This window comes from Pristis pectinata, chromosome 8 (assembly GCF_009764475.1).
Source record: "Pristis pectinata isolate sPriPec2 chromosome 8, sPriPec2.1.pri, whole genome shotgun sequence".
In the NCBI taxonomy this organism is placed as follows: Eukaryota; Metazoa; Chordata; class Chondrichthyes; order Rhinopristiformes; family Pristidae; genus Pristis; species Pristis pectinata.
Window position 1 is genome coordinate 76,756,763 of NC_067412.1, and position 127,611 is coordinate 76,884,373.

Sequence of the window (127,611 nt, forward strand, 5' to 3'; positions counted from 1 at the left end):
CTACTTTTTATCTAGTAAACTGACTAAATTGTTCTGGCCAGATATTCTAGTAAGCTAAACAAAACCACAAGTCATGGTGCATACTTACCACATGAGGAGATGTCAATGATGCCTCATGTGGATGGTGCAGGACGTCATGTAGGATGGTGCAGCTGCTAGAGCTGCTGCCACACAGCTCCTGTGACCCCACTTTCACTCTGACCTCTGGTTCTCACTGTGTGGAGTTTGCTTGTTCTCCCTCTAATTCCCGTGAGTTTCCCCAGGTGTTCTGGTTTCCTCCCACATCCCTAAAACAAGGATTAACTGGCTGCTGTGAATTGCCTCCTCTGTAGGTGGGCGGCAGGAGAACGAGGGGCAGGGGGAAGTTGATGGAATGTGAGAGAGGATAGATTTCAAGGACATAAATAGGAGATCGGGAGACTGATGGGAATGCTGAGAGACGGCATTGACTTGATGTACTGAATGGCTTCCTTCTCTGTCATGAGAATAAAATGAGGATCGGAATGCGAGATTTTGCTTTTATTGTTCCTTCCACTCAATATATCACTTTATTGAATCTGTCTGCATACTTTTACTCCGATGCATGTTTTTAGGGGAACTACACAGTCCACAGAGTTTATATCTGTCTGGGTGTTATCCTGCAACTCCTCCTACACATCTGCCCTGCCACCCTCACATCTCACTATTCTGCAGTCTAGGTATGTCAACAATCTCATCACTGCCTGGATTGCCAGCAGCAGAGGCTATCTGCTTGCACAAAGGCTGGGAGATTCTGACAACCATTGGAGAGGGGTTTGAATGTCACACTATTTAACATTTGAGTATATGTAAAATTGTTCGGTGCCACTTTAAGAATTGTACCATATAACCTATTACTCTCTATGTAAAAAAATTAACAAAGTCCAACAATTAGGGCAGAGTATTCCAGCTAGACTCTCTGTCCACCCTGAGGAGAGCTGTCTGCTCATGAATCAATGAACTGCTAATGAACAGTAGACAAATGTTGCTTTGTCCTAAACCTTCGTTTGTTAGTCCAAATAATTCACTATCTTCCATTATCTTACTGAGTAAATGAGAAAAAGATACTGACACACACAGGGTGGTCGGAAGCTCAGCTGTTCAGCAATCAGTGAGCGACTCCACTGACACAACCACTTGCCAACTCAAAATGCAGATAAGTAGGTTGGTCGGAGGCTCCAGCCAATGATCTTCACTTGATTGCTGTTACCATATTCTACATCAGGTGGCAGTAGAGATCCATTACTTCAAGGATAGAGAAGCAAGAAGAGGCCATAGAGAAGCCATGGAGTAGAAAAATTCAGAGAAAATACTAAGTAGAGAAGAAGGTAGTACCTCTTTCACCAAACTCAGTCACTCTTTCTCCCTCCCTCTCATTATATCTTGGACAAAAATATATCATTAACATATTATTGCTGTGAGGGCCATGACAATGAAAATGCTGGGTAGCCGATTCCCCTCGTGAAGGAATCTGGAACTAGGGAGCATAGTCCCAGAATAAGTGGTGACACATTTAAGATGGATATGGGAGGAATTTCTTAGCTCAAAGGATCGTGAGTCTCTGGAACTCTCTACCCCATGAAACTGTAGAAGCTGAAGCATTGAAGACATACTTATAGATCTTATTATCATGGAATTGGGTACAATTATCCATTATCCCTTCTTCCCAACATACAGGAATCCAAAGAGTCCTTCCAAGTGAAGGAGCAATTCATACACACCCTTCCAATTGGACGTGATGTATTTGGTACTCTTGATATGGTCTCCTCTACATTGGAGAAACTGAGCATAAATTAAGTGACTGTCTTGCAGAATATCTTCACTCTGACTGCCTGTCACTTTAAATCTTTGCCCCACTCCCATTCTAACCTCTCCATCTTCAACCTTCTACATTGCTCCAACACAAGCCCAAGGGACAGCACCTCATCTTCTGTCTGGGCACTTTGTAGCCCCTGGTATTCAACAATGAATTTTACAATTTCAGTGACTACCCTTTATTTCTCTCTTCTTCAAAGTGGCTGTACCCTTCAGTTTCTTCAGTTTGTTTTTCTCTTTTTTCCTCTGTCTCTAAATGGCCAGTTTTTAAAGTAATTATTATCCTGCCAACTTTGGTCTGCTCCTCCTGACAGCATTCCCTCTGTTCTCTCCACCCCTCTCCCTACTGAAACTTAAAACATAATTGTTTCCTCAGTTTTCTGGTTCTGATGAAGAATCCTTGACCCGAATTGTTACTCTTCCTCTCCACTGTTCTTCCTTCTTAGTGATTCTGGCATTTTTGATTTTTGTTTTGGAATTTCAGCATCTGCAGGTTTTTGGTCCAATAGTGAAATATGTTATTAAGTTATCCCTTTAAAGCAAATAAACTAAATAGTTTCAAATGACAAATGGAGAAAAGGAATTGAAGACAATGGTGAGAGAACCAATTGCAAATAGGAGCATAATTTTTTTTTCTCTTTCTAGCTATTTTCTATAATCTCCTAAATAAAACCTTCAAGATAAAAATTAAAGAGAAAATTGAACTGCTGGAAATATACAGCATACCAATTATCTGCAGCTAATTTTGATATTAATTTGTGGGAGATTTTCTTCATTGGTTGTGACCCCCGTAATATCAGCACCCGAGAAGACTTGCTTTTCCAGAGCGACTTTTACCCTGTTCTGCAGTCCAGCCATCCAAGACAGAAGTCAATTCCATCTTTGTGTTTTGTGCAGAGGCTGCAAGAGATTAAAGGAGTAGGGTGTGGTAGTAATATTCCCAGGTTATTTAAGATTTACTGTCTTGTTCTAAATATGGAAAAACAAGTTGCAGATGAAGCTAATCTTTCTTGTCAAACTGTAGAATGTACAGACAACATCCCCTAGATCTAGAACATCTACTAGGAAACATCCTTGTAAAGGCCTTTGCTGGGTTTTTCATTGTTAACTGATAACCTGGGTCACCACCAAGTCAAAGGAATGGGAAGTCCTGGCTGCATGTTTTGCCTTCATTTCATATGTAAAGCACATGCAAAAGTTCCTGTTCTTTGAGGCAAGCTGGAAAGTCCCAGAAAGAGAAGAGATCTGGCATAAAGATATTTGGGGAGGGGAGTTGGGGTGTAGCGATCAGAAGAAATACCAAAGAATCACACATCTTTTATTTTGATTTTCTTTGGGAGATGGAGATTGAAGGACCAAGCCCACAGTGCAGCACAGGAGTTAGGTAAAGCCTGGGTGCAGCAGCCAGAAGAAATGTTGGAATGCACAATGGTGTAAAATGGGTGATGCTGAATCACACAGAAGGTCAAGATTATTGCAGAAGAAGAGGTGACTAATGGTACAGTGTTGAAGTCTTGGAAAGAATGATTTAAGAACATATCAGAAACAGGTAGAGTAAGCCTGCTCTGCCATTCAATATGAATAGAACTGATATTTTATCTTGGTAATTGGTTTATTATTGTCACATGTACCAAGACACAGTGAAAAACTTTTGTTTCATACATACACAAGTACATCAAGGTAGTGCAAAAGAAAAAAAATTACAGAACATAGTGTTAGTTAAAGAGAAAGTGCAGCGCAGGTAGATAAGTGAATTGCAGGGCCATGACAAGGTAGATTTAGAGATCAAGAGTTCATCTTTATCATATAAGAGGTCCATTCAAGCACTTACAACAGTGAGATAGAAGCTGTCCTTGAGAATGGTGATATGTGTTCTCAAGCTTTTGTATCTTGTACCTGATGGGAGAAGAGAGAATGACCAGGGTTGTTGAGGGGTGGGGGCGGTGGTCCTTGATTATATTGGCTGCTTTTCTGAGGCAGCAAGAAATGTAGCCAGAGTCCATGGAGGAGAGCAACACACAGAAAATGCTGGAGGAACTCAGCAGGTCAAGCAGCATCAATGGAGGGAAATAAACAGTTGAAACCCTTCGTCAGGACTGGAAAGGAAGAGGGCAAAAGCCAGAATAAGAAGGTCTGGGGAAGGAGAGGAGCACAGGCTGGCAGGTGATAGGTGAGTCCAGGTGAGAGGGGGAAGGTAGGAGGGTGGGGGAGCGGGGAATGAAAGGGAGTGATGTGAGAAGCTGCAAGGTAATAGATAGAAGAGGCCGAGGGCTGAAGGAGGAGGAATCTGGTAGGAGAGGGCAGTGGACCATGGAATAAAGGGAAGGAGGTGGGGAACAGATGGACAGGTCATGAGGGCAGGGGAGAGGAAAGAGAAAGGGTGAGGGGGGCAAGAGGAATAAGGGAAAACAGTGGGGAGGGGGGAGGAAAACAGAAGGGAGGGTTACCGGAAGTTAGAGAAATCGGTGCTGAGGCCATCAGATTGGAGACTCCCAAGGCAGAGTATGAGGTGTTGCTCCTCCAACCTGCATCTGGCCTCAACGTGACAGTAGAGGAGGAATAGTACAGTGGTAGAGGAGGAGGAGTACAGACATGTCAGTACGGGAATGGGAAGTGGAATTAAAGTGGGTGGCCACCAGGACATCCTGTGGTGGACAGAGCCAAGGTGTTTGACGAAGCGGTCACCCAATCTGCGTCGGGTCTCACCAATGTAGAGGAGGTCGTACCGGGAGCACTGGATGCAATAAATGACACCCTCGGAGTCACAGGTGAAGCGCTGCCTCACCTGGAAGGAACGTCCAGGGCCCCGAATGGTGATGAGGGAGGAGGTATAGGGGCAGGTGTAGCACTTAGTGCGGTTGCAGGGATAAGTGTTGGGAGGGTCATCTGTGGGGAGGAACAAGTGGACAAGGGAATCGTGGAGAGACCAATCCTTGTGGAAAGTAGAGAGGGCTGGGAAGGGAAGATGTGCCTGGTGGTGGGATCCCGTTGGAGGTGGCGGAAGTACAGAGAATGATGTGTTGGATGTGGGGGCTCGTGGGGTGGTAGGTGAGGACAAGAGGAACCCCATCCCTGTTATGTTGGGGGCGTGGGTGAGGGCAGACACGCAGGAAATGGAGGAGATGCGGGTGAGGACTGCATTGATGGTGGAAGGGAAACCCTGTTTACTGAAAAAAAAGAGGACATCCCTGATGTCCTGGAATGAAAAGCCTCACCATGGGAACAGATGCGGCAGAGGCAGAGAAATTGGGAGAAGGGAATAGCATCCCTGCAAATGACAGGGTGGGAAGAGGTGTACTCAAGGTAACTGTGGGAGTCAGTGGGTTTTTGAAAAGATGTCGATGGTTAGTCTGTCTCCAGAGATGGAGACGGAGAGGTCAAGACAGGGGAAAGAGGTGTCGGAGAATGGACCATGTAAATTTGAGGGCAGGGTGGACGTTGGAGGCAAAGTTGATGAAATTGACGAGCTCAGCATGAGTGCAGGAAGCAGCCCCAATGCAGTCGTCAATGCAGCAGAGAAAGATTTGGGGAGTGTTACTGGTGTAGGCTTGGAACATGGACTGTTCCATGTAGCCGATGAAAAGACAGGCATAGCTGGGGCCCATAGGACTGCCCATGGCTACACCTTTGGTTTGGAGAAAGTGGGAGGAGCCGAAAGAGAAGTTGTTGAGGGTGAGTACCAGTTCAGGCAGACAGTGGAGGGTGGTGGTGGAGGGGAGCTGGTTGGGTCTGTTGTCGAGAAAGAAGCGGAGAGCCTTGAGGCCTTCCTGATGGGGATGGAGGTGTACAGGGACTGCACGTCCATAGTGAAAATGAGGCAGTCAGGGCTGGGGAACTGAAAGTTGTTGAAGTGATGGAGGGTATGCAGAGTGTCACAAATGTAGGTGGGAAGGGACTGGACAAAGGGGGACAAAATGGAGTCAAGATATGAGGACACAAGTTCAGTGGGGCAGAAGTAGGCAGAAACAATTTTGTGTGTATTGCTCCAAATTCCAGCTTCTGTTGCTGCAGAATCTCTTACATCTCCATAGAGGGGAGGCTGGTTTGCGTGACGGACTGGGCTGCATTCACAACTCCCTGCAATTTCTTCTGGTGGAGCAGTTTCCATACCAAGCTGTGAAGCTAGGATTTTTACAGACACTATGGTGCATCTGTAAAAATTGGTGAGAGTCATCAGCGACATGCCAAATTTCCTTAGCCATCCGAATGCCATTTTCTAGCCATTTCAATGCTGTTTCTCAATGCCATTTTCCAGCACTAAACACATATCCTTTGATAGAATCAAAGTTGGGGTTTGTGGTGGATTTGGAATTTGTGATGTTTCTGAATTGTAAATACACTGAGTATGCAGGGAGGAGAAGGATCAATATCAGCCTGTTGTCTCCTTGGAGTTGTGGGCTTTCAGATGTGATGTTAGGCAGGATTTGTATCAACCTGTGCAGAAACATACAAACGATGGCATGTTGCTACTTGAAGAAAAGCAGTGATAACAGAGAAAGCTAATTTTGGAGGTATTGCAAAATGAGTTTTGCAATCAACTTTTTAAGATGGTGTGGGCTGTAAGAAGCTTTCCTGGCCAGTTGTCAGAGGTAATTATCGAATGGAATTCTGGTAAGCTCATGGTGGATCAGTCAGTAGGTACTCATGGTTTCAACTCTCGTCTTCTGATGGAAGTCAGAGAGGAGACTCCAATCACATTTCAATCTTCCTTAAACGTGTAAACTGAACTGAGGAAATTCAAGTCTGTTCGAGGGTAAACTGAGGTCAATTAGTTTAATATCAGGTACAAGAAACACAGTGGATCACTGCTTGGCTTTGGTGCGGGAAGCAGAGGCTGGAATTAAAGAGTAGCCAATCACAGTGGAAGAAGGTGGGCAGAGGTGAAAGTGTGCTGGCATGTTTTGGTAATAAGGTGGCTGACACGAATCAGTACGAATGGGTTAAATCACCACTGTTAGCGACACAACAGTCCCTGTAAGAAATTCAAGTTATTTTCACCCCTAAGGGTAGATAATAGTTTTCCACAGGGATCAGTGCGGGGATCATCAAAATTCACAACTCACATAAGCAATTGAGACTCTGGAATCAAAACCATGATTTCTAAATTTGGAGATGATACTAATTGCTGTGGAGATAGTCCATACCAAGGAGCACTGCAACAAATTGCAGAAGGACATTAATAATAAATTTGCAGAATGGGGAAATAGTTGGCAAATGAAGTTCAGCACAGAAAAACAGGGTGCTACATTTTGGTAGGAAGAATAGGTGGGATGGATAAACAAAGGAAGTTTGGAGTTCAAATACACCAATCACTAGAAGTTGCAACATGTTAACAGGCCAATGAAAAAGCAAACTAAACAAAATGGTTTATTTTCAGACGTGTAGATTTGAAAAGAAGGTAAGTTATCCCAAGCCTTTTTTGATCTTTGTTTCGGCTACGCTAGAGAATAGTATAGGCTTGTTGTCATGTTATTAAAGTGCATATACAGGCACCGGAGAGGATGCGGAGAAGATTTACAAGGATACCACTAAAAATGTGAGGGAAGCCAAAGCAGGAAGGGATGATTGGACAGGGCCTATTAACAGAGATCTTAAAAGTTATGAAAGGTTCTGACAGAATGGATTCAGAGGGAGGGCATCCACTTGTGGAGAACAGCACCACTACAATCATCATTATAGGGAGACACAAGAGACTGCAGATGCTGGGATCTGGAGCAACACACAAAATGCTGGAGGAACTCAGTGGGTGATGCAACCATCATTATAAAGGTAGGCACCAAAAGATCCAGTGAGTAGAGAAAAAAAACTTCATTTAAGGGGAGACTGGAGAAGGAAGGAAAGAGATTGTCACACTGATAGCTTCAAACAAGGGAAGACATAAGGATGCTCGAGTGGAGCATAAATGCCAGAATGGGTTGTTTGGGTTGAATGCTGTTTCTGTGTGTATATTCTAATCTTATGTGACATCTCTTGTGACAAGGTCTTAAGTCCCAAAGATCTGGGGCTTTACAGAGAACCCCATGTGAGCAAGTAGGTTGTAAGAGGCCAATGAGTCCATCTCTATTTCACTGGCCCAAACTCAGAATATTTCTGCCACTGGGCTCCCTCTGAAGTTTTTTCACCAAACCCTCCCTTGTGCTGAATTTAGAGGGAGGGACAAAGCAGAAATACACCAGCTCTACATTACTTGCCATCCATACAAAGTATGCTAGTGAGATACAAATGTACAATTGTGTCCATGTGTTATCCTTATGAAATGAGGGGGTTAACAAACTTACTGCCTTTAATACAGCAACATATGAGCAGTGCAATTTTTCTTCAAATATCAAACAGCACAACCTTTTCCACACATATGTAAATGTTCCAGCAGGAATCTTTAGCTGATATCTCATGGCAGAGATGACCTGAAACCACCCTCCTGACATCACCTAGCTCCGCACGGACCAAAATACTAAAATATTGCAACACCAGGAACCTCCGTCATAGTGAAAAGAAAGATCTCAGAGACTTTAAGTCTGAAGCAAGATTTATTAAAATGATATGTACATTTCTGAGCAGATTGTTGAGAAAAAATATATTTTTAATATATGACAATATAAAAAAACTTCCCATACAAATATTTCTCATTGGATGCACATATTTTGCAGGAATACAACATATGTACAGTTGGCAACAAAACTCATATGTTTAAATACCTGAGATCAGACGTATTCTCAATATTAAATAGAATCTGTGCCATTATAAGTTCTTACAGACATTCCATTCCCTGAATACTCTCTCATACACACTTCTCACCAATACAATACTCCACTATCTTCAATATCTATAAGCAGAACATACATGAACTCTCAGCAAAAGCATTCCTTATGTCCATCTCCTTCCCTAGATGAGAATACAAATACTGTCATAATAATGCTGGTATTACGCAAACTGTGGGCGCTCTCTGCATTGTTTCCATCTGTTAACTGCAATAAACAAAATATCACGGAAACCGCACTTGTGACTTCTCACTACACTATCCCAGCTCTCTGCTGAGAGCACAGTTCTGTACAGTTCAGTCATGGAATGCCAGCAAAATAAAAAACAACTTGCCAATGTCCTTTTTACATAATGCCCTTTGCATTTCTTCATTTTATGAGGAGTGGTTGGTAACTTCAGAGTTCAAAAAAGGGCTGGGGCTGAAAAAAGCCATTGGGAGACCCAACATATCATGAACTATGTATGCCAGGCACATGATCACTCAAAGTGATCTGCATAAATAGTTTCTAAAATCATTCAATCAAAACTCCAGAACATCTTACCATACTTCTTTGATAGCTGCCTTCCTTTGCCTGACATTTCCACAATTATAGCATTTTGAAATTCGTTGCTATGTTACTTCACATTTGTTTAATGCAAACTTAAATGCCTATTCACAGGATGAAGACATTTACCTTGAGAGGAGGTTCAGACCTTATCAGGAGGCTAAAAGTAAATTTTTTTATGTTATCACAGTTTCTCATTCGTAGAAATAGCTCTTGTGGCTGTTGCATATCTAATATTCTGGGATTGTAAACTTACACACCCATCTTCCCCCTTTGAGCCTCCTTTAAATAGTTGGCCTCTCTTTTACTTTGAACCAATTAATTTATCTTCATTGTACTTAAAAGTTCAACTTATCTTTCCTGAGGTCTTTTTGATCATCTTCTGGCTCTTAGATGCAAGTTAAGAACAAATAAATTTGTGAACTGCAATAAAGATCTATCAGTCAAGCTCACGCTTCTTGTCATTTTGTAACCCGAGGGCCAAGCCAAGGATTTGAACCTGGAGCACATGCACTTGAAGTGAGGGGCAAGTCCACAGTCTCAATTAACTTGACAAACTATTTTGGCTCTGAACAGCTGGATGACTCTTGGTTTAATTGAATTGAACTGAAAGTAAAATTTCCAGGTGCTGAAAGAACCAGAGGGGCAATCACAGAGAGTAATTATAATGTTTTGTTATTGCCGCCTCATTGAAAGTGATCTCGGCTCAGCAGGTTCATAGCCAAGCAACAAGAGTTGCTCCGTCTCAAACCAGTGCAAAGCTGTTAATACAATGAAAGCAAGGGCAAATGATACTCAAAGATGGTGGAATTAACAGGAGTCCATTATGTGTCCTCAATCTCTGCTCTCAAGTCTTCTACAAATGAATTTTAATTTATGCCCATCACAAAAAGACAAACATTTCAAATTCACTGTCTCTAAGGACTGTGTCTCAGTCCTACATTAGCTTGATTATTGGGTTAAGCCAAGGAAAAATGCCTCAGTAATTGATTTGTGAAAGAAATATGAAAATTAAATGTGTAGGCAATGCGAGAGAAATAAAATTTCATTGGGGTGGGGAGGGAGCATATTTTCTTCATTATCTGACAATTGAAATGCAGATGAGAAGCTCTTCAAGCTCTCAAGTAGCAAATCTCTTCTAGTCCTCAAAAAAAGGTAGCATTAAAATATTTATTGCAAAAGATCGGACCTTTCAGGGTTCACATAGGAATCACCCTCCTGCTTGAGGTGTTGTCACAGCCAGGCCAGAGAAACATGGAACTAACTATTTACAACACTGAACTAATCAGTGGTAAAAATAACTTGAAGTATTTACAGGGTGTTTGGAATGGTAGGATTAGAAATCCACTTCAAAATTCCACTCCTGCAGTCATAATGAAATTTAAAACAAAACAGCAAAATAAATATCTGGAATAGGATAAGTAGTGGCAACAGAAAAATGTCACTGTATTTTGCTATTGGGATTGTGATACCACAAAAACACAACACTGTGGCCTGCATTAAGATATGGGGTGGGTTAGTCCACTCAAGATTAGCTGAAATAAACAGAAACTGTCAAAGGTAACTAAAATGACAAAGTAGTAAGATGTAATGAAATGTCAACAAAGTTCTACCAATGCTCTTCCATTATGGAAGGCATCCAAAAGCAGAGGGATCAGGACGATTTCAAGTCCTGAGGAAAAGTTCTAAAGAATCTTCTATTTTCATTGGAGAATGAAGGCTCCAATAGTTTCAGGTAATCAAAAGGCTTAGATAAGCTATTTACCTCCATCTAGTAGGATGGAGGTGGAGGTGGAGGGTGGGTCTATGCAGAGACCCAAGAGGAAAGCGGACTTTGCATTTTCCTTAGTGTTTGGCTTCAGAACTGCAAGGGCCTAGAGTTTCATTTGACTGTTCCATACAGAGTAATAGTATAATCAATGTATAGAAAGAACAGGAAAAGGGAGACAAATACATGAACATATTTTGTGCATTTAGAAGTACACAAGAAGTACTAAACCTGATACCCTATGTTAAGGTCCCCTATGACTGGAAAGGTTAAGATAAAATATTAGTGCAGCATTCCATAGAAATGGTAAAATCTTATATAATCTTGAGGTTAAAAATAACCTCAAATAGTTTAAACAGCCAGATTTACTACAGAGAACAGCTTGTGTCACTTCAACTGATATATGTCCACAGTAAATGCTCTAAACACATTACTCCACTTCAGTTAAGCAACTTTTCACATCGGCCACATCAGACTCTAGCCAACATTTCCCCACATACACAGTAAAAAAAAATCCTGGACATTCAATTCTATATCCCCCTTGCACTTCCTTTTTTCCATTGTTTGACAGCCTCAACTCCATTTCAAGCCATTTCCTTTCATTTATATTTTTTATCAGCCGAATATGTTGCAAGCTATATCACTGTTGGCAGATTTACAACAATTCATACCAAACCAAGTCTGATAATAAAGTTAGAACAACTTTGAGTTCACATTAAGATGCTTGTCTTCTTTGTCCCAAATGGATGGGTGCAAGAATTGTCAGCAGTTAGGGGGAGTCACAGCCACAGGAAGAAACAACAAAATTAAACCAAGACACTGCACAGAAAAACACTCTCTTCTTCCAGGGATGTCACCATCCCAACTTTATCACAAAAACTATCACGGTAGGTTTATACTATAATCATTAAAAGGTCAAGGAGGATTTCAAAGATGGTGGTTGGAGCTAGAATACTCAATATCTGAAATAAACAGTTGGAAATTATAGTAGGAAATGGGTTGGGGGTCACCTTCTTCTGAACCTGTGTTACAACTTGTCTAGCTGGTATAGGGAGAAGACCAATCACCATTCAATGACAGCTGCCACAATGCACACTCAAATAAAACATCTTTCTTCCGTCTGAGGTGTCAGTTCATTTCAGATTTTGATCTTTAATCCTTATGGATTTGATGGCAGAAAGGAGTCCCGTATCCTAGCAACCTCTACAGCACAAAGGTATCCTGAGACCTTGTTGTACCATTCAGGAGTCCTGCCTCTGGAAAATAAATAGGAAAGAAGAATGCAAGAAAGGTTGAGAACAAGGCTATTAGTCCCCTCAAAGTACATCCCATCAGTACCTTAATTTTCCCATTATATCATGTCCATCTACATTTCAAATACATCCCTAATGTTTCTCCCACTATAACTCCAATCAGTAGTTTATTCTAAGCAGCCAACATGCTCCAGGTAAAACAATCTTTGTAAAAGTTGTTTTAAAATTAGTTGGCACTAGTTTATGTCTTCTAGATTTGATTTATGTGGGAGCAATATTCCACAGTACTAATGTTTTGTAAGGAGTACTACTTGTACTTTTTCTCCAGGATATTTGCACAGATATTCTGCAGTCATGATTGAAAATCAGGAGAATATCAATCCCAAAATATTAGGAATGACAAGGACAGCCCTGGATTGCAATCAAACACCACATATTTTGTACAGCAATCATGACCCAAAGGTACAGTAAACATTTCACAAACTATTTCAGTTGCATTTACTTGGCACCATTATAGCTAAACAATTTATCAATTATTTGTAGATTTATACAATTCAGTTTTGGACATCAGAAGACACATTGGATGATGGGCATCAGGTCCCATTTGATGTCAATAAAGATCTACCATGAAATGAGTCTCCGCCACCTAAGCTGAGTAAAAAAAACATTGCTCTGCAGGAGAAGGGGTAGGTGTTCTAAGACTGGGATTCAGACAAGTACAAGTAGTTTTATTTATCTTCTGTTGCTGTACTTGGCCAGAAGCTGTCAATCCGAAGGCAATACCCCTCACGTTAATGAGCAAAAAAATCCAAAGAAACAAAATTTTTTTAAAAACATGCACTTTGTTATCTAACTCAGGGACAGACCTCACACAGGCTGCTCATCATTCTTTGATATGCAAGGCAATCCCAAAACATCACTTTACTTTATCAAGTAACCTGAATGAGAACTCCTGAAACTTCGCCAACGATGGTTCTGATTGATAGGTGACCCCAGTGCCTAAAACCACCACCCTGCATGTTCACATTCCTGTAGTTCATGCAGACAAAGGAAGAGAAAGAATGTAACACATACCTTAGGTCACTTCGGGAGATGTATGTGAGCCGGGATCTACCTGAACCACAAGGCTCAACCAGGTACTGCGAGTTCAGTACTACTGCTCTTACACCTCCCTCCAAGTGCACTGAGTCATGCTCAACGGAGACTGCTACCAGAATGCACAAGTCCTTTGGCAAATCAGCTCGCCAGGTCCTGAAACAGAAGCAAACAATTAAAATGTAGTGGATTGGGAACTGGATATTTAATCCAAGATAATCAATTCAATTTAATAAAATGAAAGCATCCTCTGCTCACTGATAGCAAGGGACCATGTGAATTAAATTTGATGCCATTTTAGTTCTGTTCTTATTTGGAATCTGGCCTTAACACAAAAATCATACAGCTGGTGAATACCTTTGGACAAACAGTGAAGCACATTGTACTTGGACATGAAGTATTTGTGGACAAGGCAACATCAGTAGAATCAGTACTTGAAAAGTACTTAGATAAATAGTTGTTATGATGTAAACAATCAGGATACAGGCTAGATACAGGAAGTGGAATTGGACTAAAGACCTCTCTTTAGGGCAGCTTCTCTGATTCTGACATTGTTAGAAAAGCAGGTTTGCACTTCAGTTTTTTATTGCACATGATCAGTGCAGAGATGATTGGAATGTCCCAAAGATTTATATATTTCCTCTATGATAATCAATAAGGTGCCAAAGGATATTAAATAAGATTAAAAACAAATGGGAATGCGGTAAAATACTGACATGAATTGACAATTGATTACAGAAGCAAAGAGAAAGAACAAATGGGTCATTTTCAGTTGAGAAACTATGATTAGTGGTCTATCACAGGGATCAGTGCTAAGGTTCTAGCTGTTCATAATCCATATCAATGTTTTGGATAAGGGGAGCAAGTTTAATATATCCAAGTTTGCTGAGTATGAAAAGCTTGGTGGCAGAGTGATTTCTGAGGTAAACAGATAAAGACTTCAGGGGGATATCAACAGGCTACCCAAATGGCTGAGGACATGGCACACAGCATATAATGTGAAAAGTAAGAGGAGCCACTTTGGTAGAGAAAAAAATAGAAAAACACAGTAGTATTAAATGGTGCAAGATTGAAAGGTGTTGGAGTCTGTGGCAAATGAGTGCCCTCATACATAAATCACTAAAAATCAACATCTAAGAACAGCAAGCAGTTAGGAATTTTAAAGGCATGTTGGCTTTTAACACAAGAGTAAAGATGTCATACAGAAATTATACAAAGGCCTTGGTTAGTGTGCACCTGGAAAATTGTATATGGGTCTGGACTCCCTAAAAAAAAAGGATACACTTCCAATAGAAGGAGTGCAACAAAGTTTCTTCAGATTGATTCCTGGGATGGGGTGGTTAGTTCTATGAGGGGAGGTTAAGTAGACAGGGTCTTTGCTGTCATTTTAGGTGATATTGAAGTGTATACAATCCTTACAGATTTTGATAGGTTTTATGCAGGGATGATTTTCTCCCCCTAGCTGGGTATTTAGAACCAAGCGTCAAAAATCAGGGGTCAGTTATTCAGGTCTGAGTTGAGAAGAAAAGTCTCTACTCAGAGGCTAGTGAATGCTATTTAATGAGGTTCAGTCACTGAGTATGTTTAGGAGGGGGATTGCTGGATTTTTGGAATTAAAGAATATGAAATCAAAGAATATGAAATAGTGAATTCAAAAATTTCAGATAACCGGTCTTTCCTGTTTGTTTCAGAATTGGCTAATCTGATGTAAAGTCACCATCTCTAAAAGTAACTCTGCTTTTCCCTCTTCACTGATGCAACTGAGTACTTACAGCGTTCTCTTTTACTTCAGATTTCAACTAACTGCTGTGCTCTGCACCTTCCAGTTCCATTCTGTCCTCACCATCTCCCTATAGTTACAGCTCCTCCAGACATACCAGAAATGATTAACAAGCATTCGTCACCTCTTAGAAAACACCAAACAGCATGTGTGTTACCTGCATTCCCTTGGTCTCATTGCCTTTGCTTTCCCTACCTCTCCCCCTTCCTGCAATTTAAAACAAGCCTGTTTTCTCACTTTTCCAGTTCTGATGGAAGGTCATTGACCTTTACTTCTCTCTCCACACTTGCTGCCTGACTGCTGAGTACCTCCAGTATTTTCTGTTTTTATTTCAGGATTCTCAACATCAGCAATTTTTTTGCTTTTTGAGGGTTGTTAACATGTTTCTAGGTTAAGCCAAATTTCAATCACATCACACTGAAAAGATGTTATGTGAATGAAAATCAAATTAAGCTAGAGCAAAAATATGTAATAGCTTATCAAGAGAATACCAAACAGAGTAAACCATTCATATAGCCTGAAGCCCAAATCTAATCACTCATAATCAAAAAAGGACATACAAACACAAACTGTACAAACTGCTTTTTCTTACTGTGGCATGCATTGCAAGTTACTCATTACCACAAAATGAAACTGCTCAATAGTATTCTTCAACCATTTCCTGTGGTATGTTGAGCGTAAGTGAAATCAATCCTACACATGCGCTTCAGGAAGTAATGCCTACCAGTCTAAACACTTCAGTTTGTCTTACACAATGTTTCAATTAAAGTTATCCTTAATTATTATATACAGTATTCAGATGAGGATTCTTCATCAATCACAAGATTCCTCAATTTGGTCAACCATAAAACAGGAGTGGAATCCAATTGCAATGTAACACACTATTTGGTGTATATAAAATTGCAATGTTGCCAATGCATTAACTGGTCATACCTCAGAACAACAAAGTCTCTCCTGGGATGTGGTGCCATGCTGTCCAGAACATAATGGCAGACATCAGTATTTTTGTCCAAATGTTCCACGATTTTTCCCATCAACACATCATCATCCCAGAGATGTCGTTCTCGGAGCAGACGGTTTAACACTGAGTTTGGGGGTGCTTCTATTTCAGTTGTTACCTTCCACAATCGAATGGGATATCCATCACCAACCTACCAGAACAAGGAAAAGCAGATAAATGTTATGGTCACTGTACTGCTATTACAAATAACCCCTCAAACAAAAGGCATCAATCACGTCAGTGATCGGAGAATATCACTGCAACGTGCTGTTACACAAAACAAATTTGGATTTAATCAGATTCAATCTTCACTAATTTCCTTCTCTCAAAATTTGACTAAGGCTGTCCTCTAAAGAGGTCCAGATTGTGCCTGTTCACTTCTAGCAAAATTGCTCTTCAAATGGAGGACCAGTATCCCCAAAAGATGATAATTAATTATTATTGAACAGGTTAAATGAAATACCTTTGCAGAATGTGATCATCACGTTTAAAGAATTTCCTGGATCTTTCCCATTTGCAAACTAGTAATTGCACCTCTTGAGTAATTCTATGTTTATTTCGCTTTCCATCCCATTAAACTTATCAAAAATCTCCACTACACTACCCCAAGAGATATGGAACATTTTTCTCCGATGGACTCATACACAAGTATAAAAGGGCACAGACAGAAGACATCAATCACATAACTTAGGCAATTAGCAGTTTTCTTCCAATGTCTGAAGATAAGCACCAATAATCACATAACTACAGTGTCAATGATTCTCACCCTTAGTCACTATAGCAGTGGTACAGCAATCAAAATCAATCAGTTGAGTAACATTAATTAAATAATGGGTAGGTTACATCAATAAATGTCGGGGATGCATCGTTACCTAGTCCTGTTAAAAGATGCCCCTGTCACAGAAGCAAGGCACAAGTATTTTGTTGCCCTCTTCCTCAGCATAAAAATTGGGCCTCTTTAACTTCATTTTATGGATTTGTCTACAGAGTTACATAGAAATGCTGAAAATAGATTCCACTTTTTAAATGAACCTGAGTTATATATTGAGTAGATAAAGCTATAATGTAATCTTTTTTAAAATAGATATTTAACAGAAGTGTCATATTTAAATAGGAGAACATCAGAGATTACTATTGTGTTTTGCATCATGTATACTTATCGCATAGTGTTTATATAAATTGAAGAAGCTACTGTTACTAATATGTTGCTGCTCAAGCGATTTTGGATTTTAATTGGATTCAATCTTCGCCAACATCATTCATCCATCTATTGCCTATGTGCTCCTTCAGTAGACAGAGTCTGCACAGGAAGAGACTCTCTTTAAAAGAGGTCTTGATTGTGAGACTTTAACTTTTAGACTTTTGTTGAACCTCCTCTTCAAGATGGGATAAATTTCCCGAAAGCATGATGAGTAATCATTATTGAGTAGCTTGGGGATTAGAAATGTTGTGGATATGTGGAAGTGGAATCGTTCTGCTTGGTTGAAGTCCTGCATGCGATCCACCAGCATCATTACAGTCAGCAGGGACACAGAAAGAGACTGCTCTTTTTAGAATTAAGTATCTGAAGACAATTTTGCTTTGTTACGGTCAATGATTTTGTCTGAGTTGCACACTCGGAATGTCTGAAATCACCCAATGTCTGCCCAGACAGAATGCCAAGATAAAAAGAAAACTGGAAGTGATTCAAACACTGATTTACACAATGGGATTATCCCAGTGAGTAAGAAATGCAGAGTCTGTCATTATTTATAAAACAGACAAAAGCTTTTACTGATGTTCTGTTTTCTGCTAGTTTTCATGCTATCAATCACTCATTCCAAAGCTCAGTGGCTGTTTTGGACACATACATCCATTAGAATCCTCTGCAACGTCCAGCAATTATATATACTTATGACTGGTGATTAAAGACATGTTCTGATATATAGCCATATAGTCCATGGAAGTCCCAGTCTGCGATAGCCAGGGTAGTTCTTGCTAGCTACTATTGCTGTGAACTAGGGAGAGATTAGTTTAATCAGCAAGGATTCCTGCTGCTGATCACTATCCATTGAAACTAGATGAAACTGAATGGGTATGATGCAGAGTGAGTAAAAGATAGAGCACTGGACGAAAAGGGAGAGAATTGAGAAGATAGAAGATTGAGGGAGAAAAAGAACCAGATGATAAATTGGCACAATTCATGCCTCATAGCCCTGTTCCAGGAGTACTATCTTCTGGCTAATGCTCCAAATGCCAGCATGAATAGAAATGTTAAAAAAAAATCTGATATATTGTAAAAACAGTTCAGAGTGGAATTGATGAACGTCCATAAGAAACAAGCTTTTCTTTTCCTGTTGGGACAGATAGGCAGCATGGTGAGAGCAGCAGACAGAAAGATAAAGAAAATGCTGCACCCAAGCTCCTTTTTTTAGATTTGCATAGTCTGGAAAAAGTTGTTAAATACACATGGTCATAGATATCTTGAGATTTTTATTCAGTGTGAATTAAAATATGGTTTAATGGCCCAACACTCACACGAAGTTTTAAGAAAGCAGGTCCAGTTTTGATATTTAATCATGAAATAAAAAACAGAAAATGCTGGAAATACTCAACAGGTCAGGCAGCATCTGTGGAAAGAGAAACAGTTAAAATTTAAGGTCTGGGACCCTTCATCAGAACTGAAGGGCAACAGTCATTTTTAATCATGTTCCTGGAATGGTACCTCAGATGGTAAGCATGCAAAATAAAGTTACAAATACATACGTAGGCATGTAAAATGTCATATCAAGATTCAAGTCAATGTTCAACTCTCTCTTTTGCAGATTGTAAATTCCAATCAGGATGGAGAAGCACTTGACAAACAAGATTTGGCCTGAAATAGCCCAAAATAAAAATTTAATGGACAATTTATATTTGGCAATTAATTTCAAGTCTTATCTTGCAAAACTCTATTTAATACCTTTTTGTAAGAAAGCTCTGTGTTCACAGGTCCTACGGTGTTGGTCCAGCCTTTAAACTTCTCTCCCGCCTCTTTTAGTAGAGCCTGGATTATGTCCTCCATGTGGGCCACATAGTCCTTGACCATGCCTCCAGCATGTCTCCTGAAGCCCTCCATGGGCAAAGGGTGAGCATCAGCTGCAATATAGGAGTTCCGAGACTGCACCATTATATCGTGGGGGATCTAATGGAAAGAAGAACTATTACGTAAAAACGTCTTAAATTTCAGAACCACCTTAGATATTCTTTCAAGGACAATGATGCAAGTCACTTCTTTAATCATTCTAAGTATCTTCTATTTAGAATGCACCCATATTACTCAATATCTAACTACAAAACCAGATAAACAAGCAATAAATTCAGTCCAATGTGGTCTTTACTGAATACCATATCACCCTTTCATACATTTTTCAATCATACTAAAGGCAAATGAGACACAGGGTCATTCAAAGACAGATACAAATCCTGAAGTTGCTTTAGTGTACATGTAAATGAAAGCCAAAAGTCTGAAGATGCTGGACATCTGAAATAGGAACTGAAAATGCTGTAAAAACTCAGCAGATCAGGCAGAAACTGTGGATGGAGAAACAGTTAATGTTTCAGGTTAATGTTAACTGTTAACTATAAACTGCTTCTCTTCTCACAGATGCTGCCTGATCTGCTAAGTTTTTCCAGCATATTCTGTTTTCATTATACATGTAGCACGCAGGGCAAGAGGTAATGAAATCAGGGCCTTGATTTTAACCCAACCTGCCCTTCAAGAGAGTTCTAAGCTTCTCCTTTACTTTTATCAGATTCTTCCCACACCTTCCAACACCCTTCCCTCCACCCACCCTTTGCAAAATGTTCCGAAGCACATCATTGGTTATTCCCTGGAATCTGTGAGGATCCATGTGGGTGAGGAGGTAGAAAGTTTAATACCATTATTCAAGGAGGGTGAGAGGAAGTGGAGAACTACAGACCAGTTAGTCTGACATCTGCTGTAACAAAGGCCTTAGAAAATGATAAGATTAGGCAGAGTCCACTTTATTTTATGAGAAGACGACCATGTTTGGCAGATCTAATGGGGTATTTTGCTGATATAATTTGGCAGAGTTACTCAGAAGGAATTTGTAGGTGCAGTATTTCTGAATTTCCAAAAGTCATTCGATGTGGTGCTACACAAAAGGCCATTAAATTAAAAAGAACCCAAACAGTTAACAGGAACTGAGGACTACTTAACCTACTTAAAAAAAAAACAGAATATCCTAATTATTGGGTCAATTTGAGATTGGCAAAGTGTTACAAGGAGTGCCACAGGATCAATGCTGTACTCAGATATTTACAATCAGTACTAACATCTTAGATGAAAGTACAAGATGTAACATATCCAAATTTCCAGACAATACAAGAATGGAAAGTAAACAGTGAGAATGACATGAAAGGAACATATCCAAATTAACTGAGTGAACCAGAAGGTGTAGGATGAAGTATAAAGTGGGAAAATGTGATGTTGTTCAGTTTGATAAAGAGAATAGCAAAACAGAAATGGAGACACAAGGGAGTGCAGATACTGGATTTTGAGCAAAACACAACAGCTGGAGGAACTCAGCAGACCAAGCAGCATCTGGGGGGGGTGGTGGGGGGAGGGTGGAGGGAGAGGAATTGTCAAAGCTTTGGGTCAAGACCCTGCATCAGGATTGAAAATGGAGGGGGAAGAAAGCTAGCATAAAGAAGAGAGGAGCATGGGTGAGACGGGCTGGTAGGTGATAGGTGGACCAACAAAGATTGAAGGATAATGGGCAGAAGGAGCCAAACTTGAGGCTAATATCAGCCACAACCTTATTGAAAGGTGAAGTAAGCTCAACGGACTGCATGGGGTATTCTTACTTCCATGGTCCCTGGATGGTAGAACCATAGAAGGAATGAGGCAGCATCTGCAAGAGCCTATATAACCAAAACACACAGCAAGTAGAGTTGTTTAAAACTGCAGAGAAGAGGAGTTAATCATAAAAGGCCTTACCTAAATCACATAAGTACAGTAAGGTATTCTTTACTAACATCACTCAGTTTGTATTTCAAACTATTTATTACTGTCAGCCCTTCACTGTAGAAATGCCACGATCTGCGCCCTAAGGTTTGTTTTGAGGTACCTGGAAAAGTTTCTTGCACTCTGTGATCATATGACCCAATCCCTTGGTTGCTGCCAGATTCTCGCTGAGGTCCCTCTGATCAGGCTTACTTAGAACACCTCTCCTTCGGATCATCCTAGAACAAGGCCAGGAAAAAGGTGAGAACGTTCAGAAAACCCAGGCAAACTAACACGAAACATAGAGCACATAAGTAAAACTAAATTGTATCAGTTGCACATATGATCACCTAAACACACGTGTTCCACTTTTCACATGTGTGTTTATTCAGATGGCCAATGGAGATGCAGGTTGTTTTTCTTTGATTGATAATTTTCTTTGTGTAATGGTACAAATGTTATAAATGTTGCTCTGTAACTCCTAATTTTCTAAATCAATAGCAAGCATGGGAGGGAGGTTAAGTTCTAAGTCAATCCACAACCCTAAATAAGTTTTTATCTTCACTCCATTTATCTGTTTGACTTCCTTTTAATCTAGTTATTTTCTTTCTCTGTTTTCTTTTTCCCCTCCCCGTGTCATCGTCTTTCTCCCTGATTAGATGAACTTGGTATTAAACCGGAAACAATTAAATACACCCCAGACAAGGATAATGAAGGTTGTCTTCATCTTAAAGGTGACTGAGTGATAAAATAATGTCCCTTTTGATTTTGAGGAACTGGCTTTACAGCTATGTCCTGTGGACAAAATCACAATATTATAAACGTCGCATATAGATCTAATGATCCATTTCTAGATTTGTCTCATTCACGAGCACTCTCCCTTGTCTATTCTAAGATCATGTATTTGAACCCTACTTTAGAACCTGGAACACATGACCTAGGATGGCTCTCCAATGAAGCATTGAATTATTAATTTCAAATACTCCTCTATTTCTCTATTGTAAAATATCCTTTGTGGGTAGCTGCATGTGTAGAAGCCAGCAGCAAGGTGATGACTACTCTCTCAGCCTTTAACCAAGCACATTCCAATACATTAACTGTCATGCCCAAGAGAGTGGAGGAGATCAATGTGTAACACACCACATCCCACTTTGGTTCACGTTCCTAAAACTTTAAAACTTTGGAATTCCTTACGTTCTAAAGGCTTTCAAAATTCTAGTCTGATATCAGCTAATTACAACTTCTTGATTTATTTTAACTTCATTCTTGTTCTTTACAGCCTTTGGAACCTACAAGATGCTCTTTAACCCACCAACTGGATTTCTTAATAACAAGAAAATTCAGTCAAGGGGATTACTGATGACGCCATCACCTTGGCAGCAAGAACATCTTTCCTTCTACAGAACAGCAAGAATATAGCAAGCTACCAACCACAGAGTTCCAGTGAACCATAGAGCTCACCTTGGTGAGGAAGTTTCTTTCTTCAGCACATTGAGGTGGAACAGTGATGGTGCAAGGCACACAGCCAGGTTTCCAGCGGTCATCTGGTTTTGCTGTACAGATGCAATGTCGCTTAGGAAGTACAACAATGACTGAAGAACCTCACGGTTCTCATCTGGCATCAGCACAATGGCAGCCTGAACGGCTTGGAGACGTTGATCCATTGGCACATCTGATGAAGGGAAAGAAAGATTCATACAGACCGATCTCCACATCCTTATTGCTTTAGCATTTGCAATCAGGACAACTCCATCAAATAATTACTTCCAAATATGGGGTGAAACTACATGATGAACTTCCAAACCCAGTAAGGGTTCCTCTACTACAGCTCGCAAACCCATAATCTCTACTGCTCTGGTCTACAATGGCCAGATGCAAGGGAACACCACCACTTCCAAGTTACCCCAAACTATGCATATTGTCCTGACTTGATAACTAATCACCCTTTCTCTGGCAATTCTGAATCAAAATTGTAGAGCTTCACCATATGTGTTGTGGCAGTTTCAGGTGGAGGCTCACTACTACCCACTAGCAATTAGTGATGGGTCAATGAATGCTGGCCTTGTGTGCAATATCAATATTTCATGAATGAATAAATAAATGGGGAAGTAACTTTCAGAAATCATTGAAATAACTATGAACATCAACTCAAATCCAAGATTGTGTTAATCCTTGGGACACAGAGAATCTCAAAACAATATTCTGCACAGGGATAATGTGGTCAAAGAGCTAATCTGCAATCAAGGATTTCACCTTTGGTGTCATCAATTCCCTGGTCTCTGTAGTCATAAACTATGGAACACTAGATAGCTTTGGGAATTTAAAAACTGGAATTGCATCTCTAGAGCATAACGTAATAACCAATGGGGCTGTGCAATGAAATTCTCTTTGTCCATTGGTAGTATGGGATGTATGTGAATTGAGTGCAGGGTGACCTTAATCCAGTTCCTAGTGGGCATATCCCCACTGTAAAAATTAACACAAAAGTAACAATTATGGAAATGGAGGTCTCACAATGATACTGTAGGGACATTGCTACTTCAAAGAAGAGGGAGCTTCCAAGCCAAACACAACACAGCTGTGCTGTTACTGGTTCAAATCATCTAAAGGGAAAGCATTTTATCCCCAAGCACAGATATCTCCTATCTTGATACAACTCAATTACACAGGGAAAACAGTTCTAAGTTTTTCAGAATGCATGGCTCGGATAAGTCATTATAACTAATAAGCAGTTATTAGCATTTTCTTTATTGCACTCACACTGATAGATCTGTAGAAAGGTTTCTGTCAGTTTGCTGGTGAAGATAGGTTCTGGAAGGTCTCGGAAATATTGCTTTAACAAGTCTGCTACATCAAATGCTGATTGACCCTGATAATTAACATTGTCAGGATTGTTTTCATTCATCTGCCTGAGGACCTGGATTCGCGATTTCACACCTGACTTCCTGAAGATACCAACCTGTGTACAACATAATAATAAAGTTAGAGTGCATATTTTTACTCTAATCAATGTAAACCATTTTTATTGAAGAGAACCTTTGTAAATATACAACACTAGCAGCAAGAAACTGGTCAATGCCTTCACATGCTGGAAGTTCTTTATAAGGAGACAATGGACATCCAAACACTGAAACAGCAAGGACAAGATTGCACAGGTCCAATGATGCGAGAGAAGATACCACAGTCTATTTCAGGATTTGTCACTGGGAAGAACATAATGTGCAACCCCTCACCAAAACAAAAACAAGGGTTGTGCTCTCCTCACCATCCTGTTCAGTGATTGGACCTATGTAGGAGGCATGGATTAATTTAGAACCTTGATATATCTCAATGAATTAGCTTAATCATGTTACCCATGTCATGAGTTGTAATGGTTCACAGCTGGCTATTCTTTTCAATATAGTTTCTCCCAGTTCTTTTTCTTGGGGCTGTCCAAATTATTCACCAGCTACATCCAATTAGGAATGCTCATGAATGACCTTTATCTCAACATCAATCTCTATCATTTCAAGACTCGAGCACTGTGAGATTTACAAGACTTATTATTTTTCCTCTTTGTTTTCCTTCTTCCAAAATTAGCTAATGGCTGATCACTGGCACCTCAAACTCATCACATGGGAACACATACCTGCAAACCCAAGCCCAACCCCTCCAAACTGCCATACTATTGTACAGCAACATAGTGAACTATCACACATCCATTAAAAAATACAAGGTACTGGCATTACAAGCTTATTGTTTGCTGGTGGTTATTGAACATGTCTGTAAGACATTACCTCCAACTATTAATATACTTCCCAAACTCTTAACAATTATTCACATTCTCTTGACAACCTTACAGAAATACGATAGTCTCCTGGAGACACCATGCAAACTTTCTTAATGTTCTGCTTCTCAATGGTTTATAATATCATATTAACTAAACAACCAGCCTCTATCCAGCAATAAATTATTTTCAGTGGTATAAAGAGTGAAAAATAATATTAATGACTCAACAATCCAGAAGACATCTGATGACCTGAAGGATCACAATCTCTCTACAAATCCTCTACAATTTAGGGATCCCAGCATAAAAACAATGTAATACCTAACAAAGTAACAGCCAGCTCTGTGTAACTTCTGAAATTAACCAAATCTAAAGACAAAGCCTATTGAAAACACTACAACTGGTTCTGGATTTGTAGTAGGGCACAGAAACACACCTGGCCCATGCACTGACTACGCAAGTAGCGCATGGCTTGTTGAATACTTTGAGGTAGCGGCTGCCCCGACCTCTTGACGTTTATTATTGGCGGAACACCAAATACATTTTTGCCTCGGTAATCTGGTTCCTTGCTTCTTTTCATGAATTTGGGAACACCCCTGCAGGAGCAAAAAAAACCATACAAATTAATAAAACATCAAAATCCTGTGAACTGGTTAAAAACAATAAACCTAATTGCTGACAATATACCCCCTTTTATATTATTTCTTTTCCATTCATTCTTGTGATACGGTCAATGATCTTGATCCTTTAACCCATCTCTCTCTAACATTGCTTCTCATAATTTTTTTCAGCATTTTTATTTCTCTGAAGTTCTCACCATAAAGACAGTGTACGAAATGAATTTCAGCGGCAGTTTCCTGAGGGAGAACATCACATAGCATTGGACATTTTATTGATTTTCTCCTATCCGCTTCCTGCTCCAGATAGCATAGCTCAGATACCTAGTCGGACAGAGTTGGGGCCAAGTAAGGTATATTGGACCATTGATATGGCTCCAGGTGCCTTTAACAGACCTCCAGCAAGACTGGTATTTACAGGTGGAAGGGAAAAGTAGAGCACAGCAGAAGGCCTGTGAGACCCCAAAGTCTATTAATGGGAGATGAAACATAAATATATCATCTCCCATTGGAAGTCCTCTTATTGTTGCAGCTGGGGCAGAATCTCCAGTTTAAAGAGCCTCCTTGTGTAATACCTAGCACTAGCATCTGGGCATGCCTGGTGTACATGCAGATGAAAATTGGAGGCTGTGAGTGTCCCCTCCCACCTCTCTATCATCAGAGCACAAACCTTGCAGTGGAGATTTAGGTCAACCACTTTGCCCGATTTTCCTTTTCAGACACCGAGCAAGAAGAAAACCTGGCAAAGTGCTTAATGCAACCTAACCCCACTTAGTGGCTGTGACAAAGTTGGATTTCAAGCCCATCAGCCATCTGATTTCTAGGTTTTGTCCAGTGGTTGTTGGCCAACCCATTCCTTTCTCACAGGCTGCTTGCCTTTGTTTACAGTGCACCCTTCTGACTGCCTTAACACAAAGAATTTCATTCCAAGCTGTTTCCACCCTTTGTGAGCTTTCAAACAATTTAACTCCCCACCTCCCTGACACTCCCGGCTGCTACCCTGTTTCCACATTTCCCCCTCTCTCACAGCTGTGATGTGATATAGCCTCTATCCATTCACTGGGGAAACCATCTGTAATATTCCAAGGGTCAAAGGCTGTGCTTGGACAGACTCCAAGTCCTGTGGATTCCTGTTATTGTACATTCTTTGCCTGGTTGCAGTAAATGTGAAGAGACACAATAGCAGGGCACATATCCAATTGGATGCTTTTTATCCTCAAGGAAACATAGGGGATGAATCCTCTCAAATCGCCAGGACACAGTCCAGTGACACTATGTGTGGCCAGTTCCTGTGAGCACTGTGGAGGTTTGAATTATCAAAAGCATAAGGAAGGGACTGTTCCAGCAACTTCATAAATAATCTGATTTTACTGCCACTCCAAGGCCACAGGTTCAAATTTTACGAAATACCAATTGCTTATTTCGTGGGATAATGAAACATGGAGCAAATCCCAAGCCCATGTCTCTCATACATTTCCTGGAGCTGAGCTTCACATCCAAAGTGGATGATGTCTGGCAGCAAAACAGCCAAAGTGATCATCATTCAGAAGGGGATTGATTCATATTCTGCATTGAATATGCTGCACTCCTTCTGTTGAAGGTATTCCCACAGCACTTCAGGGACAGACTTCCAGGATTTAGACACAGTGATGATAAATAAACAGGGATATTTTTCCAATTCAGGTTGGACTTGGAGGCGAGCCTGTGGATGGTGGTGTTCCCATGATCCTGCTGCCCTTGGCCTTGGTGGTAAATGGCCCTTTCAGAATAGTCTAAACAAGCATTTGCTTGTTACATAAACTATCCAATCCATGAATTAGATTCTCATGTATTTGCTTCCTTCTGTATAAGTTATCTAAATCTCTTCATTAAATCTCTCTGGCCGCCTATTGGTTTGCATGTGATTCTTTGAATGATGCATATTAGGTTTCATATAACAAAGTGTCACAGAATAGTACAGCATGGATACAGGTCTTTTGACTCATTTATTCCACGTTGACTACCCAGCACCCAGTTACACTCATTCTATTTTTATTCTCTGCACATTACCCTCAACTCCTTCCAGATTCTACCACTCACCTACACTCTATGGGTAATTTTACAAAAGGCTAATTAATCTATCAAATTGCACGTCTTTGGATTGTAGGGGAAACCCACATGGTCACAGGGACAACACATAAACTCCACACGGACAGCACCGGAGTTCAGGATTGAACCCAGGTCACTGGAGCTGTAAGGCAGCAGCTCGAGTAGCTGTGCCACCATCCACCCTATGGTGAGTTTTAGCTGGTGCTTTCCATGGATGCCATACATTCAATTCTCATTATAGTTAGTTGCAAGTCTGACTTAACCACAAAAATCAAGCAAGTGTAGGACACTCCAATGTCTCTCTTAGCTCTGTTGCCTACATTCATAAATCTGTCAACTGCGTAAATGAGACCTCCGGCCACCCTGTCGGAATCCTAGCTACTGACCAGTTCCAGCCCTGCTTGTTGCGGACAGCATATTTCTCCATGATGGCAGTCAATCGCAGTAGGGAGAATCGCTGTAGGAGGTTGAGCTGAGCTGCTGACTGTCTGTTGATTTCCATTGAAGCAGAATTCAGGCTGGGGCGGTGAGAGTTCTGGAAACTGTGCCAGCGCAGCTTCCTAAGGAAAAAAAAATGCAAAGATTAACAAAGGACACCAAAGTCTGCAGTAACCAACACCACACAGGGTCAAGGCCAGCATTCCTAGACAGATACCATGAAGGACCCCAGTTTAAATATCCCTGCCAACGACCTTTATCATTACAGCTGTATCTTGGAGGGTCACAGACTATGTCACACTAGAGAGTTGCACATTTTCCCATGGCACCTTAGGCCTCAGTGCAGATTTCCAGAACACCTTTTGGCACTCTTGTAATGGAATCTAATTTTTTTGCCTCTAAGTTACCATCTGGACAGGCTGGGATCTTACTTGTGTGAGTTCCAGCCTGATTTTCTCTCCATCTGACAGACATCCAGCCGTCTTCAACAATGCCCATGTTGGAATAGCATGTCTTTGTTATAACTGAGTTTTGGAACAATAAATCATCTGCTATGAATGCCCACCAAATCTCAGAGAGTGAGGTACCTTTCTGCTTGGTAATTGACCATAGTATCGGTAAGGGAACAGTGCATACCTTAGAGAAAATAAACTTTCTATCTGCACTTTCAGTGTAAGACATGGGAACACAGTATGTGTCAGAAGAAAATCATAAAGTACAGGAAATATAGTAAAGGGTTGCATGGAAGTGTTATACACCATCTCGTAACAAATGGATTGTCATCTAATAATCAGTAACATCTGTAGTCACAAGGCACAGATGAACACAAGGGTTATTCTGTGGAACCTCATTCTCCTGAATAAACATATACTGCAGGACAACACTGCTATAGACTCTTGTCACAGGAAACCACTTGTTAAGATGAAGATGAGATAGAAAAAAAAGTCTTATTCAACAAGTACCAGTGAACCTTTGAAACCCACGTGCAGGAGAAAAAAAAAATACAAACTATGAAATGTCATATTTTAATGCAAGGTTGCAGTTTCTGTTCTTGTTTGTAATCCTCTTCTCAGCTACCTCCCTGTTCTTCTCGAGCCTCTGATTGTCACTGGGATACCTTGCCCAACTGTATTTTTGCAAAATTTGAGTACTAAGGGATATGAGACCACTGGGACAGCCAGATAAAATCTGATCTTATCTCCATTCAATATCCACACAGGCAGAGTTTCCAAGAGGCATCAATGGGCTGTGACCAGGGATGGGAATCCTGGTTCATTTTCCTTCCCACCATGCCCACTGCATTGCTGAAATGCTGGGAACAACTGTTATCCTATGACTGCTTCCTGTCTAAAACCAGCCAGCTCAGCACTGACCAGAAGCAAGCCATTTCCAAAGCATTTTTGCAATCACATTTTGCTGAATTACAGACAGTTACATGAATAGTCAGAAGGAAATAAGACTTACATTCATGTAGTACATCATGCATTTCCAAGTGTTCCATAAATAGAGGATTACTTTCAGACACACACTGCTATTATGAGCCATTTTGCAAACAGGAAAATCCCACAAACTAAAGCAAAATTATTCTTTGGTGGTGTTTACCTGCTGGGAACACTAGCCAGGACAGTCTATCAAATAGTCATAGAGTCATACTACACAGAAACAGGTCCTTCAGCCCATCATGTCCATGCTGACCATCAAGTACCCATCTCTACAAATTTCATTTACCAGGACTTTGTCCGTAGCCTTCTATGCCTTGGCAATTCAAGTGGTTGCAGATGCTTCTTAAATGTTTGAGTACCTGCCTCCCCACCACCTTCTCAGACAATGTGTTCCAGACTGCAACCAGTAAATGCCATGAGATCTTTAATATCAACATGGAGAACCTAAACAGAGCTCGTATTCAACATCTCAACAGAAAGACAACAAGGTTGTCAAACAGTAGCAATCTACAGTCACTTGTATTGGGAACCATTTAAGATATATATGGCATATCTGTGTATTAATTCTTGAGCTGCGGTTTGCTGGGGGTTTCCATACTGAATTGTCAGCATATATTCCTATTGACTAATCAGGAAGATGGGACTTCTACATTCCAAGCACCATCAGCTATTTCTCAGCTGCTCTCCAACACTCTCATGGAGCCCTGCAGAAAGACACAAAAGTGCTGCAGCTCCCTACGAGTCCCACTGTGGTTTCCTGTCTTTGCCTGCTTAGATCTAGTTTAGAAGTGCGAGTCCATTCATTTAAATGGAGAGGAACATCTGGCTGCAAGGGTCGTGTATAAATAGAATTTACACATCTCTGTGTTAATTGAGGTTGCTTAAATATTGTTAACTGTTGAAGTAGTTTATATATTTTTATTTTAGATAATTTGAAGATTTTGTTATACTGTTTTTTATTATTAATTTGACAGTTTCAAGTATTCACAGAGCTTGCCGGGTTTGACAGCTGGCAAGTTCAGGGGCAAGGCTCAGCCAGCTGTCAGTTTCTCTCAGCTGTGTTGTGGACAGAGCTGTGGCTTGTTCATACGACAGCATTGTACCACATGAGGCCTTGCCAGTTTGCCAAGTCTCACCATTTTGAATTGGAATAGCTTCTGCAAGCATGTTCACATGATAAACCCATAAAAAGCAAGTCATGTGTCTAAGTGGCAAATGTGGGCAGCTTGCCAGAGGTAAACCAGTTTGATGCTTTATGATGCAATACTTGAAAGGAAGGAAACTCAGGCTGTTTCTGTTACAGCAGGAAAAATTTCCCTCCAGTTCTTCCTTTCTGCCTGCTGAACCAATGTTGTGTAACATCCAGACGGAACAGATGAAATCAATTCCATTTTAATACTCAAGCACTATATCATGAGGAGTATGACAAATGATACACTGAATTAAGTTCCCTTCAACTGGGGAGCAAGGTGTTGAATTACTTGAACAGCATTTCACCAAGTGGTAACTCTTCACACTTGAGTTTAATCAGTTAGTCAACTTATTAATGAATATCTCATAACTAACTTTAGGCTCTCCTCATACAATGTTCACCATGCAATCCAACCAGGAGTGAGTAACTATAGATCAGAAGGAGGGCCAGAGTTTAATGTACTGTGCCTATTATAAACTGAGCTAAAATAACCCAAGTTATGCCAAACCAATATCAAGCCATAGCTTGACTGGTTCACAGTTCAATGACAAGCTGTGCTGAATAATAGAGGCAGCCTAAAAAATGACCTGTGTTTGATATCTGCAACTATCAACAAAAAGATTAGAAGTCTCTACCTGTTTGGTCTGGTTAATGAAGCCCCTACTCCAGAATCTCTCCGATCCCTCATCTCCATTTCTTCAGCTTCATTTAGTGAATTCCCAGTACTATCAAAATCACTTGCAGTTGTCCCCACATCAGACATTGAGCGGTCTTCAAAATTCAAACCTTGCAAAGGAAAAACAGTTTCTCCAGTAGAGTCAGACTCAGTGTCATTATAATCAGTGCACATCATTTTTGACCAACTGTCTACTCTCTGCTGTAATCCATTGACATGCTTCAAAACATCATCTAGTTGTTCAAAGTAGTACTCAGGTCCACCTATGCTATTGTACGGGTGGGTCTCAGGCACATTGTCATAAAAACTCTGCCTGCTGTCCACAGAGCTACAGGAATCCCTTCGTTCTTGAAACCCCAGTCGCTGAAAATTATTGCTGCTTCCACATGTAGACATTCCAAAGGAGCTGTTTCCTGATCTCCATTTTACCAAATGGTTATCAGCACCTGGACACAAGCTTTCTATGGAGAGGGCTTTGGGGAAGGTTCCTAATTTGTGATTTGTTGGGATACGAACAACATAATCTTCTTGAGAACACATATTGTCTCTTCTATTATGATTGGAGGCCATGAAGCCCATTTCATAGTCTTCCAAGTACAGTCCACAAAGCTTAGAGCCATGGCTCCTAGATTTGCCTGAAGAATGTTCTGTACATCCACAATCAGCCAGTGAAGGAATGCCAGATTGAGATAAGTTATTCATCAAGTTCTTGGGGCTCTGGCTCCCACTTTTCAGAGGACTGGAGCTCTGTAATGGTTCATGGTATTGCTGTAATACTGTTTTGATACTTTTTGTCTCTTTGTTCTTTGAAGCCATTTTGGCTTTGTTCCGAAGGGTTTTAAACCGAAGGGATTCAATCCGTCTAAGAAAGCTCTTGGTCCGCTGTTTTCTGGGGTTCTCTGTGAAGTCTGGAGTGGTTTGATCTCCAGTGGAAACATGGTTATCAAGTGTGCAGTTGTGAGAGTGCTCTGCTGCTTGGGGATTAGCCACCAGGACTCTCCCAGGATCTTCCTTTGTCGCCAGCTGATTGTTCGAATTGTGACCCACCAACGTTTCCTGAATGCTCCCAACACTGCTGCTGCTGTGCACGGAGCTGGCTTCTGGATCACTGAGCTCCGAGAGAACGCTCTCACGGCTGGCCGACTCCTTCATTATCGAGCTTAGGACCTCCGCTCGATTCAACTGGAAGTCAGCAGCTGTCAGGCGAGACCATCTCCTGCTCTCTCGCTGAAATGCCCAACGATCACTAATAGCACAGACATCTTCATCAGAATCATCACCCTAGAATGATAATAGCATAGTGTTACGAAATGGCCACATCGTGAGGAAAGAATAACAGGGAACAACAGGGGTGATTGTGATCCTAAAGAGCACCTGATAACTGAATGCTATTCCTCCACTCCTGAGAGACGCTGCCCTTAGTGAACTACCATGCCTTTACTGGTATCCTCATCCAACCACACTCTGTCACAGATAATGAAGGCTTTATTCAGTACCTTGCCACCAACACCATTATCCCCTATCCCACCCTCTTTTGCAATATGGCTTATATGGAGCCAAGTATGGAAAATTACCACTAGCCATCTTTAACAGCCGCTAAAGTCATTCACCTCCCTGTTCACTAAAATAACTTTCTGTACCAGACCACTGGAGATCCCCCTCCTCCTGGCTATACCACTGCTCCATGAATAAAAGGAGAAGCATTGCAGTCAAGGGAAGCCTACTTTCCTCAAATTTCCATGTCCGCATTCTTGCCACCCACTTGTGATTTCTATACCACAGTAGGTCCTTAACCTTCTGCCTAGCAATGCCACCTTGTTATCAGCTCCATGTGAGGCAGACTACAGGAGTGCTCAGTCACCCCTTGCGATACACACAAAGACAAGAAAATAGGAGCCACTCGGCCCCTCAAGCCTGCCCCACCATTCAATATGATCATGGCTGATCAATACTGGCCTCAACTCTTCTTCTATGCCAAATCCCCATAATCCTCAGTTTGATGATCTTTCAAATATTTATCTGTCTCTACCTTAAATATATCTAATGATCTGGCCTCACAATGCTCAGGGGCAGAGAATTCCAGAGATTCATGCCCTCTGTGAGAAGAAATTTCGATTCACCTCAGTTTTAAATGACCAGACCCTTATTTTGTAGCTATGCCCCCTTTGTTCATGACTCTCCCACTAGTGGAAACATTTCAACCTCCGCCCTGTCAAACCCCCTTAGGAACTTGCATGTTTGAAATATGTCACTCCTCATCCTCTCTTGGATGAGGAAAAGAAACCCAAACTGTCTAGCCTCTCTTGATAGGACAACCCTCTTATCCTAGGAATCAGCCTGCTAAAACTCCTTTTTGGCTGCCTCCATTGTTATTAGGTACATTTTTAGGTAATGGAACCAAAACTATGCACAGTATTCTAGGTGTGGCCTCACCAACACCTTGTACAAATGTAGCAAAAACTCCCTATTCTTAAACTCCAACCCCCTTGCACTAAAGGGGAATGTGCCATTTGTCCTCCTAACTACCTGTTGCATCTGCCTGCTAACTTTCTTTGATTCATATACTGGAACACCTAGATCCCTCTGAACTTCACTCAGCTGCAATCCCTCTCCATTTAGATACTGGCAACAAAAGCTGAAGGCTCTTAGTCACCTACTGCACCAAGTTAAAGGAGGGCAGGATTACAACTATAAAATTAACAGCAAGACTTGTCCTTGTGCTGTGGTGGCAGAGAGCATAGCCATGCTAAATTCTTCAAGGACTGCCAATTTCATTATTGCACGATTGTGGTTGTAAAGATGCAAAATCCAAGCATGGAGATGAAAATCTGTCCTGGTACAGTGCAGTAGTGGAAGACCATTTCTTTAGGATCCGGCTGTTTATAGGGAGTAGCTGTATTGGTACAAAATCCTGAGAATGGGGGGCTGTAGGTGGAGAATGTAACATTGCCTACACTGGTGTAATACTAGGTTAGGTCAAACAGAGTCTCTCTATGTTGTTTAGGACCCAAGGAAACACAAAGTGTCTCAATTCCTATACAAAGTTCAAGAGGTGTAATTGGGATGTCTGTAATGATACATAGCCCATAGAGCTGAATAGTTGTTGGTAGTCTGGTAATTTGCATTATAAGTGTTGCTCTGGATACAACAACTTCATATAAACCCTGTTCCCATCATTGTGGGTTTTTTTTTAGCCAATTCAGCCATATTAAATATAACGAAAATGTCTGTTTCTAAAAGGATTTTGAAATTAACAGTTTTCGATTTTGAACACCCAGATAGCAGGAAAATAGAACAGTTAACCAAAGCAGTCATTCAGATGTGCTTACCAATTTCCTGGTAGTGTTGCCATCAGTCTTTATAAAGGTATATTTATTCAGAATCATCAGCCGTCTGTAAAAAGTATAAAGTCAAGTTAAATCAAGGATACCTCACCATAAACTGAGTTACAGCAATGGCTGCAGCTACACTCAAAAAGAGCCCAATTGCTAATTCTCTTTAAATTGGGACTCTTTTTGCACAGTAAGGATAGAATGTCATTGAGAGCCACAGGAGTCAATTATTTCCAGCAAGATACCTCCCACCCTCTCCCACTTCACATTGTTCTGACTTTGCTATGGTATATTCCTTATTAAGAAGCCTACTCTCAGGGGACATCAAAGAAGCCTTTATCTTCATCTTCTATCCATTTTCCATCAGGACTCATTGAACAGTGATCAGAAATAAAAAGTGTACTGGGCTGAGAGGGCTGAGTCCAATGCTGTTCTTATAATTATCTCAGCCACGATTAGATAACCCAGAACAGACCAAAGATCAAACCTCGTATTTTCTTGCTCTATGTCACTCATACATTTACTCTTTTAGTCATCAGGACCCACTGGTCCTCTGAATACTCCTTCACGAAAATTGCATAAATTTGGCAGGTTTATTTTCAAAACATAATTCCTGGCGAATGACACATTTCCTAAGAAAAACACAGGAGAAATTCAAAAATTAAATTCCCTGAATACTCCATGCTCCCAGAAAGAGAACATAAATTCTACTCGTGGCTGTTTCTCATCCAGTTTCTATCTCTATTCTGCTACAATCTGTTCCTGATCCTGACTTTTCAAATAACCAACTTTATCGAACTAACCTACTCACAAATAGCTCTTACTGGATAACTGATTGTTTATTTATTTACTACTAGTTTAGCTTATCTCCTCAGCCATACTTTTGATAGTGGAGGTTGAAGGAGGTGACTAAGTTCTTCAGCACCTCCTTTTGCACAAAGCAAAACCCAGCAAAGAGTTGTGAGGAATCCAGATGGTTCAGGAGCTCACAATGGCTGACCTGCCTGTTAACTGATTATAAATTATAAAGTTTAAAAAAATTGATTTTGACATAAAATGCTACTTCCTGGTTCAATACGTCAAATGCAGAAAATGCCAGAAATACTCAGCAGATCTGTGGATAAATGGGACTAGTAGACCCTCAGTCAGAAGTGAAGGGGGTACATGCAAAATATTAATTCATCTGCTCTCTCCATACATGGTGTCTCACCCACTGGGTGTTTCCTGCAGCACCTAATTCACTGAGGAAACCTTAATGTAGCCCTTATTGCATGCAACTTATGGACCATTCGTACACTGGAGTGGGCTTTTGTGTCTCTAGAAAGAATCCCCCATGGTTTGGCATTTTAGAAACACCTTAGCAATAAATTGCACCAGAAATGTGTGTATATACTACATACAATGTCTTAACCATTTGAAATGGTCATCAGATTGTGCCGAGCTCATAAGCTAATGATCTGTCAGTGTTCAAATAGGGGAAGTATCAGCTGAAAACACAATTGGCCAAGGGATTCTTTGGCATTTACTGTATGAGTGATCTTAAGCTCCTCTTAGCAGTGATAATTAATTCAGTTCTTTGAAACACAAATTTGAAACAAGTGCACACGTGATGCATGACAGCCCATGTCTGTGGGCCAGGCAGCAGCCCCCAGTAATCATTTAATAGAAATGTGAGCTTATCAATGCACAGACATACTTCACTCCATGGTCAAACATATTTCACTCCAAGTGCCTCTCTAAGCCTATCAAAGTTAAAATTTCTGCATACACCCTTGGCTGAGATATGGTGATAAGGGAATAGATATCGTTGTAAGTGCATTGCATTGGTGCTGGTGATTTTTGACCATTTTCCATTCGTCTTAGATCAGCCCCTGTTAGTAAAGGGTTGAAACTGAAAGGCTAACCGTGAACAAACCTCAGAACACGAGCTCACTGCAAAGTGTAAGATACTGGATTTCAAAATAACTGACGTGAATCATTTGCTGACTACAACAGAGGACAGCAATGCCTCATGACAAAACCGCAGCATAAAGCAAAAAGTAGGCTTTGCTTAGATCAAGATGAAAATCTAGACTCTTAACACAGAGGTACACAGAAATACACAATAATAATAAAAAATGCAAATTATCCTGTCAAAAATGGAAACACGGTCTATGAGACACAGTGAATGAGATACAGCAATAAAATGTACACATGCTGATGCCTATTACAATATGAAGAATTGAAATCTGAGGGCTAACAAAACACTGCTGTCTAAAGACAAAGCAAAAAACAGCAGATCTTGAGAACCCAAAAAAAACCAAAAGAAATTCTGGAATATGGTCAGCAGGTCAGGCAGCAATTGTGAGACAAGATACAGAGTCAACATCTTAGATCACTGATCTTCCATCTGATAGACTAGAACATGTGTCTGAACAGGATGATTTGTATCATTAGGCACTTTTTAAATCTGGTTTTTACAGTCTGGGCATTAATCATCTCTTTGCCTCAGAGACAGAAAAGTTGAACAGGCTGAGAGATTCAGGGATCACAAATGAGGCAGCCTGACTTTCATTTCACTAAATTATTGAAAGAACTCAATTGCTGGTTTCATTACTGTATGTATTTGAGGTAATGATCAATTCATTATTTTACCCCATTCTGACTATAATCACACCAAACACCATTTCATTTCTGCTTCAGTCAGGTCTCCGAGGTTCTGGCTGGAAGCAAGCAGGTGGTGTTTCATGAATACATTAAAATCAGGAACCCATGATGTCATTATATGTGTACATGTTTTAATGTGGTGGAACAGAAGCCCCTCACAGGATTGGCTCCAGGTACTGACTCACTAGCTCAACATGAATATTTGGCACAGAACACTTTAAAAATATTTACTGCCAGCCATAGTAATGTTGCAGTGATTTCCTTCTCCTGCCAAAGACTGACCACATGGCAGATGTCATTGACGGTAGGAAATTAAATCATCTGGGGGCTGATCATGAACGAACACTTGCTAACTTAGTCCCAATTCACAATTTCTCCCCAACAACAATTACTGACAGTAATCCTCTAGTATTTGGAGTACTTGTAATCATCTGTGGAACAACAGTTTCATTTAAGGAACATACAGATGTAATTTTGGATATACAAAATGTTTAAGAATAGTTGTATGTGCAGAGGAACCTCAGACACCTCAGGTTCACCAATGAATATGCAAAAGTGCTTCTGCAATGAGTGAGGTTAGAGGAAGAGCTCAGTATGGCATGTGGCAACAATGGCCCACATGCAAAACAATTCAGCAACAGTTCAGCAAATGGTCAAGGCAGTCAAACACACCACACAAAGCAACTCAATGCAGGGAACAGAATCATGATCTTACCCACAAAATGCATTAGGAGCTAGGCACACCTTCCAACAGTATCCCTGGATATGTATATTTGATAATTAATCACTTCCCCTTGCATTCTGTTAGAGTGCTTACCAACAATGCCAAAGGGGCCTTTACTTTAGTTTAATGTTGGATCATCCCACTGAAAGTCTCACTTAAAAGCTGACTGCTTGGGGCACGCATCCCACCACATTTTGATGAAATCAGGGTGAAAGTTTGGAGTAACTAAAGGTCATTCTCACTTCGTGCGTACTCTTTGAAGCAGAAGGCAAGCTTTGGCACCAGAAAGCAAATAAAACCTCAGCCTTCACACTCCCCGAGAGGAGGAAGCTTTGCTGATACTGAGGAAGGAGGCCATGTACAGCAGCAGAGATGAGGAAGTTTGAGAGCAGCTGCAGTTACAAATTCCTGATTACATTTTGGACCGTTCCCATGGCACCCACATTGTCTGTCAGCAAATTCTAACATGCAACCACCTCAAACTCACCACAGTTGCTTAAAGTCACATGTAAACTCCATTCCTCAACCACCTGCTCCAATGTCTCTTCCTCTTTTCCTCCTCCAGATACATCAGAAGAGGAAGGAATATCTAACCCACCTACATTCATGGCATGCAACTTCAATACCTCCATAGCACCAGTCCAAATCTACACCAGAGAAATGGCTGTAGATGATCCATGTTGAACAAGTAAACAAGAGCATAAGGCTGAAGATGTTGATGACACAAGGCCATGCAATGGCCAAAAATCCCGTCGGACACACTTTCAAAGAAGGAAGTTTCAAGTCTATGTGAAGAATATGATGCAGATGGAGTCCACCACTTTTGGGTATTAAAGATTCTGGTGAATGTTACCCAGTATGTATGGGAATACCAGAGCTATTTGCAGCAGAGGGCACTATAAGAGTGCCCTAAAGATAACTTGTGCATCAATCACACTTGTTCTGATACTGATGCCAATCACTTGACTGACCCAGACCTACACATACAATTGGTGATTGAAGAAAAGTGACCCATTGTTGTCTGTCGGTGATTCAAAGCTAGCCTACCCCACAATCTAAGCAAGCCAGCTCACTATTAGCCGTTAGTGATCCAAGCTAACTGCCTTCATGGAACCTCACCAAATGAAGGGTCAAGGACCCAGAAATTCTTCAACCTTAAGGCAATGCTACACTGGGAATCCATGTCAGATTCATGCCAGGACACAGGGATCATTAGAACTATGAATCCTAGGCTTTCTGCACACAATTGTCTGCCAATCCTAAAGTCACACACACACACACACACACACACACGCACAGAGGAAAATTTTTGATTGCATGATTTCCCAGCACGGTAGGAGTTCTCGATGAAGATAATTCGGTAGGGTTCACAAGTAGTGACTTTAGGGCTGGTTTTCCCTTGAGTAGTGGGTGGTTGACAGGGATCACACATCTCCTAATAGCTAATGGGATATAGTCCCACTGGGCAGGAAACATCATCATTGGAGGTCACCCACCCAATGAAGAATAATTTACCCTGACAATGAATGTGATTGGGCCATTCTCAATGTGTCCTGGTGTTGGTTCACTAAGAGACTTCTGACACTGACTCACATGGAGATTGGCTCTCTAACTAATGCAGAGACAAACGTGCATACTCTAGCTCATTCCATTCACAAAGTATGTATTGGTACAAGAATATCACAATTAGAGACATCAACCATGCACTGTGCACCAGAAGACTCTACACTTGAGTGCGTCATTTGTGAACAGTGCCAGACTACAATCTTCCAAATCCGAAGGTATTGTCAATTATATTTAGCAAAGAATTTTCATATAAAAGATCATGGCATATCACATAATAATGTGGCACTACTCTACAGAATTTCTAGCCAGAAATCTTTAGAAAAAAGGGAGAAGTGAAGAACACAATTACAAAGGCTCACAACAGTTACCTGCACACAGATTTCAAAGAATCCTTGTCGAGAAAATCATGATCCTTCTTGACAGCTGTGATGTCAATGGGAAACTGAGAGTCTGAAATTTAAGGGGAAAAAAATCATTCATCTATCTGTGCCTGGCCTACTCCTTCTGCCTGGTTATAGTGAACTAATTCTGCCTGCTCTTTGCTGAAAATTATTCAATCATATCAGGATCTCCATGAATCTTTCAAAAGATAACTCCCCGAAGAAATATCCAACCACTTTTCTTTTCACTCATCAGATTCTGCCTGACCCATTGATTGTTTCCAACATTTTGTCCCTTCTTCAGGTGCTGAAACACACCGGGGTACAATTTTCAGATTCTCCCAGGTGAAGAAGTGACCATTTTTCCACATCTAAGCATCAACAAAGCTGACAGTTTCCTAAAGACATCCATTGTAGTCAGTGTTCTAAATATTTTCATCAATGGTCAGGAAACAAAGAACACCATACACATGGATGCATTTGTACCAGATGAGAGACAAAATCAGGAAGGACCTCCAGTGAATGTCAGCAGGTAAAAATGCACGACAAAACTCCACTCTCCCCTAACATGTGTTGAGCCAATCAGATAATGAGAGAGAACTACATTATTCTCATAGTGCTTCAGCTAGATTCTCAGGGGATCAGTTGGTTATACAACTGTCATCAAAAATCTAAAGAGTTGTAAATGCGGCAAGTAAAATAAAGAATTGTAAGTACATTGGTGTCACGGAAATAATTTAAACAGGACCAGCCTTGTTTTGTACAATGCAGATTAAAGAGACTGTGTAGGGCAGTTAGTGTCTCAGCATGCATTGATGAAGTGAGGGAACAGCATGAGCACTGAGCAGCAGTCTCAGAACAGAACTCCAGATGATGAAGGTTGCTTTGTATGGCAGTGAATAACAACGTCTGAGGAAAACCAAAGGCCAACATAAGCGCAACATAATTTCTGAGCTTTCAGTTCCCCCAAATGTGAATGAAACCTGGTTCAAACAGAGATTTAGCAAGCACCACACAGCAAAGTCAGGCAGCAATGACTGGGAATTTTTTTGGGATGGAAGTAATTTTCCCCCAGAGGGAGCAACAACATGTGCTTTCACTGAGGGGCAAGCTATTAGCCTGAGGGTGAAAGTTGATTAACAGAGAGGAGATTTGGCCAAAGATCATTTCCCAGCATGCTTTACTTCCAGTAATTGTTCCCTGCTGACCTTCCCAGGGTCATTTGAAGTTACTGTCAAACCTTTATTGCACTTAAAATGTTTGCTTTAATTAAATATATAACATGCTCACAAAAGTTTTGAATAGAATTTTAAAACAGGAAGCTCCATTATAATAGATAATAAATATTTAAAACAAAAGTAGTTGTTGAATTTAACCATTTGTGAACTCAGTTAGCTCTGGTTTATAAGATCTGAAAATAAAGAGCAGGCACAATGTGCCTTTTCAGGGATCTCTGTGCCACAATACATTGGTGCTGGAACCTTAATATAACAGAAGGGAGGCACTTTTTTTTAAAATTGATACGGCATACTAGCCAGCACCAGCTCACCTTCACCTCCGCCTTTATCTCTTAACGGGCAGGTGAACTCTGGCTGCAAATGAGGTAGTTCTTCTGAAGACAATGAGGACTGCAAGAATCACAAACAGTGGCTCCAGAGTATCTGCTGACACCTTGGAGGCCTAGTCAAGGTGTTCAAAGATGAGGATCTAGATCTGCAACCCATGTAGCAGAATGGCCTCTAGGAAATACTGCACTCACTAAAGATGGATGCAGAATTCAATGCAAGGAGCTTAGCATTCAGGATATGGACGTAACACCAATCAAATTTTTGGGTTACAATGGACACCAGGGTGATACCAGAGGTTGCAACAGGTCAACTAAGTGTCCACATTCAAGAAGGATGGCAAAACAAATTGGTAACTGCGGATCCATTAGTCTAAACCACATCCCACTTTAAGTAATTGAATAAATTATTAAGAGTAAATGATCTGTACAATAGCCGTATACAAATAACATCAAAATTGATCTGGGGGGGAAATGACCCTGCCTTCCACAACTTCTTGAAGGATTTAAGTTATCTGTGAGAAGAAGTCCCATGAGAGGCTGAACTGAGATTTACAGCTGGCCTTTTGCAAGAATGTATGTCAAGCCTATCACAGGAAATTTCCCCCAAACTGCCAATTTTAAACAGAAGAATGACAAGGAGTGCATTTTTTTAAATCTGTCTGGGATTTCTGTAGATCTTCCAGTTGAGTCTTCGAATCATACAAGAATCAACTGGCTGCTAAAATGAGCAGGGGATAAGATGGAAATTCTGCATTAGGATCTCTATGGGAAGAAGAATTAAGATGGGCAAAATGATCTTCCACTTCCTTAATTAACTAGTGACCTTATGAACTAGCAAATTCAAAGGAATTCATTCACTTAATGGACTTGGGCTTTGCTGGCAAGGTCATCATTTATGCCAGTCTCTTATTGCCCATAGGAAAGTAGTGGTGAGCTGGTTTGGACCAACAGCTCCCAGGCCACAAGGACTGTAATGTTACACTTCAGAAGTATTCTCATGGGCAAATATGAGAAGGACAACTGAAGGGAAAGGAAGAGACACACAGACTGTTTCTGATTTGGGGGAACAACATCAAACATCCTGGAATAACAGGTGCACCATTGTCGTCAGGTAAGTTTATATGTGGTAAATTTAAAACAAATTTCTGTCTCATAGTCATGGTTTCCTATTTGTCCTCTCCCTTTCAGAAACCAAATCCAACAAATAAATAAATAAGGAATTAAGACCACACCCACCTTCATAGAGCTGTGCATACTGAGGAAATCCTGCTGCCCGCAGCCAATCACATGCATCCTTAGCTTCCTGCTCTATAACAAAAAGAATTCAGTAAATTAATTCTTGGAATGACAAACAGCTTCAAGTTGCACTTTATCAAAACAGAAAAACAAAATATGCAAAGTTTTTTTTCACAGAATTGAGAGAGTCTACTGTACAGATTCAGATCAATTGGCCTAACTTATCCTTAGCTCTACATAATCTTCTCCCCACCTCTCTCCATCTATCTTCATCACAATACCCTCATTTTCCTTTTCCCCTATGTTTACAGCTTCTCTTTAAATCCCATAATCTCTGTGCCATATACTCTTTGCGGTCTTGCATTCCTCAGTGTTCTTCCTCATGCCATTAAAATCATCACAATATTTTCACTCTTTTTTCGGGATACGAGCAGGTTAGAACACCTTTCCTCTCTAATGCTTTTCTTTATGAAAGTTTATAATGTTTTAAAACCAAAACTTCCTGATTTCTCTTCTCTCCTCATTGTCTGGCCGTACACTGCATGCAACTTCCCCATTAGCTCTTCAATTTGCCTTTGCAGCAGAAGGAAAAAATGCTCTCAACATGAACAAATTTACTACAAAAGGAGTAAGGATGATTGGACCTACTGATTTTTTTTGTCATGCATAAAAATTTGATAAGGCTTAAAAGGTATGGAGATACTAGTGTCTGCACAAATGTCATGCAGACAGAGATACAATCATCTGAACATGCAGAATGCACAGAAACCTTATATACAGCACAGGTGGAGGTACCACAATCTACTCAATGATTTACTACAAAAGCCAACAACTGGACAAAACTCTGCAATTTTGTTTTACATTTTCCCAGCTTCTGCTCCTCTTCTCAAGATGCTGGATGCAATTCCAAGACACTAGTCCATCTCCAGCATAAGCTCATGGACAGTCACGGAATGTGCAACCATTGAAGGACAACCACAAACCTTCACTTCCCCTAAAGTGCAGGGAATTGTAAGTTACAATTGATTTTTCTTTCAGCCCACAGAGAGCACAGTACAGTGAAAACAACAGAGGCATGAGGTGTGACAGCAGAGTAATACATTTAGACAGACAGGGAGATTAGGATCATGCCACAATGAAAACCAGTGCCCAGGATTACAGCACAGGGAGTTATAAGGGTACAGGGCTGTGGTGACAAGATTAAAAAACAATGAAGAATTAGAGAAAAGATGAGTTTAAAAAACATTGACACATATTAGCAGATTTAGAGGTGATAAAATATAGCAAGGAATACAGGAACAGTACTAACTTTTTGCCTTTAAGCATCTGCCACCATTCAGAAGGATTAATCAAAAGGAAGTAAGAGACTTATCTCAGAGAGGTCACAATCCATTCCTGGAGTATTAAAACCAAACTGTTCAGGCAGTACTCAGCCAAGACCATTCCTAAGACACCTTACCCAACTTCCTCCACATTTAGATTTCATACCACCAAGGCGAGTTGTTCAAAATCATTAGAATGACTAACAGAAGCCCTGGAGCATAAAATGATAGTTCCAGCTATATGCTTTCTATTTTATTCCAAATCTGATGAACTCAAGTGCTTAATTTGTAACAATGTCCATATCCAACATCTCATCTTTGCGAAAAGCTATATTAAACCCTGGTGGACTGATTCTTGTTCCACTGAGGGATTAGTCTCATGTTTCAGAACACACTTTAAACATTATGTAAAGTAAAATTTCTGACAGGCTTATTTTAATGTAGCTATTGAATGGGTTTCTCAATTAAAAGAAAAGTAACCGGCCATTGTATTCACTGCTAAAACCATTACTTTAATATGATCCCAGTTTGTGCCATGTACTTAACACTGGGACCATTTGCCTCTCCAATTCATCTGCTTTATTAACTAACACAAATCCAGTAAATATCTCCCATGCCACACTAATAATATTTCCTATATCTTATTTTTTTAAAATACTTCCACTCTGTAACCTACTAAAATATGCGGCAGGATCAGATGCGTACTTGATGGTAAGGGTGGACATGGTGGGCCAGGAGGCCTGTTTCAGTGCTGTATGACTCACTAAATGGAGGAGTTAGGAAGCATTCCTGTAACGTCTTCCAACCACAGGATATTTCTAAGGAGACAGGTAACCGGATACACAAAATTGAGAGAGCTCAAAATAGAATATTTTCCCACTCGTTAAGCATTCATACTACTGAGGACACAGCTAATATAAATAAATGGCATCAACTAGATGGCATTTTATTAAAGGAAACCTAGGTTTCTCTTGGCAAGGATTCGGTGGAAAGGGGATTCACTGCATTACATGTGGAATTTGGAAAAACTAACAGCTTACCTCATCCAGCCAAGAAAGCAGTCATTCATCCAATTCCTTTCCCCTTCTCAGTGCACAAGTACACTCGACTGTTGCCAGGCAAATAATGATGTAAAAGGTTACAATTCCCAATAACTACCCGGGATGACGCCTCTACAAATGCAGAAGGAATGTGCTTCTTGCTTCACATTAGCAATAAAAATATGCAATATATATATTCACCATTATTGCATCAGCTTAACTGCACAATAAGGGGTCTGGCAGTATCAAAGCCTTCACTAAATTTTGGTTCATCTAGGCTCTGCTAATTTTATCAGTGTCTATTTTATTGTACAGCTTCTGAAACAAATATAAGCTTTATTTCAATAAGGGATCAAAGATCTTGGAGTCATTTCAGGACCAATTCCCAAATCTTCAGCCTTCAATTTGTAAAGTTTGGTAACAAATTAGTGAATGGCTCTTCTAATCTGTTACAAATGGTCCATTATCTCTTCATTTTGCTGCTCCTGGCTTGTACACAGAGTGGCAGAACTGGGTCATCTTTCACCAGGAAGTTTTCCACAATTACATCTTTTGAAAGACTGAATGCTCAGCATGCAGAACACAGCCACCATCAAAGAGACTCTCACAGGAGAGTAATGGAGAGATTTCTCTTGGTGATCCAGGCACCAGAAGCAACCATTCGACATTACAAACAATTGTTTAGTTAAGATTCTTGTAGAAACATGGGCAGGTGTGGCAGCAAGGTTTGTGCAGTTTCCTTTATCACCACGTAGCTACATACAGCTTGCTCAACTGAGTGAATTACTAATGACCCAATGGACAGTATTAAAATTGAAACACTATAACAGCTTACAATATTGATGTAGAATGCAATTCTGCTTGGTTGCAAAATAATTTTTTAAACCCGTAGATCAAGTTGTAGATGGAACCATGGAGACCAGACTTGAATTGTCATCTTGGAGACATCTGCTGCTCCATGTACCTTGGAAAAATGATGCACCACTGCTGCCAGAGGGCTATTCCAAAACTGATGCCCTTTAAAGCAGCCTTGATATCTTAGACAGGTGTCCTTTCTGCATTGAGGATTGGTTGATAGTGGTGATGTATGCTGTAATTGCTCTGGATTTTTTCAAATAAGGAAAGAATAGTAATGGAATGGAATAATAGGGCAGAACTTCATACAATCTGAAAGCTGGAATTTCATTGCTTAAATCCACAAAATCAAACTATCACCGGTGTTCACAGCTCAAATAATAAATATGCTTCCAGAAGGAGCTCTGAGCTACATAAACCGGGGAACTATTCATATTCATTGCTGTAAATGGATGGATGTTGGGTAAGGGGCCTATTGGGGCTCAGCTTTGCTGCCTATTGATGTGTAATAGTCTGTTGACAACCCAGCATAGATTTTCCTGTCAGTGATACGTTAATAATAACAAGAATTAGGTAAGATAAAAAGGATTGGAAAATATAGCTTAGATGAGAAAATCTAGACCTTGTTGTCCAAGCTCAAATCTGAAGAATTACTGCATGGGGAACTGAGGGGACCAGGTGCCCAGTGAACTTTGTTGTAGCAAGTGCAATCACCTTTAAGAGAGAAAAGGCAAGGGAGTAAACAAATAGCATCTAAACAATGAATGCGGCCAGTGAACTTGGGCAGGAACGGGCTTGAGTTAGTTGGTTGTTAGTGAACAATGGTCACCTATATTTAAGGCATTTCATTAACTGTTACAAAAACAGGAGTTGAAGCTTTTTCCTGCCTCCTTCAGTTCAAGTCAAAGATTCAAGAAACAGATGTCATGGGAAAGGAAGCTACAGATGTTTATGTAAGATTATAAAAGGATGCAAGCTCTTATCAAAAGGATGGTTAGAGGCAGTTGAGAACACCACAACATTGTCGGCTATACATCTGGTCTGTAAAAATCCCAACTTTCCACAAAAGCAGGCCATAAGTTTTGGCCACAGTACTGAAGTAGGCTCCAATTCAAGACTTCTTCAGATTAGTCTTTCCTAATCTTTTTGCTAGCAGACAACACACAATGAAACTGCTTCATCCAAGGTAGCCAGAATTAGGACAACAAAATTCCCACTGGATATATTCCCAAAATTCTTAAAATGAAAATACTGCAGTTCTACAAATAGCAACAGTGCTTTGCATGAATATTAGATAACAGACAAATGTATACAACTCAAAATTCTCGACAATGGAGAAATAATAACCACAACATAGATATTTGTCATCCATACTCTTTTCTCTCATTCTTACGTACTTTTGCTATTTTACTTTTCCCTCAATGCTTATTTAGCTTTGGGATTGACCATTCTCTTCTGTTGGAAGAAAGATCAATATAACGTTAATGGAGATACGATATCTCAGCATCATAGCAAGGATAGTCAAAAATATCTACTAAATTCACAAGGCATTTGCATTAAAGAGAGTCCTTTCAATGTCACCAAAGCGTTGATGAGCTTTTTTCCCCCCAATGAGAAGTGCTGGGAATATTATCACAGCATAAACAGGCCAGGGCCGGAAGAAGAGAGATGGCAAGCTCTCACTGTGCTAAGTGTTGGTAGCCTGGATAAGAGCTGAGAAAGAGGCTAAGAACACAACTGAGATTATGAACTCATTTTGCACATTGATAGCATAGGTGCTCCCACAGAGCTTTTATAAACACAAGAGTTTCCCAAATCTGACCCTGATAGTTGCTGTGAACACTGAGGAACTTGGAAAGTTGTAGTTGAACTACGGATTATTCAGATCTTAAAACACTTCATAGGATATAGTAGCCCTTGTTCAACAAAAAGACCACAAGAAAACATGGAAATACAAGACTGCGTAACTCACTCTTCCCACGGATTACGTGCAAATCATTATGCAATTTGCGCCATCCATTCAATCTTCAGTGTTACTTATCCTTAATCACCATCATGTATGATCTACAAAAGATCATCAGGCAAAGCTCCAGAATATTTATCTATCCTCAGATCCCCATTACTAAATCTGGCCTCCAAGCAACATTCTTCTTCAGTCTTAGCAGCTCAGAAGCCACAGAAGCCTGTGAACAACTTCATTAGTCAACATCCATTCTACGAATCAACTGTCGCATTGAAGCCAAATATTATTCAACTTTGCCATTAATCTTCAATGTACAATGTGCTAAGTCAGGAGATCTTTAGTCTTGAGGGGGGATTCCAGTTACTGGTTCTTGTGCAGATCTCCAATTTATACAAACTAGGAAGTAACAGGGATTGCTCAATCCCTGTAGAGAAAATAGACACTTAACTAAGGAGAAAGACATTTCTCAATTGTGTTAGCTGCTTATAAAGTGCGTCACACCTCATTCATACCAACCTTCACATCAAAGATGTGAAACATTCTGTTCAAACAGCTGATGTAATACTCAGTGCTGCTGAAATTAATATTTAATATCCTTGCACCTTTGCACAGTTTGAAGAATACTGTAGTCCAGTACTAATTTCCCTTTCTCATGGCTTCCCCTCTTTATCCTCTGCGTTTTGTCTACAGTCAGAGCCAAGACAAAAATATGAACCTTAAACCCAACTGGACGATGGAATTTTCCATTCATCATTAGATGTCTACAATTAGGAATGTCAATTTGAAAGAAATTCCAAATCAGATTTTTAACTGAAAGTCAGACATACAAGACATTGCCCATATCAAAGAGTCTGAAATCCATAAGATCTTTGAGCACAATACTGCATAACTTCAGCAGGATTAAGGCACAAAGGCTAGAAACTCTCCCTGCATTGAAAGGCCTGTTGTTGTAGCTCTTACACTGGATAAGCCAAGATTCAAAGCCTCTGCTGAGGACCATCTAGGGATCTTGGCCTGCATACTCAATCCAGGCCTCTGGAAATGTCATTAATTTTATACTTTTGCCCATTTCCCTCATAAATAGGACCAAGAGGATAAGACAAAAATATTTCTGAGAGGGATTTTATCTTAACTGCTTTGCCCCTCCCCCCCCCCCCCCCCCCCCCCCACAAGATGCCATCTGACTGTAAGGTACGTCCAGCATTTTCAAAGAGCCACCATCTGCAGTATTTAGTTTTTGAAATGACGTTAAGCAGACAAATGCTGATGTACGTGCAACATTTTCTATTTTTATTTCAGAGCCTGGGGATTATGGCTTGTCGACAGTAATTTTGCGAACCACAGCCTGGGTTCCGGTGAGACTTAAAACAAAGTTCCTATTTCCAGCCTAATCACCACTATCTGGTCTTCAGAAGATGCAGCAGAGACCCGTTCAAGCTGCCAGCTACCCCTGTCCAGATAATCGCTGCATTTTTACACCTACATTTGGCCTGCCAAGTACGCTCTAAAGCAATGAGAGAAAATGAAGCCTGTTTCAATACCATGCTGAGGTACCCAAGTCAATAGAAAACACAGATGATCATTTCCCTTTACTAACCCCCCTCTCCCTTCCCCCCTTCTCTTCCTCCCCAACCTCAACCCTGTCCCCCTCTCTCCACCACCCCCTCTCTTTGCCACCCTGTCCGCTCTCTCCCTATCCTCCCTCCCCCACCCCAACACACCCTCCCCATCCCCTCTCCCCAAACCACCTCTCCCTCATCCCCATCCCTTCCCCACTCCCTCTCCCTCATCCACCCTTCCCTCCCCATCCCCCTCATCCCCTCTCCCCACCCCTCTCTCTCTCTCCCACCCCCACCCTACCAGTGAGCTTGCCGAGGGCACAGAGGGAGACTATAATTGGGCTGTGAGGCTCATCAGTCAACATACGGGCCGGGAAGCGGACAGGGCGGGTAGGTGAGGGTGAGACCTGTCTGCAAAGTGAAACCAGAGGGGAGCGCACACCTGTACATCCACATCCCAGCACAAGCTTCTGAAAGAATACTTCCACTCGTCCCTGCCACGCCCGATAGACAGCAAATCCCACGGAAAGGTGGGAGAGTAACAGTATAACCCACCGCCTGGAATTGGCTGCAGAAACTCATCAGCACAGTGCAGGCGTCAGGTATCCGTCTGGATGAGTGCCGACTGCCCCCGTGGGCACACACCTCATTACACCCAGACTTCTGCACCGATACTGATGTCCAATGAAGAGAAAAAAACGAATGAAGACCCTGCCTCTGAATTCGGAAAGTTATGTTTTTATTCTGCCTGACGAATCTTGATCCCGGTGGATGTTTTAAAGGAATAACTCCGCAATGAATTCAGGTCCGACTTACCGCAGTCCGTCAGAATCATCCCACCATCCAGATTCATAGAGCTCCAGCCCTGAGAACGAGCGGGTCAGGATCATCTCTGGGCTCCACGCTTCTAATTCCGTGAGATAAACCGCTGAGAGATTCCATGATAGAGCTGAGGAAAAGCCGACTCCAGGCTGAGGGAATTCGAATGGATCTGGTAACACTGGTGGGAGTGACCTAACGCAGCCTGCATCTCTCTCGCACACATCCACACCCGCACATGTAGAGCCAAGCCCAGCTCGCACCAGCGGCAAGTCTGGCATCAAAGCACAGCGAATCTCTCACCCAGGGCTCCCGGGCAGTGCCAAGAGAGGGGAGCGTTGAGAATTTAAAAAGGAGTTTACAGTGTCATTCTAATAAATCCCTTAAACAACGTTAACTTTTTTTTTGCTTTCTTTAACCATGAAACAGTAGGAAGATGCTGGCTTTACCATCACACGACTCCCGACGCTCAAAGACTCCCACTTAACCCTATTCCCGACCCTTTCCTCACAAAGTTGTTCTTTAAGTATTTTCCCACTTGCATTCAGTGATGGATAGCGTTTCCAACACTTGTTTTCCCTCGCAGGACATTCGATGATCCAACTGTCTTGTAAAAAAAATATCCTCCCAACGTCTTTGTTCTTTCCGTGATCTTAAATTCATGAGCGTCAGTTACCAATCCTGTGCAAAAAAAACAAGCTGCTGGAGGAACACTCAGGCAGCATCAATTAGTTTCAGTTTCCAGCATCTGCAGTCTCGAGTCTCCAATGCCGTGCATCCAGTTGTTCCAAGTTATCAAAATCCAACTCTGAAAATGCTTTATTCGTCTTTGTCCTAATGATGACCCCCACCCTCCCCGAGGGAATGAAATCTCTTATCCCTTACATCATCTCGCAAAGTATTTTCTGACCCTTCCTTCCACGCTCAAGTTGTAGAACAAAGTTGGAGGGTGTGCGCAAGAGGTGGGAGAAGGGACATAGGTCTCCCTAATAATATGATGAGCCCGTGTGCACATCTGCATATAATACACTTCAGTTTAAAGTGCCCCTTTAAAAGCTGTCAAATTTAAAATCCTGCACTTCTTTTATGTAATATATGACATTACACAGCGATAGGACATAAAAATAGTACTGGAGAGAGCGATTACTGCAGAAACTAGTCTTCACTGAGCATACCTGCCAGATGTTGCAATGACTCCTTTTTCAAATTGCCAAGAGATATTCTTGCATGTGACAGCACTATTAAAAGGTGCCCAGAAGTCTTCTTGCTTTTTATAAGTCGAGATGGTACTTACTTTAACCAACTTAGAAGGATAAAAGATGGAAGAAACCACAGAAAGATTTGAACCCTAAACCAGGTTACCTGGTTCTGAGCCCCTGAAGCAATGAGTACTAAAGACCTCTCTGGAAACGAGCTTGTGTTGAAGGCTTCATTTAAATCCAAATTTGATAAAATAAAATATCTCTGAAGCAGGTTAGCTGCTGGGTTCAACAGGAAACTCAAACCACTTTACCATTACAATGCAAGGATATGGAGCAAAGTATTCAATCACCATGTCCTTCAACAGCTTCCTCACCAGATAAGTGACATGTAAAAACAATGAGAAAACATAACAACAGAAAGTGGGACTTAGAGATTTCAGAATGAAGAGGAATGCCACAAACTGCACAAACTACACTGTGGCAAATTGTGAAGTCCTACATGCCTTAATTAATTTGGGGATTTCCAATCATTCCCAAGTAGCTACTGCTGTAGGATGTAGATTAAGTCCCAAATTTGATCTACAAGTGAACCATAGCAACAGACGAGGAACTAGAATTAGCACTCCTCCTGGCCAAGGGGAAAGCAATTGCCAAGATTCTCCATTCCCAAATGCTGTTGAAGAGCCCTGGTGAAAGTGGCATTTAGTGCAAATCACCCACCATTAATCACCTTAATTTTTCAGCATTCTACGGAAGAGAGGATCCATACCACTTTACATAAATGGAAAGTCAGAGTTGAGAAACGTGTACAGCTGTAATCAAAGCCTGCTAGTAGTACATACAAATAATATACCTGGTTGAATCTATGCAGAAGAGCTACTTAAAGTTATCATCATTAAAATTTACAATTGAGGCATAGTGGCCCATTAGTTGACAAGCTATTTCACACTGACCAATGTTTTCTTTACTGAGTGTATGGCTTCTATATCCAAAGAACTTAAACCAACATCATGATTTATATTGGTAAGATTCGCATCCCAAAACTGGGCACCAATGTTATTAACTTGCAAATAGCAAATGAGAAGCCAAAGGAATGACATGGAATCAGAAATGTCTCCTTGGTGCCATGTTATACATACTGTAGGAGGCATTTCAAGATGATTCTTTTGGAGTAATATAGAAGGAGAAATTTATTTATCATCTTACCTCCAAGGACCCTATCTTACTGGACAGAACTTACTTTGGATGTAACCTGACACATCTGTCAGCTGCTGATTTTGAAACACAAAAGCAAACACTACCCAGATGTTGCTGGAGGAAGACAGTTCAGTGTATACCCTGTAAATTGCTGTAAGTATGAACTAAGAATAGGGCAGATGGACTTTGGCAAACCAGAGTCCATCAACTTAGCTACCTATGGATTTGGGAAATACAGAGGAAGGAGGAAAGAGGGTAAAAAAGAATCAAATCATAAGGAAAAAGGTTTGTGTTGAGAGTGAAAAATGAGACAGAAATAAGAAAAATAAGAATCTCTAAAGGTAATTTAGATCCAACCATTTAAATTCTTTTCCCTTGAGACCAGAGAGGTTGATAGGCATTTCAGGATCCTCACACTTTAAGTAATCTCCTCAACCTTCCAGAGTAAGTGACCTGATAATTAACATGTAAGTACAGTGATTTAATGAAACTCACAGAGACAATTAGTGCAAGAAGCTATATCTGCAAAGCCAAATACAAAGGGGTGAAAATCATCCAGCAATTTGTCACAATTCACAGGTATCTTTTTCCTAACACAAATTACTGGACAATTTACTTATTATTAACTGTGTATGCATTAAATTTTGGAGGCAAATTCTTTTCCATTATCCAGAACTCTAATTCAATCAATAAATTAAAGCCCAGGACTGTGCACATGTGCATGAGCACACATATATGCATGTATATTACACAAACACACACAAATACATATGCTCTCATACAAACACATACATGTGCATTCACACAAATACATATGCTTACACAATCATGCACACATTCACACAAACACACACAGACTTGTACACACAAACATGTACTCACATTTATACAAACGCGCACACACTCACAAACATGCATGCATGCACACTTACACACACACACTGAGTTATGAACGAGAACTGGCTGAGAGCAATCCTTTATGGCAATGCCGACCTCACTACAGAAAAAAAATTAGCAGCATCTCTGAATATTCCTTGGAACTTTATACACCCCACAGGCTGCATCTCAAAGAAACCCCATCTGGAATTCCATCCGGATGCCTTAATGAAACTCAGTACTCATTCCCTGAGAAGTGAGACCCGCCTTTTAATCAACCAATCTGTTTTATGTTTCTCCCCCCAACACTTAGGGAGTGACCTCATTCATGGGAAGTGGAAAGAAAAAAAGATTGTATTTGAACGTAGTCATTGAGTCTTTATTCACACAGCTTGCTTCTAATTACGTGGGTCATCCTGGCGCCAGAACTGAAACCCAGCCCAAAGCAAGCAGTGACCCAAAGTTTAAATTTAGATGGGCAGCAACCGCTCTGCACTGCAGAGTCACAACCCCACGCCCACCACCCCTAACACAAACAATCAAACACGTGTACAAACACACAGAGGCACACACACAGTGCATAGACAGACAGCATACACACACACACACACACACTCATAGGCATACACTCAGGCAGATGCACAGACTCACACAAACACAATCTATTACGTAAGAACTTAGGAATTTTTAGGAACAGGAAAAAATCATTAATCCTAACAAAGCACTCCTTCACTCTGGATCAATTCCACCTACTTCCATCTTGGTCTGTTCCTTCTACAGAAACACATTTAATTATCACTTATGAATCATTCTACCACCCCCAAACATTCAATTTTCTCCTCACCTCTCTCCTTCTACTACAAGGGGTTTGTTATAGTTAGGCCATAATTCCTTAGAAGAATTAACCGCTCAGACCTCAGCAACATAGACATCCTCCAGCATGAGCACACTCAGCATTGGCAGAATAGTTAACTGCAGATAACATTGCAGCAGATTCCTATGCTGCTCTCCTCCTTTTGATAGCAACTACCCACCAATCTGCCCTGTCGTGACTCCCACCTATTTTCTAGATGTTTTCAACAGGATGGGAGGGAGGGTGGGGAATCTTGAAGCAGAAGCAAGTAGCGTCATTATCATTGATTAAGGCACCTATCTCACCACTAGAATAGCCCTATTTTAGGTGAGATGCTAAAGGCCAGTGGTTGTGGCAGATGCCCTCATCATGTTTAAAATGTATCTGGATGTGCCTGTGTCCTATAACCTTCAAGGGCATAGACTGTGAGCTGGGAAGTTGGTTTAGTCCAAATAGCTCTATGTTTGGCTAGTATGGAAGTGATGGGATGAATGGCCCCCTTCTGTGCTGTAAATTTCCATAAATTTCTGATTTCATGCCCCTCTTGATATTTAAGCAGTGATGCGTTTCAAACTGGAACAGTTTTGGAGCAGGCTATTCAAAGAACTGAAGCATAAGGAAAACCTCTCATGAAGTGGTGATGTGTCCTTCTGAAAAAGTGTTTGGAAAAAAAAATTCTTGATATTCCACCAGAACAGACAAGCGTTCCCAGGCAGTTTCCTTCCTTACTCAATCAGGCCAGTTTGAGGGAGGGTAGGGGGCAGGGGAGGAAGCTGCTCAGAATATTTTTGGCAATTATATTCAAGCTAACTGTCTTGTGAATCATGGGCCTCCAAAAGTGTGCACTGCAGACGAAGCTTCATAAATAGGAAACAGCCCCGGGAACACAAAGAGGGAAGAAGGTGTTTTTTTTTAAAGAATGTAAGAATTTAACTCTTTAGTTGCACTATTATCTTGGTTCAATTGACAACATTCAATGTTTTAAGTCAGGAGAGTGTGGGTTAGTCCCACATCAAGACTTAAGCAAATAAATTGATATTCCTGGATCACTTGCATACAATTCTGAACTAGAAATATATCAGTGGTCCTTCATCATCGCAGGCACTAAATCCTGGAAATCCCTGCCCAACAGAACTATGGGAGTACCTTCACCAGAAGGTCTACAGCGGTTCAAAAAGTTGGCTCACAACCACCTTCTCGAGTGCTTGTATCCAGCAGTCAGTTAGAAAATGGAACTCGATAACATATGAAGTGATAGTATAGTTTCAATTAAGACAGCTAGGTAAGTCAACAAGGGTGAAAGCAATAGCAACTGATAAGGTTACCTGAAGTTTAGTGGAAGGATATTCACATGAAGCATAAAACACTAGCACAAAACCCTTGAGCAGTATGACCTGCTTCTATGTTGTAAATTCTATGTAATTCACCTCATTGATCTTTATAGAATAGTACAGCACAATACAGGCCCTTCGGCCCACAATGTTGTGCCGACCTTTAAACCTCACCTAAGACTACCTAACCCCTTCCTCCCACATATCCCTTTATTTTAAATTCCTCCATATGCTTATCTAGCAATCTCTTGAATTTGACCAATGTACCTGCCTCCACCACCACCCCAGGCAGCACATTCCATGCCCCAACCACTCTCTGGGTAAAAAACCTTCCTCTGATATCTCCCATGAACTTCCCACCCATTACTTTAAAGCCATGCCCTCTTGTATTGAGCATTGGTGCCCTGGGAAAGAGGCACTGGCTGTCTACTCTATCTATTCCTCTTAATATTTTGTACACTTCTGTCATGTCTCCTCTCATCCTCCTTCTCTCCAAAGAGTAAAACCCTAGCTCCCTTAGTCTCTCCTCATAAGGCATACTCTCTAAACCAGGCAGCAACCTGGTAAATCTCCTCTGCACCCTTTCCAACGCTTCCACATCCTTCCTATAATGAGGCGACCAGAACTGGACACAGTACTCTAAGTGTGGTCTAACCAGAGTTTTGTAGAGCTGCAGCATTATCTCGCGGCTCTTAAACTCGATCCCATGACTTATGAATGCTAACATCCCATAAGCTTTCTTAACTACCCTATCCACCTGTGAGACAACATCCAGGGATCTGTGGATATGAACCCCCAGATCCCTCTGCTCCTCCACACTACCCAGAATCCTGCCATTAACTTTGTGCTCTGCCTTGGAGTTTGTCCTTCCAAGTGTACCACCTCACACTTCTCCGGATTGAACTCCATCTGTCACCTCTCAGCCCAGCTCTGCATCCTATCAATGACCCTCTGAAATCCTCGACAATCCTCCACACTATCCACAACACCACCAACCTTTGTGTCATCTGCAAACTTGCCAACCCACCCTTCTACCCCCTCATCCAAGTCATTAATAAAAATCACGAAAAGCAGAGGTCCCAGAACCAATCCTTGTGGGACACCGCTAGTCACAGCCCTCCAATCTGAATGCACTCCCTCCATCACAACCCTCTGCTTTCTACAGGCAAGCCAATTCTAAATCCAATTCTGAATCTTGTTGAGATTTTGATGATGTAATTGTATTAATGTATCATTGCATTCCAAAGCATTAACTATATGCCAAGCAGTTTATTGCTTAAATCAGTTCAACAAAAATTCAAACATTTTTTCAGAAAAAAAACATTGGTTCATTGGTAGATAGGCTGCCCAATACAAGTATGATTTTATTCCATATCATATTCAGGAATAGCCTGAATGATCCAAACCAGGTGAAGAGTTACGGTATTGGAATATTGGCGTATATGTTCAGCTTCACTGATGATAACCCACCGATCATTGGTTGGAAGGGCTCCAATGAGGTTGGGAAATCCACTCAATCAGATTATTGATCTCTTAGTGAAGATGGAATTTGCTGATGTTGTGTGCAATGCAACATTGGCTGCAAATGTTATCATGGCATAAAGTGCTCCTGAACAAAACTGAGAAAGACTAGCCATGAAAATCCATGCAAGTATGAAGGAAACATAGTCTTTGCAGTGCTCACTGATAACCAGCAATCTGTTAACAGAGTGATGGCCACCGAAGGAAGTGAGGTCTTACTTGGAGATTTGAATAACAATTATAGTTATTTTGATTCTTTTGTGTGACCATGTAATCAGATATTCATCGGGGCTGTACTATCCTGGAGTCCATTAGTCATTCATGCAGAAATAGATTTTCATTTAGTTAGTTGTACAATACAATATTGGGATCAGACAAATTGGGATTGGATCTTTTTTCTTTGTAAGCCAAGAAGTAATTCCAGTATATACAGCCAATAGCCATGAGACCAGTTTTTACTCTAAACTTCAAGCAGCTTTCATGGAAATGGTTTACAAGGAGATTATCAGGAAATTCCTTCAAATGGAAACACTAAGACAAAAGGAGGAAGTTGGGTGAGTTTCTTCTTACAAGTTCATATTTACATGAATTTGGAAATTTAAAATGCAAAAAAATTTACAGTAAGAATAATATTGCTGATGGGAAGGTTCATCTACTATAATTCTTCCAACTTAATTGCACTTTATAACAATCAAAGAGATAACCTCCTATCCACATAATAATGTACATCTGACTTAGTTCTTGCCATGTTCAGCTCAAAGTCCAGTCATGACAGTGACCCTACAGATGGGGTATCCATCATATTACTCATCCTACTCAATGTTTCAGTGGCCTTTTACATTGCTCCCTCACTTCCAAGTTCCTTTCATGACCTGCTCTCAGTACCATGTCTGGTATCTACTATTTTCCCATCCCAGAACATCCTCATGACGGGCTTAAAAAATATGAAGGAAAATAGAAGGAAAGACAAATAAAAAAGAGATGAATCATAATAAGTTGCTGGTGGAAAGTAAAGAGTAAAGAAAATTAATAGGAGGGGGAGTGAAAAAAGAATGAGAAAATAAAGGTAGAAAAAAGGGAAGGGAAGGAACAATGGAAGAGTGTAAATCTAGATAATGTATGAAAGAAACTAAACACAGAAAAATTGGAAAAAGGAAGAAGAAGGTGTCTAAAGGAAAGAAACAGACAATATGAAAGGGACAGAAAGGAACCAGTCAATATAATGGAAGGTGAAAGGCAGAAGATGGTTAGACAGATATCTATCAAGATATATAGAAACACACACACATATAAGAGAGAGTGGGAGAGTATACTAGAGTAGACTTGGTCACATTACTCCTGCCCTCCTTGTGCCAAGAAGGTTCAAGGTTAATTTTGCTCCTGAATAAACTTTATAGATTAATCATGATCAATGCTCACAAAACATAAATGGTTTCAATATAATGTTCAACTCACAAAGTAATTCTCACAAATACTAGTTTATTCTGGAATAAAAGATTGAAACGAGAACCCGCAAATTGTTGAAATTCCAGCTGCAAATCCTGAAAAGCTTTGGCCTTCATGTCTGATAATTTTTATAACTAGAGTCCATGACACCCATTGATTTTGTCAGTGGTCCCAATGTTTGACCTGGCTGAACAAATTAATTCACACATACACCAAGCAAACTGGAAACATTGGAAGAGTACCAAATGAGCCAAGAAATCAAATAGACTGCAAAGCAGTGTTCCAAAATCAATGCTGAGTGTACCAAAATAATAAGGATTAACTGCTCTTTCCAGTTTAATATGATCACTAGTTATATTAACCATTCAGCTCCATTGAACAACTCTCACTTTTAGTTGGAATACGTAACTTATTTATTACCAATGGAATGCAGCCAGCAGAATGATTATCATGAACAAATAGAAAACATTGCAGTTTGAACAAGTTAATATGCAACAAACTATAAAGGGATCTGAAATGGAAATATTCCCTTTCCCAATACAGAAATCACATGAACTCTCTTCCTGTTCAATTTGCTACGAATGTGAACAGTCACAGTGATTAACCCACATGCTGATGAATACACACAGTGAGAGATAGTCAGTACCCTGAGAAATAAACTGGAAGTCCATATCAATCCACAATAACTAATCCTTATCAACGTTGATTGAATAGCCACTCAGCATAATTGCAGACAAGGTAGATTTTATTATAGTGTAATGTAATATAATCAAATGCCATGTACATTATAGTCAAATGTGGTGTAACCCTATATGTACCACAGAGCAGCAATATTTACTTACACAGAAAAGGCTATGAATGGAGGAAAGCTAAATTATATTCAAGATCATACGAAATGGTTGGTTAAAAGAGAAGTTATCAATGAATCTGTTTCCATTATTCTATTAACCAATGTGTTCCATATCACAACTAACTGATAAATTCTTATCTCTTCTTAAGACTCCTGCCAATCAAAGAAATAAACAGATATCTAAAGATGCAATGAGATTTTTAGGTGCATAACCTATCCAATTTCTCCAGCTAATTTGGTTTCATTCTCTGGGATGCTACTGCACATTTGTCATTGAGGACATCTGATAATAGAAACATGAAATACACCATAACAATTCTAAGTGTCACTGTGAAGGTCTTTGCCCAATCAAACAATGAACCAAAACAGCCATCATGTACAAGTTGTTAAGAAACTGAATAATGTGAAGAAACTGCATTGCAGTTAAACAGCATCTGTATCAAGGAGTTTCAAGTATGAAAGATGCTATAAATAAGCTCTGTTATTTTATTGCTTCTTGGAATTTTACCACCACAATTCTCTCAAAGATCCTCAAAGCCACTTGTGAACATTGGACAGGCAGGGCACAATAAATCAGAGTTCTTCACATATCGATCAGTGTAGGAATCCAGTGTCATTGCACTACAATATGCTGCTACAACTATGCTACAAGCTGATTGGGATAAACACTAGCACATATAGTTGACATATGGTACATGGGCATTGCTGGCAAGGCCAATACTTCTTGCCCATTCCTTGAGACAAAGGTGTCAAGTCAGCTTCTTGAACTGCTACAACCCTTCTGGAGAAAGTACTCCCACAATTAGTAGGTAATTTCAGGCTCAATGACCTTGAAAAAAATTGCAATATTTTAGCAAGTCAGGATAGTGTGCAACTAGAAAGGGAAGCTGAATATGGGGGTGCTCTCATACCTTAATGACTACCGACCAGTGGCTCTGACATCCACCATCATGAAGTGCTTTGAGAGGCTGGTCATGGCACACATCGACTCCATCCTCCCGGAAAACCTCGACCCACTACAATTCACCACCACCAAAACAGGTCTACAGTGGGCGCCATCTCCCTGGCCCTACACTCAGCTCTGGAGCATCTGGACAGTAAAGACACCTATGTTAGACTATTGTTTATTAACTACAACTCCACCTTCAATAGTATAATTCCAAGCAAACTCATCACCAAACTCCCAAACCTGGGACTCAACACCTCCCTCTGCAACTGGATCCTTGACTTTCTGACCAACAGACTGTAGGCAGCAACACCTCCAGCACAATTATCCTCAACACTGGTGCCCCACAAGGCTGCATCCTCAGCCCCCTACTCTGCTCCCTATATAATCATGACTGCATAGCCAAATTCTGTCCTAATTCCATCTACAAGTTTGCAGATGATACCACCATAGTGGGCCGTATCTCAAATAACAATGAGTCAGAGTACAGGAAGGAGGTAGAGAGCTTAGTGACATGGTGTCATGACAACAACCTTTCCCTCAATGTTAGCAAAACAAAAGAGCTGGTCATTGATTTCAGGAAAGGGGGCAATGCACATGCACCTGTCTACATCAAGGGTGCTGAGGTCGAGAGGGCTGAGAGCTCCAAGTTCCTAGGAGTGAACATCACCAATAGCCTGTCCTGGTCCAACCACATAGACGCCATAGCCAAGAAAGCTCACCAACGCCTCTACTTCTTCAGGAGGCTAAGGAAATTTGGCATGTTCCCTCTGACACTCACCAACTTTTATTGATGCACCATAGAAAGCATCCTATCTGGATGCATCATGGCTTGGTATGGCAACGGCTCTGCCTAGGACCGCAAGAAACTGCAGAGAGTTGTGGGCACAGCCCAGCACATCACCGAAACCAGCCTCCCCTCCATTGACTATATCTATACTTCTCGCTGCCTTGGTGCTATAATCAAAGACCCCACCCACCCAGGACATTCTCTCTTCTCCCCTCCCCCATCAGACAGAAGATACAGGACCCTGAGGGCACATACCACCAGTTTCAAGGACAGCTTCTATCCCGCTGTTATAAGACTACTGAACGGTCCCCTTATACGATGATATGGACTCTTGACCTCACAATCTACCTTATGACCTTGCACATTATTCTCTACCTGCACTGCACTTCCCCTGTAGCTGTGACACTTTATCTGTATTCCACTGTTATTTTTTACCCTGTACTACCTCAATGCACTGTGTGATGAATTGATCTGTATGAACGGTATGCAAGACAAGTTTTTCACTGTACCTCAGTATAAGTGACAATAATAAACCAAAGCAAAAACCTCTGCAGCCCTTGTATTCTAGGTGGTAAAGTTTGTGGGTTAGGGGCTGATGTTGAAGAAGCCTTGGTGAGAAACTGCTGTGTGTTTTATAGATAGCATACACTAAACCACAGTACTCTGGTGGTGAAAATTTAACAGTCAACATAAACCAGAAGCTTTTTACACTGGGAGACACAAATTAATCCACAAATACGTAGGTACATAGGTGCAATACTGTAGTAACTAAAGGGCAGTAACATATTTGAAGACCACTTTCAACAGTAGAGGAGACCCAATCCATTCTGGCATACCAGAAACCAAATATTAGAATGGATAAAACAGTCCAGAGTATTTTAGAAATCAAAAGTCAAGCTTCAGTACATATACTAAATAATGATTAATGCATGTCGAAAAATTATACAAAGGAAGCCTATAAAAATATCCAAAAAATTAAGATTTAAAATATGTGCAACCCACCAATCAAAGCTTAATTACCCCAGGTTTATTTTCTAATTTACAGAATCCTCTTAGAGTGCCATCAGATTGGATATGGCAAGGAGAGTTCAGAGAATGAATGCGCATAGAATCATGCTAGAACATAGAGAAAATGAAAAGGATTTAAAACAAAGCAACTTCACTGCTGTTCATTCCAAATTTCAATTATAATTGGGCAATAAAATGTACTTATTACAAACAGTGGTCCTTTGACATCTCTTTCATATGGAGCTATGTTATATTCACACAATAACAATGATTCCATGTCCATGTTCAAATTTGATAAATACAGTCATCTGTTCTTATTTGCATTGCTGTTGCACCATAGGTTATAATGGGTCATTACTGCTCTGTGTAGTAATGACGTCAACCCCTTGTATGTGCATTAGAAACATATTTAGTAACATAATTAGTGGTAATTTCCAGATCTCCACAAAAAGAACAATGAGAGCACTCAATGGCAAGAACTTTAGAACCAGAGGGAAAACTGGTAAACAAAATATTGATTGGCAAAACGGAGGAATGGGTTCATTTGTAACTTTTCGGTAAATCTTGTAACAATTTGTTAATAGGTTTCAGGGTTATAAATCATACAGTTATTACCAGATAAGGAGTGAGCTAAATCCTTTAACCCCACTCCCAAGTTGATTTGTTCCATTCAGGAGCTGCTCCTTGGAAATAGTTTTAAGGAACAAGTATAAACTTCACTGATTGCAAGTTAGATATTATGAAAAGTTGAACACTGGTTAAAGACACTTTTAAAAAATGTATTGCTGCCCCTCTTTCATGCAGGCACAAACTGCATTCTCCTCTGGCGACCTTTTGACTGCAAGGAAATTGGAATCAAAGAGCCCACTCACAGGCTGAACTTCTCACAGGAAATTGGAAAGAGACGCAGAGACGGCCCATGAATTACCTATTGACAGGATCCCGGAACAAGGGCCGCAGTGTGTGAAGCCAAGGATGACAGCCGCCTGCTCATTCCTTCAGCGTCTGAGAGCCTCATTGTTGGTACAGTGCTTGCAAGAAGTAAAGGACATGCTAATTTGATGCAGCAAGGCAGAGGCTGACTCAAAAGAAAATACAAAATGCACTTTCCCCTCTCCTTCCCATTTCAGGTTGATTGACATCAGACCTGAATACTCACCCAATGGCTCAGAGGCCACCCTGTTTGGTAATGACATGATGAGACCAATTTTTGGGATAAACTGGATCCCATCTGTGGCAGCAAGACAATTGCTTGTATATATAACTTAGCCAAGTGTATTGCTCCTCATAACCATCCCTGTAGCAAAAAGTGCATGGAGAGTTTGAAATAACAACAGAAAATGCTGGAAAAGTATGGCAGGACATACAGCATCTGTCTCTCCAGTCCTGACACAGGGTCATAGACCTAAAACATTGACTGTTTCTCTTTCCACAGATTCTTCCTCACCTGCAAAGACTTTTTCCAGCGTTTTCTATTTTTATTTCAGATTTCCAGCACCTGCAGTTTTTTTTTGATTTCCAATTTTCGTGGAAGGTTTGGTTGTGGATAGAAATGGACTCGGCTGCATAGCTACCTAAATTTGGACAGCTCACGCACAAGTGCATGTAAGAAAAATGTGCCACATGGGTAAGGCCTGTTCCCTACTAAGAAGCAGAAGATGAAAAAACATAACCCTCAATTCAAGTGAAATGCGATTATGATTGAGAATAAATTTCAGTAGTTTGATGTGCTAAACTATATGGAGGTAGGCAGCTGTTGGCCTCACTAGGTATAAAACACCCTTGTTCTCAGATAGGAAAGGTAAAGTATATACAGATGTCTTAAGGAAATCTAACTTCTCCTCATCAGCACGGTTCCACTTATTTTTGGATTTGTTAAGATTTCATGAATAGCATGTTCAACGAATTCTCAACTCTGGACAGGAGCTCACTGTGTAAACCTATCTCTAATTTAATATCAAATGGCAACTTCACACAGATAAGTTGGAGAATGCCTGAATGTAGCAGATAGACAAGGTGAAAAAGGACAGGCACAAGAATAGGGTTTGAGGGATATTATTGGATAAGACAGCACTTTCCTCTGAATCCAAACCATTGTATACATGACAGGAGTGCATGACATTGATGAAGGATGCTCAAAATAAACCAAATTCGGTTTTCCAATTCAATTATCATTCAATTTGATGAGCACAAATTTTATGTTAAAATGGTAGAAGCTTCGCTTATGCTTATAATGTGCATTGAAGCTGAGTGAAAGGAGCAAGAAACAATAGAGAACCGGCCAAAGTTTCCTACACCCTCCCTTTTCCTGCCTTGAGTGCAATGAATTTCCACAGCTTACGTTGTCATACGGCTCTCAACAGATTGTCCTCAAGTCCAGTGCATCACATAGGTAATGGACTGTACTGAAAGCAAGATTATAAATACATATCAGTGATAAGCTTATATACTCCTGAACATTCTATTCTTTTAAGTGTAGAGTTATAGAATCATACAGCTCAAAACAGGCCCTTTGGCTGACCATTGTACCGATCTGTACTATTCCCATTTACCAGCACTTAGTCTGTAGCTTACTATGCCTTGATGATTCAAGTGCTCGTCCAGATGCTTTGTAAATATAAATCCATTACAATCTGTTTTGGCAAACAGTGAAAATCAAAGGTTCGCAAAATTAAGGTGCTTTCTTCTTGCAATTCTTTGTAAGTAGTATATTAACAAATACTGTACTTCCATTTATCACAAATCACAAGGCCAAGCAAAAATTACCTCCAGCCACTTGGGGGTGCTGATGGGTAGAAGTATTTATTTGTTAAGCAGCTAAAGAGTTAACTTTGGACACACCATACAGGGGAATGGATTGAGAAACTGACTTGTCACACAAGAGATCGAAAAGTTTGCATTTTCTCAGAGGGAACTGTTTGGTATGATGGGCTGGAACTGACCTATCGGGGATCTGGTTTTGAAATCAACCCAGACTGAAAATCTCCCTTTCTGCTGGATACAAAGCCAATGAAAATGGGTGTCGAGCACGTGTAATCCAATTCATAATTTCCATGAGCCTGGAGGATACATTTCACTGCCATCTGCTCTTAATGACTATTGTTTAGGGAATTCAGAAATGTCACCTTGGTACAGAATGAGCTGCTTTTCCACTGCCACGGTACTATTTTTAATCTGTACCTTACTGCAGTGTAGAGAAGCTTTACTCCTCATGTGGTCCTTGCTTGATTGCTGAAATTAGGGGTATAATCTTTACCCAACTCATAAGGTAGCAAACTTGCAAAATCAATGGAGATGTCAGTTATGCACCTGATGTCCCACCCCTCTGCACTCACCCAAAATTTTACTCTCCACTGGCTTCATTGGAAAGTAAACATAACCAGTGTATGAACCCAATTGGACTCAAAGCCACCAGTTTCCAAGAGCTGAATTAAAGTTGGCTCCTGGTAAACAAAAGGGAAAGGGTTCCATTCTCCTACTACATCCCTTACCCCTGATACAAAAGTGTCAAAAAGAAACTGGGGTATTAGAGAATTATACAAATCATTACTAATTTGGATGAAAAAAGGTGATCAGGGTGAGGAGGTGGTGGGGAACGTGTTTTCATATTTCTTCAGATTCTTATTGAACATAAAAGAAGATCCTGGCTCAGACAATTTCTTTTCCCTGTCCTCTTTCCAATAGTAGATTGCCCAACCTATTGTACATTATTGTTGATTGTAAATTCCTGGTCACTGGAGTCAGTGTTTCACAAATAAAGAGGGTCAGACTGCTGGTGCACGACAATATTCGTTGCTTCTTTACATGTATGGCAGATGTAAATAGGTTTAAGCTTGGCTGTTAGGACAAGTTTGTTCTAACAGGCTTCCTACTGTTGTACCAACCTTAGCTCACACTTTTAAGATCACCCACTTAGCTGAGGGTAGACCTTCTCTTTGTTTCTCTCCACAGATGCTGCCTGACCCACTAAATATCTCTAGCTTTTTCTGTTTTTATTTCAGATTTCCAGCAACTGCAGCATTTTATTTTCTTACTTTATTCAACTCTAACAGCATGGATCTCTGTACACGTGGTGCTTACGTACATCATGTTGGCACCACATCCTCTGACCACATGACCTATTTGCATAACTGCTTTGCCTCTTTGAAGAAAATTGTGTAAACATTTTGTGCAGTTATAGACAGTCAATAGAGATTCAGTCTGTTTACTGTCTTCCTTAGTCAGTTTGACCTGCGTACTTGTTTCTGATATATGTATTCCTGGAACTGAGGAACTTGCAGCGTCTTTATTTAACTCATTACTATTATGTCATTCTTGAAAGGTGTTTAATTCTGCATAGATGTCAGAAATAGATTCACTCTCATACATTATGTCACTTGCTGACATTATCTCCAATTCAAATAAAGTATTTGTTTGGAATGTAGATTTGGATTACTTCACTGGCATCCGAGTGCTAGTTTTATACTTCCTCTCTGGTCTGATGCCTCCAACTCTCTCATTCAATCGAAAATGCTTTTTGTTACCTTGAGTTATTGCTTTCTGCTTCAATTGCTGTCTCTATACATGTCCCTCCCACTCAATGCTCTATTCCCCCCTTCCCCAAACACAATATGGTCCTTTTAAGGCAGAAGTGTAGTAAGATATTAAAGGAATTATAAAATAAATAAGAAATAGGAATTGAGAAATAAATATTGACGGAGCAGTGCCTTGAAAGCAGAGATCAGCGTGTCTTGGAGAACTTTTAACCCTCCTATACATAAAAGAATATCTACTCGTGGAGCATAAAATTGTACAAAGCCTGAAAAAGTGCATTAAAATGAGGCTGTGCAGGGGTCCACCAGCAGTTTTGTGTGAGGACCTTCACCAACAACATCCTAATGTGCACAAGGCCCAAGGAAATATGAGAAATAGAATGCTCCTTGTACACTAAACCTCTTGACCTCAGAAGCACAGCATTGCGAAGCCCACAGAGGAAATTGGTCAAGCAGCAAAACTGAGTGTTGGTGAGGGAGAAGAACTGGTGCAGGATCAGGGGAAAAAATGGTCAGGTGTGGATCAAGCAAAATTGAGGATATGATCACTGGTGCCCGAGGATTAGCACTGAGTGGGCTAGCAGGGAGATGGGAAGGGAGTGATCATAAGATAACACTTCAAGGGAGAATCTATCTGGAAGAAGGTGGATACCTGAGACACCCTGATGGTCAACCAGGTAAGTCCCTGCCAAAACCTAAAGTAGGCCTCAATCTTCTGTTTCATGTTTGCTGACCTACGAGAGTCCCTACTGCTCACTGGGCTCATACAATCTTGAACAAGCGACAGCAGTAGGTGCCATGCATGTCCTTTGATGTCTCACTGTATCCTTGGCAATTTCTATGCATATTTGCAGCATACACATGGGCAACACAGAACAAAAATCCTAAAGTGCGTCACCAACGCACTAAGTATCCATAACAGAGCACAGAAAGTAAAGGTTTCTCCCACACCCCAAAGATATGCGTGTCAGGAGGTTAATTGGCACTGCAAATTGCCCCTAGTGTGCAAGAAAATGGTAGAATCTGGGGTATTGGTTTATTAGTTGATAGTTGATAGAATGTAGGGAGAATGGGATTAATGTAGGATTAGCGTAAATGGGTCATTGTGGACTAGCTGGGCCGAAGGACCTCTTTCCATCTAGTACATGAAAATTAATATTTGTCTAGAAATCAAAGAGCGCAAGTCCCAAAGGAGACACCACTAAAATCATAAAAACAAAAAGAGATCCACTGCGTTTCTCCTGTGTTATCATCAATCTATCTTACCCTGAATCTGCTGCTGACTTAGGGAATTGGAATCAATTGTGAGTATATGGAGGTTGGGCCAAAGTCCAAGGAAATTAACTGAAATGACCTGAACACTTAGCTAGATGAAACAACAGCTCATCCAGAGAGATGTCGGACAGCACACAGGCATTAAAGAGAGATTGCCAAGGTAGATAATAACTTGGGTTTTGCTGGCAAACTTGTGGATTCTGGTTCTGCACCTCCAAGGGGTATCATGTCATTAAGGAAGAGGTGGCAGCCCAGGTTATATCCTGTTGGAACTTCAGAGGTAAGAATGAGGACCAGGAAGAGAAGTCACTGCTAGAGATTGTGTGTCTACAATCAGAAGGGTAAATGTGAAACCAAGTGAGGGAAATCCCACGGAGTTGGATGATGAAGGAAAGATGTTGAAGGAGGTTGGTAAGATTAATAATATAAAGAAGTGAAAAGTATATTAAGATGAAGGGGAGAAACAGACAAAGCAGAAGGTGAGGACCGCAAGCTGGAAAGGAGAAGAATTATCCATCACTCAAGCCATTGTTTTTGTGACATCTTATCACGGTTGGTCATGTAAGGTTCTGTAACTTAGAGCAGTAACACAAAATTTTGAAATAGTTTTCTAGCTGCCGGCAGCTGTATGTTCGCCAACCTTTATATTTACTGTGTTGTTTCTAAATCATATGAGAAAAAAATCCACCATGTGGAAAGTTGGTGTTTGACTTGAAAGGGTTTGGACTGAAACCACTGGTCATAAACAAAGCTTTAAATGGCAGTCTGGCCCAAAGCGGGGTGATAAAACATGACTGAAATCAAAACACAAAACATAGCTAGAAGAAATAGAACCTGAATGCTGAAAAATAACAGTACTAGCACAAAATCATTCACACTGCATACATTTTAAAAGGGGAAGAGAAGCTAAAGCAATGGCTCAGTTCTATGATGTTTTTCCTGCTTGCTCTTACCAAGCTATAGTCGTATTGAGATTAACAATCCTTGGGTAACTAATCATTCTTCTCAACGTACATCAGTAAACTATTCGACCCGAGTAGAATTGCAGTGAGCCAGAGTTTCCCAGCCTGACTCCTGTACACCAGTTAGTGATCAGGAGCAAGAATCATCCAAGGACAACAGCAGTATGTCTGCCACCATCCAACTGGAGTCAGTTGTCTCAACATACAGTCTCACATTTGAACCTCCCCAGTCAAAATCTCACTGTTGCACAATGATTATGTTTACTATCTAAGCCATCAAGCAATATTTGAATGTCAAGATTCAAGTTAGGTGTTTTTCTCACAAATAAATAAAAGGCTAGTTGCTATGAAATGTCTTTGTCATTCATCAAAAATCTCAACTGGGACGCCAGCCTCACAGGGGACAGAACACAGAGTTTTCACTACATCACTGTAACCCCGTAAGTGCGTCAGCTCTGTGCCGTTAGATCAACCGCGAAAGTGGGTAAAGGAATGGCAGATGGAATTTAACTCAGACAAGTGCGAAGTGATGCATTTTAGGAAGTTAAACCTGGGCAGGACTTGCACAGTGAATGACAGGGCCTGGGGCATGTTGTTGAACAGTGAAACCTAGGGGTACTAGTATATAGTTCCCTGAAAGTGGCGACTCAGGTAGACAAGGTGGTGAAGAAGGCAAAAGGCACGCTTGCATTCAACAGACAGGGCGTTGAGTACAAGAGTTGGGACATCATGTTTCAGCTGTATAGGATGTTGGTGAGACTATACCTGAAATACGTCTGTAATTCTGGTCACCATGTTATAGGAAGGATGTGATTAAGCTAGAGACGGAGCACAAGCTTGTTGCCGGGACCAGAGGACTTAAGTTACAAGGACAGATTTGATTGGCTAGAACTGTTTTCCCTGGAGTGAAGGAAGCTGAGGGGTAACAACGTTCTAGAGGCATATAAAATCATAAGGGGTGTAGAAAAGGTGGACGGTCATAGTCTATTTCCTGGAGGAGGAGAGTCTAAAACTAGAAGGCATAGGTTTTACTGTGAGGGGGGAAATATTTAAAAGGGACCTGAGGGGCAGGTTTTTCCACACAGAGGGTGGTGGGTATATGGAACAAGCTGCCAGAGGAAGTGGTAGAGGCGGGTATAATTACAATGTTTAAAAGATATTTAGACAGTGATAAGACTATTAAACGGTTCCCTTGTACGATGAGATGGACTATGACCTCACGATCTACCTTGTTGTGACCTTGCACCTTATTGTACTGCACTTTCTCTGTAGCTGTGACACTTTACTCTGTACTGTTATTGTTTTACCTGTACTACATCAATGCACTCTGTACTAACTCAGTGTAACTGCACTGTGTAATGAATTGACCTGTACAATCAGTATGCAAGACAAGTTTTTCACTGTACCTCGGTACAAGTGACAATAATAAACCAATACAGGTACATGGATAGAAAAGACTTGGCAGGATATGGGCCAAATGCAGGTATATGGGACTAGCTCAGGAAGGCACCATGGTCAGCATGAACTCGTTGGGCCAAAGGGCCTGTTTCCGTGTAGTACAACTCTACGACTCTATTATCTTTGCAAATCCATCTCAGAATTACAGTAACTGTCACCAGCCACAGACAAATTATGAGCAGGAGCCATTCAAAAATATTTCCTCATAAAATCCCCAAGCTTTCCCATGTTCAATCAAAAAGAGAATAGAAAGTCATATGCAAAGAATTGTGGGATTGTATTGTCCTTTTCAGACTAACCTTTCAACTTCAAGATTTGGATTCCCATGAATATTATGACATAATCCCATGAAGGGAAAAGAAAAATCACCTGTTTTGTAAAATCTGGGAAGTGAACACTGGCAGAACCAGAAAGCACAGCAGCTGAAGCACAGAAGCCTTGCAACAGCAAGGCTGTTATTATAACTGATGAGATTAAGATGAGGGTAGAGCATGTAATGGAGAGAATACTTTAATGAGAAGCCTTATATTGAGAGTGATGTGTGACCAAAGGAGTATTATGACAGAGTGTTATAATGTTAGTGGTATGTAATCAAAGGTTTATTGATGGCACTAAGTAGTTGAGGGACGATGTAAAGCGATAGATACAACAGACTATTATCACTGACAACTGTATAATGAGGGTGGAGTTTGCAATGACATTCATGGAATGAGGGTGGAGATAGCATCAGAAATGACAGTCCCACAATGAAGATGGATGGGGAGAGAGTTCTATAACAAAGGATTCTTAGTGCTATAATGGACAGCACTGGGAGTCAACTTTAAGCTTTTAAAGATTTAAAAGGAGCAGGTCACTAAGCCATTCTGAGCTGGACTATTTGTAACGTTAACCTGCACTCAGGCAAGGCTCATGCCCAAGGCACAAATGAGCTTTATAAACTTTTGCAAACCTCAACAACTCCATACAATTCTAACCAGTGCCTGAATGGGGAAGTGGTTTTCTCATCAGGGAGATGCAGGACTACAGCTCGTGCAAAGACAGAAGGTGCTTTTTTGTCAAGTCTAGAGGATTTCCTGAGAAGCCAGGAGGAGGTGGCATACCTGGTTGTGTTAAATTTGCTGTGATCGTTTCTGCCAGGCAGAAAATGAACTCATCAAAACCCCCTTGGCTAAGAATTCAATAGTTTGTTTAGTTTTATCATAAGGCTTAAACTTCTCAGTTCCTCTTTTCACCAGGGGAAGTAGAGCATCTGATCATTATTCTCCCCACTGATCTCAGCACATTACTCAAAGTCAGTGTTTTTTTACATCAGTAGCTTCCCACATATTGAATATGTCATCCAAGCACCACCTTGGTCTCTCAGCACAATTATTCTGCCAATAATCGAGCTCTAATATTTACCATAACTTGATAATGCTTAATTGTCGGCATCCTTTGTGCTTCTCTTTCAACTTCCATTACTATGTGTATCACTGTTAAGTTGGTAAATTTGCATGTAATCAGTAGGAGTCTTTACAAATTCTTACAAGATGTACATGGCTGTCATATAACTTCAGCTCCACTTACATTTCAGAAAAGAGGCCATTTGACAAAAAGTTAAACAATAGTACAAGTGTCAATTGATCCCCATTTTTGAAGGAAAAGTGCCTTTGAGTAATCACTGACCCACTGGAGAATATATCCAACCTTAACGACTGGGATGCAGATTTTCCCAAGAATCAGTCACAATCTGTCAAGGCTCCTGATGCAGGATCAAGTTATCTTGAGTCCTGCAGTTTGTCCTTCTCAGCATAGTGGGTGCCAAAGACGTCAACCACTTTGGTCCAAGATACACTGAGAGCAGCTGGCCATCTTCATCTCAGTCACAAGATTGAGAATAACAAGTTTCCAGTCAACTGAAAAGTCAAAGAGGGGAAGTTTATGAAGAAGAATAGGGAATTTCTGTGGTGTACAATATGTGTACATTATAAGCTCAAATTTAATTTCATGTTACATCGACACTGAATATTTGAGGAAGAGAGATTATCTTTTACCATTAAATTCCCAAGGTTATAAAGCTAAGTTTTAATGTTGTTAGCAGATGCTGCTAAGTGCAGATAATGGAGTCTGGATTTGTCCAGCCATGTTCCAATTCATTGTGCATTTTCATGAGGATGTGTTTTCAACAGAGCACTTCCAAGATTTCTCAGGCAAGGTATGGAATAAGACTTTGGTTCATTCTTAGTCCTGGTGATCATCTATATCTACTTCCCGCTCTTCTCCCATTTTCCTGCAATGGTTCACCCTCTTCATCCAGATGGAGTCCTTTTGCACTTAGTTATACAGGATACAAAAGACAATACCTATCATTGAAACTAAATGCTGGATTATAGTGTATGGCACCTTCACCAGATATGTCAAGGTGGCAGACTTATCCTTTTAGCATTCCAACAACGTGCTCTAATCTAACTCCAACCTTGTTCCACTCTTCAGTATTACTGTAAGAAATCTTGCAAAGGATGGTTCTTATCTCCAAGAAACCATCTGTTGATTTTTTTTTAAATTGGGGAAAAAAGACCATGTACCATGGGCTGAAATGTTATTAATGCACCATTGCAGCTAATAGGGTACCTCATGTTGATGTACTAAATCACATGCTTGTGGTCACAAAGCAGCTGAATATTTGGGGAATGTTATTCCTTCTTGTTGATGTAAACACCATATCTTGTCCTGATACTTTTCTAACATGAGTACAGTACACCTTTGAGAACCCTGCTACTTTGCAAAAGCCTCGTAATCCACGTAGATGCCACAACCACACAGATGCCATGGCCAAGAAAGCTCACCAGCACCTCTACTTCCTTAGAAGACTAAAGAAATCTGGCATGTCCCCTTTGATACTCACCAACTTTTATCGATGCACTGTAGAAAGCATGCTATCTGGATGCATCACAGCTTGGTCTGGCAACTGCTCTGCCCGGGACCGCAAGAAACTGCAGAGAGTTGTGGACACAGCCCAGCACATCACAGAAACCAGCCTCCCCTCCAGAGACTCTGTCTATACCTCTCGCTGCCTCGGGGAAGCAACCAGCATAATCAAAGACCCCACCCACCCAGGACATTCTCTCTTCTCCCCTCTCCCATAAGCAGAAGATACAGGAGCCTGAGGGCACATACCACCAGGCTCAAGGACAGCTTCTATCCCACTGTTATAAGACTACTGAACAGTTCCCTTACACGATGAGATGGACTCTTAACCTCACAATCTACTTTGTTATGACCTTGCACCTTATTGTCTACCTGCACTGCACTTCTACTGTTGGTGTGACACTTTACTCTGTATTCTGTTATTGTTTTTACCCTGTTCTACCCCAATGCACTGTGTAATGAATTGATCTGTATGAACGGCATACAAGACAAGTTCTTCCACTCGATACAAGTGACAATAATAAACCAATATCCTTGCTTTGAAAAACAACCTTAATGAAGATTGAAATAAATAGGGGAACTCTTATGAATAGTGTGTCTATCACCTGCCAGCACCCATGGTGGATCACGGATGAAATATTGCAGATCCCCTGCACTGGAATGGAATATTCCAATCTGTGAAATATCATCACCACCACAGACAAAGCAATAGATTTCCTTAAATATGGCTTTAGGTCATATTCCAAGAACTTGCAAAATACCTGAAATACATATTTCTGAGTACTTAAGCCTCCTCAGACATTGTACTTATGTGGCAGACGATAAGATTTTGTGCTCTGACCCGTCTGGTAGCTGGATAACTCTGCACTCTTCTCATTCCCCTTTGACACAGTCAGAACCCTCTCCTGCCCCTGTGCTCCTCCTCATTAGGAGTTAAATTACAGAGGATTGCCCAAAGGTAAAAGCATATTTTCTGAAACCTCAAATGAGATTTCCCTTATGACCAACTTAAACCCCTCTGAAAATGAATTCATAGCTTTAGGCCTTGATAGTAATGGGCTTTAAGATAAAGTGCTTAAGTGACAGCAGCAATAAAGTATCTCCACAGATATATCCTCTCCATACAATAGACAAAAAAATTGCACAACTGCATAATTATTTCTGTTTCCTACCAACATCTTCCAATGAAATGTATAGCCTGACTTGTGTGCTGGTCTCTTACATTCCAGTGTGCCCTATAAAGGTGCAGGAGATTGGCAGATGTCATTCTGGACACTATAACAACTTTTTGCCCCTTGTTTGCCTCTCTTCCATTTAATTTAGGGTAGCCCTTGATAATACAATGTCCTTTGGCCAGAATAACATATTAGAACAATAGTTAGGTGGAGACTCAGCCTAATGCAAACCCACATGTGAGCTTACTTTTGAATGGTTAGGTGGTTAGGGGCCAGAATAACCATATGTTCATCTCTCCAGACAGCATCTCATTATCCTCAGCACTCTTTCCCACTGTTTGACATTTCTGATTTGAATATGTCTGATTATCATTCCATTTTTGTACACATTTACTAAGATCACAGTGATTACATTAAGCACAGATCAGAAAGAAATATCCCTTATAGATTTTTTGATGACTTGACGGGATTGATCAGCTTCCTGGGTTTGATGAGTTCCGTGGGAGTATCCAACAGTTTGGTACTAAACTACCACTATTTCCCCCCATAACTACCACCGAGGTCAGGATTTCTGCATACTCACATTCAAATGTGGAAGCCTTGAACTTGCTGGACATTCTTTGCTAGCCTTTTCTTGGCAGTGGTCCCACATTGGTTTATCATATATACCAGTGATGGAGCATTTGTTGCAGCAGTTCCCCACCAGTTACACTGAGAATCTGTTGGATGAAATAGGGCTTGGGTAGACCACCCTAAATATTAGGCTGGTTTGACAGCTGACTAAGCTGGGGAGGCGGAAGGCATGGGTTACCTATAAATGGGTCATAGGTGGGGTTTGTTCTACCATTCCATTCACATCCCCACTGCACACACTCAAAAGTGATGGCATTTATCAACACAAGGTCTTGACACTGCTCAGAGAATCACCATTGCCCAGCAGTTTGAAGGAAGTTAACGGTATGGGATCTGCTAAATGTAAATACAAACCTAATTTTCAAGTCAGCAGCAAGTATGGGTGTCTAGGTGCCGGATGAAAATTCTGGCCAATATTTCTGTGCCTGATTATCATTGATTTTTTTTTGTTTGTCTCCTTAAGTAAAACTGTCTTTTAGATTGCCTCCAGGATTTGAATTAACCTGGCTGCCATAAGCACAGCGCTAGAAAAAAGCTGTTGGAGGAAGTATCACACTCCTTCAGCTGCGGATATTCAATGCAGGAGGCAGTCATTGTGTAATTTTCAGAAGAGCAGACAATCGTGGTGTCCTGGTTAATACAATGAAAACAAAACATATATCTTGGTCCACATTTCCAACAACTCACCTAATGTGAAAATTGATTTCTGTATGGCTAGAATAAAGGAGTTCATAAAGCAAGCATTTCGAAACTGAACCATAGATGCAATTATTCACATGCAAGTCGAGATATAGGATATGAGCTAAAAACACACACGAGAGAGGATCACAACTTAACCTGATCCTATTCTCACTCAAGGTCCAGGGAGCACCAACTGAACACAAATCTCTTAGATGTCCCTGGATTGTGATCTGGAATGGCTGAATTCCACCCTCCTTTGATCTAAGTTGCCAAAGCCAACAGGGACAGCTCAAGTACTACCCCATCTGAGACCAGCCAACTAACGCAGAACTCGGCAAAGCACTCCGAATCCTCTAAATCATCCATCTACATTTGAGGTCTGTGGTGAACACTGTGCGGCGGTTTACAGTTTAATAAAACTTTCCAAGTTGTCAGGTTTAACAACAACGTTGGTTGTAAGTGAAAATGAAACGCCAGATGTCACAAACTTTCATCTCGACAAACTCTAAGCCCTGAGAGGCACTCTGAAGGTACATTTCAAATCACCCTCACTTCTCCAACAAGTCACTCAGTCTTACAATTAAGATTATTCTAGATTTTATTTTTGAATCATATTTAATCATATTTTCCCGTATTTTATGCTGAAAAACCAAAAGTCTTGCAATGAACGTAGGGATGGGAAATGTGTCGGGGCAAACCATGCGGCCAAATTATCACAGGCACTGTTTTATAATCAAGTAAAAGATTAGTTATTGTTTACTACTAGCCAAATACCACCGGGTTGTGCATTTCAAAAATTGGATTGTCAGATCGTCTCGGCTTCGAAGCTGGTATTTCAGTGCCACGGGGCTAATTGTACAAGACTGCAGCACAGGAGCTGCACAACACAGAGCGAGTGCAGGAATTCTCAGGAGCACTACATCGGATGTGCTCTGTTCATATGCGAAACGCAGCCGTAACATACACTTTAGAAACCTTCAGCCAGAAAGGGGCTCTCAGAAACTATTACAAATTCACATGCTCCTATCAAAAGCAGAATTTTGTTACTGCTTGTGCCGTGTAATATCAATCAATTCGTTTGGTAATAAAACAAGTTATGGAAAGGCAGAGTGTGTTCTTACCTATTGCCCTTCGGTTGCTCATTTTGCTGAGGAATGTTCTTAAGTTCTTAAAGTGGAAACTGCGGGACCTCCTGAAGGCGTTGGGCGGCTCCGAGCCATCCATTGCCGGCGAGATCGCAGCCCTTGAGCCGGCGGCAGGCGGGACGTGTGCTGGGTGGACCGGTGCGTATCCTGCAGAAGGCAGCGCTGGGCATCCTCCGCGCCCGAGGCACACGGCGAGGGTCCCTCTCACTCACTCACTCACTCACTCACTCACTCACACTCTCTCTCTCTCTCTCTCTCCGGGAAAGTAGAGGGGAGGGACTGAGTCAGCGCCCCACTCACTTCGCCTTCATTGGAACAAACGGTTTCTTTACGCAGCTGCGGGGAGTTTGCAGCAAAGCCGCAGTCTGAAGTCAACAACTCAAAATGTGATCATGTGTCATTTCTCAGCTTGGGCCTCCTACACACCCACTCGCATAATCCGGGAGGGGACTTACCATGCAAATTAAGGTACCCAACTGTACCCAAAATTAAATTCGTAAAGAACCGTAACACGGAAGATGGTCATTCGGCCCGTGGGGCGTATGATCTAATGTTTCCCCTGATCTTTCCCCATCTCGTCATTAAGTTTTCTTTCTACGATTGTTTTATTGTTTTCCCCCCTTTCCGACGATCCCCATTCCTTCTGGGATACAGATCCATAGTTGGAGGTATCATTATCTCCCTCCCAATTGGTACAAGGTTGTGGGTGAAAATCTCAGGCATTCGTTCCGAGCGGGTGTTGTACCGGAGATCTGTTGAACGGAGACCCTGCTTGCTTTTTCATGTGGATGGAGGTCATCCCACAGCACCACTTTGAAGAAGGAAGTTGACTCTGATATCCCAGACAATACTTATCCCTCAGCCAATATCCATAAAAAAATAGATTTGTCCAGAAATTAAATGGCACCTATTTAGCTTTCTTCAAGGAGACGGGACCAAAAGTTATTTTATTGGGTAGGCTGCTCCTACAATACTCTGTAGCACTCAAAGCCCAAGGCTTAAACCACTTTAAAAAGACTTTCCACTTCATCAATGCGGATTGAATGATGGACATCAGGGTGCTCCAGCGTCAGCCAGGGTTGAGAGTGGTTCTGGTGTCCTGGGCTGAGAGAAGCCCAAGAGTAAGGAAGAGTATCGGGAAACAGAAGGGAGTTTGTCATAGAAGGGATGTTGTTGGGCTGGGAGGTCAAAAGGTGGGTCAGGTTAGCAGATCAGGGGGTGGGATTGTGTTGGCAGGAGTGAGGTATATGAAATAGCAGATTGGTAATGGGGGTTGGAGATTAGGCAAGGCAGAAGATTAGTAACTGGAGGGGATCAAGTGAGAGTTGCAAAGTGGAGAGGGAGTTGGAATTACTACAGGGAAGTGGGTGCTCAGGGAAGCACTGGATATAGCAAAGGCTCAGGGTCCACAACAATATATTGGCTGCAGATCGGAAGGCATCGTCTGGAACCAGCCATGCCCTGAGCCATGTCAGAGTACAGTTACAATTTTGATATCTATCCCACACAGGAGTAAATTGTCCATGTTATGACGTGTCCACAAAAAGCAGTGCAAATCTCATCCAGCCAATGACCATCTATATCATCACCAATAGCAGAATTTATTCTCATTGATGTTCAGTCTGAGTTCCATCAGGATCATTCAGCTCCTGATCTTATTACAGCCTTGAGCCTTGGTTCAAATATAAATAAAGAGGCTGAATACCGGGGGTGGGGGGGGATCTAAATTCATTTCAGTTTGATATTAAGTTAACATCTGGTGTTGTGGCATCAAAGAGGCCTGGTAAAACTTGGGAATCATGAGAAAATCTTTCCACTGCCTGGAGTTATGCCTCATAGGAAAGTGAGCATCATCAGGTTAGCCTTTGTCATATTGGCAACAACACAGCAGAACCCAATCCTGACATCCATGCAGTCCAGCAAGGGTCAAGATTCACCAGTCAAAAGTTTGAGAATAAATTCACTGGCACGAAAGAAATCTAAGTGCAATTCATTTTCATTATCCAGTATTAGATGATGCTCCAAACTTGAACAATGCACAAAGTCCACACCAAACTGGATAAGTGACAACTTTCATTTCTCGCATTCATTATCATAGAACATAACAGCACAGTACAGGCCATTCGGTCCACAATGTTGTGCCGACATTTTATCCTGCTCTAATATCTATCTAACCTTTCCCTCCCACATAGCTCTCCATTTCTCTATCATTCATGTGGCTATCTAAGAGTCTCTTAAATGTCCCTAATGTATCTGCCCCCACAACCCCTACCAGTAGTGCATTCCACGCACCCACCACTCTCTGTGTAAAAAAACTTACCTCTGACATCTCCCTTATACCTTCCTCCATGTCCACTCAATCATCCGTAATAGATTAGGATTAAACTATTATTTCATCTACCATTATTAATAATTGATATTCAGGCTATTAACTTAAGTTTAAAGAACCGAGTGTCTTAAACCAGTCTCAGATTAATTTACTGTAATACAGTAAACTCTCTTTTATCCAGTATTCATTCATCTAGAATTCTCATGCAACTGGCAAAAATCTGTGTTTGTGAAAATAAGCTCAAACTCCAAATTTCATTTCAAGTGTTGTGCAAATTAAGTGCGAAAAGACATTTTTAGTTTATCTATGTTCATACATAAAGGCAGTGCAGTTATAGGCTGATTAGCAGCAACATCCTCTTTGGAGATGGATGGATAGTACTGTCATTCATTTGATTTATTTTGCTGCATTTTATATTAATACTCTTTAGCCTTAAAATATTGAATTGCATTGTAAAACTTTGTTATTTAAAAGAGCAAGGAGATGACATACAGTTTGACAATTTATTTAAATGTTAAAACACAGAATACAAGTGTGTGATGTATAGTAACTTTTTTTTGAGCAATTCTCACGCAACTGGCACCCCCATTCCCCATGAATGCCGAATGGCTCAGAGTATTCTGTAGTTGTTTATCTTTACTCTTGTATTCAGTTTTCCTCCTTCCTGCAACAAATAGCTGAGGTACAGCTTCTTAAGTCACCAGCAACCCATCAAGAGAGACAAAACTTAACTGTTTTTTTAGCCTGGATAGTGAATGTCACCAGGATAGTAAATATTATAATAGAAAAAAAATCACACATACCTTTACTTACTAGAGCCTCCATTTGACAGCAAAGGATCATTAAGTATAAAGCGAGCATATCAGATGATTTTTTTGCTTCCTAGACTATTGACCTTATTGAATCCCTGGATTCGATCAAATAACTTTGCCTACACTAGAGAATGGGTGTAGTTTATGGCTCAGTCTAGCGTTATATGCTGACTTCAACTACACCTGAGATAAATATTCATAATGAATAAAATATTTGCAACTTTTATGTACTTAATTTCAAGTTCATGAACCTAATGATGAGTCAGATATTTCATCATACCACCCGCACAGAAGAAAACAGCCAGGTAAATGACATATAATTTGATACTCTCCAATAGACTTTTCATGAATAGCTAATTTTCCCCATTTGCTGCTACCCCACCCCTGTTCTCCTGCCATCTCAAGTTAGGAAGCCAAATGGCCAATCACAACACAAATTTGAAACCAACTCCTAAAGGTGCATATCAATTTTATCAAGTGATTCCCCTTTGAACTGTCTGAACTTTTCTTCATAAATCTGGGAACTTCAGCGACACGAGCCATTTCCTCCTGATAATGGAATTCCCATAGACCACAGTTATATTCTGACTTTAAACTTACCATAAATATTTTTTCCCTTCCGTCCACATTTTAAATGATTTTTTATCATCCAACACAAGTGATTGGAATTGATTCCAATCAAATACTTTAGTTGATTATTTCCTTCCTGCTCCAACTGTGATCCCTTAGCTCCACACAGGTCAGGAATCAGAACTGCTATCTGCTGGTCTGTATGGCTTTAACATCACACCAATGATGTACGGACCACTAATCTATTGGGACTAACTTGATTTATAAACCTGCAACAGAACACACAACCATTTCAGAGGAAAAAAAGTAAAGCAAAATTCAAGTAACCTGAAGCCTAATGCAAATCTGTAACATGCTCCTTGGGACCCATTAACAAGTGAGTCTATAGCGTAAGTTCACAAATTTGTATCCCATCTCCAACTCATTCATCAACTGGCTCTGTATGTGCACGACAGAGTCTCACCAATTGCCAGCCAGGACTCCAGATGCGGCACACTTAATTTTCAGTCATTATTTACAGTACATTAAAAATAATATATGGTTATCCCACCTGAATTATCCTATTTGTTGGCCAGCCTCGTACAAGTTCTGAGGCCTCAGACAAGTTGAATCAGTGCACTATGTGATTCAGTTTGCACTCATAGATTAGGTGAGATTCTCATTGTCCTTTATGTCAACACTTAGTTTGTGCTCCACTTGCTATGGGTCAGTCACTCAAATTTCATTTCCCTAATTGATTAGAAGAAAGTGGATTTCTCCTGTTACTTCAACATTTTTATTATGTTCAAGAAACAAACTGTCAGAAGAACTCGACAGGTCAGGCAGCATCTGTAGAGGAAAGAGACAGTCAAAATTTCAGGTCAAAACCCATCATCTGGACTGCTTGATGGCAGCAAGTTAAACAGTCAAACTGAGGTAAGAGAAAATGGGTATAAACGCCAGCAACACAAAGTAAAATATCACTTAGCTGCAGTGGATTGACTTGCCTCCCAACAGTTAATAATCCTACTTGCCTTAAGGACTTTTAATTTGGAGAGGGTTGACTCATTAGGGTGTATTTATCCCTAGATTTAGCCAGCCCTTCAATCAAAAGACTGTCTTCATGTTGCAACCCAGGCAGTGACTCATGAAGGCCATTGCAGATGAGTCTAGTTCAGCTTTTGCCTACCATCTAGATAAATGTTGCAGGGATCACTGGAGTGAAAATGCTGGCACTTCTTCCCTTCTTTCCCCACAGGTACTTTGGCCAATTCTCCTAACCCACAGCTGCTGCAGCTGAGAGCAACAAAGTTAGTTCAGACCAGGGATCAAAGACTACTCTGTATTAAATTATTCTGCAGTATTTGATTCAGTGAGCATCATGTTCAGCATGTGATAAGTGCTATAATTACATTGAAGGAACTCAAACTTTCATGTCAGGCCTGCTCAGTTGCAATCTGGAGTGATCTGTACAGGGTCATGATCCAATACTTTTCACATTTGAGGTAAACATATTTTCTATGTTTTTCTTGGGGAAAATCAAAATCCATGTTAATTTTCTCCTCTCATATTCAAAATCACAATGTTGGTTATGATTGCACACAGCATATTATGTACACCACATTATAGAAAGGATATTAAAACTATGGAAGGCATAAAGAAAACAGCTGCCAGAATGATTGGATTGGATTATACTTACAACTGTGTAATTTGCTCACTAGAACCAAAGTGGTTGAGAGATGATATAATGGCTATTTTTAAGATTTTGACAAGACAATATAGAACATGACATCTTGTTCAAAAAAGTAGAACTTGAGGATATAGTCTCTACTGGAAGGCCTTAAATTCAAAACTAGTCTGTGGAAGCAATTATTTCAATGATAGACTCATCATCCTATGGAACAGGTTCCCTAGGTGAACACTTGAAGCAAACAGTATTAATTGATTGAAATGTAATTACAAAAATTGATTGCTCTCAGATGCAGTATATGGACAATTTGAGCAACCTCATATGACAAATAAAGCAGATGGTTTACAAAGTTTTCCTCCACTATGATTTTCCTCACCTCATGTATAGGCCTCTTGCAGACAAATTGATGGAGATTAATTATGGTGATTAATCAGGAAATCTATTACCACATTGTGCAACTGCCAGGATAGTAAAAGCCAAACTAGATGGATCTTGGTGCTTTTCTAATTCAGCAATTCCTTTGCTCTTTAATGCTCCCCTAATAGAAGATAGGAGCAGAGAAAGGCCACTCCACCCTTTGAGCTTGCTCTGCATTCAATATGATCATGGCTGATCCTCCATCTTAATACCATGTTACCAAACTCTCCCCATACTCTTGGATGCCTTATAAATCTAGAATTTATCTTCCTCCTTCTTAAAAATATTCACCAAGTTGGCCTTGATAGCCCTCTGTGGTAGTGTTTCACCATCCTCGGAAGAAACCTTTCCTCACCTCAGTCCTAACTCTCTTGCCCTATAACGCCTCATTCCAGATACCCCAGCCAAGAGAACATCCTCCCCACTTCCATCTGTCTAGGCCCAGCAGAATTTTGCCTGTTTGAATTAGATCTTCTCTCATTCTTCCAAGCTCGTGAATACACATCTTCTTGACTGAATGTGGGTGGTATGGTAGTGCAGCAGTTAGTACTGCTACCTCACAGCTCCAGGATCTGGTACACTCCTGGGCTCAGGTGCAGTCTGAAGGAAGTCCCAGTGACTGTGTGGGTTTCCCTCAGGTGCTCTGCTTTCCTGCCACATCACGAAGACAGGCTGATAGGTTAATGGGCTACTGTAGATTACTCCTTAGTGTAGGTTAATGACAAAAGAATCACAGCAAAGTTGATGAGCATGTGTGAGACAAAATAAGTACAGGGCTGCATGGGAGTACGGAAAGGGGGAATGGAACTAATGGGCCAAATGACCACCTCCTGTGTCATCATAAGTAAGTGAATCTCTCCTCATGAGGCAGGCCCATTGTCCTGGAAATCAGCATGGTTTTCTGGTCCTAATTTGAGCAGGCTGAAGGAGGTAGGAATGAATCATTTCCACCTGCATGAGAGTGGTGCCCCCAAAAGATAAGATGGTCCTGCTTGACTCCATCTTCATTAAAAAAAAACCTGCAGTGCCCTGTTTGAATATGAGCAGATCCATTCCCTGCGTTTGGTTAGAGCAAGAATTTGGAAGGCAGAACAAATGGGAACAATCGCTTTCAGTCAGGAAAGGGATGATGGGGGAGGGGGTGGCGGACAATCGGAAGAGGATGGAGGAAACATAAGTTAAGGGAGGTTCAAAGTTTTTCTGTAGGATCTGGAGACTAAGATATGGCCCGAAAATATCCTGAAAAGATATACACATCTGGGTCTTTTCTGGCCAATGATCCAATTCCTATCATGTTTCACCTAATTGACAACCATCACTCCTCAGATCTTGGACTAAGATTGCCACTGAAGCACAATGAGGCAATTAGCCCCAATCTTAATTTAAAGTGTGGGCCTGCTACTTTTCTGCTAGTGCATTAGTCATCAATGGCTCAGGTTAACACCAGTGGCAAAGCAACAGGATCACAGTCGGTAAGTAGCTGTCCTTATTTCAATTCTCTCCCTGCCCAGTTTCTTCAAAGAGTTGTGGAGAATAATTGGTGGGGGTGGGAGGTGAAATTAAAATCAAGCACTTTGCTTTGTAAGAAAATCATATTTTAAGATCTGTGTATTTATTACATGAGGCTGCTCAGTGGGAATCTGAACAAATGGGCTTTATTTCATTTAATTCAAGAGTGGAATTTTTTTTAAACTTTCACTGTCTAATAAGTACTAATTTATATTAAAAGAGAAAATTGGGGGCTTTGCCAAGTCACTCAAGGGCTACTGAACTCCATCTGTTCAGTGACCTTTTCCACCGACTGACTCCAAGGCCCATATCCCAAGATTGTATGTTGTTTCCCAGCATCCCCAAGGCAGCACTGATTTTCTCAAAGACTGCAAGTAAAAGGACTGTCACTCAGAACACTTCCTGCAATACTTATCATTCTGGTCTCCTTCCTTCCTCCCAGCCTCCAAACAGACCACACATTATTATAAAATGTTATTTTTCACACATTTTCTGCCAGGAGAGGAACTGTGTCAAACAATGGCGAGAATCATTAGTTTGCTGGATGTGTGCTTTAATTGGGAAGGGTGTGTCCCACAATATTGACCAAGGTTAACATGAGCAAAATGTGCACATGAATATGAGATGATTCAAGAAGCAGTGATGTGACACCAAGTTCATATTCTAAAAACCTACAAATGGTGGCAGAAAGAGGAGTGAAAGAGGGTGATAACATAAATCCAGAAAAGGAAAGCTATATTGTTCACATTTTTTTTTCATTATTTCTAAAATAAAATAATGCAGTTCCATTACCGTATTCAACTAATCTGGATGAAAAGTTATATATTACTGCTCTCTACTCTGGCCCACACACAACTGGCCAAAAATCTATTGCAAATGTAAAGACTTTTACAGATTTAAGATTGTGGGAAGGATCAATTGATTTCAGAACATGAAGGGTACCAGAAATGAAAGTGAAGGACCCAGAGAGTCAACCATGAACATTGAATGGAGGAGCAAGCTTGAAGGGACTTATGGTCTGTTCCTGCTTCTCCTCATGTTCTCATGAACAAGTTGGAGAAATGTCCCAGCTCTAGGTTGCCTTCAATTGTTAACTACATGCAACTTATGCTGCAAAAATACTGGCATTTGACATTTTTAATAGATTGTGATATCACGTAGTCAGAAGAAAGACTTACTTTAAGATAGCTCATTTCCATATTCTTCCAAAAAAATCTCGAAAGGACTTCACACACATACTGAAGCACTTACAAATACACTGAATACTGTGATGTTAACATGTTTATGTTTGGTCCATAGAGAGGAGCCTTTCTACAATTAGTACTACAGTCATCTGCTGAAACACACATTTAATTTCTAAGTGAACAATAAAAGAAGGCATGCATTGTGTGATATCCTGCCCAATGGGCAAAACATCGACAGGAAATGGATGAAAATGTATAAAAAACAGGTTTAGAAATGTTTTTATGCACAATTTATGCATCAAAACAAATGCTTGCATGTGTCCAGTTTCTAAGTATATGCATCTTAATGTACAGTTGGAAGTTTAGTTCCGATATCAAATACATTGAATGATCTCTTGATATATATTGACAAGGCTCACACTAAAGGAATGCTATCTTGGGTGATTTACCAATGGAGCAACTAAAGATTTGGGTGGGAGAGAGGAACAGAAAGGAAAGAAATTTGAAGTAAAATAAATGGTGTACTTCAGCTTCAAGGAATGTAGCTCTACCATCATTGTCCTTGGTGAGGAATTAAGAAATAAAGAACAAGTAAAAGTGTTTAAGAGCTCAGAGAAGGACTATTCTTGATAAATGACATCACACACATGCTAACCTTGTTCCTTTAAAATAACATCACTGTCTTGCAGCCAAAACCATTGTTTGTGTTTGTGGTTAAAGTTAGTGTTCTAACGTGGGTCCATTTCACCTGAAAAGCCCTTGTAACAGTTTTCTGTGGATGCACTAATGACTGAACAGATTAAATTTTTGATGAAAGGTCTTAAAATGAATTGTGCGCTCTCTCTCTCTCGCGCTCTCTCCACAGATTCTGCCTCACCTGCTGAGTATTTCCAATATTTTTTGTTTTATTTCAGCTTTCCAGCAATTTCAGTTTTTTTAAAAAAAACTTTGGATTATTATTGTGGAGATTTGGGTCAAATTTTACCTCTGACTACATTACCAGCCAAATGTTGTCATCCAGCTAAACCACTGGTGGAGAGGTAGGTGGGAAAATGACAAAAGTCTGTTGCCAAATCCGATTTGCTAACGGGGAATTCAGTCAACACTCTAAAAATCGATATAATATCTAAGCAAATGCCATTTATGACGTTCATATATCATGCGAAAAGGGGATGTGGTGGATAATTATGGTTCACTTCTGTGAAATTTAGTCTCCGTGATGCTAGTCATGAAACTGCAGGATTGTTTTAAAATCCACCCCCACCACCAACCACCCCCCAACCCCCACCCCCCCCCCCCCAGTTCACTTCAGGGAAGGAAATCTGCCATCCTTGCCCAATGTGACTCTAGACCCACCAATTGGTTGACTGTTAACTGCCTCCTTAGTTCACAAGCACTCAGGGATAGACCACCTCATATGAACAAACAAATATATTCAAAAAAAAAGCTTCTAAAATAACTTAAAAAGTTCTTCAAAAATTGATTTTAAAAATCTGTAAACTCCTGAAAATTCACGTGTGGGTTGACAAATGATGACTCATTATCTTCAGCTTGGGTCTGGAACTTGTTCTGGGATGAGTTTCACTGTCTGCTTCAAACCCACCTTGACCTGAATGCCATTTCCTTAACTTGTAGCTTAATTTAGAATTAGAGCTGTTAGGAACCTTCTTGCTACTAAGGCGAGCAAACACTGCAATATGTCACTCACCATGGTGTCAAAAGGAGCAGTAAGCACAGTTAAAGAAGGAAGAAGCTTCCCAAAATATTTTCATGACGTAAAAGAAAAGATTCTCAGTGGTACTTGAGCTAATTAAGTCCAGGCACAATGTGGCTGCAAAGGAGATGTGTCCACTAATCAAACTTCTTTCACCAACAAGCCATTAGAAACATTGTTGGTTCTGCATCAATGAGCTGCCTTCAGCTGTGTGTGCTTACAGCAACCACTTTATATAGAAGGTAGAGGCATGCCAATTTTCCTGTATCTACAGTCTCTTAGTTATTACTTTAATGCAGCAGATGGCCATTGGCCAGGCAGCTGAATTTCCCACCAAGGAGAAGAAGCTCTCCAAACTGGGATCGTAGCATCATCTCCACCACCCACTTTTCTTTCATCTATGGACCCCAGATATTTGTCTCTTGTTTCCAGTTGTTATGAAGGGTCCTGGACATGAAACATTAACTGTTTTTCTTTCCTCAGAATGCTGCCTGAACTGCTGAGTATTTCTAGCATTTTCTGAACTGAAGACTACATTTGTCCTTGGCAACCCTTGTAAATCAATGTCAGAGACCAAGTAGTGAAATAGACCTAATTTCTGTCTGTCTGTCTCCTTCTCTTATCTTCACCTCCACCTTCACCTTCACCTTCACCTTCACCCCCAACCCCCACCCATTGTATAACTCCTCTGATCCCTTTATTCATTGCTCCATTCTCAGGCACTTATCTAGACCCTAGGTACTGAGGTGGATCTCCCAGGGACCAAAAGCCTTCCAATAATCTATTTAATCGCCCATTGTTCATGTGTGAACCTGGACAGCAACTGTTGACAGGCCATTCTACTATTTTGACTATTTAACACATAATCGAGTCTGATTTAACATTAATATTTGCACTTAATAGCGGGGAGAAATTACTGGTTAATTTTCCTGCCTGGTGTGCCACAGGCTTGAGTTCCAGGGTATTTTATCTTCCAACAGATCGATCCTTCAGCCATTTAGTAAAGAAACAATACCATTTCCACAGTCAGCTAATTTAATTCTGAACAAATCTGAACCAGCCTTAGAAAGAAGGCGTCTGCAAGTTTTTACCATGGTCTATTGAAGTCAATGGAGCTGAATGTGCAGAGGTGAATACAACCAATAGCCAATACTATCACATGCCTTTTGTATCAGTGACCAAAGGCAAATTTCTCTCCTGTGTGTCCCTGTTACATTGCAGAGCTGGAATACCAACTATCTGTTGAGATACACCACGTGGATTAATCAAACACAGCTAACTTGATGAACAACTCAGGGATACCACAAAAATTTAACAACTCGCGTAGAGATTTCATCATGCGCACAGATCTCACTGACGTGTCCGCACTTCCCCAGTAGCACATTTGGCTGCTACTCTGCATTTCAATAGATTGCATCTTACAGTAGCTGTGAAAGATGCTTACCGGGTTGAATTCTATTTGGTGTCCACAGTGTCATCTAAAAGCAAAGATATTAAAATTATAATTAGCATAGCAAGTAGATAAAATATGAAGGAACTAAGTTTTAAAAACATAATTTGTTTCATTTATACAGCTAGTGATTTATGTCTAGGTGGGAGGTTGGAGAAATTTTCATCCCATAAACAAAGTGATAAATCCTACAAAAGCCACTGTAACTGTACAAAGAATCTTGGAAGTAAACATCACAATGCCTTTTGTGTTGTCGGAAGGGGAAATTGGGTGGGAATGAGCTCAAGGGAGCAGTAAGTGGATTTGGAGTACAAGCCAATGTAGGAAGGTTGTGAGGAGATGGAAAAGAAACAGAAAATGACATGACAGAGGGAAATCTTTTGAAAGTATTGGTTTGATGGGCTTAAGAAGAGGGGAACGCAGCTGAGACAGATGAACACACGGCTTTGACCTTTGTTGGAAGTTAAAGTAAAGGGAGCAAGAGAACGAGGTTTCAAGAGATGGCAGAGGAGAATGTAAGCTGGAGATCTGACTTCACTGTCTTAACTTGGTTTTAGCTATGTGGCCTGACGGTGCTTAACATTGATCATCTATATTTTACGAAGAACCGCTGAATCAGAAGTGTATTGGATATGCTTCAGATTCAACAGAACAATGTCTTGGTTCATACTTGGAAAAATGATCAGGACAGGAGAGAGTAATACAAATAGGTAGAAAGTAAAGGAATGGATAAACAGTTTGACTGCTGTAAAAGTATTGTGACAAATGAAAAGCCCAAAACTAGAAAGGAAATATATTGAGGGAGGGTATTGAGACTTGAAAGATGATGTAAACTAGATTCATTTTGATGCTACTTGGTACAAGACAAATAAAGACAAAAGACTTTAAAGATGATGGGAATGCATGATAGAATTAATTAAAACTGTAATAACACATATACAGCATCACAGTCTCAACAAGCTGAGAATGCTAGAATGAGGGGTCAGAAATACAAGGTCAGACATTGAGCTTTGTGACAAAGCAAGGTAAACTGCTATATACAGAGAGTTGTCTAGCTCTGTATTTCACACTCCCAGGGCTTAGTGATTGAGGCAGAAAGTAGATCAGAAAGTACACTGGTGTAGATAGGTAGAAAGAGAAAAATTGTGTACCAATGCCTAAGGACTTTTTGCTCATGTGTAGAGAAAATGGTGATATCGACTGGTTAGGCTGGATACCTGTTTCCTTGTTATAACTATGATCTCTCACTGTTTTTACACCACAGTTTTACTGCCAGCAGTGGTTGAGTTGGTGGCATTCTTGCCATTGAATTAGGAAGTTTCAGGCCCAAATTGCACTCCAAAGCTTTAAGCACAAACATTGAGGCTGACAGTCCAGTGAAGTATTGAGGGATGTGCTGTCTTTTAGATGGGACATTAACCAAGACCCTGTCTTCTCTCTAGGTAAGCAGTAAAAATCCCATGACACTATTTCAAAGAAGAGCAAGGGAGTTAACTCCAGTCCCTGGCCAATATTTATTCTTTGCTCAAATTATCTGTGTATAAATTAGCTGCTATAATTCAGTACAACATTGACTATATTTCAAAAGTGCTTCATTGGCCTTTGTATGTTTTAGCACTCAACACAACCACCTGTGTAGCTGCCTGCACCTATTTTACAATTCAATTGACCTTCCACTATCTTTTACCTGATGTGCAAGTCCTATAGATACTGATAAATTTTGGTTTTAAAATCTAAATAAAGTGCTGAAAATGTCTGTAATAGCAGGCAAATAGATATTCTGTTTAATTTTATCTCCTCTTCTGAAGATACTGCTTTTCTTTTATGGAAGAATGTGCCCATTCCACAGATCAGTTCATTCTTCCTGTCTGAAGATACATGGTGAGTGTTAGCAAAGTATTTGGTTCTGAGGAGAATATCAGGGCTGTGCAAAAGTCTACCCACACCAAATATTTACATGTTTCCATCTTAAATAACTGAATTACAATTTTCCCCTTCTCCAGTCCAGGGTTGTACCAACTAATCGTGGTGGTTCAGCTGTTACATGGACCCTAATTAGCTAAATCAGCATGGAGCAAGAACATAATCTGGTCGTCTCCTTGACAATATAATTTATTATTACATCTGGCTGTGGGTTGGTTCAAAGAGGCATTGGGAGACTTAAGCCACCTACTGAAGTTAATTAATAATTACTGTCCCTTCTGTTATTGGGCACTGTAGTTTAACTGATGCTTTAGTAAAGGACCTTGACCAATTATCACCCATCCGTCTCTTCTTTTCAAACCAGCGTAATAGGATATTCAGGGTAACATCAGCAACCGGATTGTTTAAATTATAAAGTTCCAACACACAAGATATTTTCTTCACCCTTTCTTTTCACATCAGACATACTGCTGAATCTCAAACAGAAATCACAGACTGGTGGTTTTCATTGCACAGCAGGGGAAAAAAAGGCTGGATTTCGTTCAAAATGAATAGTGCAAGGACAGAGAGAGTACTGTACACTGACTGCATCATTACATTTCTTATAGGCCACATGTTGGAGTAACAAAAATAATAATAATAAACAGCTGAGTGTGAATTCCTACTCAGTGAACATTCCCTTTAAACAGCAAAAACACTGAAAGAGGAGGCTGGCTCCATGAAGCAAATTTTCAATATCTGTGTTTGCATTCTCAAAAGAAACAAACCAGAAATGTATATAAATATATCCTAGCGTGATCAAATTTTCATTTTGCATGTAGCCCCAAACAATCAGGTTGAGGGGCTGAATCCTTTCAAAATTATGCTGATAATGTGATTACCTGCTGCTTCTCTGAAAAGTTCTTTTCACTCACCAATTCTGCACTGTCCATCAAAGATTCCAGACAAGTAGGAGAAGTTAACCAGCACTCATCATTCAATCATTAAAAGAGGACTGAATAAAATTTATAGTCTATAGCTTCTCATCAAATTCTGTCAAATCACAATGCAAAGTGCTCTGTTCATGGTCCCAATCAAATCCTAAAAATTGCTATGAACTTGACTAAAGGGTTTATAATATCAGTAGGAATAATATTTTTCCTGTGACTTCCTGATGATATATTCCTGGCCTCTCCCCACTCCTTCACAGTCCCAAAACATGAAGCTCCATGTTAGGATCATGCAGAATTTGACCTTATAGAGGTGTATAAAATCATGAGGGACTTAAATAGGGTGAATGCACACAGTCTTTTCCCCAGGGAAAGGGTATCAAAAACTAGAGGGCATAGGCTTAAGGGGAAATGGGAAAGATTTAAAAGGGACCTGAAGGGTAACGTCTTCACGCAGAGGGTGGTGCATATATGGAACAAGCTGCCAGAGGAAGTGGTTGAGACAGGTACAATGGCAACATTTAATAGATAGTTGGACAGAAACATGGATACAAAAGGTTTAGAGGCATATGGGCCAAATGTGGGCAAATGGGACTAGCTTAGGTAGGCATCTTGGTTGGCGTGGACAAGTTGGGCCAAAGGGCCTGTTTCTGTGCTGTATTACTCTATGACTCTATAACTTATTGCTTGGGACTGACAAAATGTTCCTCAGGTTAGAGTATCACAATATTTTATACATCACATTATGAAATTTTGAACCTGCAGTCGTAAAAACGAAGTGACAATATCAGAAGGGTAGTTGCAACGGATGGACTATCAGCCACTGAAGTTCTTTACCAGGAGTAAAACTAAAATGCTCTCCTCAGAAGAAAATGGATGTTTCTTTAGTTGAAAAGAAGTTAGCGATAGTGTACAAAGAAGGCTATACTACAACAGTTCCTGATACCACATACGTAAATATAATCTTAAACAATTTCAGCAGATGCTCTATTCTACAGCATATACTTACAGGGTTTTCTGTACTTTCCCTGGTCTTGTCACATTTACCCAACCACTGGGGAGTTGTGGCCCTGATCTGTTTTGTACAGGACATAGTTTCCTTAGAGTTGTGTTTATTAGCAATGATCCCTTGGAATACACCTGCAGCAGAAATCAAAAAATGATACCTCTGAGCACAGTTGGCAGCCATCCCACCTGTGGATTCCATGGCATGATTCAAAGCAAAAGGCAGAGAGTAGGCCAATTTCCTAGACCTGGGGGTATGAGTGAAAGATTTATTGAAAGAGGCAAGGCAAGCTGAGAAATGAGTAGGACATACACAGTTCTGGCCTTATCAAAAAAAGGCATAATGTATGAGAGCAGGGAAGCCATGCTGAACCTTTATAAAATATTTGTCAGGCCCCAACTGAAATATTGCATTCAGTTCTGGTCACCACATTATAGGGAGGATGTGAAGGCATTAGAGAGAGTCCGGAAAAATCTTATGAGAATAATTCCTGGCATGAGGCACTACAGTTATAAGCAAAGGTTTTAGAAAGGCTGGGGTGGTTTTATTTGGAGAAGAGAGAGCTAAGGGGAGATTTGATTTAAAACAATGGACAGGGTGGTAGTGGCAGTTTGTTCCCTTTAGTGGAAGGATTAAGGAGTAGAGGCCACAGGTATAAAATAAAGGGGAAGATAGATAAAAGTGACCTGAAGAAAAGCTTTTTACGCAGCATGTGTTTGGAGTCTGGAAAGCACTGCCTACAGATGTGGTGAAGGCAGGTTCCATTGTAGCCTGAAAGAGGAAATTAGATAAATATTGGGTTGAGAAAAATATGACAGGCTATAGAGAAAGGGCCAGTAGGTGGAATTAGCAGATTGCTCTGGCAGAGAGCCTGCATGGATATGATGGGCAGAATGGCCTCATTCTGTGGTGCAACCATTTTATGATTCTATGACATTCCTCTCTCAACCACAATAAACAGGTTCATTGATCATTTACCCATTTGTTTGTTTGTTTCTGGGATCTAGCCATGGACAAATTTCCTGCAAATCCACAGTAACTGCACTTGAACAGGTAACTCATTGTTTGTACTGGGGGAAGTGTGTGAATGTGGATTGAAGACTGGTTATTTCACAGAAGACAGAGAGTCCAAGTAAATGTCTTCATTGGTGGAGTGCCCCAAATTAAGTCCTTGGCTCTCAGTTATTTACTTTCTATATTAATGACTTGGAGGAGGGGGAAGAGTGTAAGCTAATCCATTTGGACTCTACAATAGGATATAGATACTGGCATCGGAGGCTGTCCACAAGGTTCCTGGGATGAGAGGGCTGTCCTGATATGAATGGCTAGAAATGTTAGACCTGTATTCTTTGGAGTTTAGAAGAATGAGGGGTGATTTTATGGAAAAATATATGATCCAAAGGGGGGCATGACAAGGTAGATACTGAGATGTTTCCATTCGTGGGAGAGTCTTGAACAAGGAGGCATGTACAAGATCAGAGTGCAATCACTTAAAACTGAGATGCATAGGAATATTATCACAGAGAGTGGTGAATCTCTGGAATTCTCTACCCCAGAAAGTTGTGGGGGCGAGATCACTAGATGTATTTAAAGAGGAGGTGGATGAATTTTTGAAAGACTGGGATATTGAAGGCTCTATGGATCTGGCACAGAAGAGGAGTTGAGGTCTGTGACGGATCAGCCACTATCATATTGAATGGTAGGGTTGGTTTGCACAGCCAGGTGACCCATTCTTGTTCCTTCTTGTCTATTTTTGTACATACTCTTGAGATGCACTTCGTAAAATTTGAAAACATGATAAGGTGCTCCATGGACATGAAGGTCTACGTTCTTTTCTGCTACTAATACAACCAAAATAAAATGTTAAAGAGGATAGGGGGCTGGATTTCTAAATTACAAAATGTCTTATTGTGCCAAATGATCTTCTGCAACAAATATTTCTGCTGTTAGGTCATATATGTAAGTATGCAGCTTTTAACCTGTTCAGCACGGGGGCCCACACACCTAAATTCAACATCCTTCCCATTTTTTCTTGGAATTCTAATTCCAAGTGCAACCTGTGTGTTCTCTACTATCCAACCCAAGTGTCTTCTATGATACCTCCTTTTCTTCTCCCATCATAAGCTGCATCTCTGCATTCTGGAAATCTCTTTGTAAACTTCTGTTCTGCTAAATTTCAATCAAAAACTTCATTTAAGTTTACCTATACAACAATATTTCCAGTCAGTTTTTTTTAAAGTCCTATTTTCTGCTAGTATATCTTCATTTCTCCATAAACAATCCTAAAGCTTGTTTGTTGAGGGAGGAAGACTGGCTAGATTCATAGTGGTACAGTCAGAAAAGCAATAAACAGCAATAATCATCTTTGAATATTCTTCTGAGTCATTGCAGTATTAAATGCTTATAACCGCTCGAGCAGGTGTCTAAATGAATCATTCACATAGTTCCCTCAGAAACAGCTTTCAAACTTTGGATCCGTTGGTTAGAGATTGTTTCAAGAATTATTATAAAGGCACAAGAAAATCATCATCGCAATAAAATTCTTTTCCCCCTTTTCTTCCGGTTATCCTGCATCTCTCTTTTAATCTCAGCCTCCTTTCTTCCTTTCTTTTTCTCCTCTTCTGTTTTTTAATCCCTTTCTCCTTTTCTCTCTGCTTCTCTACTTCTTATTCTCTCATGCTCATTTCATCTTGATCACTCTCCTATCTTTTTCCCTCCTTCCGACTGTGTGTCTTCTTTCTGTGTGTGTGTCTGTGTGTCGTACTTCTCTCTTCATATCCTGGTTTCAATTTCTTTTACCCTTCTCTAAGTTTTTCTATGCTCACCTTCCCTTTTCCTTTTCTACATGTGTATACCTGTAGAGATTGATTTTATGAAAATGTTTTCTTACCAGGAATATGTTTCAGAATATGAGGATGTCTTTGATATCCTGATTATTTTGTCTATTAAAATGGCACACACCCACAATTTCTCAAAACATCCTCCCAGCAAATAAGCTCCAGACAAACATAGAGCCCACCTTGATATCCTTATAGGCAGGTAAGGAGTTCCAGAAACCCCAGCTTCAGGCTGAGAATTAATGGGAGAAGGTGGCAGGAGTGATGAATGCCAGGAGTAAGGATCCATGTACTTGGTCCCAGAGACAAAAGGAACATAATGTTCTCCGTATTGAGCTGAAAGTTAGTGGCAAGAGCCACAAATCCCATCCACCACCACAAACACTACTGCAGGCCCTCCCAGCATTACAATCAGCCGACCTATGGAGACCCCATATGAACAAGCGTTTGGGATACCGGTAGGGATGGATAGGGATGCATTTGCCGGCTGTTGCAAGACTGCAGGCATCTTGTCATACCTTCTCTCCCCACCCTTGTCACCCCTTCCCCCCCCACCCCCCGAACAATCGGGGGCTGGGTTGAGCTGAGCAGAGCAGAGCTGGGAGCACCGTGCAGACTCACTCACTGAGTCAGTGAGGCCGGCTGGCATCTGCTCTTCTTGCACCTGCTCACTCCCCCATCACAGCTGTTTCCGTAATCCTCTCCCACACATTTTTTTCTTCATTTCCATCTTACAATCTTACAAACAATTCGGGTAACAAACAGTCCTCAGCGACGGAACCCTGTCATAACGTGGGGACTTCCTGTACGTCACACACTCACAGCTTGTGCCAACACGCAATTGCATCTCACACCACACTTGTAGCTGTTTAACCATGACTACCATTCCATTCACAGAAAGTGAAATACACTCACTAATAGGCTTAACCCTCCTTTAGGTTAAGGCTCTCAGACTGAACCAGAGGTACAAGTTCAAGTGGCCATCTTCATCTCCAGACCTAGAGTGGTCCAGTCCACTGGTGCAAAGCTAAAGAAGCTCCACCTGAACAAGGTGAGTGATATCTATACAATCTACCTTAGACAATTTTAGCCTTTGGATGCATTGTTCCTTGGAGTTGGAGGTAGGAGTGCTCTCCTGACCAGAGTCTCTCTTCCCTCCTCCCTTACTTACCCTTTGCCTTTATTCCCATTTCCTCTCTTGGTCATGCTGAAGGCACAGTAAAGGTACAGCTCCAGCACCCATATCATTTTTTGCTTTTTCACTTTTTGCAACATATTAAGCTATCATTGCTGAATGACTTAGATATCTATTAAGTCTGATAGATATTATTGGATGGATGGAAGTTCTATGAGATTTAAATGGTCTTTAAATTATTTTGGCTGACAACAAGCCCTAAACTACAAACATTTACAGATTCAGGCAAGCAGTTTTTAGTGAAATGAAAGCTGGAAGTGACAGGGCCAAGAGATTCATTCACAACACCTTCAGTCTATAGATTATAAATTAGTCTTTTGTTATTTATAGGTTAGTAGCTGAATGATGTAAGGAATTATGAAACCAGCCTCATTTCAATCTCTGCATGAGTTGAGGTATTCCCTACTTCTGGCCATAGCTTATTTTTCATATTTAATCAAATGAGGGACTTGTGCAATGAAAGGGAACAACGCTCAGATTATTGAATAAAATCAGAACAAGATTAGTTCCAAATGTTACGATATAACTAATAGCAATCTGTTTCACTGACAAGCAAGATGATGAGACAAGTGGCAGCCTCAGAGTAAGACACGCAAAACAATCACGGATAGAGTAAATGTTGAGAACATCAGACAAGACAGTGAACACAGCAGCAGTAACAAAGCATTAATAAACAAGGCAATGTGGTGACATCTGAAGAATAGAGAGAGGTAACATGGTAAGGACAGTAGCAGTAATGGAGATTGACAGATGATAAAATCAATGTAGTGACAATTTACTGAAGCTGCTACAAACAACGATGGTGGTAGCAGTTAATAGAGAAATAAGCAGGGCAATAAGTAACTGCAGTTTTGAAAATTTAAGCCTGAAACACCAAAAGATGACTGGAGCTGCTGCAGAAAGTGACAGATAAAGAAGAGCAGTCTCATTTGCAAAGTGGGAAAAGAGGTGGTAAGAGCAGTTACAATTTTGAAAAGTGACAAATGGAAAGATATTGTCAACTGCAGTTGCAGAGAGTGGTGATATAATCTAAAAACACAGCATCAGTTTCCACATGTATGCTGACAACATCCAGCTCTTATCTCACCAACACCTCACCTGACCCCTCTTCTGACTCTAATCTCTCACACTTCTTGTCTTGAATCCAGTGCTGAATGAGCTGAAATTTCTTCCAATTAATATTAGGAAGATAAAAGCCAGTGTCTTCAGTTCCTGACAGAACTCTGTTCCCTAGCCACCAACTCTGGCAACCACATCTGAAAATGAACCAGGCTGGACTCAAGCTGAAATTCATAAAACACGTATTTGACACATATCTGTGTCACTACTGAGATTGTCTTATTTCAACAGCATCACCCTCCCTCTGTTCATCTGCTGCTGAAACTCTCATCGTTGCCTCCAGACTCAACTATTGAAATGCACACTTTTGTGATTTCAGAAATTTCTGAAATGCACACAATTGAAATGCACCTGGCCCGACTCTCTCATGTTACCGAGGGGACTAGAGAGCACACTTCTCAAATTTGGCTGCCCACAGAGATTCACCTCTATTTTCCATTTTGCTTCACGGTGGCATGCAAGCCATGATCCTATCTAAATGCTCTGCAACAATGCCAATCACAGTGAAAACCACGTTAAAAAAAGGCTGCATCATTTCCTCAACACATCTTTAATGTTTCTTGCTGCAATTCTGCACCTCATCTCCAGCAAACCTCCCATGGAAGTGGAGCTAATCTTCAGCATTAATGGTAAACCGTTCAAACTACAATAGTTACACTCCTGGACGAAGGTCACCCAGCCTTAATGGTTGAGCTGAAGTATGTAGACAATGCTCATGTTTGAGCATGCTTAGAATGAGCTTGTTCACTGAAGCATATGAAAGATGGGCCTTACAGTCAACAGCCACAAGACAAAGGTGTTCTACCAACCTGCACTTGCTAAACAACACTGCCTCCAACAATAAAGATTCATGGAGGGACCCTGGAAAACATGGTCCATTTCTGATATTTCCAGAGCCATGTCTCAGCAAAAGCCAACATCAATGATAAAATTCGCCATTGCTGTCAATGCACCAGCGCAACCTTTGGTCGAGGACAAGTTCATTGTCTCTGTGGCAACAGTAAACCCTACACTCCTACATGCTTCTAACACCTGGATTAACTACAGAAGGACCTCAAGACACTGGATAGCTACCATTTATGCCATCCACAAAACCTCCAAATATACTGGAAGGATTAGTGAAACAACATCAGTGTCCTTTCCCAGGACAACATCCACAACATTGAGGCCCTAGTAAACCCCATTGGACTGGACACATCATTCACATGCCTAACATCAGACTTGTGAAACAGATGCTCTTTTCCAACTCCTGTCACGGGAACTCATTACCAAGTGGGCAGAAGATTCAAGGATGTACTCAAAACCTCACAGGCAAATGCAACATCCCACCGACCTGTGGGAATCTTTGGCTCAGGACCACTGAAAGTTGACATGGAACATTGACAATAGTATTGAGGACCTTGAGTCCATGCATTCAGAGTGCATAGAAGCCCACAAACTACCCACCCACTGAGCTCTGCAATTCCCACATTGGCCTCTTCAGTAACCCTGGAATCCACAAAATTAGAGTGGAACCAAGTTATTTAGGATCCTGAGGGATTGCATGAGAAGTCATGACTCTCCCAAAATGTCAACGAAAATTCTGCAGCTCATATCCTAACTCACACCAACCACTTCTGGTTAGCAACCTACATTGGGTCACAGTTGGAAAAAAAACCTTCATTTTGTTTTTATTTCTCTATAGTCTAGACCACTCCATTTCCACAATCCCTTTGAGCACATTAAATCTCTATGATATCTGTGCTTCTAAAATACGTCCTTATGATTATTCCAGCATTTAATCACTCTACCATTGGCAAGCATGTCTTTAGCTCCCAAAGCTCTAGAATTCCCTTCATAAACCCTTAAGTCTCTTTACTTTTTATTTCTTTAAAATGCTCATTAAAACCTTTCCCTTGTGGTCATCTGTTCTAATATCTCCTAAAGAGTTGGCATCAACTTCTATTTGAAAATACTCCTGTGAAGCAACTTGGGACATCTCGCAACATTAGTAAATCAAAGTTGTTATTGTTGAGAGAAGCAGACTACTACAAATAAGTATAAATACAATCAAAGAAAAATTCCTGATGGTTCTTTCATTGCAAATGCCAAAGTAATTTCATCAATTAAACAGGAGTTTCCCTTCAACAATTTTTCTAGCTGTGTTCAGTATTCACTGTTTATATAATGTTAAGGGAATAAGGGTGGATAATTGTCATAATGTCAGATGTGTGAAGCAAGGGAGATGGTGAAGATATGAGCTCTGAAAGAGAATTTAATTCTATTTTGATATGTTACAAATGTTCAACAGAAACAAGCAGCTGAGTACACTTTCATCTCAAAACAGGATAAGTTCCTGTGCAGATTTAATCAGAGTATGGCATGCAATACTCTGTCAGTCTGAGGTCGAGAAAAGTAGTTACATTTTTGGTAAAATTAGGAGATCCAGAATTACAGGAGCACATAAAATTGGAAGGATGGAGCTACTTGGTAGTGTGACCATGGAGAAAAACAAGTTAGATCAGACAACTTCCAAGCGGCATGATAGGAGCAGCTCTTGTACACTGCCTAGTGGTTGAAATAAGAGCAGTGTTAGCAGTATGTAATCACTCCCTGTTCCCCTGACTGTCAATAGTCATGCATGGAGACATCTAGAAAGATGGGAGGGTAGAAAATCCCATTGGCCTCATAAACCTATTCATTTGTTGCACCAACTTCCAAGCTGTATTCAATAAATTTTACATTTTTGGCAGGGTTCAGAAGTTAGCTACAATGCAGTAATTTGTAAATTATAAATCTACCAAGGTAAGGGTTGAACCTTTGATATAGTCTACATAGCTGTCATCAGAACTTGACCACAAAAACACCTTTATGAATATTAAAGCCCACAGGATCCAAGGGGAAGTGGCAAGTTGGTTCAGTTGGACAAAGGAAAGAGTAAAGATTAACAGGAGTTTTGATGACTGGAGAGATATATACAGCGGGATTTCACAGGGCCCATTGCTGGGCCTCTTGATTGACCTGACAAGTGTAGGAGCCATGATTATGAGGTTTAGAAATGGTACCAAGATTGGCATTGTGGTTAACAGTGAGGAAAAGATTTGTAATTTGCAGGAAAAGGCACCGGTGAGGTGGACAAAAAAGGTGGCAAATGGAATTCAGTCCGGCGAAGTGTGTGATAAAACAATGGAGAAAAATAAATGGTAAGGTATTGTTTATCACTATAGAGAAATAGAGGGATCCTGAAGTGCATGATCACAAACCCCTTAAGTAGCAGGATGAATAAATAAAGCGGTTGAGAAGACAAATGGGATGCTTGCCTTTATTGGCAAGGATAAAGAATACAGGAATTTGGGCAAACTATGGCACAGCAGTCAGTGCTGCTACCTCAAGCTCCAGAGAGATGGGTTCGATTGTAATTCAGGTTTTGTCTGTGTGGAGTTTGAAACAGTAAACATAGTTTTCCTCTGGAATGGTCAGACTTCCTCCTACATCCTAACGATGTACTGATAGTTAATTGGCCACTATAATTTACCACTTATTTTAAGTTAATGGCAAAAGGAATCATAGGAAGAGATGATGAATATATATGAGAGAGAAAAAGATGCAGGGGTACAGGGAAGTACAGAAAGGGGAAATGGGACAAATGGAATTGCTCCCCTAGGAGCTGGCATAGGCTCAATGGGCTGAATGGCTGATTTCTCTCGAAGTTAAGAGAGGTTATGCTGGAACTGCATAAAGCATTAGCTGGACCACAGGAAGGATACTTTGTGCAGTTCTGATCACTGCAATATAGGAAGGATGTGATGGCATTACAGATATTGCAGAGCAGACACATGAGCGTAATACCAAGAGAATTTTAGTTATGAAGAGAGATTGCCTGGGCTGAGGATAAGGGAGACTAAGGGGAGATTTAATGAAGGGTCTCCACAGGATAAAGAGGAAGGACCTATTTCAGAGATTCCGGTAGTTAGTAGAAATGACTGGAGAGGAGTTGAGTGAAAATATATTCTTCCAAAGAGTGGTAGAGGTCCAGCACCTCATTGGCTAGAAACATGATAAAGGCAGAAACCCAAAACACATTTGAAAGGCATTTTAATGAGCATTTGTACTGCCAGAACTACAAGGCCATGGGCCAAGTGTTGGTGCTGGCAATAGCCTCATTATCTCTTTCTTTGCCAAAGCACACTGGGTTGTGTGATTCTATGATTCTAATTACTAGAATATGTACATTTTTTCACAGAATATTATTTTCAAAAATGATATGTACTGCAATGAACAGATATTATCTGACCATCAAGAATTTATAAGCTACCATTTTGCAATAGTTCCCACTTTTCTGGCAGTGCTGTTCAGGAGCCAATGAGAGACCTTTATTTTCCTACATCTTTTTATAAATATCATCCATGAGTGTTGATAGATAATATAGAGGCAGATTATTTCTGTATGTAACCCTTTGATACCTGATGTGGAGTATTTGATGAAACAAAGCAGAGTAAATGTAACTCTGTGTCTAACTCATATCTCACCTTTAAGCATGTGATCGGACACGGGATTAAACTTGGCTCTGCATCTAATCCACACCGCGTGCAGTCTCAGAATATTCAGTACTGACACTAGAAGCCAAAATATTAAACAATCTTTCCATTGAAGAGCATTAACATCCCTAACTTTAATAGGCATTAAAAAGTCAAGATTGAAAGTATTTCTGTGATTTTATCAGGTGTGAGGTATTATGATCTTCATTGCTTTTGCTTTGGATTGAAGAAGCATCTCAGCAACACTGTAATTCCATTTCTCAGGATATCCTGAACTTCTGATGGCCCTTGTCACCTCTCTGGCTCAGATCATCTTCCTTCTTCTGGAAAGCTTCTACAGATAAAGCTTCTCATTAATATTACTGTCATTCAGGAAGAAAAGACACGTTTTAGAAAAGCAAATAATACTTGGTCTATGCTTTATGACTTTCAAATAGCCCCAAGGCAGAGTCTCTACATTGGAGCTCAGCAGCTGAGCTGACTGACAGCTCTGAATCAATGCAGAGTCATACACATCTTCCACATCACTGAGGACACCGTCTTTGGAAAGCATGATGGTGGTAGAATATCTTTTGTTAATATCTGCAAGGGTGATGCTAACATCAGCACCTTCCTCCAGCAAAGGCAAATGTGTCAATATGACTTGATGAGGCACCTCTTTACCTGGTATTCTAATTTTGTCAAGTGACCCTGAAAATCATAACTGAATCAAATGGCTTAATTTTCCACCCAAATGAACTCAGCAACTCTTGAGAAGCATTTCCTCGTGTTTTTTATCCCCCAAAGAGCTTTTCCCACAGCCTCTTAGTAAGCCTGTTTATTTTCATTCCAAAGTATATCTTTGCCATCTACTGAGAAGGAAAAATACAGCAACCAAACTATGCTCTACAAAGACAAAATCTGTCTCAGTATAGAAGTAGATGTAGACTAAATAGTCTCTTGAGCCTGTTCTACCATTCACCGAGATCATGACCGATCAGCAATCTTATTCTACTTAGCTGTATTTTCCTCATATCACTTATTACCTTTGGTTCACAAAAGTCTGTCATTTTCATGTTTCAAACTCACAATTGACCTGGCGTCAATCATCATTTGTGGGAAATAGTTCTAGATTTCTACTATTCTCCCCATTTCCTAACTTCACTCCTGAAAGGGCTAGTTGCACACTCCCAAATCAGTGGAAATAATTTCTATCTAGCCCATCTTCCTGTAATGTCTTGAAAACTCAATCAAGTCAGCACTTAAATTCCTACATAAAATTATCTTTTTAAAATAAAAATTTGCAAATTCTCTGCTCTCCACCTTCTGCTTCCATCATTCCCACGGTTGAAGACTCCACAGACATTGACTTCCTAGGTTCACAATTGAAGAATGGGTAATTGGATGAGATACCAGAAGGATATCAATCCCAAAATAACATACACATCTTCAGGAGAGAAAGGAATTTATAATATAGGGGAAAATAATTCTCTTTCTCATTTTTCCAGATCATAGGCATATTCTTCACTGCATCTGTCTTCCAACAGATTATCTCCTTAGGGAATTCAGTTGAACTTGGTAAGAAAGAAAAACATAGTGAAAATAAATTATGATTTAAAGGAATACAACAGGGAAAACTATTTGATGAATCTTGACCAGAGAGGATCAGCAACCCAGTGTTGAAGGTACAGCTTAGAATGGCAGTTAAACAACATTCATAACTACACATCTTGTTAACATTCTGTGCTTACGGGCCCTGGCACTTTTCCCTGCAACTGCAGGGAGTGCAAAACTTATCCCGACACCTCCTCCCTCACCACTATCCAGGGACCTAAACAGCCCTTCCAGCTAGGGCGAAGATTCACATGCAACTCCTCCAACCTTACCTAACTGCATTCGGTGCTCCCAATGTGGACTCCTCTACATTGGCGAGATCAAGTGCAGACTGGGAGATCAATTTGCAGAGCAGCTGTGGGCATGCTATGTTGGCGCCAGAAGTGTGGCCACACTTGCGGGCTGCCCCCAGAACACTCTACACAAAAGATGCATTTCATTGTGTTTCGATGTACATGTGACTAATAAAGATATCTTATCTCTGTCTGCAATGGCCATCCCGAGCTCCCAGTTGCATGCCATTTCAATTCCCCTTCCCGTTCCTATACTAATATGTCCATTCTCCACTGCTACAGTGAGGCCCAAACTAGAGGAACAAAACATCATATTCCACCTGGGTACACTACAACCCAATGGTGTGAACATTTCAGCTAACCCTCATCTTCAGCTTCCACCCACCACCGCTCCCCACACCCCACTTTCTCTCCTTCCAGTCCCCTGATTTTTGTCCCCCTTTCCCACTCCCACCTCTAGCCCCCCACCACTCATTTCTGTTCCCCTCTCCCTCCCGATTCCATCCACTTACTACCCAAATATTTCAACCACCGGCTCTCCCCCACTCCCCTAATCTGGTCCAGGTTCCATCTGCCTTTCACCTCAGCCCTAATGGTTCCCACTATTACTGTCCTTACTTATCAGATCCCAGCCCTGGTAATTTTTGTGTTCCCACTTATCACCCTCCAGCAGCTGACTCCTCTTTCACCCTCCCTACTCCCCTCCTGGCTCCACATTCATTTTATTTTTGTCTGCCTCCATCTATCATGTCTCCCAACTCCACCCCTCCCCCTCCCCGAGCTGGCTCGATCTGTCCATCTTTCAGCACCTCCTCCCTCCTTCCCTCCCTCCGTCCACTTCTGGCCCCCGTTCTCCGCTCCCCCTCATCTCTTTATACTGGCTATCTCCCCTCTCAGTACTGGACCAGATGAAACATCTCAATCCAAAACATGGACTGATAACTTCCCTCCACAGATGCTGCCTGACCTGCTGAGTTCCTCCAGCAGTTTATTTTTTTGCTCTGCAATCTCTTGTCTTCCTAAGAGCTGCTACATGTGTTCTGAGGCTCTTCCATTTAGCACAAAACAAAATGGAGGGTGTCCTCAGTGTGAAGATGGGAATCTGTATTCACAAGGATATACAGGGGTCACTTCTACTGATAATGTCATGGACAGATGCATTTACCACAGGTAGATTGGCGAGGACAATGCTGGCAACTATGTCCTTCAGGACTCAAGCAGATCAGTCTATGGTATTGCTTCCAAGCAACTCTTGTTGATGGACAGTGAAGTCTACCACCCAGAGTATATTTTGTGGCCTTGGTACTTACACTGCTTCTTCCAAGTGTTGTTCAACATGGAGGAGCACTAATTCATCAGCTGAGCAAGGGCAGAAGGTAATAATCAGGAGGGGGTTGCCTTGCCTATGTAAGACCTGATGCCAGGAAACTTAGTGAAGTCTTGAGCTAATCCCACCTGCATATATACCCAGTACTACCAACACTGGTGGGTCTGTCCTGCCATTGGAGATGATTAAACCAGGGGCAGTGCTGGAAGAGTCTGCCACCTTATCCACAAGATAGGATTCTGTGCATTCCACTAATTGAGGCTGTTGCTTGATTCAAGTTCTGTGGGACAGCTGCCCCCAGTTTAGACACCACTCCCCAGGTGGTGAGGAGAACTTTACAAAATTAGATGGGCTGGGAATGACTTCACGGTGTCTGAACTCAGTGCCTAAATTGGTGCCTTTTGGTCCACCCAGTTTTATTCTTTTTCTACTTAGACATAGCAATACTGGTAGAACTGAGGGTTGCAAGACCACTTCAGAGAACATTTAAGAATCAACCACATGGGGTGGGGTTAGAGTCACAGCTAGCCCAAACCAGGTTAGGACAGCATATTTCCTGCCCTAAAAATCATGAGTGAACCAAATGTGTTCTTACAAAAATCTGATAGATTTTCATGGTTATCATTGCTAAGACTTATGAGATCCCCACTCCATCCCCCACCCCAAATTCCAGACTATTCATTGAATATAAAAAACACAGCTGCCATGGCAGGATTTAAACTTGGGTCTCTGGATTGTTAGTCCAGGTATCTGGGTTCCCAGTCTGGTAACTTAACCACCTACAACTTTGAAGTAGTAAGTGAGGGCTGACTGGTAACGTGCAAGTATGTACACATTCTTACACACTGGAGATGTCTCAGCAAAGAACCATAGATCTGATCCCTCGTGAGAGATACGAGTTATGAAAACAGAGTGCAGAAGCGCAGCGTTAGAACTTCCTCTTGGATGGGAGTGCAAGTTGAGCAATAACATACCAGGTGCTTGTTAGACATCTACCTGATATTCAACTCCAGTAAAGCCAAATATCACAAGAGTAGTTTTTTTTAAACAATGGAGGATTTGATACAATATAGCCCATTTTATGTTATTCCAAGATGAATTACTACCTCATAGTTTTCAGCTTTCAAAGGAGTCTTCAAGGTTTCCTAGGGGAAGAATATCAGATATAAGCAGCATGGAAAAGAGAAATCCAGAATATCACTTTCAAATTCAATTACAATAGTGCAGTGGATGCTGATTCCAAATAGTCCAACTGACATTGAGAATCTGCTCACATCAAATGTGATTGACACTTGGAACCTAACTTCCATTGGCTGTAAAAACATATTTTGAGGTATTTCTGAATGAAAAAGCTTCTCTTAGATTTCAAGCTGATTGTAATTGTTTGGCTTAAGTATAAGGCAGAAGGTCTATCTTTAATTTCTCAATGCAGCAAGACAGCACAGGAAATACTTTGGGTAAGATTTTTTTTCAAATGGTTTAATAGTCTAGTAAGTAAATAAGAAAAATATTCTGACAAATACAAAACCTGATTGCATATCAAATGTTGAACTGAAGGTCTTTTCCTTTACATGTTCCTCAGCTGTTAAAGAGATCATTCATAGTGCCAAAAGATCAGGAGGTTAACAGTCAAACGTGAAAGCATATTTCTCTTTAGTATCTTGCATCAGTTTTCTACTTGCAGACTCTGTGTAGATATGATCAGAGGCAGCAGGATGTACTTTTCATATTACTGATACAACATAGCTCATAAACATAGCAGTAACTCCACCCCCCCCCCCCCCCCCCACAGAAGTCTATGCTGGATTTTTTTGGAAAAATTAAAGTAATATCATGAGATTCCTATTAACATGAAAGCCTTCCTTGTTTGTCACTGTTCTGTAACACAGTAGATTTTCTTCAAATTTAGAATAATTTTAATAACATTTTAGAATTCAACTGGCACTGAAGTGCTGGGTTAATAATGAAGAAAGTGAACAACAGGGAATATAAGAATGTATTACAAAATGGAATTGTGGTCCTCTGATAGGTCCCAAGGTTCAAAAACATGCCAAACTATAATTTCCCTCATTTTTAAACAAGCATTATATTTCTGCAAGATCACAAATAGGTTATGAACTTGATAAATTTTTAACTAAAATTACCAAAGACAGGAATTTCAGCATCCAGGTGATTAAAGAGAGAAGCAGAATGATGAACAAGTTAACATTTAACTTCTTACACCCACTTATTACCTCAAAAATATTTCCTGGCCTTTAAATTTATTGGCATTCATTAAAACCTGTTAATTATTTGCAGCACATTGAATTGACTTCACACAAGGATAAAGCCACAAAATCTGAGGACAAATCAAGCCAGGAATATTACATAGAAGAGGGGCTACAGGGGTTTGGGCCATGCCTACAGAATGACAATGTACTTCACAAGTTGGCATGACAAAACTGTTTACAAGTGCAACTATTCTCAAGTTTACCCTCCTGACTATCACAGATCCAAAATTGGTTTGGCAATAGGCAATGGTGGAAAGTCCCACAAAGACTGGTGCTGAAATCCTAGCTGTTTGTAATCTACATGAATGACTTGGATATAGACGTGGAAGGCATGATCAGTAATCTCACAGATAACACAAAGATTGGCAGAGTTGTTGATAGTGTGGAAGGAAGTCTTAGACTTCAGAGAAATATCAATGTGTTGGTAAAATGGGCTAAAAAAAAAGAGTTTACATCAGACAAATGTGAGGTAATGCATTTTGAGAGTACAAGTTGACTGTTTCTCATATCAAAGGTAGATAAAATTAGAGGACATAGATTTAGAATGAAGGGGAGGAGATTAGAGGGGATATGAAGGGGATCTTCTTCACGCAGAGAGAGGCAAGTCTCTGGATTGCACTGCCTGAAAGGGTGGATGAAGCTGGGTCGTCATCAGTATTTTAGAAGTTTAGATGAGCCTTTGAATTGCTCAGGCACAGAAGGCTATGCACCACAGCTGGGAGGTGGGATTATTACAGACGGATGCCCGCTGCTCACTGTGGACAAGTTGGGCCAGATGGCCTGTTTCCATGCAGTACAATTCTATGACTCCATATATCAGGATAAGCACTCTGTGTCAACCTATCTATACTAATCCCATTTATCAGCACTTGTTCCGTAGACTTCTATGCCTTGGCGATTCAAGTACTCATCTCGATACTTCTTGAACATTGTAAAAGTTCCCGCCTCCACCACCCACTCAGCTGGTGCATTCCAGATTCTAACCACCCTCAGGGTAAAAAAGTTCTTCCTCAGATCTCCCCTAAACCTTAAACCTATGCTCTCTAATTTTATACACCTCTGCTCTGGAGGGAAAATTTCCTACTATCACTCTTGTTTTGTATACCTCCACTAAATGCCCCCTCAGCTCCAAGGGAGACAAATTCAGCCTTCACACAGTCTCTCCCAAACTAAAAATATCCAACCAGACAACATCCTTGTGATTCTCCTATGCACCTTCTCCAGTGCAACCATGTCCCACCTATAATATGGCAACAAGACCTGGAGTCAGGTTATTGCACCTATTAGGAACTCCATGGGATTGAGGTAGCCCTCTGGTTTCTTGTGCTCTGTTATGAGATAGTCCTGCCATAATATAGCACAGGATTAAATGGCTATCTATATCTGTTTTCAGGAAAATCTGAGCATTTGAGCTAAGGAGCTGCTAAATGAACATAATGTCATCTGTACCTACTTCAACCAGCTAGACAGAGGAAAATAAGAAATAGAAAAAAAGGAGACAATTCAGTTTATCATGCCTGCTCTGCCTATCAATAAGATCATGGCTTTTTTTGTACCTCAGTGTCACTTTCCTAAACCACATCCCTTACATGCTTGACCCAGTCTGCTTAATCTTTCATCACATGACAAACATGTCATCTGAGGAATCAATCTGCTGCATTTCACTGCACTCCCTCCATCATAAGTATATACTTCCTCAGGCAGGAGCTCTGGATTCGTATACAATATTCCAAGTGCGGCCTCAATTGATGCAAGACATTTCTGCACTTGTATTCAAATCCCCTTACAATAAAAGTCAACAAACCATCTGCCTTCCCAATTACTTGCTGCAACTGCAGGTCAATTTTCATTGATTCATCTTCAGGAACACCCAAGTCCCTTTGAACACCAACATCCTTCAATCTCTCACTATTTAAAAGTAGTCAGCCTTTTGATTTTTTTTCTCAGTCGATCCATTCCTTTGGATGTCCTGTGTTCTGCATGGTGACAAACATCTCACCAACAATGAGGTTTCATGTACTGGCTCCCTTCATACAATCTAAAGGAGGAAGGGACTTGCACTCATGGAGCACCTTTCATGACAATTGCATTTTAAAGCAAAGGAAGTACTTTAGAGGCACAGTCACTGTTGTACCGTAGACAAAATGTGACAGCTATTACATATTCATCAAGGTCCAATAAACAGAAATAAATAACACCCTCTCCACAGCCACCCTCTCAAGACCCCTCAAGAACTTGTGTTTCAATCTGCCCCCTTTCACTCTTCCATAATGCACATGTGTCATCTCACATTATACTCTGTTTTGGATTTTGAAGGAGGCCTGCAACTCTGCTCGCACCTCTTTGTGCACACCCAGGTCAGAAGAGCATGGGCTGCATTTCCCTATGATGAGCAGGAACCACAGCTTCTCCCTGAGGCTTCCAAAGTTGCAGAATTTCACAGAGAACTGACACTATGCTAATGAGGGTCAGCTCTCACAATGGTGGGAAGATGGACAATGGGACTTAAATGAAGCTCAGCTTTTAAAATTGATTGGATTTTATTTTGCTACTGGAAATCAACTAGCATCTAAAATCCAAAGTCATAATCTAGATTAACACTTCAGTGTTATACTGAGTCATTGCCAGGAGGATACACAGACAGAAGGGTTTGGAGCAGTGTAGCAGCGAGGCAACATGCTTCTATATGTACAATAGCTGTCAGTTTAAAGTGCCTCTGCGAAAGAGGTCGTACATCCCCGATTCCTATACTGGTAGGCGTGCAGTTTTTGGATGAAATGCTGAACAACAGTTGTCAGTAAATATTACTCAGCAATGGATGGTATCAAAGTCAAACCCAACCCCGCATCTGCAACATTACAATGTCAACACACTTCAGAATTACTTCACTGGTTGTAAAGGTTAACGGGATATCCTGAAAGAGCCTTGATAAGCACATTATGTTTTATTTTTCAACCTTGCATTCAATTGACAACCATGCAGGTGCATTTTCCAGAAGAATATCAGGATTAGGATCACTGACTAACATTTTATCCCAAACTACAGATTAAATCTGGGAAAGACTTTATTGTTTGGCTTAGTATTATACTAGACATGTATCTACTAAGTTACCCATTTTAAGGAAAGGTTTTGTTGAAGGAGAAAAAACAGCCCCATTTATACTAAAAAAAATTTATGTGCTAGGATATCCTTTGTATTGTAACAAGGTCTCTATAAATGTATACCAGTACAATAAATATTTTCATAGCTTCCTCACAAATAGCACACCTGTTTTTAAACACTATCTTTAATGCTTTATGGCAAACACTATTTAGAAACCTCTAGTAAAAGTGAAACTACAAATCTCATGTCAATATATTGTGTAACCTCCCACTGCACTACAGCTTTGACATTGTTTCATAAGAACTATAGAAACTGCCTTCTTTTGAACACCCTAAATTGTTTAATGAGTAAGCCTAAATCTGGCAGGAGAGCTCATTAATAGACATGTTGAGGTGATTGATCTCAACTAAGATGAGATATACTAAAATAAAAAGCAAAAATGCTGGAAATGCCCGAAAAGTCATGCAATACCTGTGGAGAAAGAAACAGCGTTAATATTTCTGATTGATTTTGTTTTGTAACCTGAAATGCTAACACTCTTTCTCTCTTGCACAGGTACTGCCTAACCTGTTGAGTAATCCCAGCATTTTCAAGTTAAAAAACTGGTCTGAATCATTAACTCTGTTCCTTTCTGCACAGATACCACCTGACCTATTTTATTTCAGACTTCCTGCATCTGAAGTATCTCCTCTTTTCAGCAAAGATTTACAATCGACACTACCATCCTGCAGCAATTCAGACACCTTCCCCTGGGAAGTCAGGATCAAGCTGGATTTTGATGATGAATATTCTGTGGACATCCGCAGTTTGGGACATTAGAATGCCCAGCTTTTAAAACCAAGAAACTATCAGAGTTTTTCTGGTCCTTGGTGTAGCAATTCAAAGGTTGGAGATGCTTTTGTTCAAACAGAACAAAATACTTGACAGCATCTTCTGCCTCTAGTCCAGTACAAGTCTTGTGAGAAAGATCAAATCTCCTGACTTAAAAATAAATAAGTTAAGTTTCTCCAACTGTTGTTTCCTTCAGGAAGATACAGGTTGTTGAAGTCCAATCCTCTGTAGAAGTTCCTCAGGGCAATATCTTAGGTCCAATCATCTTCAGCTGCTTTATTAACAGCCACCCCTCTATCAGAAGTGGAAATATTTGCTGATAGTTGAACAGCATAGTTCCATAAATAATTCTTCAGATAATAAAACTGTCAATGCCCTGATGCAGCAAGTCCTGGGCAAAATTAAGATTTGTGCTAACAAATGTCAAGTTATACTTGGACCTCTGAAATGCCAGGACACGACCATAGTCTATCATCATTGCCTCACATTTGAGTAGTTCAATCCAAGGGGAGTCTATCAGCCCTTGTTATTTAGTGATGTCATTATTCAATGTTCTCTATACCTGAGAACCACCATGGACCAGAAATTGCAGCAGTCATATAAATACCACAGAGTGACACAGAAGCAGGTCAAGTATTAAATATTCTGTGGTAATTCCCCAAAGCCTTTTCCACCATTATTAAGGTGATGCTTTCTACTCGCCTGGAATAATCCAGGTCTGGATTAACATAGCTGTTTGATTGGCACTCTATCCACCAACGTAACCATACGTTCCTTTAACCACTATGGCTGAATGTGTACTATGTACAAGACGTAGAGCAGTTTTCGGAGGACGTCTCCCAAACTCACAACATCAACCAACCATAAGGGCAAGGGTATCAACGTGGGCAGCAAACAGCAAGCTCCCCTCCAGGTCACACACGGTCTTTATTTAGAAATACATCACTGTTCTTTCATCATCATTGAGTCAAAATCCTGGGACTCCCCACTTATCAGCACTTTGTGAATGTGGCAACAATGAACTACTTTGCCAAAAATGGAATTGTCATCCTACCTGTGATTTATATCCTATTTTTAAAAAGTGGTTGTGAACCAGTGCTAAAATGGTTTTCGGGTACCGTGATGAAATAGCTGCTCAGAAGTTGCTCATCTGTTGTCAGATGTCAGCCTTGATTCAAGTAAAAGAGCACATCCCTAAATCAGCAGGTGAAGTGTTCAGCTCCGCCATATTTCTTAAACACCTGATCCAGACTGCCATTTCAATGATGCGAAAGAAGAGAAAGTTCTTCCAGTGACAGCCAATATTATCTTTAATCAAGACCAACAAACACAGATTATCTGGCGGGACCTTGCTGTGTACCAATCATCTGTCACTTTTGTTGGATGAAACAGGAGTTTAAAGGGCTTTAGACACCTTACTCAAGTATATTAGGATGTCCAGAGGATATGTATCATTTTTACTGATCTCTATCTTTGTCCCAGAAAGATAAGAACAGGAATTAGGTCAATCAGTGTTTGAAGGGAAGGAGCACTTAAAATGTTAATTTGGTGATCACCATCAAAGACTGGATATTTATTTAGAATAAATATGAATTGTGTTTGCTGGCAGATTACTGAAGCATCTGTGAATTAGCTGCTGAAATATACTAAGGAACTGGTACCAATGTAAATTATAGTTTAGTTTTGGCATTTTTCACTCATGAGGCTAGACACCACTTTTGTCTAATGCTTCAAAATACAGCCAAGTGGGACATGGTGTACGCTGAAAGAAAGAAAGAAAGAATAGAGCAAATGCATCTTGGAAATATTGGCCTGGATTCAGCTGGGTTTTGTCAACAGTTTAGGATTTGGTAACCAAACTCCACCAACAATTTCTGCTTGCTGTTGTCAGTCTCGACACTGAGCCCAATGGTACGAAGTACTTACACTGAAGAATCTGTTCCTCAGTCCTGTCCTAGCTTTGACGTGGTAGAAAATCCTTAAGCCCAAATATTTGAATGGATTTTTATGGCTTTGAGGATGAAAAGTAAAAATAACTTTCAGGTGGTTGTTTTTAATTGTTACTTTTTTTAAACACTATTATTTCATTCTTAATGGTCAGGGCCAATCAGAACCTTTCAAAAACTTTAACAGTTTGGACAGACACCAAAATGGAGGGCATGACTTTGCCTTCAGCCAAAGATTCTCAGAGGAGTTCTGTGGATGGTATTTGTTTTGCAAGCCCAGCAACATTGCACAAAGCTCTGTCATTCAGCACCAGAACCCCCTAACATACTGGATCACCTCTTCAGGTGCAGACTAAGTAAGTGCAAGTTACCAGCAAAGTTCAGCAGCAAGTGCAAGTGACAGGCCCCATTAGCAAACTCCAGGCCAATTTTACATAGGGTGAAGGAACAGAGCAATCTGTTAGCAAAAATCACTAAGGTGAAAACATGGGACAGTAAGACTATAAAGAAGCACACAAAGATTCATCATTCAATTTTTTGGGGGAATGAACTGAAAAACCACAGTATGTTAAACATATAGAACCTTGATTAGATCACAGAAAATGCTGGAAACATTCAGCACATCAGGCAGCATCTGTGGACAATTAGCAAAGTTAGTGTTTGGGTCCAAGACCCTTCGTCAGAACAGAACCTGAACCTCAAATGTTAACTCTGTTTCTCTTTGCACAGATGCTTCCTGACCAGCTGTTTCCAGAATTTTCTGTTTTTATTTCAGATTTCCAGACTCTGCATCTTATTGGATTAGCTTGATGAGATCACTTCTGGAATAATGTAGCAAGTTCTGGGCATACACAATACCTTCTTGACATATGTCTATGCAACGCTGGTTTTACCCAAGTCATTTTTATGTTGCACAAACCTATCTTCTGAGTAATTGTGAGAGAGGTAATAATAGTCATTAGTGTTGTGTAGTCTTTTATGTCCAAGCACTAGTACTATAATACCCAAAATATCACCCCAGTATTATTTTTCAACCACATTGTTATGAATAACAACCAACACAGAAGAACCAGCTTTTAATAATGCTTAAAGTTCAAAGTGAATACTTTTTTTTTAAATATATAGGGTCAGGTACATCTCTCCTGTAACCATTGGGAGAGTGTTGCACAACTCACTGAATAAAAAAATCTCAAGCAAACTGAGATCTCAGACTTCATACTCCCAAGCTGTTTCAGTTTTTCCTCAAAGCTAAGGTAGTTTAAACTGCAAGACAAAATCCATCGAAAGGTGGTTTCATTCATCATATCAGACCTTCTGTAGCTAAAATAGTGTTGTGCAAACAAAACAGGAGAAAAATATCAAACAGGTCCCACCTAAAAACAACTTCTCCAACTTTCATAAGAGCTCTGACCTCAGGAAGTAACATTTAAAAGATCTCATGACAAGACAACGAGCACTGTTTTGGTTTCTGGTAAGCATTGGAGCATTGGCAAGGATTGATAGGTAGAGGGGGGTGGGAACGGGTAACTGCACAAGCTTCTAAGGAACAGTATGTGCAAGAGGTGTAAATTGTTAGAAGATATCTAAAGGGGCAATGACTGCCTCCATGAATGGCAGTAGTGCCGTGAGGCCAAATGCCCCTTCCAGGAATGAATGCAAACATTGCATTGACCAAAAATTGAAGGGTCTCCACTTTGCTGGTTGAGCCATGCACCAGTGAGGAGCAGAATGCCACGTGTATCAAATATCAGCAGACACAAGCTACAAGGATCCTAAAGCAGGGTTTCTAAGAGCAAGGGTGCCCATGACTTTAACATTGAGAGCAGTGCATGCACTTGCATGAGCTTGTATTTATCATTCACAGAGATCACAGGCAAAACTCAAGTAGCAAACAAACAAGTTCTTACCTCACTCACAATGTAAAAGTTGAAGCCACCAGACCAGAACAGGGGCCATAGATGTGGGAATGTCAATAATAAACTCAACAGGAAATTCAGGAAAAATATCTTTACCAAAAGAATAGTTAGAATAGAACTCACTAGCACAGGTTGAGGTGAATGGCATAAAGGCACTTAAGTAGAAGATAGATATTACATTTAAGGGGCAAGTGTATAAACATAAGAATGAGGGAGGGAGGGAGGAAGGAAGAATATGTTGATGGGGTTAGGAGAAGGTAGGTTGTAGAAGGCTCATGTACACCATATAAATATAAAAACGGAACAGTTGAACTGAGTGGCATGCTTCTGTGCTATGAACTCTGATCAAGACTGATCATTGATTAAAAACATGTTGATTTGTTCCCTGCCATTTTCTTGCATACACAGCTAGACAACAACAGATGTACTGTAATTGGTTGTCATGAATATATGTGATGCCCACATATTTTTCCATCACCTCAGAAGGTGGAAAATAACATTATCAAATAAATTTATTTTAAAGTGAAATATACAAAACCAGAACAAAAAGGTATTAACTGGTCTGACTGGTGAGAATTAACAGGGTATGAAATTCTGGCAACTTTTTTCTTCAAATATTCAGCCGTATAATGAAAAATCAAAAACTGCAAATGCTGGAAATCTGAAATAAAGTCCAAATGCTGGAAATAACTCACCAGGTCAAGACAGTACCCCTGGAAAACAAACAAGAATTAATGTTTCAGATCAAAGACCCTTCATCTTTCCCAGTTCTCTATTTCCGTTCCCACAGATGCTGCCTGGCCTTCTGTGTGTTTCCAGCATTTTTGTCTTTTTTATATTTCAGTAATGATTGATTTACGTGGGGCGGAACACAGGAAATGAACTGAACTGAAATACTCTGCCTTCTGATTTCCTATGTATGCAACACTAAGCCCTCTCATTGGGCACAGGCAATTGTAGTAGATAGAAAGATTTGCAGCTATACGAGGAGACTGCTCCTTGAGCCTCTAAGTGAGTCATAAGGTTAAATAAATGTTATTGGTGCAAAGGTAATCTTGGAAACCTGGAATAAAACTGCAAGAAGCCAAAGAATTTGCCCATCAGCAAATCAATGTTATTATTTAATTACCAAAGAAGAAAAATTATTGATTGAGTTACTTCATCTTCCTATAAGCTATCGTCATGTCAACTGGGATGCTGGTTGCATATTCGCTACAACACTGTACACAAGGGGAACACTTAGCTGGCTTGACAGGCGAGGACAAAGGCATCCTATTTCTTCTCTACAGAGTATTTTCTTTAATAGAGATTAATTGTTAGACTGGATCGTATTACTTAAATGACTGAAAGCAAAATATGGAGCTTCAACTTGTAAAAGACATTTTATTTGGTGCAAATTTCCAGCAAGTCATTTAGGTGAAGAAAAGGATGTGAAATATGGTCGCAACAGATGAACAAGTGTTAAACCATTTCAGGAATGATATATGTGAAGAAAAATTAGTATAAGGTCATTAAATTTGTTGCAACTGGTGCTAGTAATCCCACTGGAAACAAATTACTCTTGCCCCAGTTTTCTGCTTGATAATGTGTTTCTTTTTCAAATATTCACCTTCTCTCTTTTAAAAGTCACTTTTCTTTATCACAGCATCTCACACAAAGTGCTAAGGCCTTTATGATGACAATATGAGTAAGCTTCAAAGAGAAAATGTTGTTTTATTTATTCTTGGTGAATCATTTCATCGGTTCCATGAGTTTAAACTTGCCGTTTCCTGCTCATTTTGGAAGAAGTCACTCCCCAGGGCTCAGCTCTATATCTGGACACACAACTTCCAGTAGCATCTGGCTTGGAAATCATGTCTGTCTAAAAAGAGTTTATTACATTTTTTTTCCCCAAAGCTGCTCTTATCAAATATCGTATTTCCCCACTAATATAACAGCCAGCACTTTAACTGTTGGTTTTAGTCATTCACTAGTTCACTTGGTCCATTGTGATATTTTGCAACAAGCCAGGAAGTATCTGGGTTCCAACCCTGTGACCCGAGATGTTAACTTTGTTTATCTCCTCACACATTCTGCCTGACCTGCTGTGTTTTTCAGCATTCTTGTTTTTATTCTTTAGTGCTGACTTGCACTCCAGAACCAGCCAAATCTCCAGCGAAACTAATGCAATGGCATCTGAATGGCAATGTGGAAAGTTGCCTAGGTAGTTACTGTTTGCAAAAAAAAAAATGGGGCAAATCCAATCCAGTTCAGTAATGATGAATCATCTGCTCTCAATTATCGGTGAAATGCTGGAAAGTGGGATTGATAATGGCACTCATTCATCAATAAGCTTGATTCTCACCAAACGAGGACCACCATAGAAACATGCCAAGGCAGTGACCATCTCCAAAAAGAGAGAATCTAATCACCTGCCTTTTACATTCATTGACACCACCATTGCCCAGACCCCACCATCAATATCCTGAAAGCCACCACTGACCAGAAATTCAAATGGACCAGCCAATGTAGCAATAAATGCAAGTCAGAGGCTGGGTGTCCCACAGCAAGTTACTCATGTCCTGACAACACAAAGCCTTTCCAGCATCTGCAAGGAACAAGTTAGGAGCATGATGCAACACTCTTCACTTGCCTTGATGAGTTCCGTTCCAAAGACACTGAAGAAGCTTGACACGATCCAGGACTTAATTGGTACTGCCTACTTAATTGATACTACATTTACCACCCTAAATGTGCATTCCCTACACTACTGACACTGCAGCTGTAATGAGTACCATTTTCAAAATCCAAGACAGTTACTCACCCAAGCTACTCTGCCAGCACCTCAGAACCCATGGCCTTTGGTCGCAAAGAACTAAAGCAGCAGGCACATGGGAACACCATCTTCTACAGACTTCCCTTCCGAGTCACATGCCATCCTGACCTTGAAACTTTTTGCCATTCTTTCATCATCCTTTAAATCCTTGAACTCCCTACCCAGAAGCATTGTGCAAATATCGTTATGAGAAGGACTGCAATGGTTCAAGAAAGTGGCTCACTACCACTTTTACAAGGCATTAGAGATGGGCAATAAGTACTGGCTAACTAAGGTTACTCCCAGCCTTACCCAATCACACCTATGCACTGTTCCATAGATTGCGCATGAAGGTGTGAATGGTCAAGGAAAAACCTCCCCATATGGGTTCAGAATTATAAAGTGAGCAGTTAATGAAATTGAACCAATCCATGTTCGAAGAAAAAAGAATTCAAGGGGAAAATGGAATGGCTCTCTGGTCATCCTGTGGGCTTTGGAATTGTTATTCACAGTGCCTATACCAAGGACTAGAAAGAAGATAAAACACTTCATACACACAGTTTTAAAAAAATTCTTGAAATTTTAATATTTAGAGATTTAAAATTTAGGCTATGAACACTGCTTTTATCTCAGTAAAGTTGCTTCAAGGTGCATCAAATCTTTGCAAACACAATTCTGTTTGTCTAAGCAAATATTGTTAGTATTAGACAATGGAACGTTCTTTTTGCCCCACTTATTAACAGCATATGTCAGTTGCACCACACACTGAAGGCAAATCAGTGTCTATCATTCATTACTGGGATAATTGCTGTCCAAAAACATCAGATACAATAGTGCTTCACCCAAGTATATCTGCATAATTTGAACACATGCAACTGGCAAACGCACCATCCAAAAAAAAATCTCCTGGGCAACAGACCTTCAATCATGAATGCAAATTGAGATCACCATTGTGAATGACCACTGTTTAGATCCATTGCATCACTTTCTTGCAACTGTGTAAACTATCTGATACAGCAAACATAGACTCACATTGTATTATTCCAATTGAAGCTTGGTGCATCCATTCCAAATAGAAAAAGTTAGCTTCATGCAGCAGCAGAAAACAGTCCATAATCTCAAACATTCCATGAACTGTGTGCAAGCAAACTCATTGCATTACTTACCACATTGTTTTGTAGACATCACAAAAAAAAAGAGATTAATGACAAAAATGACTTGTCAACTTCCAATGCAAAACTATGGACTGCTACAAATTATTGGTATTGGTATATTATTGTCACTTGTACAGAGGTACAGTGAAAAATTTGTCTTGCATACTTGAAACTAAAGGCATTTGCACCTGAAAAAAAATACATTTGAGACTTTCTTAATGCATTTTAAGTTTCATTTTCAAGCAACATTTCTGACAATTAATCACAGACCTAGTTAACTTTTTTTTTTAAGGAAATGACTCAACCCAACAGTAACAGAGCAGGTTAAGTGTAGAAGAAAGCTTTTCCACACAATCCCATCTGGCATTTGAAGATCTTAGGTACAATGTGAATGAAACTGTCTCTCCTATGACATTTGCCTACAGTTTGCATTTACTTTATAAAGATTGCGCCCCTGTAGTTTAGTGTCTTTGATCAAACTTCAAAAGGTGAAGATACTCCTGATTGTTGTCCATTCATATACAGGCGACACCAGGTAAAGCATGGAATGAGCTCAACTCTGATGCTACCTCTGATCATTGAGGCTGCCAATATCTGTGCAACTGCAACTCAACAAAAATCAGTGACTATCGGGATTTGAGGCCAGACATTGATGGGATAAATGATTAACGCACATTGCTTCTTTGTGTTACATTCTTAAGCAGGCCAGTTGCAACCTGACTATTTGTGCTTATGTGAACATGGAAACTATTGAGAAATGCTACCCAGCCAGTTAGAAATCACAGCATTCAGATGAAATTAAACATAGCAAACTACTGTTATCCTGCAGCTACCACTTCAATCATCAGAAACCCAATCAACTTACACACACTATCCTCGAGCAAATTTCTTCACAACATGAAACCATTTCCTCCCATTGAACATAATCTAGCCCAATTAAACATATATTCATATTGAGGAGATATTTACCTTAACAGTCACCCAAAGCAGAACCCCTGTAACACACGTCCATTTGACAAAACTCAGCTTGTGCGATAAAATGTTTTATTCCGCAATGCAGTTTCCTCATCCTGCTCAAACTGTGAACACTCAAAGTCCACACTTTCTCCTGGCCATCTGCCAAAGTTTTGTCCCTTTGAAAGGAGTACATTCACATGATGATGGGCGCTGTCTAATTTCTATTGCGACATCACGAGCCTCACACCTGATTGCTGATATGTGTCCGGAGTTGATAAGAGCAGGAAAAAAATTGGTTTGAATGGAATACAGACAGTAATGAAATCTAACATTAACCCTTTTCTCTGCCAACTTAAAAAAGCTTCAATATTTTTCAGGCTAACATTGCAATGACAAATCTTGCTAGGGCTGCTGCTAAATTTTGCCACCAAAATATCTTTGCAGTAAATACAATAGAAGCAGTGTCAATACAGAAAATTAACCATCAGATTCTACATGCTTCTGCAGGTCTCACCCATGTGTGACATTCAACTTCTTCTCCCAGCCTCTCCTGTACAGTGCCTATAGTCTTTGGATTTATATTTCCAAGGGCATTGGCAAAACTTCAGTGCAGTATTGAAAGTGCACTCAAGTCCTTGGAATGACTTTAAGATGAGAGAATTGATGTCAAACTGGGAGAAGTGAAAGATACTGAAGATTCAGATGAGAATTGTAGCATCTATAGGTTCTTCTCTGTATTGCTGTTTGTCAAGGCAAGTAACAGGACAGAGCTACCAGACAAGCATCCTTCATTGATGGCAAACATCACCCAACCAACAGATATGACAATATATACAAAGTCATACCACATGATCTACCTAGCTTTTAAAACCACACACACACACACACACACACACACACACAATACATATCACAGGATTGTCAGAAAACGTTTGAATGGTTAAGACATACTAAGGCCAATCCTGATCAAGGCAATATCTGATATCCACAGTTAGAAAAGGATTCCTAGCTTGTTAGTCAATTCCCTAATTGAAGTAGCACTTATGGTTCTCTGTGCTGTAGTATCATACTGGTAACATTTTTATGATTAAGAAACCTAGGTGACGCCAAACCACATCATCCGTGATACTATCAGGGATGCTTGAAAAGCTCTGAGATCTGGATCACCATAAGATACAAGAGAATGATCACTATCAAGCCAAACAGAATTTAGCCACATAAGTATCCCTCAACATGTACAGGGCTGTTGCAAGCTTCCCACACAATGAGTTACTAAAATGTCGTGTGTTTTTAATTAAGTAATCAATCTCTGGTACCACGCAATGCCAACCCATAATCCCCCAAGTAGCAATGAGTCAATAGTGAATTAATCTGTGTTTAGCAGTCTTCATTAAAGTAGAATGTTGCCCAGAACAACAGAACTGTTTTGGGGTGATTGCTAATAAGCAATCAACAAGCATATAGAGCATGAGTTAGCAGTTTATCCACTGTTAACAGATCCAATGCTCTTCACTACAAAATGGCAGACTATCAGCAACACACTGAAGTATGCAGTTAGATGATTTATTTAAGTAGCCCTATGTGACTCAAATGCACAATCTTGGTTGCAAAAGTAGTAAACCAATAGGTATTTTGTGGGTAATTTGACACATACAGGTTGCCAGCAGGTTTAAACTCTACGCTGACAACCAAAGCAGTGAACCACAGCAAAGCAATAAATAGCCCAGGATCCATTATTTGTTTTGCAATGAATTTCACATTTTATGCAACACCCATCTTTCTATGATATAGTACTTGCTTTGAATTGGCTAACCTTTTTCCAGGACTTGTTCTAACAAGTGAGCTTTGCTTAATGCAAAAACTACAGTTACATTGCAGGGGTATTTTGGCTAAACAACAAATATCTCAGGCCAGCCAACTACATGGAAGTAAAGCAAGATACTGCCTGCCAATACTGAACATCTGAAACAAAATTCTGGAAAACACTCAACAGATAGGTATCATCTACAGAGAATGAAACAGAGCTTACAGGAAGGAATGGAGTTCCACCTCAATGATGGAGATCTGTGAGAGTTGGGGTAGGCCGGGTGCTACTGAATGTTGGAGCGCTGGAGACTCTCTCAGTTATTCAGCACAGGAATGGACTCTACAGAAGGGTGCAATTATTACATTTGAAAAACAAGATCATGTTAATTTGCCACATTGCCTTTTCTTGTGAACTGACATGAAGCAATAGGGTCTGTTTAAGGCTTTGGCTGTTTGCAAGACTCCTTTGTGCTGGGAAAAAGTGGGAGGAATTAAATGCTCAGATTTGCATGTCAGTTGGTGAAACCTAAGCGTGTGCCACTGGCTGATGCCCAGGAATCATACGTAGAAAAGATCTTCTTGTGTTGTCCAGTTGCTGAAGAGTGATGGAGCATTAGTCTTTGCTGGATGAAAAACGTCCTCGTGATCTGATGGCACACTCCACCTCTGAGAAGCCGAGTCAGATTCACAGATTTGGGCCCCAATCATTCTCATGGGTGTCATCACGGGAAAAGTGTACATGATTGCCTGTCCTGACAAAGTAGCCACCTGTGTTGTGTGCATTCATGGGTCACCCACTGGAGATATTGAATGGTAAGGGAGTTTAAAGTGATGGTGTCTTTGAAAGCCACTAGTAAACGCTGGGCACAAATGTCAGCTATTATCTGCAATACCTTGAGCCTCAAAAGGCATCAATATTCTGACACACCGAGGAAGCTTATCCTCTGTCTGTAGATCCTGGCCTGCTGAATATATCACTGGTCTATGTAACTCCTGATCTGTGAGAAGCAAGCAGTTGCAGCTCTTACTTTTGGCACTATTAGCAGTCATCTTAGTCTGTATCTCATGTCCAAAGTAAAAATACCCATGCTGCCCTCATGGATCAATACTTAAAGTGCAGATCAGATACAAAACTCTAAAACTGTAAAGTCAACCTCCAAGGTTGTCAATGCAAAAGTACTTTGAATAAAACCTTTTAAAGAAACAGATGAAAAAGCAGTCTTGAAATATTAATACTTATTGACATGCTTTTTCTGAAATGTCTACAACCTCCTCAGTTACAATTATGTTGTCGCCTTAACTTTGCTGGTAAGATTCACAAATACAGGGAAACACATGTTAATTATGCTCCAATTGAGCAATTAACATATTGGAATTGACAAACCACTTCTCCCGAGAGAGCTGCTTGCGTGCAGCCTAGCATGCTACTGTCAAATGCGGAAATTGTTGCTTGAAGACACCCTCCTAAAGCACCACAAGTTTCCCTGGTTTTAAACTCCCCTGCCCATTCCCAAACCCACATTAAAATTCAGTCCAGATTTCAGGTCAAAGCCCTTTCAGCGGAAGTCCACATTAACTAATCTGATGCGGTAATAATTTGACAAATTTAACTGATTATTGCCTCAGTTGAACATTTAATAAAAAGACCTCTTAATTGCTCTAACGCTCCATTAATCAGGTGTTTGGCCATCTGCAAACTAATTTTCCAGGACACATTGTTAGCTATTGCTATTTTTAAATTGTATTCACTCTATTTAAATTATAGAAAAGCAAAAACAAATGAAATCCTCTTTGTCACAAGGACTTCCTATTACTGAACAAATTAAATCTTCGGGAAGTCCTTGTGTTGATGCTTCATACAAGAAAACTGGTCTATGACCCAGTCAGTTTGTGTCTTAGCCATGAATGGGCATTTATTTCATGGAACACTCTTACTACCTTTCTGGCCCACGTCCTCTCTGGGGAAATCCCATGAACACCTACTGACAACAATTTACGAATAGCTTGGGTGACCTATAATGTACACACTTTACAGGAAAATACAAAGTCATTGTCTGAATTCTTATCAGAAATATGCAATGAATTGTGTCTGTGCAAGTGGTTTAAACAATTCCAAGTACATGGGCAGTAAAGGAGGTGGAGGTTGGGGGGGGGGGGGGGGGGGGGGGGGAATTTCCAGTTACTCATATATCAATGAATAGAGATTTCCTTTGTTGCAGAACATCAAAAAAAAGTACAAGGATCACCACATCTCTCAAATGGGCCTACCCCTGGACCAGAGCCAAATGACTGTCAGCCTGAGGTAAAAATGCCTTTTCTGGGACCAAAAGTCTCAATGGTAATTATGATCCATTCCAATTTGATACATAAACTGTTGTGTGGCTGCCAAGTATTCAAAACAGGATAAATTGATTGAAACAGGCCTCAGCATACAAGAATCAAGGATTAAACTATACGACTTTCATTCTCAATACGCAACTGATGTAAAATCTGGTGACTGAGTCAAGATCCCTAAGTCTTGTATTTTTCATAATTTTCTCCCTTCTTTTCCTGAAAGAGTTGACTTCTTGCTTGGGCAAAAATCCAAAAGCTCTGGGGATCACCCTGTACTTCACCCCAAAAGACTACTTGCTTAATGTATTTCTAGACAGTGAAGGTCCAATTTTAGCCCTAATCATGTAGAGGACAACAGTTAGGTGGGCAGCTAAAGTCAGTCAAGTAACATAGCCATCAGCTCCAGTCTCACGGGCTTCTTCTTTGAATTATTCGTCTGAGCAAGCAGTTTAGCCCAATTCAGCAAAACCGAGAACCTTGAGGCTATGGATCAGGAGCACAGAGTGGCCCTGCGCAAGCAAAGGATTGCACTGTCTCACAAACTACCGACTCACTCATTACTTTGGGCACCACATGCGCCATCTGGTTGAAACTCTGCAGTGGCCTCATCATTCATCTTAAGACACATAAAACAAGAGTGGAGGCAAGTCATCCTCGATCCCAAGCGCCTGCTTAAAAAGAAATGCAAGGTGTTTGAGGAGTGAAAGACCTTTTTCCACACAAAATGACAATGGACTTCTGGAACGCTGTCCCTTATATAGCTATGGACAAGAGACCAATTAAAAAGTTTTCAAGACTGAGATCTGAGACTGCAAATTGTTCAAGCTGTTTTACACAGACCAATTTCTGATTACCACTCAATGTGCCAGCTTTTTTTTAAAAAAGTTTGTTTCAATTTTGTTCTCAGCCTTGACCTGCTGAAGGTGTGATTTCTCCACCCCTTACCTCCACCCAAGTATAGTTTCATAGTTACTAACTCCTTGTCCAAAAGACCATTTTACATGAGCTTAGAATGAGTGTTGGTAGCTTTTCAACTGAGTATGAAATTACAACCTAATCCTGAGTCCTATCCTCTCCCCATTTCTTTCTGAGCCTCAGATATTAACTCTTTAAATACAGAAAGCTGTGATAGAGAACATGACGAAATCAATGCAAGATTTTCAGCTCAGAAGGTGGACCAACCACAAGAGAAAAGTAATTGCCCTCCAACCCTATCCATTCAGCTGGTTTTTCACAATTCCCAATAGGTAGTTTCTGACCACATCACGTCTGTCATATAGTGCATAATGGAGAGAAATCAATCAGCCAGAAATTTGTTTTAAAAAAAGTGGGGAGGCTATATAACTGGCTCAAGGCCTGGGTTATGATACACTCCAAAGGCAAATGGCCTTCAAGCACTGAAATCAAAACAGAAACTCCTGGAAACAGTCACGGAGTCTGAGGAAGAGAAAACAGTTAACGTTTCTAGTCGAAGATTTTTCATCAGATTTCAGATTTCCAGGATCATTGAAGAAAAATATATGGTTACGTTGGTAAAGTGCTGGAGGAATAAAGTTGCAAATTACCAAATCTCAGTACAATGGTTAAAGGAAATATTTTCAGCAGGTGGCGAGAAGGGGCGGAGCAGTGAAGGGTTTGGAAATTTAGTGCTCTGGATTGCTCCATTTCACTTAATAAATCTCAGAGCAGTTAAATAATTTGTCAAGTTAGTGTTGTGTCACACACCCCAAGTGCCCTATCTAACTAACCCAAGCTGAAAAGGAAAATCATAGTTGAAAAATTGTATACTTTTTCCAAAACTGCACCATCATCTCAGAGATGAACATTTTTTCACTTTAGCCAAGGACACAACACAAACCCTGAATGGCTGACTGGATGTGCTGCTGTAGTTATCAAGTCATAGTGTCTGCATTTGTGCTAATAATGTTAATAATAAAAGGTCAGTGCAATTCTCGTAATGTCACCCGACTTTCAATCAGTTTTTAACTCACTCAATCTGGTTTTGATTCAGAAGGAAAATTATTTTTATTGCTCATGTCCGAAGCAAAGTAGAAAGTGCACCTCCATTCCCTTTCCACATTAGCTAAACCCACATTTTTTTTATTCATTGTAACAGTGGGAGAATGAGATCCATGTCACAAGTAGTCCTTCCCTCCTCCAACCTTCTCACTGAGAAACATCATCTGGCTTCTTCTCTGAACACTTAACCACAATCCAAATTCATACTTTTTATAACACACTAGATGCTGCTAATGAGTGGCACATGGCAGAGAGAGGTAATTTAGCCATTAATTTGTGTCAATTCTTTGAAAAATTGATTCCATTAGTCCCACCCCATGCTTTTTCACCATACTTCAATTTATCCCTTCCAGCATTTTTTGAAGTTTCTTTTGAAAGTTGTTAAATGTTTCCTCCATCCTTTTAAGCAGACTTTAAGATCACAACAACCAGCTGTGTACTTTTTCTCATGCCATCACTACTGCTTTTGTCAATTACATTAAACCTACTCCCTCTGGTTTTCTCTCCTTCCACTAATGGAACTTGCTTCTCCTTATTTATTCCACAAAAGTCCTTCATGAATGCAAACATCTCTCTTAATCCTCTCTTCTCTGAGAGCAACCACCCAAGTTTTTTCTAGACTACACATAATTTACCATCCAATCCTGGTGGCCTTTTAGTAAATCTCCTCCAGCACCCACTCTGTGCCTTGGCTTCCTTCTCCAACCAATGTCAGTTTTCCCCCACTTTGTCACATCTCGTCAGTGCAAATCTTATTGGTCAATGATTCCAATGGCACAGAAACTTTCTAGAGTTTTGCCAATTCTTTATGTGGAGCCTAGATAATTACTGAAAAGTTAGTTGGAAAAAGATAGGTGAGAAACAAGATGCGAGGAGGTCACAAAGAATTTACAAAGGGTTACAGAAAGGTTAAGTGAATGGGCAAACGTTTGGCAGTTGAAGTATAAAGCAGACAAACATTAGATTATCCACTTTGACAAGAATAACAGAAAAGTAAAGTATTATTTTAACTATTGCAGTATAGGTGGATCTGGGTGTCCTCATACATGAAAC

General features: G+C 40.5%; 1 protein-coding gene across 3 annotated transcripts; it reads right to left on the minus strand.

The window, feature by feature from the left end:
* Positions 1-8,352: 8,352 nt before the first annotated feature.
* LOC127573515 (stAR-related lipid transfer protein 13-like) lies at positions 8,353-77,406 on the minus strand. 3 transcript variants are annotated; one of them, XM_052021801.1, is made up of 14 exons: positions 77,013-77,406; positions 42,691-42,762; positions 39,876-39,957; positions 34,569-34,632; positions 31,199-32,520; positions 27,878-28,051; positions 25,223-25,382; positions 23,781-23,979; positions 22,482-22,692; positions 21,145-21,259; positions 18,975-19,196; positions 15,967-16,184; positions 13,233-13,409; positions 8,353-12,161 (listed from the first exon to the last, which is right to left on the minus strand). In XM_052021801.1, exons 1-14 carry the CDS (start codon positions 77,113-77,115, stop codon positions 12,065-12,067), a joined length of 3,216 nt encoding a protein of 1,071 aa, XP_051877761.1. In that variant the 5' UTR covers positions 77,116-77,406; the 3' UTR covers positions 8,353-12,064. The 3 variants fall into 3 exon arrangements, with proteins under 3 accessions (XP_051877761.1, XP_051877762.1, XP_051877763.1); XM_052021802.1 differs by lacking the exon at positions 77,013-77,406 and adding an exon at positions 50,246-50,566; XM_052021803.1 differs by lacking the exon at positions 77,013-77,406 and adding an exon at positions 45,053-45,111.
* Positions 77,407-127,611: the final 50,205 nt, after the last annotated feature.

Coding starts and splice junctions, on each gene's coding strand:
- LOC127573515 (XM_052021801.1), bottom strand. CDS start 77,115: ATGGATGGCTCGGAGCCGCCCAACGCCTTCAGGAGGTCCCGCAGTTTC. Junction 42,763..77,012: donor GAGCAACCGAAGGGCAATAG/GTAAGAACACAC, acceptor TTTTTGTTATAG/AGCAGGAAGCTAAGGATGCA. Junction 34,633..39,875: donor TCTTTGAAATCTGTGTGCAG/GTAACTGTTGTG, acceptor TACTTTTTACAG/ACGGCTGATGATTCTGAATA.